At 56.6% G+C, this 139,364-nt stretch overlaps 3 protein-coding genes and 1 long non-coding RNA gene across 5 annotated transcripts in view; 2 read left to right on the forward strand and 2 right to left on the reverse strand.

Annotated features, from left to right (window-relative positions):
- Nucleotides 1–2,256: 2,256 nt before the first annotated feature.
- Nucleotides 2,257–78,644, reverse strand: GRAMD4 (GRAM domain containing 4). Its single transcript, XM_051962522.1, has 30 exons — nucleotides 78,547–78,644; nucleotides 39,834–40,044; nucleotides 31,902–32,022; nucleotides 31,574–31,650; nucleotides 30,863–31,003; nucleotides 29,388–29,628; nucleotides 25,580–25,729; nucleotides 25,221–25,324; nucleotides 24,835–25,103; nucleotides 23,859–24,094; nucleotides 23,621–23,750; nucleotides 22,049–22,163; nucleotides 20,632–20,717; nucleotides 18,052–18,156; nucleotides 17,714–17,782; nucleotides 15,396–15,469; nucleotides 14,177–14,309; nucleotides 13,621–13,646; nucleotides 12,871–12,962; nucleotides 11,336–11,427; nucleotides 10,328–10,376; nucleotides 10,031–10,102; nucleotides 9,413–9,456; nucleotides 9,024–9,133; nucleotides 8,409–8,563; nucleotides 7,305–7,452; nucleotides 6,707–6,800; nucleotides 6,490–6,574; nucleotides 5,712–5,780; nucleotides 2,257–5,203 (listed from the first exon to the last, which is right to left on the reverse strand). The coding sequence occupies exons 1-30, from the start codon at nucleotides 78,573–78,575 to the stop codon at nucleotides 5,099–5,101; spliced, it is 3,432 nt and encodes a 1,143-aa protein (XP_051818482.1). The 5' UTR covers nucleotides 78,576–78,644; the 3' UTR covers nucleotides 2,257–5,098.
- An 18,041-nt stretch (nucleotides 78,645–96,685) lies between these two features.
- On the forward strand, nucleotides 96,686–106,472 carry LOC127538782 (basic proline-rich protein-like). Its single transcript, XM_051962523.1, has 8 exons — nucleotides 96,686–96,941; nucleotides 97,047–97,624; nucleotides 97,765–97,911; nucleotides 102,454–103,563; nucleotides 103,904–104,175; nucleotides 104,292–104,414; nucleotides 105,080–105,661; nucleotides 105,986–106,472. The coding sequence occupies exons 1-8, from the start codon at nucleotides 96,686–96,688 to the stop codon at nucleotides 106,470–106,472; spliced, it is 3,555 nt and encodes a 1,184-aa protein (XP_051818483.1).
- A 68-nt stretch (nucleotides 106,473–106,540) lies between these two features.
- LOC127538955 (uncharacterized) lies at nucleotides 106,541–121,546 on the reverse strand. Its single transcript, XR_007947788.1, has 3 exons — nucleotides 120,767–121,546; nucleotides 112,973–113,295; nucleotides 106,541–108,215 (listed from the first exon to the last, which is right to left on the reverse strand). It is a non-coding gene; the product is annotated as an uncharacterized LOC127538955 (long non-coding RNA).
- Nucleotides 121,547–125,825: 4,279 nt separating this feature from the next.
- The window catches only part of CELSR1 (cadherin EGF LAG seven-pass G-type receptor 1), a 131,387-nt gene continuing 117,848 nt past the window's right edge, over nucleotides 125,826–139,364 (forward strand). Inside the window, exon 1 of one of the 2 annotated variants that reach the window (XM_051962839.1) lies at nucleotides 125,826–129,529. In XM_051962839.1, coding sequence (XP_051818799.1) covers nucleotides 125,863–129,529 — 3,667 coding nt within the window. In that variant the 5' untranslated portion in view covers nucleotides 125,826–125,862. The remainder of the gene's footprint in view (nucleotides 129,530–139,364) is intronic. The other variant, XM_051962838.1, reaches the window with a different exon arrangement.

The following is a 139,364-nucleotide window of genomic DNA, read 5'->3' on the forward strand; positions in this document are numbered from 1 at the left end:
GCGGGTGGGACTGAAAAAAGGGCTGCAGGGGCAATAATTCTGCCCTGGGGAGTAAAGTCCGGTCACTGGGAATGGTTGTGATTGTGCTGCTAATGGGGGAGAGACCGAACAGGAGAGATGGAGAAAGAGAGATAGAGGGGGAGACAGAAGAGAGGAAGAGAGACAGAAGGGGGGAGGAGAGAGGAGAGAGACAGAGAGACAGAAGGGGAGATAGAGACACAGAGAGAGACAGAGACAGAAGGGGAGATAGAGACATAGAAAGAGACAGACAGAGAGAGAGAGACACAGAGAGAGACAGAAGGGGGGAGGAGAGAGGAGAGGGACAGAGAGAGACAGAAGGGGAGATAGAGACATAGAAAGAGACAGAGAGAGAGAGACACAGAGAGAGACAGAGACAGAAGGGGAGATAGAGACATAGAAAGAGACAGACAGAGAGAGAGAGAGAGAGAGACACAGAGAGAGACAGAAGGGAGGAGGAGAGAGGAGAGAGACAGAGAGAGAGACAGAAGGGGAGATAGAGACACAGAGAGAGACAGAGACAGAAGGGGAGATAGAGACATAGAAAGAGACAGAGACAGAGGGGGAGATAGAGACACAGAGAGAGACAGAGGGGGAGATAGAAGAGAGGGAGAGAGACAGAAGGGGGAGGAGAGAGGAGAGGGACAGAGACAGAAGGGGGGAAAGAGCGGAGACAGGAAGAAATAGAGAGGAAGAGGGAGGACCTCCCCCCATTACTGCTGGGCTCCCCTTCTCGCTCACTGACCCCCTCACACCTCCAGCAAAGGCAGAGGTTCCCCGGCCCCAGGTGCCCACTCGGGCGCTCATCCACATTAAAGGAAAGAGTGGGAAAGCAGCTGGCGCTCGGATGTCTCTGCCCAAATCCCACTGAGAAAAAAGATGAGACCAGGACCAAAGAATCGCGGTAACAATACCGACCGTGGCTCTCTGGTGTTGGAAGAACCACAGAAACGGCCTGTGCCTCCCCAGCCAGGAGCAGTGAGCTCCAAGAGGGAGCTCAGTCTCTCCCCAAACCCGGGGCCCAAGGGGAGAAGCCCCTGCCCTGCCACCCGCCGTATCTTCCCCGTTAGACTGGAAGCTCCTTGAGGGCGGGACTGGCTTAAAAGAAATAAAACCTTTTTCATGTGACCAAGAACACAGAAGGTGCCTAATGGCCGCAGGATCACCGGGATCCCTGTTGGCAGCCCCCTTCCTCTCCCCTGGGAGGCTCCTCAAGGGCAGGGACGGCGTCAGCCCACCTCGGTCCTTCTCACGGTGGGGGGCGGCCCAGAGAGGGCACGGGCCACGGCGGCCTCGGGGGAGCTTTGCGCCTTCATTGGGGGATCCCCTTCTGGGCTTTGGGTGCGCCCGGGCCAGCCAAGGGCAGGGACGAGCTCCTCCTGGGGCCGGGGGTGGGCCCGGGACTGGGCCTTTATGGGGCTCTCGAGCAGGGTTTCGGTGACTCGGCAGGGGCAAGGTCAGAGGGCCTGGGCAGGAACCTGTGTGCGCTGGAGACAGACTCCCCCCACCCTTGGCTCAGCCTCTCATTCTAGATCGGAAAACAGGACGTGGACCGGGGCCAAGATCACCCTGGGGAACAAACCCCGGAGGAGGGAGCCCAGGGAGCGATTCTGGGGGCAGGGCTCCTCGCTACCCTCTGCAGCCCCTCCCGACACCCTTCCAGCCAGGCTGCCCCACTCGAAGGCCTTGAGAGGTTTCCAGCCCCCCCCCCCCAAGATCCAACACGGACAGGTTCAAGGCCCTTCGGAGCTGGGCGGCCCACCTGCCTCGGGGGGACCATCCCGTCCAGCCCTGGTCGGCCCTGTTCTCCACTGGCTCCCAGACGGCTCTTTCCCAGCATCCCCAAGGTCATTAGCAGGTACTTAATAAATGCTTCTCGGCTGCCCGGGCCCGACCCTGCGGACGAGGATAACTGAGAGGGAACATCGCGCTGTGGAGAGAGCGGGGCTAGAACCTGGCCGGTCTGGGGGATTAGAACTTTCCTGCAATCAGATGAGGAGGCGCTTTCCAAGAAAGGCCGAGGCTTCCCCCCATGCCCTCTTCTCCGGCGCAGGGGAGGGGCCAGGGGTGCGGGGGAGCCCCTCGGCCGGCCCGGCTCCAGTCCCGGGCTCCGGGAGCCCGAACCACTTCCAGGACTGAAGGGACAACGAAACTCCGTCCTTCCCACGATCTCGGCTTTGCCCACGAGAGGGCGCCGCGCCAGGCACATGGCCGCCCAATGAAAGGCCCGGGCCCAGCTTGTTAGCACAAAGCATTTTAGGTTTATTTAAATAAAAATTATAATTTATACAAGACTTTTTCTTTAAACAAACAAGATTTTCTTAAAAAACGTCACGGCAATTTTGTTTTCATCAGTTCTTCGTACAATTGCTGTCGAACAAAAGTGACTTCGAGAACGAGTATTTACAGGTTCAAAACAGACTCGGACTTGGACATGAAAATGGCAAGCACCCGGGTCCGGGCCACGCGCGGGCAGAGCGACCCTGCCCCACTCGGGCCCCTCCCGGGCTCCCGGCGCTAGAGCGTGGTCTGCACGGATGCGGACAGAAGGCTTGGCTGCTGGCTAATTGTGCGGCCAGGGACGAGAGGCCCTCGAGAGCCAGCGGGCTTCCCGGAGGAAGAGGGGGGCAGGGAGGGCGGCTTCGTGGGCACCCCCGGGCGGCGACGTGGTCAGTTTTCATCTCCCTTGCTCCTTCGAAGGAATTCCAACTCAACCACCCCATTTCTCTTAAAGAAGTCCAATCGGATTCTGCCGCGCACACTCTGCGGCGACCCCGACAGTAAGGGTCGACGGCGGCAAACGCTGCGGCCGACTGCCCGTCCATCTCCCGCTGTTGTGTGAAAGGAACCCCTTTGGGGGCACCCACGATATCCCGACAATACCCTGCCAAAGCCAGTGGGGAAAGGCCTCGGGGGGAACGGCCGGCGTCTCAGCCGTCACCCAGAGTCCTTCGGCTTCCAGTTGTGCCTTTGTCATGAGGGTCAGGGTCCGAGACTCAGGTTGGGAGAAGGGAAGGGGTTGGCTACGGGCCATACAGCCAGCGAGAAGCAGAGTGGGATTCTTAGCTCCAAGAACAGGGGGGCCTCTGAGGAATCATACAGAGGAAGGACCGGCGGACACGGCAACTAAGAAACCCAGCCTCTGAACGCTGACAGATTTTGTAAGTTTAGGTCACTGGTCACTACTGGCGGTTCTGTCGGGCGCTTTGTGGGGTGGGCCATAAATCCTGCCAAGAGCCCAGTTCTTTAGCGGTGACTCCTTCCTACCCTAATCTGACCCAGCCCCAGGGAGCTGGATCACCCGGACTGGCCTTGGGCAAAACCCAACCATCCTCAGAGCTTTTCCCATCTCCCGGAGGTGGAGGCTCAATGGGCCCGGAAAGGGAAGCAAGCAGGGCTGCTTCCCGATTTCTTCTCCGAACCAGCAAATTATGATCAGAGCGAAGGTAAAAATTCCATCTGAAAATGATACAAAAATAAGAAAAACAGCTTGCTCTCTGTAAAAAATAGAATCTGTTTCTTCAAAAAGCAATTCTCACAAACATCCAGGGGAGGAAGGATGAGCCGGAAGGGCTGGGATCTGGCTGGAGCTGGGCGGACATTAAGCTCATGATGCTTCTTGGTCTGCCGTGGTGGCTTCCAGAGACTCCCTACACTCTTGGTCTAGCGTGGTGTTTCTCTCCCCTCTTGGTCTCCCAGGTTTCCCAAGACTCCCTACACTCTGAAGGAGACTTCCGAAGAACGTCTCTTGCACGGTCCTCACTTGGAGAAGACCGGGTCGTGCCCTTGGGTTCTGAAGCCTTCAGACCGTCTCCGAGTTCTGGTTAAGGAACAAATAAGCCGAGACCTCTCGTTCTGAGGGCCAGACCTGGCCCTTGGCCTGGGTTCTCACTGCTCAAAGGGGGTTCTGGCCATCTGGGCTTTTTTCCGTCCCAACTTTCTCACCCTGAATGGGACAAACATGTTTCCCCCTGAATGGATCTAGGAAGAGGGATCAAGCTTGCTCCAGCTCTCCTGGGCAGCAGTCAAAGGATCTGGTCACACACTACTCCAACACTGCAAACATGACTAGAAATACTGTCCGGATGAAAGGGCACCGCCCGGCTCCCAAGCCGCCTTTCTCACAGTACGTGGGCCCTCGGGGGCTTCAAGGCAAGGGGGGGAGGGGGCTTGTGTGGAGAAGAGCTCCGGCTTGTCTCGCAGCCGGCCGGCCCCCTCAGCTCGGGGAACAAGCTGTTGTCAGACTAATTTTAACTACCCTCTCCTACCAAGCCCTTTCAGCGTCGCCATGGGAACCAAGAAGCCCAGAAGGCCGGCCAGCCCTCCGTAGCACCTTCTGGATGGCGCACACAGAGCGGTGCGAGGGCACTGGGACGTCCCGGGGACCGCCGGCCCCCCGCTCCCACTCGGGCAGATTCCATTTGCTCAGGTCGCACGCTGAAGAGAAAGCCAACATGGAGCCGGGGTAACGTTGAGGAGGCTGTTTTGGTAAAGGGCCAGAAAGGGGGCACTTCTCAGGGCTCATAGGGCCTTCCATGGGATGCCCCTTCAAAGCATCCAGGGAAGTCAGGAAGAAATGTTCCCGGTCTCCTGGACTGGAGGCCACGGAGCTGGAGGCACAGTTTCCTCATCCTCGTTCTCCCATCCCAACTCTTCCAATTCTTCTCCGTCAGCCTCAGGGAAGGAGAACCAAAAACGGGGCACACCAGGATCAGGGCCTGCGGGGATGGGTGGGCGTCCCGAGGGCAGCGGACAGGACCCGCGGGCCCCCAGATGCTCTGCGCCAGTGGGCCCGACGGATCCGCGCTGCGATCGGCTACCCGACGGGCGCCGGGACCTCCCGCCTGCCCCCCCCCGCGAGCTGACAACAGCGTTCAGTGGGCGAGGTCAGCCCATGTGCTCTCCGCCTCTCCCGCAGATGCCGCCCAGCGAGGAGGCGGACGGGACCGAGGGTCGGGAGGTGGGATGGGCCCCCGGGGCCGGGGGCGTTGTTATTGCCAAGGAGATCATGAGATGACCGGTCGCTTTCACTGCCAGAGTCGCTTAAAAGAGGAGGGTCCCGGCGGCCCCGGGGTCACCACTAGCTGTCGCTACTGGACGCTGCCGCGGACGTGATCTTCACGTACTGGCTGAAGATGGTCTCAAACGCTTCATCCCTGTGCACCATGGCACCGAACACGAGGGGCTGCGAGGAAAGTACCGGGTCGGGGTCGGAGCCACCCACCGTCCCAGGAAGGGAGCCGCTCCCGCAGCCAGGCCCCGCTCCCATCCCCGTCCCCAGCCCCGGAGAACGGAGGTGCAGAGTTCACTTGGGCCAACGGGGCAGGGGGCCGGGGCCGCCCTCATTCAAATGCTCCTTTGGAGCCAGAGCCTCCCTCGTAAGCCGTGGAAAGCGGAGACCTGGGGATCCCGCTGGGCCACGGAGGCTGGGCCAGAGGGGACGTCGAGTCTTGCTGCCCAGTGTCCCAGCTGCCCAGGAGTGTCTGGGAGCCCCCCCTCCCGGCAGTGGGGGTGGGCAGTGCCCGGCTGACCGGGGGAAGGGGGGACACGAGGGGGCGGCGGGCCTTGGAGGGGGAAGCTGGGGGCCCACATGGGCTGTCCCTCCCCCCACCAGCCACACCGGTCCCTGTGGCCGAGCTGACCCCCCCAGGCTCCAGAGGGGGCTTCCCGGCGCGCTCCCGCCGGCCTCTCACCTTCTGGGTGGACGGTGTGGACACCGCGATTCCCATGCCGGATCCCGGGAGCACAGACAGGACCTTGTACTGGAAGACAAAGCGCCCTGTGACTGGGCCGGGCCCACCCTCAGGCCCAGTGGGGTGCTGGGGCTTGGGGAGACGCCTGCCCTGGGGGACCCCGAATCATCCAGGAATTATAACAATGGTGCCAGCCTTAGAGACGGCGGCACCTTTTGGGGCCCACCGGGAGCGGGGCCAGGAGCCACATGGGCCGGGAATATAAAAGGATGATGACCCCCTCCCCCGCTGGTACACACCCACCCCCCTGTTAAAGCACGAGCTTGAGGCAGGAACAGCGGGGCCAGGGGCTGCCCCAGGGGAGCCTGGGAGAAGGAGCGGTGCTGTGCGGGGGGGGAAGGGGGAGATGGGGGTCTGAGACGGCCCAGGAGGGGATGGGGGGGCTGGAGGAGGGAGACAAGGCTGCGGGCTGGCCACAGACGGGGCTGGGCGCAGGAGGGACACAGAGAAGGAGGCGGGAGGAGAAGCGGAGGCCGGGGGCTGTTCGGCCCAGTGCGGCTGGGGAGAGGTTCTTTGGGGAAGGAGCCCGGGATGGACAGGGTGGGGGGTAAAGGCTGAGGCCACGGCCAGGGCCAAGGTCCCCCTCCCCCCCGCCTGGGGAACTTGGTAAGAATCCTTTCAGGAGAGATGGGGGGCCAGTGGGAAGGGGAGGACTGGGGGGCCCCGAGCCAAGCAGGGCCCTGCCCCCAGCCCCCGCGCCGCCCCGCCAGGGCCGCACCTTCTGAATGTCCGTGATGTCCATTAGCCTGATGACCTTGTTCCTCTTGGAGGAGCCAGACTTGGAGCTCTCAAAGCATAAATAACTGCAAGGGAAGAAGGAAGGTGGAGGCGGCCCCCGAGGGGGACCGAAGGGGACTCCCCAGCCTCTGCCTGTGAAGGCCCGGCTGTTCCCCCGGCCCCCGCCCCAGCGCAGCCCCCCGGGAGCCCAGGCTCACTTCTCGGTCACGTAGAGCACCCCGTTGCGGATGTAGTCTGTGGGCATCTTGCGGTCCCTGTTGATCAGGCAGCACCGCCAGCCATTTTCACACACTACAGGGGAAACAGCGGGGCTCAATCCGTCAGGCCCGGCACCCCCTCAGCTCCAGGGCGACGGGCGGGCACACCCCCGCCCCCGGGGCCCGACCGGCAGGAGCGGAGCGCGAGACCCCGGCACTCGTTTCTCTGAGGACGCTGGCTGGGTGACCTCCAAGGCAGGCCGGGCGCTCGGGGAGGGGGGCCCTGAGGTCAGGCTATGGCTGCCCGGCTCCCCTAAGGGCACCGCAGGCGTGAGGAAGGGCGCAATAAAGGCATCGGCAGCATGGAGGGGAGGGGAGATTGGTTCAAGGGAGGCAAAGCCAAGTCCCCAGAAAGGCTTCTCCCCGACAGCCTCATCCCTACACGGCCTCCTCCCCTGGCCTCCTCCCCCGGCCTCCTCCCTGCACGGCCTCCTCCCCCGGCCTCCTCCCTGCACGGCCTCCTCCCCCGGCCTCCTCCCTGACAGCCTTGCTCGCTCATCCCTCCCTGCTCCTCAGGGCGAGCGGCGTTAGGAAGTACCTGCCAGCGGCCGCTCGTTTTCCGTTAAGTTAAAGATCTCGTGGAAGTTGCCCTTTTTGGTCCCGTGGAAGCGCCCGGTGTCCTCGTCTCGGCTCAGGCCCGCGGGGGCGCTGGCGCCCACATAGCTCCTGGAGGACGTGGTCTGCAGCTGCGAAGGCAGGCAGTCCGTCCGTCAGAGGCGGGCGCCCCCGCCCCCGCGTCTCCCCCCGCATGCTGCCCGCCGGGATGGCCGGGGACAGATCCTGGCCCTTCCCGCTCGCACGGCCGGGGTCCCCTCCGAAGGGGCTGGACGCAGGCCCCGGGTCTCGGCCGCGGCTCAGAGTGGCCACGGCGTCCCGGGTGGGACCCTCCCTCCCCTGGCCTCACACACAGCCCGGGGTCGGCCCTGGTGGAGTTTGCAGGGGAGACTCAAATGAATTTTGGGGGCCACAGGCCGGCTGTGCAATGATGGACAAACCGTGAGCAGAGTTTGGGGGAGAGAGAAGGGAGCAGGGAGCCGGCGCGGAGCACGGCCAAGGCCCACCCTCGGGTCCCCGCCTTGTGGCGGGAAGGAAACAGACACGGTGACACTGACAGCACAAGGGGAGGGGCAGCGCGGACACATGACAGGTGACCCCCCCCCCCTCCGGGAGCACTCCCGGCCCAGCCTGCTGCCGCCGGGTCCCTCACTACGGGGGCTCGCAGGGCAGTCCAATGCCCAGGGGCCCCGGGCCGACCTCCAAGCGCCCGAGGCCGGCCTGGCCTCCCGCGCTCAGTGTGGCCGCCCCAGAGGGAAGGTGCCTGCGCTGGGGCCCGGACCGCGGGACGGGAGAAGCCCTGGACACCGGGCCCTGGTTCTTGGGTCCCTGCCGCGTGGGACCTTTGGTCACGTGGCTATGGAGGAGCGCCCTAGCCCGGCCCGACGAGAAGGGGCCAAGCCCCGTCTTCGCTCTAAGGGCGTCCCCGGGTCTTTGGACAAACTGGCTCAGTTCCCACTCCCAGAGCAGGGAGAACACGCCTCCCCGGCCGCCCCAGCGGGGGCCACAAACGCTCGGGGGCCACAAGCGCTCGGGAGCCCGGCGACTCCCGAGGGGAGGGGCCCCCCCGCTGCCCGTGCACACGTACCCTCCTGGCCACGGTGGCGGCCGAGCGCTCCTTGAGCTGGGGGTCCGTGGGCAGGCTGGTCCAGATGATGTAGGGAGTGTCGTACTTGGCTCGGAGACGGGGGCAGCGTTTGAAGATGAAGTCGATCAGGAAAAACTTGATGCCCGCGTACAGGCCTGCAAGGGCACGGGAGGGGCGTCAGCCGTGGCCCAGAGGGCCCCCCCCCCGCGGCCTCGGAAGGACGGAGGGGGCCGCTCGAGTCCTGCCTGGCTGGGGCCGCTCTGGGGCCCGTGTGTGTGTGTGAGCGTGGGATCCACAGCCCGGCCGGGCCACTGGGCACAGGGAAGGAGCCCGACACATCTCCAGGACTGAGTTACCCAAAAGGAAAAGAACAAGCCCGGGGCAGCCAGGGCCGATGGACGCCTGCTGCCGTCCCGCCGGGGACAGGGGAGACCGGAGCCCCCGCCGGCCGGCACCGAGGGCGCCCCCTCACGGCCCAGCCGCGGGCGCCCACTCTGCAGGGGAGGAGGCCGGGGGGCCCGGCCCCGGGCGCAGACAGTGGGAGCCAGCTCGGCTCGGCCGCCCCGGGCCCGCCTCCGTCCAAGCCTGTCTGGGAAGAGGGAGCCGCGGAGTTACCCATCATGAGCCCCACGATCCTGTAGGGGAAGAAGCAGGAGGCCAGGAACGCCGCCCACAGCGCGATGTAGAGCTTCTGGGTGATCTCGGGCTGGACCCACATGAACAAGCTGGAGGGAGGAGGAGGGAGCGTGAAGCAGCGGGGCAGCCCTCCTCCCCCTGGGCCTCCCTCCTCCCCCTGGGTCTCCCTCCTTCCCCTGGGTCTCCCTCCTCCCCCTGGGTCTCCCTCCCATCCCAGGCCTCCCTCTCCCATCCGGGGTCCTCCCTCCTCCATCTCTCATCCTCCCTCCCCCTCCTTAGTCCTTCCTCCACTCCCCAGGGGCTTTCTTCCCTCCCTCTCTCTGTCCTTCCTCCTCAGTCCTCTCTTCCCCGTCCTCCCTCCCACTCACTTCTTAATCTTCTCCAAGATGTCGGCCATCTTCCCAAACAGATTCTAAAACCAAGAAGAGAAGGCGTCCCGTTGGACGGCCCCCAAAATCCCGAGAGTGCTGGGGGACGGAGCGTGAGCGCGCAGCTCCCCGGGGGCGGCTGTCTCTCCTCGGGGTGACCGGCCAGATGCCCCAGGAGCCTTTAGGGGCCCAAGGGAGGCCCCCAGAGGCGTTTCCCATGCGGGTCAGAAAGGCGCCTCCCCGTGGGACTCTGTGCCCCCAGCACGTGGCCGGAGTAACGATGGCGGCATTTCCCCACGCCAGCCCAGGGCCGCCCGGGCTCCCCGTACGGGTTAGATACGGCTCGGAGACTCGCTCAGGGTCACCGGGGACCAAGCGGCGAGGCCGAGGCGGGGTTCGGGGCCTCCCGACGGCCCCCGGCTGCCCTGAGCCACGCCGGCCGGCTGGTGAGGGACTCGTTCGGCTTCTCCCTCCTGGCAAGCAGGGCCTCCCCTGCCCGTGCGCTGGAGCTGCCTGGCCAGGATGTGCAGGGGAGGCCGGCCGGGGCCTCAGGGGCAGCCCCCCCAACCCCCCCCCCCCCTGGTCCTCCGCAGCAGAGACAAAACAAGCGAGGCCTACCTGGGCCTTCTGGGCCACGTCCAGCACCAGCTGGAACTTCTCTGACACTGTCAGGTCTTCCTTAGGAGGTTCCTGAAGGTGCAGGTGGGAGGAGGAGAAAGGGACACGGGGTGAGTCAGCACGGCCTGCCTCGCTCCCCGAAAGCAGCCCGGCTTACTCTGCTGCTCAGAGATCCCCGGGGGCTCCTCATGGCCCGGGAAGCCCCCGCCCAGCCCGGACCTGTGGCCCTGCCCACAGCTGCAGGGGAGCCCGCCTGAAGGAACCCCAGAAGGGAGAAAGCCCCGGCCGGGAACTCACCACGACCTCGGACACTTCAGGCACGATGCTCCACTGGATCCGCCAGCCCCTTTCAGGACACCAAGGGAGAAAGGCCCGTTAGGCCGGGGTCGGTGAGAGCCGCCGGCCCGAAGGGGCCTAGTCCCCCTGCGGAAGCCCGGACCCTGCTGGGCTCCGCCCAGCCTCAGCTCCTGCTCCGTACAGTGGCCTCCGAGGTCGCCCCTGCTCTAAATGGGGGATCCCGGGCAGTCTCCCGGCCCCTCCCAGCACCGACACCCCAGGTTCCCAGCCTCTTCCGCCCCCGAGGCCTCATCCCTCACACGCTCTATTCAAAGGCCCTTCCTGGCTCTGACACTCGAGTTTCTCAGAGTCCGCGAACCCAAGCAAGGACCAAGCTTCCCTTCCAGACTCTACGCTCCTGCCGTGCTGGGGGCTCCCCCGTGGGGCGGTAGGTGGGGGGACGTGACCTTGGACGTCCCTCTCAGCCCCCACATGCTGACTTTCTGTTCTAAGATCCCTAACCACAGGCCGCTCAGGCCGCCCCGGGCTGCAGAGGCCGCCCGGCTGCAGCACTAAGGTCTGGGAAGGACCCGGCCCGTGGCCTCTTCCCCCAGCCCGGGAGGCCGCCCCGGGTGACCAGGAAAGGAACCGGCATCCAGGACCCTCGAGCAGGGCTCCCGCTGCCCCCCGAAGGGACCCACAGCCTCTGAGCCCAGGGAGGGCCCTGATCAGGGCCCCAGACCCCAGGGAGGGTCAGCCCAGTGGCTCCCGCCGCGGGACATGAAGGAGGCGCCCATCTCTGGCCGGCCCAAGGCTCAGGGCCTCTGCGCAACGAGCCCCATCCCATAAGGACCGCGCACTCAGTGCGGGGGGACCAGTGGGAGCTCTTCTGGAGGCCCTTCTCTGGGGCCCGGGGCCCGGCACCGGCTTCTGGGCTGCACGGATCAGTCGCTTAGACTAGTGCTAACACACGTCCCCGGCTTAAAGTGGCACGGCCGGGGGTCCGAGGGGAATGAGCCCCGCGTGTACCTGGCAATGAGGTAATTGAGTGACAGCCGCAGGATGGCTAAAAATAAGAACATGGGGATGGCCCAGCCGTGCCAAACGGCATTCATGTAGACCTGCGGAGGAAGCAGAGACACGGGGGCTTAGAACAGGGGTGTCAGTCTGGGAGGGGCTTAGAACGGGGGATGTCAGGGCTGGGAGGGAGCTTAGAACGGGGGTGTCGGGGAGCCCCGGCCGGGAGGGGCCTCTCTGTGCTGAGGGTCGGTGCTAGAGAAGAGCGAGCAGACTTCCTGGCTTGGCCGGGGGCTCGGGCCAGGGCCCGGCTGGTGCATGAGAACACCAGGGAGCGCTGCTCAGTCCCTGAGACATCCCCTGACCACACTGTTGATGGTCCCGATGGTCCAGGGGTAGCACTTGACCCCCGCCGTGTCCCCGGGCCTTCCTAGGCGGCAATAGCAGCCTATGAGACTGTTAAGTTTTAATCCACAGCGCCTCCCCCCATGTCTCCTCGAAGGACATGACTCCATCTTCAGATTTTCCCCAAATCCACATCAGACTGCTCAGGGAGAGACTCACCCAGGGCAGGAGGGGCAGGGTCTCGGTGGGGCTGAGCCCCCGGCCCCCGGTATAAAGACTGAGCAGCGGCCCATCGCCCAGGGCTGTCACCCCACCCGCAGGGAGCGGCCCCAGGGGCCCGGAGATGGAGCGACCCCATTGGTGAAAAACCCTGGGGATGACTTCTCTCCATCACCAGCAGCTGGAGGTAACAGAGGGGTTTCCTCTGGAAATGTCCCTCAAATGGGGGTCTCTCGAGGAGACCCCCGGACTCTGTGCTGGCCTGTCGGACCCTTTCATTTGAGTGGGGAGGTCAGGAAGCTGACCGGGGGCCACCTCGTCAATGATCGTCCAGAAACTAGTAGGCCCCGGGATCAGGCTCTCAGCTGGCAAAAGGGAGGGACGGTAACCGGGGCAGTCTCGCTCTGGGTTAAAGAACGAAAGCCGGGACGGAGAGGCTGGGCCGGGCTCAGCTGGCTCGCCGGCCACGGAGGCCCCCGCAGCTCCGGCCTTCCGGTTCCAAGCATTTTCTAAGTCACAAAGCGTGGTTTGGGCCCCCCAGGAAGAAAACAAAAGTGCTTGTTAAATGCCAGGAAGGAGGGATGGAGGGAGGGAGGAAAGGGGAGATGGAGGAATGGAAGGATGAAGGGACGGATGGATAAAAGATAGTAGGATGGAGAGATAGATAGAGGGATGGAAAGAGAATGGGTTAGAGGGATTGAAGGAACGAGGGAGAGTGGGATGGAGAGATGGAGGAATGGAAGGATGAAGGGATGGATGGAGGGAGGGATGGAGAGACAGATGTAGGGATGCACAGATGGGTGAATGGGTGGATAGACAGAATAATATGTGGATGACTCGATGGATAAATAGGCAGGAAGAAAACAATAAACAACAGAGCTCTTGCTCCACGCCAAAGGGCCCCGAATGTGCCCGGATGGAGCCAGACCGAGCCGGTTTCTGGGACCAAGTCCCTCGGGCGCCTCCCCCCGAGAGCCACTTACGATGAAGGCAATGGCAGAGGTGTAGACGGAATACCAGTCGGATAAGGCAGAGAGATTCTTCACAAAGCTCGTGACGGGTCTGGCGCCGCGTTCTGGGGAGAGAGCACAAGTGCCCGGCCGGTCAGGCTCGATGCCTCCGGCCGCCCCTTCCCGCCGAGGCTTTCCAAAGGCCCCCGCAGCCGATGAAGCAGCCGATGAAGCAGCCGAGGCTGGGCCGAGCCCGGGATGGACAAGCGAGCCGGGCCCAACGGGGCCTTTGTCCGCTCCCCGGGGGCCGCTTCTCCCTCCTCCCCTGGGTGTGTGGAGCCGGGGGCCACGCCAGCCACGGCGCCGGGCTGCGGTCTGACGGCTTCCCTAAATAGTAACCCGCACTGGGCAGGGCCTGGCCCTGAGGATCAGAGTCCTGGGGTCTAGCCCAGGCGCCGGCCCTCCGTGAGTGGCTTTGGGAAAGTCATAAACGTTTTCTGTGCCTCAGTTTCCCTCCCTGTAAGGGGTGGCGATGGCACTCCCAACCTCCCGGAGAAGCTGGGAGGAAAGTGCCCGTTTGCTTCCCATGCGCGGGTTCTTCCTGGTGCCCCTCAGGCAGTGGGGCCAGGTCTTAGCGGGTGGGCAGGGCCCCCGGGCAGGGCCCCGGCCGAGCGCTCCCCCGCCATGGGCACCGGGGAGGGCCCGCGGAGAGCGCCGGCCCACCAGGGAGCCGCTCCTTCTCAGAAGCTACAAGGGACGTCTCGGCCTCGTTCAGGGACTTACTCAGCCTCCTCATGTTCTCAGTCAGCCTAGGAGAGAGAGAAGCCATTCAGGCCCCGTCCTCGGCGGCTCCCCAGGAGCCCGGCCCCGAGTTCCCGTCCTCAGCGGCTCCCAACCCCCCCAGGGCCAAGGCCAGGCCCCACGCAGGCCGGGGCTCCGGGGGCTCGACGGGAGCACCCTGAGGGGAAGGAGGCGCCCCACGAAGGGAGCCAGGAGGACCGAGTCCCATGTCTGACCTATCCTGGCTGGGCGAGGTGCAGGGGAGGGCACCGCCTGCCCCCCAGCAAACCCCACCCCTGCAGAACGCCCTAGGAGGTGAAGCCGCTCCCGTCACTCCAGCGGGCCCCGGCTCCGGGACGAGAGCCACGGGGATGCCCGGGGCGGGAGCTCAAGGCCAGGCTTGTGCTCACCCTCTCTGTGCCTCTGTTTCCTCACCCGTAAAAGTCTCTGCTAGCCTACCCTGTCATCCCTTAACAGAAAAAAGGCCCAGGATCCCTTCTCCGGCCCGGGGGGCTCCGGCAACCCTCCCCTGAGGAGGCTGCGCCCGGGGCAGCCCTACCTCCTGGCACTCAGCGGCTCCTCCGTCTCCACCGTGCTCTCCTCAGGCTGAAAGCGGAAATCTTCCACGTATTCCCCAAATCTGTCATAGAACCACTTCTGGAGTCGAGAACACATCATCTGGCTGCGCTTGTCTGGGAGCAAGATGGGGAGTGATGGGGGGTAAACTGTGGTACGGGGGGGGGGGGGGGGCGTGAATATGTGCTAGGGAGAGGGAGTGTGTGTGTGTGTGACAGAGAGAGAGAGAGAGAGAGACAGACAGAGAGAGAGAGACAGAGAGAGAGACAGAGAGAGAGAGAGACAGAGACAGACAGAGAGAGAGAGAGAGAGAGAGATAGAGAGAGAGAGAGAGAGAGAGAGAGAGAGGGAGGAGAGAGACACACACACACAGAGAGAAGAGAGAGAGAGAGACAGAGACAGAGCAGAAGAAAGGAGGGTGGAGAGCTTGCAGGATGGTATTTGGGGCACTGACACCTCCACTGGAGGAGCCTCCCGGGACCCGCTCTTAATGGTCTATCCTGCCATGCTCAGACTCAGGGGAAGAGATGCTCGCTAATTGGACTCCCGAGACCCAAAGGATAAGCCAGAGCAGGGAGATATTCATTTGGGGAGCAGCTCCCTCAGCACAGTCAGGCATTAGATGTGTGGCTTCTGAGCCCTCCTAGCTTTCTCGTCCAGCTCTGACCCCGCCTGTTCTCGGTCCCTCCCCCTCTGACACCCTGTTCTCAGGCCCCTCCCCCCTGACACCCTGTTCTCGGCCCCTCCCTCTCTGACACCCCGTTTTCAGGCCCCTCCCCCTCTGACTCCCCATTCTCGGCCCCTCCCTCTGACGCCCCGTTTTCAGGCCCCTCCCCCTCTGACACCCCGTTCTCGGCCCCTCCCCCTCTGACTCCCCATTCTCGGCCCCTCCCCCTCTGACTCCCCGTTCTCAGGCCCCTCCCCCTCTGACTCCCCATTCTCGGCCCCTCCCCCTCTGACACCCCGTTCTCGGCCCCTCCCCCTCTGACTCCCCATTCTCGGCCCCTCCCCCTCTGACTCCCAATTCTCGGCCCCTCCCCCTCTGACTCCCCGTTCTCAGGCCCCTCCCCCTCTGACGCCCCGTTCTCAGGCCCCTCCCTCTGACGCCCCGTTCTCAGGCAGGCCGGCATGCTGAGGCTGGTACAGCAGCCCCACGGTGCTGGGGAAAGGTCAGCCCGCCCGCCCGCCCCCACCGACCGCACCTGAGCCGTGGTTGGCCTGCGTCGCCGCCGGGGCTGGTCCCTTGGGGGGCTGCTGGGGGGCTGGCTCCTCGGCCCTGGAGGGAGAGAAGGTTCATTGGGCGGGGCTCCGGCGGGGCCGGTGATTCTCCAGTTCGAATGTGGCTGCCAGGACCGCTGGAGACCGAGGCCGGCCGGACCCCCAGGCCCGACACCGTGACCTGGCCCCCCGGAAGGCGAGCTGCCCTCCCAGTGTGGAGGAGCGGGAGGCCAGGGCCGGCGCTTTGCTGTGCAGTGTTTGCTGCACAGGAGGCTCCCCTGAGGAGTCGCCCCGAGCCTGAGCCGGGCCGCGGCAGAGGGAGGGCACCGGGGATGGGGCACAAGGCGAGCACTGCGCCTGGGATCGAAGGCCTGGGCCTGGGACCCCTGAAGCTCCCGGGGCCTCAGCTCCCCAAAGCCACTTACAAACAAGGGGGTGTCGCCCCCTTCCCTGCCCTCCCTTTGTGTTTGGCCCCAGAGGCCCCGGGAGAGTGTTCAGAGGGGGCCTTAAGAAGGCCCTTCGGAAGCTCTTGGCCCTGTCCTTCTCCAGCTCACTTTACAGATGGGGAAACCGAGGCAAATGGAGAGCGACAGGGCCAGATGTGAGCCCAGGTTCAGTGCTCCTGTCTGCACCACCTGGAGCTGACTCCCCGGAGGGAGGGCCCCGAGGAGACCGAGGCAGAGGCAGGAGTAGCAGCCGCCTGGCAGACACCGGGCTCCCCCGCCCCTCCAGGCCCCTGCCGGCCTCCCTTCCTCCTCCATCCTCTGGAGCCCAGCAGGAGCCTGCTCCCCCAGAGGGGCCCCGACGGCCCCAGCAGCGCACCCGCTCCGGGCCCGCTTCCTCCTCTCAGACGCAGTGCCAGCCTTCCCGGCCTGGCCAAGGCCGTGGGGACGGACGGCCCCTGCAGACTGGGGGCCGGCCGCGGGGCTGCCCCGAGCAGCAGAGGCCAGGGCGGGAGCAGTCCCTCTCCCAGAGACCCCGAGGGCAGGGCCCCAGCTCCCCTCCGCCCACTCCCGGGTCGGGGCTCATGGGACCAGGGCCTCGGCCGGGATCGTGCCCAAGGAGCAAGGCCGGCGTCGGGAGCTGCCCGGGCGCTTCCCTGGGTGAGGCTGCTGCTTCCTTTGGCAGGGTCTTTGGCACCCGTCATCCCCCTCACCCCAACCTCCCACTAGGCCACAAGGAAAGCTTAGGGCTGTACATCAGCCCCAAGAGCCCCCTCACCCGGCAGCCAGCCCCCTCTGTCCCTCTGCCAGCCCGAGGCGGCCCCCACAGCCGCCACCAAGGGGACGGGAACAAAGAGGGGCCTGTTTCCAGGCCCTTGGGAGGGGGGCTCACATGAAACAGGAGCTGGGCCTCCAGGGAAGCAGATTTGCTCCTTAAACAAAGGGTTCTGGGACAATCTGGGACAATAGGAGTTCTGACACTGCCCGCATGGCCGGGGCCCAGTGCTGGGGGCTGGTTGGGGGGCTCTCGTGTGACTCCCCCACCCTGAGGCATTCAGAATGTGCCCAGGGCAGGGGCAGGAACCCACAGCTCTCCAGTCTGGCCCAGGTCACTTCCCGCTGGTGGGGGTTCCCGTGTCAGCAAGGAAGGGCCTCCCTGCTCCATACCTGCTCACCCCCAGAGCTGCCGGAGCAGGCAGGCCTCTATACCACCTCACTGCCCCCTCATTTTTACTCTGTGCCCCGCTCCCCTCATTTTACTCTATATCCCCGGCCCCCTCATTTTACTCTATATTCACGGGAGCCTCCTTGTACTCCATGTCCCCACCCCCTCATTTATTCTATGCTCCGCCCCCTCATTTATTCTATGCCCCGCCCCCTCATTTTACGCTATATCCCGGTGCCTCATGGATTCTATGCCCCGCCCCCTCATTTATTCTATGCCCCGCCCCCTCATTTTACTCTATATCCCCGGGCGCCTCATCGTATTCTATGCCCCGCCCCCTCCTTTTACTCTATGCCCCGCCCCCTTATTGTACTCCATATCCCCGGGCACCTCATTGTACTCTATGTCCCCTCCCCCTCATTTATTCTATGCCCCGCCCCCTTACTTTACTCTATATCCCCGGGCGCCTCATTGTACTCTATGCCCCGCCCCCTCCTTTTACCACATGCCCCACCCCCTTATTGTACTCTATATCCCCGGGCGCCTCATTGTACTCTATGCCCCGCCCCCTCATTGTACGCTATGCCTCCGACCCCTCATTTTACTCTGAATTAGGAAAACCGCCTTTGCACCCCGCCCCCTGCAGAGCACACCCCTCCGCCGCAGGGGCGGGCTGCGGGTTCGAATCTCTTGCCTGGTTTTCAGGATCTCCTGGAACTTCTGCTCCAGCTCAAGGCGCCGCTGCCGCTCCTTCTCCAGCTCACTTTACAGATGGGGAAACCGAGGCAAATGGAGAGCGACAGGGCCAGATGTGAGCCCAGGTTCAGTGCTCCTGTCTGCACCACCTGGAGCTGACTCCCCGGAGGGAGGGCCCCGAGGAGACCGAGGCAGAGGCAGGAGTAGCAGCCGCCTGGCAGACACCGGGCTCCCCCGCCCCTCCAGGCCCCTGCCGGCCTCCCTTCCTCCTCCATCCTCTGGAGCCAAGGAGGAGCCTGCTCCCGCAGAGGGGCCCCGACGGCCCCAGCAGCGCACCCGCTCTGGGCCCGCTTCCTCCTCTCAGACGCAGTGCCAGCCTTCCCGGCCTGGCCAAGGCCGTGGGGACGGACGGCCCCTGCAGACTGGGGGCCGGCCACGGGGCTGCCCCGAGCAGCAGAGGCCAGGGCGGGAGCAGTCCCTCTCCCAGAGACCCCAAGGGCAGGGCCCCAGCTCCCCTCCGCCCACTCCCGGGTCGGGGCTCATGGGACCAGGGCCTCGGCCGGGATCGTGCCCAAGGAGCAAGGCCGGCGTCCGGAGCTGCCCGGGCGCTTCCCTGGGTGAGGCTGCTGCTTCCTTTGGCCGGGTCTTTGGCACCCGTCATCCCCCTCACCCCAACCTCCCACTAGGCCACAAGGAAAGCTTAGGGCTGTACATCAGAAGAAACTGAGGCCGGGACTTCCCTAGGGTTTCACAGCTTGTAAGTGGGCCATGTGACTGGGCCCCAACCCCACCTGAGAGGGAAGAGGGATCCCAGGCTTCCAGGGGCCTCCTCCTCAGGCCAGAGTCAAGTTCAAGGTCATTGGTCACGCTCTCACCTCCATGTGAACTTTTTTAGCCTACAAAGGTCACCCACTGCCCAGTACTCGGCCCCTCCCTCCCATCCTGCCCCAGGCACCAGCAGTCCCGGGAGGAACGGGAGCTTCCCGGTCCTGGCACAGCCCCCCAGCTCCGAGCTTGTCCTGCCTTTCAGAAGAGCAGCTCTCTGGGGGAATCTTCCTCTTCCTTTGGATTCCCAAAGCCAGCCTAGGCCCTGACATACAGCAGGTGCTTAATAAATGCCTAATGAAGGAAGTGACCTCCCTGTAATTTCTGACCGCTGCAGAATCCCCTTGGAGTCAAGCTCATCTGGTCCCTGCTTGAATGCTCTTTGAGGCAGGGAGCCCTCACTGCCGCCCTCAGGAACCCCTCTCCTTCCGAACCCTTGCCGGGTCAGGGAGCACAAGGAACCGGGGTGGTCCCGCTCTGACTTTCCCCCACTGTCCGGGCGTCTGTCCCGGGCTCCCTCTGCCCATCGCCCACTAGAAAGCACAGCCCTCGGTCAGTGAGTGCTCACTGAAGCCCTCCCCCCCCCCACTCACATCCCCACGCCCCCCACCCAGTCACACACACAGCCCGGCAGCTGCTCTCCTCCTGTAGCCCGGCGGTGAGCTGGGGGGAGGCCGGCCCAAGGGCCCCCACCCCGCTCCCCACCGGAGGGGCTCTCTCCCGGCTCGGGGCTCCGCCCGCAGGGAGGAGGAGCCCCCCAACGGCATCACGGGAGACTGGCCGTGAGCAGCCGCCTGTCCCCCCTCCCCCAGTGACAGATCTAGGTCAGTCACAGCACTGAATGCATCCCCTGCTCTCCACAGACAAAGGCCGCCAGGGCCCTGTCACCGACTTCCCCGGCCGGGCGGGAAGGAGCCCGAGCCGCCAATTTTCAGATAATGGGAGAGCCGAGAAGTGCCCGTTTCCCCTGGAAACCTGGTTTCTCCCAGGCCGCCGCCAGAGCTGGGGGCTGGTTGGGGGGCTCTCGTGTGACTCCCCCACCCTGAGGCATTCAGAATGTGCCCAGGGCAGGGGCAGGAACCCACAGCTCTCCAGTCTGGCCCAGGTCACTTCCCGCTGGTGGGGGCTTCCCGTGTCAGCAAGGAAGGGCTTCCCTGCTCCATACCTGCTCACCCCCAGAGCTGCCGGAGCAGGCAGGCCTCTATACCACCTCACTGCCCCCTCATTTTTACTCTGTGCCCCGCTCCCCTCATTTTACTCTATATCCCCGGCCCCCTCATTTTACTCTATGACCGCCCCCTTACTTTACTCTATATTCCGGGAGCCTCCTTGTACTCTATGTCCCCTCCCCCTCATTTATTCTATGCTCCGCCCCCTCATTTATTCTATGCTCCGCCCCCTCATTTTACTCTATGCCCCGCCCCCTTATTGTACTCTCTATCCCCGGCGCCTCATTGTACTCTATGTCCCCTCCCCCTCATTTATTCTATACCCCGCCCCCTTACTTTACTCTATATCCCCGGTGCCTCGTTGTACGCTATGCCCCGCCCCCTCCTTTTACCACATGCCCCACCCCCTTATTTTACTCTATATCCCCGGTGCCTCGTTGTACGCTATGCCTCGCCCTCTCCTTTTACCACATGCCCCACCCCCTTATTGTACTCTATATCCCCGGGCGCCTCGTTGTACGCTATGTCCCCTCCCCCTCATTTATTCTATGCCCCGCCCCCTTACTTTACTCTATATCCCCGGGTGCCTCGTTGTACGCTATGCCCCGCCCCCTCCTTTTACTCTATGCCCCGCCCCCTTACTTTATATCCCCGGGCGCCTCATTGTACTCTATGTCCCCTCCCCCTCATTTATTCTATATCCCGCCCCCTTACTTTACTCTATATCCCCGGGTGCCTCGTTGTACGCTATGCCTCGCCCCCTCCTTTTACCACATGCCCCACCCCCTTATTGTACTCTATATCCCCGGGCGCCTCATTGTACTCTATGCCCCGCCCCCTCATTGTACGCTATGCCTCCGGCCCCTCATTTTACTCTGAATTAGGAAAACCACCTTTGCACCCCGCCCCCTGCAGAGCACACCCCTCCGCCAGGGGCGGGCTGCGGGTTCGAATCTCTTGCCTGGTTTTCAGGATCTCCTGGAACTTCTGCTCCAGCTCAAGGCGCCGCTGGGGGGGAGGGGGGTCCGAGCGCCCTCTCAGTGGTGCTCCGGGTCAGACCTCTTAGTTCTGCCAGTAAGTCCCAGGCGCCGCAGCCCCTTGGCTGAGCGCTCCTTGGCGATGTTCCGGGGGACGGCGGGGCCCCGAGCCGGCGCCCGCGAGCCCGGAGACCTTCCGCGGCTGCTCGGGCTCCCCTCCCGGGGAAAGTGCACCAGGAGCTGGGGAAGGCGCGCGCTCCCCTCGGACCTCCCGGGTGCGCCCGGCACTTACATCTTGTCCCTCGGTTCCCCCACTGCAGATTATGTTCCCCAAATGCTCACAGCTCCGCCAATAACGCCCCAGCTGGCGCAAGCTGTCCGTTTTCTCACTAGTGCCGGGGAGCCTGCTTTTTCTAACTTTTTGGGGAAGACTCTGGAGCCTTCGGGGACTCGGGGCTCTTCAGTTAACCCTCCACGGTCTGTCAGAGCTGGCCGCCGGAGCGGCCGCAGCAGCTCAGCAGAGATCCCTGGGAGCCGCTTTCCTCGGGTCCGCCCCGACAGCGCCTCCCTCCCAGACCCCTCCTCAGCTCGGGGGCTGCAGCCTCCCACGTGACCCCCGACCTCCCACCGTCCCACTGGTCTCATGCACTGGGCTGGACGTTAGCAGGAACTGAGTGGGTGTGTGGTGCCGGGAGACCGGAGGATCGGGGGCTCCGAGAAGCCCGAGGCCCGTGGAGGTCTCCGGAGCACGAGGACTCCAGCCGGCACCTGCTGCCTGCAGCCAGCTCCATCACCGGCTCCATTCGGGAAGTGCCCCCGACCTGGCCTTGGGCTGGCCCTCCCCTCCAAGCCCAAGGCCCGGGGGTCGTGGGGACCTGTCTCCCTCCCCCCCTCCCAGGCTGGCTTGCAACTATTTTTAAAGCCGTTAAAGGCGAGCTCTTACGAAGGAATCCTCTGGCACAGGATTCGCCGCCGGCTCTGGCCCCAAATAAAACTCAAGTGAGAATTCTTCAAGAAAATGCCTTCCTTCCAGGCCAGCCGTGGAGTGGGAGGAAGGGGGGCGGGGCGGGGAGGAAAGGGGGCTCCACGGTCCAAGGACACGTCCTGAGTGAGGGTGACCCCAGCCCAGAGCCCGGCCCTGGTCACCTCCCGCCTGAGCACAGTCCCGATTCTCTGATTCTAGCAGAAAGGTGGGTTTTCTCCTCCCGCCCAATCCCTGCTGCCTCCCACAGGGGAACGCAAGCTCTGAGGACACAGGGCAGAGGGACTAAGAAGGGCTTGTGGCAAGAACCCCAGCGCCCCTGATGGAGAAGGGGGCTCTGCTGCCACCCTGGCACTCCCGGCCTGCCCAGCCTAACCCACTCTTGCTTCCTCGCCCAAGTCTGGGCCAAACTGGCCCTTCTGCTCCTGGCTGCTGCTGCCAGTGCTCAGCTGGCACGGCTGCCCACCCACACTGGCACAGCTGCCCACTCTATACCTGGCAGGCCAGCCCACCCCATGCCAAATCTCCAGCTTTCTGCCCCCCCCCAGAAGGTTGGGGTGAGGCAGGACCCTGCCCGATGCTTGAGGGGATGCAGGTCCCCGGCCGGCCTGCCCAGCCCCTGGCAGTGGGAGCAGGTGTGGCGATACAGCCGGCTGGCGAGCCGGACCCAGGAAGGCCAGCACCGGGCTCTGCCTGCCCCGTCTGTCTCTGAAGGGTGCTGGGTCAGGAATTCTGTCATAACCCTGATGCGGCTGTACACGTTCTCATAAAGGCCCGTCCCGTGCACCACGCCGCGCCCCCCCCTCACCCCCACAGAGGTTCCCGGCAAGGTGGGCTCTGCGGGGCCCCAAAAAACAGAGACTCCGCCCTCCCAGGCCCCGAGCTCCCTGGCGGGTCCCCCCTTCCCCCATCAGGGGCTTGACTCCCAGCCCTGTGCCCATGACCCTGCATCTACACGTGCAGGCCGAGCGCCAGCGCCCCTCACCCACGCCGGCTGGACTCGTCTATGTCGGAATCCCAGCGGGTCCCAAACAGAATTCGTTATTGCTCCTCCAAAACCCTCCCCCGTTCCCAACTTTCCTGGCCCCCGGAAGGTGCCGGGCTTGGGGCCTCGGGGTCACTCTTTCTCCCTGCCCCTCCCCCCCAGCAAATCTGCCCCCAAGGTAAAGTCTCCCTCCCCCGGCCCCCGGCCCCGCCCAGCGGCCCGGCACCTCACAGCGGATCAAACCGCTGCCGCCCAAGTCCGCCTGGAGCTGCCCTCCCCGCTCCCTCCTCAGCCGCAGGATCCGCTACAGCGCCCCCCTCTGGCCCGGACGCTGCAAGCGCCAGGTCCCCTCTGAACGGTGACTCCCTCCCAGAGACACCGTTCCGGCTCAGTGGCGGGCCTGCCCTCTCTCCCAGCGGCCCCCATCCACCTTCCTGAGCGGTGGCCAGGGACGGGGCGTCGAGAACACCGGGGTTTCTGGGAGGGCCCGTATGATCGGACAAAAGGTGAAGGGAGCGGAACCGGGCCACGGGACAGTCAGCAACACTGTGCGAGATGGGCTGCGAAGGCCTCGGCTTTTCTGCTGGAGACAATCACCCGAGGGGCTCGCCCCCTCCTCCCCCAGAACGACGGCCTCCGAGCAAGGAGGGGAGCAGACCTTTTCCCTTTATTTTTCCGGCCTGGGGCTTCCTGCCTTTTCTCTCTTTCACAAGAAACCTAATAAAGTGTCTTGTGCGACTGCGCACAGATAAACTCCATCCGGCCGTTTGCCTTTCCAAGAGGCAGCGGCCGGGAGGGGAGGGACGGAATTGGGATCTCAAAGTTTTAAACGAAAATCAAAATGAATTTTAAAATGAATTTTAAAAATGTTACATGTGATTAAGAGAAGCTGAATTTTAAAAATTAAAAAAATTTTAGAGAACACTAGGTTTTGAACCCACGGAATTAGAGACTGTTTATTACCTACACAAGCGCAGTTAAGGACCTCAGTTTCCTCATCTGTAAGGTCTCTTCTCGCCCAGTGGCTGCCTGGGGGCCCAAGTCCCCAAGGACTTGGCTTCCACCCTGACGCCCCTGAGGGTGGCCAAGGATGGTCCCTGCTCCAGAACCCTAAAGAGCCACTCACTAAATATAGAGGCCACTCAGGGTGAGCTCAGCATTCCTGCCCTCCGGCACACGTTGTCCCGACAGACAAGGGTGCGCACATCCCAGCCGCCACCCAGCCTGGCCCCCGGCCTTCTCCAGAGCTGGGCGCAGAGCCTGCTCTTCCGCCAGATAGGAAGAGGGGCGAGATACTGAATGACCTTCTCTGATCTCAGGCCCCTTAGTTCTGCCAGTGAGTCCCAGGCGCCGCAGCCCCTTGGCTGAGCGCTCCTTGGCGATGTTCCGGGGGACGGCGGGGCCCCGAGCCGGCGCCCGCGAGCCCGGAGACCTTCCGCGGCTGCTCGGGCCCCCCTCCCGGGGAAAGTGCACCAGGAGCTGGGGAAGGCGCGCGCTCCCGCTCGGACCTCCCGGGTGCGCCCGGCACTTACATCTTGTCCCTCGGTTCCCCCACTGCAGATTATGTTCCCCAAAGGCTCACAGCTCCGCCAATAACGCCCCAGCTGGCGCAAGCTGTCCGTTTTCTCACTAGTGCCGGGGAGCCTGCTTTTTCTAACTTTTTGGGGAAGACTCTGGAGCCTTCGGGGACTCGGGGCTCTTCAGTTAACCCTCCACGGTCTGTCAGAGCTGGCCGCCGGAGCGGCCGCAGCAGCTCAGCAGAGATCCCTGGGAGCCGCTTTCCTCGGGTCCACCCCGACAGCGCCTCCCTCCCGGACCCCTCCTCAGCTCGGGGGCTGCAGCCTCCCACGTGACCCCCGACCTCCCACCATCCCACTGGTCTCATGCACTGGGCTGGACGTTAGCAGGAACTGAGTGGGTGTGTGGTGCCGGGAGACCGGAGGATCGGGGGCTCCGAGAAGCCCGAGGCCCGTGGAGGTCTCGGGAGCACGAGGACTCCAGCCGGCACCTGCTGCCTGCAGCCAGCTCCATCACCGGCTCCATTCGGGAAGTGCCCCCGACCTGGCCTTGGGCTGGCCCTCCCCCCCAAGCTCAAGGCCCGGGGCCGTGGGACCTGTCTCCCTCCCCCCCTCCCAGGCTGGCTTGCAGCTATTTTTAAAGCCGTTAAAGGCGAGCTCTTACGAAGGAATCCTCTGGCGCAGGATTCGCCGCCGTGCCCGGCTCTGGCCCCAAATAAAACTCAAGTGAGAATTCTTCAAGAAAATGCCTTCCTTCCAGGCCAGCCGTGGAGTGGGAGGAAGGGGGGCTCCACGGTTCAAGGACACGTCCTGAGTGAGGGTGACCCCAGCCCAGAGCCCGGCCCTGGTCACCTCCCGCCTGAGCACAGTCCCGAAAGGTGGGTTTTCTCCTCCCGCCCAATCCCCGCTGCCTCCCACAGGGGAACGCAAGCTCTGAGGACACAGGGCAGAGGGACTAAGAAGGGCTTGTGGCAAGAACCCCAGCGCCCCTGATGGAGAAGGGGGCTCTGCTGCCACCCTGGCACTCCCGGCCTGCCCAGCCTAACCCACTCTTGCTTCCTCGCCCAAGTCTGGGCCAAACTGGCCCTTCTGCTCCTGGCTGCTGCTGCCAGTGCTCAGCTGGCACGGCTGCCCACCCACACTGGCACAGCTGCCTACCCCACACTGGCACAGCTGCCCACTCTATACCTGGCAGGCCAGCCCACCCCATGCCAAATCTCCAGCTTTCTGCCCCCCACCAGAAGGTTGGGGTGAGGCAGGACCCTGCCCGATGCTTGAGGGGATGCAGGTCCCCGGCCGGCCTGCCCAGCCCCTGGCAGTGGGAGCAGGTGTGGCGATACAGCCGGCTGGCCAGCCTGACCCAGGAAGAGGGACCAGACTCGGGGCCTGCCCCAGCGGCCCCCATCCACCTTCCTGAGCGGTGGCCAGGGACGGGGCGTCGAGAACACCGGGGTTTCTGGGAGGGCCCGTATGATCGGACACAAAGTGAAGGGAGCGGAACCGGGCCACGGGACAGTCAGCAACACTGTGCGAGATGGGCTGCGAAGGCCTCGGCTTTTCTGCTGGAGACAATCACCCGAGGGGCTCGCCCCCTCCTCCCCCAGAACGACGGCCTCCGAGCAAGGAGGGGAGCAGACCTTTTCCCTTTATTTTTCCGGCCTGGGGCTTCCTGCCTTTTCTCTCTTTCACAAGAAACCTAATAAAGTGTCTTGTGCGACTGCGCACAGATAAACTCCATCCGGCCGTTTGCCTTTCCAAGAGGCGGCGGCCGGGAGGGGAGGGACGGAATTGGGATCTCAACGTTTTAAACGAAAATCAAAATGAATTTTAAAAATTAAAAAAATTTTAGAGAACACTAGGTTTTGAACCCACGGAATTAGAGACTGTTTATTACCTACACAAGCGCAGTTAAGGACCTCAGTTTCCTCATCTGTAAGGTCTCTTCTCGCCCAGTGGCTGCCTGGGGGCCCAAGTCCCCAAGGACTTGGCTTCCACCCTGACGCCCCTGAGGGTGGCCAAGGATGGTCCCTGCTCCAGAACCCTAAAGAGCCACTCACTAAATATAGAGGCGACTCAGGGTGAGCTCAGCATTCCTGCCCTCCAGCACACGTTGTCCCGACAGACAAGGGTGCGCACATCCCAGCCGCCACCCAGCCTGGCCCCCGGCCTTCTCCAGAGCTGGGCGCAGAGCCTGCTCTTCCGCCAGATAGGAAGAGGGGCGAGATACTGAATGACCTTCTCTGATCTCAGGCCCCTCTAGCCCTGACATCCCCTGTTCTAGGCTCCCTCCCAGCCCTGACATCCCCTGTTCTAAGCTCCCTCCCAGCCCTGACACCCCCTGTTCTAAGTCCCCTCCCAGTCTGACATCCCCTGTTCTAGCTCCCTCCCAGCTCTGACATCCCCTGTTCTAAGCTCCCTCCCAGCTCTGACATCCCCTGTTCTAAGTCCCCTCCCAGTCTGACATCCCCTGTTCTAAGCTCCCTCCCAGCCCTGACATCCCCTGTTCTAAGCTCCCTCCCAGCCCTGACATCCCCTGTTCTAAGCTCCCTCCCAGCCCTGACATCCCCTGTTCTAAGCTCCCTCCCAGCCCTGACATCCCCTGTTCTAGGCTCCCTCCCAGCCCTGACATCCCCTGTTCTAGGCTCCCTCCCAGCCCTGACATCCCCTGTTCTAGGCTCCCCACTCCCAGACTCATTCATCCGGCTGGCCAGCCTGACCCAGGAAGAGGGACCAGACTCGGGGCCTGCCCCAGGGGGCAGGACTGGGAGCAGCTCGGCAGGGGACGGAGGGAGCCGGTTCCTCGGACAGCCCTTGGGACCAGCAGCGCCACCCACAGGGGATGGGCCCTTGGGGAGGGGCCTTGACTGGAGGTCAAGCCAACAGTGTCTGCTGGGAATGTTGTTCGTGCTCAGGGTGTGCTGCCCACCGAGCTGCCGCTCCCACAGGCCTGAGAAGCCCAAGCTGCTGCCCTAACATCCTGGGGAAGCCCACGGTCCGGGGGCTGTGCAAGAGGGGCCCGCAGACTTCAGGGGGGCTCGCGGACTGTTTGGGGGGGGGGCTGCGGAGCTCACTGAGCATGGCGTGGACAGAGTCAGTCCTGCGCTGTAGGGACTGCTACTGGGAGGATGGACCCAGCGGGAGGCCCAGGGCCAGACGGATCACCCAGAAAGACAGAAGTGAGGGGGACGGAGCCACGCTTTCCCAGCCTGTGTGCAGAGGGGGTGTTGCCCCGGAGAGGCAGGGGGCACTCATTCCCCGTGCTTTAGGATCACAGGGGCTCACATGGAAGGAGGTGCCCGGGCCAACCCCAGGCTGAGAGCACGGCAGGATTCGGGGGAGAGGGTGGTCAGCGGGTCTGGGACAGTCTCTGCCGGCCAAGATTAGGCCCCACTCTGGAAGCCCCACCCCGAGCCTACATAGTCCCATGGCCCGACCGAGGGCAGGGAGGGTCTCCAGACAAACCAGGACAGGGACACGGCCTCCTGGCCCGGGGAGGGGGGGCCTGCACTGGGATATTCTGGAGCCCCCAGTCACCTGCCTGGGGGACCATTTGTACTCTTGAATATTTCATAAGTGAAGAAAAAGCCCGGCCTGCAGGCCATTATCTCTTCTCCCAGAAGGATAATGAGCTAATCGACTTCCTGAAGGAGGGGTGGGGGAGAGCATGGCAGAAAACATCAGAGCCAGGAGGGGCCCGAGAACATGGTGTACCAGGAATGGAGGCAGAGAACCTTAGAACAGGGGGTGTCAGAGCTGGGAGGGAGCTTAGAACAGGGGATGTCAGAGCTGGGAGGGAGCTTAGAACAGGGGGTGTCAGAGCTGGGAGGGAGCTTAGAACAGGGGGTGTCAGAGCTGGGAGGGAGCTTAGAACAGGGGGTGTCAGAGCTGGGAGGGAGCTTAGAACAGGGGCTGGCAGGGGGCTTAGAACAGGGGGTGTCAGAGCTGGGAGGGAGCTTAGAACAGGGGGTGTCGGAGCTGGGAGGGAGCTTAGAACAGGGGCTGGCAGGGGGCTTAGAACAGGGGCTGGCAGGGGGCTTAGAACAGGGGGTGTCAGAGCTGGGAGGGAGCTTAGAACAGGGGGTGTCAGAGCTGGGAGGGAGCTTAGAACAGGGGATGTCGGAGCTGGGAGGGGGCTTGGAACAGGGGGTGTCGGAGCTGGGAGGGAGCTTAGAACAGGGGGTGTCGGAGCTGGGAGGGAGCTTAGAACAGGGGGTGTCGGAGCTGGGAGGGAGCTTAGAACAGGGGATGTCGGAGCTGGGAGGGGGCTTGGAACAGGGGGTGTCAGAGCTGGGAGGGAGCTTAGAACAGGGGATGTCGGAGCTGGGAGGGGGCTTGGAACAGGGGGTGTCGGAGCTGGGAGGGAGCTTAGAACAGGGGCTGGCAGGGGGCTTAGAACAGGGGCTGGCAGGGGGCTTAGAACAGGGGGTGTCAGAGCTGGGAGGGAGCTTAGAACAGGGGCTGGCAGGGGGCTTAGAACAGGGGATGTCAGGGCTGGGAGGGAGCTTAGAACAGGGGCTGGCAGGGGGCTTAGAACAGGGGCTGGCAGGGGGCTTAGAACAGGGGGTGTCGGAACTGGGAGGGGGCTTGGAACAGGGGGTGTCGGAGCTGGGAGGGGGCTTGGAACAGGGGGTGTCAGAGCTGGGAGGGAGCTTAGAACAGGGGATGTCGGAGCTGGGAGGGAGCTTAGAACAGGGGGTGTCAGAGCTGGGAGGGAGCTTAGAACAGGGGGTGTCAGAGCTGGGAGGGAGCTTAGAACAGGGGGTGTCAGAGCTGGGAGGGAGCTTAGAACAGGGGGTGTCGGAGCTGGGAGGGGGCTTGGAACAGGGGGTGTCGGAGCTGGGAGGGAGCTTAGAACAGGGGCTGGCAGGGGGCTTAGAACAGGGGGTGTCGGGGCTGGGAGGGAGCTTAGAACAGGGGCTGGCAGGGGGCTTAGAACAGGGGATGTCGGAGCTGGGAGGGGGCTTGACTGGAGGTCAAGCCAACAGTGTCTGCTGGGAATGTTGTTGGTGCTCAGGGTGTGCTGCCCACCGAGCTGCCGCTCCCACAGGCCTGAGAAGCCCAAGCTGCTGCCCTAACATCCTGGGGAAGCCCACGGTCCGGGGGCTGTGCAAGAGGGCCACGGACTGTACAGGGGGGACCCATGGGCTGTGCAAGAGGGGCCCGCAGACTTCAGGGGGGCTCGTGGACTGTTCGGGGGGGGGGGGCTGCGGAGCTCACTGAGCATGGCGTGGACAGGGTCAGTCCTGCGCTGTAGGGACTGCTGTTGGGAGGATGGACCCAGCGGGAGGCCCAGGGCCAGACGGATCGCCCAGAAAGACAGAAGTGAGGGGGACGGAGCCACGCTTTCCCAGCCTGTGTGCAGAGGGGGTGTTGCCCCGGAGAGGCAGGGGGCACTCATTCCCCGTGCTTTAGGATCACAGGGGCTCACATGGAAGGAGGTGCCCGGGCCAACCCCAGGCTGAGAGCATGGCAGGATTCGGGGGAGAGGGTGGTCAGCGGGTCTGGGACAGTCTCTGCCGGCCAAGATTAGGTCCCACTCTGGAAGCCCCACCCCGAGCCTACGTGGTCCCATGGCCCAACCGAGGGCAGGGAGGGTCTCCAGACAAACCAGGACAGGGACACGGCCTCCTGGCCCAGGGAGGGGGGGCCTGCACTGGGATATTCTGGAGCCCCCAGTCACCTGCCTGGGGGACCATTTGTACTCTTGAATATTTCATAAGTGAAGAAAAAGCCCGGCCTGCAGGCCATTATCTCTTCTCCCAGAAGGATAATGAGCTAATCGACTTCCTGAAGGAGGGGTGGGGGAGAGCATGGCAGAAAACATCAGAGCCAGGAGGGGCCCGAGAACATGGTGTACCAGGAATGGAGGCAGAGAACCTTAGAACAGGGGGTGTCGGAACTGGGAGGGGGCTTGGAACAGGGGGTGTCGGGGCTGGGAGGGAGCTTAGAACAGGGGATGTCGGAGCTGGGAGGGAGCTTAGAACAGGGGATGTCAGAGCTGGGAGGGAGCTTAGAACAGGGGGTGTCAGAGCTGGGAGGGAGCTCCCCGCAGGCCCTGCCACTCTCAGCCAAACCCACCTGAGACCTCTCTCCCTCTCTAGAAGGATCAGTGGCTCCCTACTGCCTCGAGGGGAAGCCCTTCTCCTGGTGCTCAGCATCCTCCAGGCCAGCTCCCCACCTCTGCAGACACGGCCCCCACTTCCCTGATTCACGGCTGTGCCACTAGAGGAGGCCACAAGCATTCTCCAGGCTGGGCCGCCCGCTGCGGCCCCCAGAGCCTGTCCTCCACCAGCCGGCCGGCCTCTCAGAGACCAGGTGGGGCAAACGGAAGCTTGGATTTCTGGCCGTGCCCCTCCTACAGACAGGGCCCAGCTTCCCTGGGGAAAGCGAGCAGCCCGGCCCGGCTCCAAGGGCCGGGCGGCTCTTAGAAATCTCCCTCCGCGGGCAGGGGGCAAAGAGAAGGCCTGTCTGCCCGTCCAGGGCCGCTCTGCCAAAGACGAGGCAGAAAGAGGCCGAGGGGCCTTTGGGCCCGGCCTTTTCCTTAGAAAGCTGCCACACTGATTCACCAGGCCTGTTGGGGCCCTTGGAAGCCCCTCCCCTTGTGTTGTTCCTCCATCAGCATGGGGCAGAAAAGGGTGGTCCCTGGGGGAGGTTGGGCCGGCCCCCCCCCAGGGGGTGCCCCTTCCGCTCACCCCTGTCTGCCCCCCAAAGCCGGGGCTGGGCTTCTCCGGGACCAACCAAGTTGGGGGAGGAGGGGTCTGAATGGGGGACTGGCTTTTGGCTGGAGGCAGCTGGGCCTCAAAAGCCGGCGCCTCCTGCGAGTGTCCCAAGAGCTGCCAGGCCAATCAGAGGCCCCCTGTGGGCCTCCCGAGGGGTGACCCCCTATTGGTTCTCGTCAGTCAGACGGATAAGCTGACTGACTGCTCGGTTCTGTGTCCCATAATCTCCGTCCTGGCCGCATCCCTTACTGTCGGGTATCCCACCTCTGTTAATAAACAACGCTGAGCGGGGAGAACTGCCTCAGTTCCCCCTTCGGTGAGGAGGTTTCAGTCACTCCCGTCTCTGCACCCATCCCCTCCAACCCCGCCGTCTGCCCCTGAGGTAGTGGGCCCCCCCTTCCCAGAGGCAGGCCGGAGGGGGCAGACCCTCGGGGCGAGGATTCTCCCTTCTGGGAGAGGCCGTTCTGATGACCGGTGGGGGGTCCCCAACCCCGGGGACCTCTGGGCCTACAGGGGGACCATCCCCCTCCTCCACGCCCAGACCCGGCCTCTCTAGGCCCCTGGCAGGCCGAGCACCGGGCCCAGCTCCCCAGCGAGGTCTGAGGCCCTTTGTAGGCGGCCCGGCCTGGCCCTAGGGGGTGCCCGTTTGGGGCCAGAGAGGCTGGGGAAGGAGGCTCTGCTCACCGCTTTGGAGAGGGGAGGTCGGACTCCCAGAGCCCCAGATGCCAGCACCCCTAAACAGTGCAGCCCCGAGGCCGCTCCTGCCCACCCGAAACCTTTCCCAGAGCCTGCTTCTCCAGGCCCCTGCCTGCCATCTTCCTTGAGCTACCTCAACAGCACCAGAAGCTTTCTCCTGAGAGACCCAACAGCACGGCCCGCCCCTCTGCTGGGCTGCAGCCCTAAGCTGGGCTCCTCCCAGCTCCCTCCCAGCGGTGGGGTACTCGGCGCCCCCCGGAGGGGCCCTCAGCCAGAGCCCCCGCCCCCGCCCCCCAGGCCCTTTTCTGTGACTTACGCAAAAAGTGTTTTTCCAATAAGGCGATTTCCAGGTGCCCTTTAATTTCATTTAGTCGGTCGAATTCTGTCCGGTTATAATCCTGGACTCCGGCAGCCATGATGAGAGTGCCCGGACCAGCCTGAAGGAATGACAGAGTGCAGAGCTCGAGGGGGGGCCCAGACCACAGTCCCCTAGAGCCCCCCTCCCGAGCTGGGCTGAGATCACTGGCCAGGCCGCCGGGCCAGGACGGCTCTGCTCATCTTGGCTCCTCCCGACACCTCCGCTGCCCTCACACTCCCAGGATGCTCGGGGGCTCCAGCAGAGGGAGGAACCAGCCGAAGCCCCCCTGGCCAGCCCTTTCATCCTCCCTGATGTGAAGCGGCAAGCTCCTCCCAACGCTCTTAGGTGCTGACAGGCAGTCCTAGGGCTGGCTCCAGGACGGGTACCTCCTGAGCATCTCGGGAAGATCACGTGTCCCCCCGGGGGGCCTATGGGGAAGGCCTGAGGAGGATCCCTGGTGGTGCCCCCTCCCAAAGCACAAGACAGTCTGGAGGAGGGGCTGGAGCAGCGGGGGAGGGACAGGGCCCTGTGATCCCAGGAGACAGAGCCTTGCAGATGGCCCCTGCTGTCAGGGCCACCCAAGGGGCCTGCCGAGGTGGGGGGCGCCCTACTTTCTGTGGGCTGGGCATTTATCACATCCAGGCGTTTCTACAGACTGTAAGTGAAAAGTCAGACCTCAACATGAGGGACAGGCCTGTGACCTGCAGACATCCAACCCCACGTAGGCTTCTGTGAGGCTGGGAGGGCAGAGGGCTTCCTGTGAAGGACAGAGGGAGACCCCACCCTCATAGGGCTTATACTTGGGGGAGAGAAGGGGCCCTTCCCAGGGAGGACAGTGAGCAATCCCACTTGTACTGGATGGGGAGGCAGGGCAGGGAATTTCCCAGGGAAGACAGAGAGTAGGATTAGATTCTGTAGGGGTGGGGCAAGACCCTCCTCCCAGCAGGTTTCCCTGACAGCTGGGAACTGGGATACGGGAAGGATCAAACTCCATGTACCATCCCCTTCCTCCTACTCACAGTTTTGGGGCCCAGACTTAGCATCAAAGGTCCTCCCGGGTCCCCTGTTACTCTTCTGCACCAGTCCTGAGGCCTGGCCTGCTAAAGCTTTTAAAGGCTAACTCCAAAAAGGAACAGCCTCCTTGCTAAAACTGTCCCTGACGTCCACTGCACTCTCCTCTTCTGGGGCCTTCTCCAGGGTCTCTCCCTCACCTCTCCACATGGCAGCCAAACCAAATGCCCTCATCACTGCCATCCCAGCTCTAAAACCATCAAGGGCTCACTGTGGCCTCCAGGCACAAATCTGTCTCTGCCTTCAAATTTCTAAGGATGTCCCTTTATCCACTTTCCATTCCAGGGATCCTGACCTACTACCTATTTCTCACCCACGTTTGTCTCTCAATCTCTGTCTCTTCTTCCCTTCTCTCTGCCATTGGACAGATGGTGCTCTATTTTACCAGCACTTATCAGGTACCTGACACATGGACCAAAACAAAAAAAGGCCCCTCAGGACAGGAGGGGAGAGACACAAATCCTAAGGACATCCTAAGGACAAAGTCCTATCAGTGGGGAGAGGCCCTGTGCTGTGCTGCAAAGTCAGCCTCAGATTATGTGGAAGGTCATGGAAAACAGAAGCACTGCATTACTGAAGGCCGTCTCTTAAAAAAGGAAATAGAGCCTGCAAAGGGAAGGCCGTGTGCCTGCCTTCGATGTTCGAGGCCCGCCTCCACATGAACATGCCCTCATTCCCCAGAGCCTGCCTGGTTGCAGCAAGCACAGGCTGGGCTGCTCTAACCTGGCCATCTTTGGGGCCAGGATGATGTCATCATTCCCCAGAGCCTGCCTGGTGGCAGCAAGCACAGGCCAGGCCTCTCTAACCTGGCCATCTTTGCAGCCAGGATAACTGGGTGCCCTCATTCCCCAAAGCCTGCCTGGTTGCAGCAAGCACAGATTAGGCCTCTCTAACCTGCCTGTCTTTGGGGCCAGGATGATGTCATCATTCTCCAGAGCCTGCCTGGTTGCAGCAAGCACAGGCCAGGCCTCTCTAACCTGGCCATCTTTGCAGCCAGGATAACTGGGTGCCCTCATTCCCCAGAGCCTGCCTGGTGGCAGCAAGCACAGGTTAGGCCGCTCTAACCTGCCTGTCTTTGCAGCCAGGATGACTGGGTGCCCTCATTCCCCAGAGCCTGCCTGGTTGCAGCAAGCACAGGCTAGGCTGCTCTAACCTGGCCATCTTTGGGGCCAGGATGATGTCATCATTCCCCAGAGCCTGCCTGGTGGCAGCAAGCACAGGTTAGGCTGCTCTAACTTGCCTGCCTTTGCAGCCAGGATGACTGGGTGCCCTCATTCTCCAGAGCCTGCCTGGTTGCAGCAAGCATAGGCTAGGCTGCTCTAACCTGGTCATCTTTGGGGCCAGGATGATGTCATCATTCTCCAGAGCCTGCCTGGTTGCAGCAAGCACAGGTTGGGCCTCTCTAACCTGCCTGTCTTTGGGGCCAGGATGACTGGGTGCCCTCATTCTCCAGAGCCTGCCTGGTTGCAGCAAGCACAGGTTGGGCCACTCTAACCTGGCCATCTTTGGGGCCAGGATAACTGGGTGCCCTCATTCCCCAGAGCCTGCCTGGTTGTAGCAAGCACAGGCTGGGCTACTCTAACCTGCCTGTCTTTGCAGTCAGGATGACTGGGTGCCCTCATTCCCCAGAGCCTGCCTGGTTGCAGCAAGCACAGGTTGGGCCGCTCTAACCTGGCCTTCTTTGCTGCCAGATGATTGGGTTAGCAGGGGAAGAACTATGCAGACAGTTTATCTACATCTCAGCTCATCTTTTGATGAAGTGTCTCCTACTTGTGTCTTGTGGAAAAGGTGACAAGAGCTGGACTAGATGAGAATGTAGTCTAACAGAAAGAACCACCTAGTGAAAGACTTATCATCCAGGTGGATCTGTGTCTAGCCTGGGGCCGTTAACCACTTTTATCCTTTAAATAATATATGTTTTCCCTCCAAATAGGTAAATGACTATCTATGCTTCTTTAAAAAAAAAAAAAAAAAAAAAGCATACAAACATGTGTTTGTAGATTAAAGTTTCTGTTTAGTTTTGGTTTTTTTTTTTTCTCCAATAGAAATGATGGAAAGTCTATTACTTCACTGAAGTTTCATCTTCCCTGAAAGATGATCCTAGAGTCTCACTGGGTAGTTAACTCTTGGTTGAACCCCACGTCCTTTATCTTCTCGAATATGGTATTCCAGGCCCTCTTATCCTTTATTTTAGAAGCTGCCAAATCCTGGGTAATCCTGTCTATTGCTCCTTGGTATCTGAATTGTTTTTGTCTGGAAGCTTGCAATATTGTTTCCTTGAGATTGTAGTTCTAGAGTTTTGCAACAGTGTTTGTTGGGGTTTTTCTTGTGGAATCTCTTTCGAAAGATGATGAATGGATTCTTTCAATGAGTATTTTCCCCTCTGTTTCTAAAATATCAGGGGAGTTTTCCTTAACGATCTCTTGAAGAATGCTGTCCAGGCTTTTTTTTTTGGTCATGGCCTTTAGGTAGGCCAATAATTTTAAACCGTCTCTTCTGGATCTATTTTCCAGTTCAACTGTTTTTCCAATGAGGTATTTCACATTTTCTTCCATTTTTTTTCATTCTTTTAAGTTTGTTTGACTGATTCTTGTGTCATAGAGTCATTAGCTTCCATTTGCCCCATTCATTTTTAATGGGTGATTTTCCTCAGTTAGCTTTTGTATCTCATTTTCCATTTGGTTAATTCTACTTCTGAAGGTGTCGTTTTCTTCAGTGGATTTTTTTTTTTTTTTTTTTTTTTGCATTTGACCAACTGTATTTTTTAAGGAGTTGTTTTCTTCAATTTTTTTTCCTTCCTTTTCCAAGCTGTTGACTCTCTCTTACATACCTTTCATTTTTCTCATTTTTATTTCTACCTCTCTTATTTGCCTTTTAAAGTCTTTTCTAAGCACTTTCAAGAAGCCTCTTTGGGCTTGAGACCATTTCATATCATTCTTTGAGATTTTCTCTATGGACATTTTGTCTTCTGAGTTAGTGTTTTAGTGTACCCTCTCACCATAGTACCTTTCTATGGCCAAAGTTCTTTTCAGTTTCTTGCTCATTTTCTTTCCTTTTCATTTAGTATTTCCTCTATTTTTTTTTTTTTTTACTTTTATGGTTGATCTCTGCTCCTGATAGACAGATGGTGCTATCCCAAGCTTCCTGTGTACTTCTGAGCCTTGGTTTTGAGCACAGGGGCCCCTTATGTTTGTAGGCAGTAGTTTTGCTGGCTCTTTTCAGAAAACGGCCTGGTTTCCCAGAGTTTGCCTTCTGAACTGGGACTAGAGGCTGCCCAAGGGATCTGCTCCTCTACTGAGCCAGGACCAAGGGTCTTAGTTGCTGATGTGTTGTGTTTAAGACCCTCTCAGCAGCTTTTTGAGCTATTTGAACTGAGCTGAACACCCTTTTCACCCCAGTGTGACTGATCTTTCTTGAAGTTTTTCAGTCTATCTTAGGCTGAAGAGTGATTTCAGTCTGTCAGACTGTGATGAGGTTTGGCTTCATGAGATTTTTGAGGGAAACTGGGAGAGTTTGAGCAGTTTCCTGGCTTCACTCTGCCATTTTGGCTCCACCCCTAGAAGGCTCTGTTTACCACTTTTATCAATGATTTGGGTAAGGCCTAAAATTCTACAGATAACACAACACAAGGAGGAAAAACTAAAAAATTAAGATTCAAAACAATCTTCACATAAAAAACCTCAAGAAATATATTAGGGATTTATGGTCTTACACTGGGTTCAGAAAAATCAACTTCCAGAAGGTGGGGGACAGGGAGCTGGAGAGATGAAGAGAAGACAAGCTCAGTGAGTAGCAAATGGGGCAGCCTAAAACATCATTCCATCTTGGGCTTCATAAACAAGGGCAGAGCTTCCAGGAACTGAGAGCTGCCGATCTTGCCGGATTTGCCCTTGGTAGATCTCAGTCGGAGCCCCTCAAATCATGGCTCAGGAGGGTAGGGGGACACATGTACCTGAAGGATTGTCTCAGAAAGAGGGACTAGCCCTGTTCTGTTTGCCTCCAGATGGCAGAACCAAGTGCACTGAGGAGAGGTACAAGGCAAACTGGGGTCGGAAGTCGGGCAAACTGGCTGTTCACCAAAGCAGAAAGGCAGATTTCCCCTTCCCTGGAGGGTGCCAAGCAAACTTGGTTTGTTACAGTTGGAATTCCTTTTCAGTCAGTCAGTACTTAGGAAGTGCCTACTATGCGCTGAGTATTGGACTGAGTGCTGGGGACACATGGCTGCACAGGATCCCTGGGTTCCAGAGATTCCAGGATCTCCAGTTCGCGTTCCCCAAGCCAGACACGAACTGCCGGGTAATCTCAGTGCCCTGGGCATCTCTCAGTGTCTAGTGCTGACCTGGGACACCCTGCAGCCAATGGAACCATAAGTCTGGCCCAAAGGACTCTTTTTTCACCCAGGCTGAGGGAGTGTTGCCGGGGAGAAGGGATGGCTTCTACCCTGGTGGGGCAACTCAGAGGGTCAAACCTCAGCCTCCTCATTTTACAACCTACTGAAGTGGGGGAAAGGCAGGGAAGAATCAGGCCAGAGGCCTCTGGGGCCTTTCTGGTGGAATCTACAGCCCTCAAGGCCAGCTCACTGGGAGAGATCATCCCCACAATGGGAGCCACCCAAGGGCTCTGAGGCTTCATCCCCCAAACAAGAGCAGAGCCGCCTCGGAAGCACCGTTCTTGCTTCGGGGTCCACTGCTGGGGAGATGGTGCATCAAAGCACTGCCGCCTCATGATGGGCACCCTGCCAGTGGCTGGAAGGAGTGACGGGGGCCAAGAGCCCCAACCAGCCACCGACCATCATTCAGAGATGCTGCCAAATCGTGCCAGAGAGGTGCTGTGGCCACAGGAAGTACGATCAAAACAAACAGGCCGAGGCATCCACTAGTGGGGAAAGTCCTCGATCTCCCGGGCCCGGAACGCCCTCTGTCCTGTTCTTGAGCCTCCCTCAAAGTCCAGTTCGAGGCCCCAAGGGGACAATCCTCCCTCCCTCTTGCAGTGATTTTGTACGTTCCCAAAAAGGTCTGGGACACGTGTCATGGGACACGTCCATGCATACTTTCTGAACAAAGGTAGGGGAGCCCCTGAGGCATGTGGGAAGCTGTCGGCTGGAGCGGAGCTTCCACGTGTCAGGTCAGGAAAGCCCCAAGAGGGGACAGGCATTTAGTAATTGCCTACTGCAAGCCAGGCACTCTTCTCGAAGCAGCTCTGTGCAAGTATTATTCCATTTCCCAGATGAAGAGACTGATGCTCTAGGTCCCTCCATGGGATCACGTTCCATCCATCCAGACTTGCTCTCCATGTTCAGTTCGGCTTTCTCCGATCCAGTCAAACCGGACTCCTCGGTTCCTCTCCCACCTCCGTGCTTTTGCCCTGCTCATGCCCTCATGCCTAGAATACATTCCCTTCTCCCTCTACCTCACAGATTCCCCCTTTCCTTTAAGGCTCTGGTCAGGCACCATCTTTGCATAAAGCCTTTCCTGACCCCACCCTTACCCACACTCATAACACACACACACACACACACATTGTAGACACACATACACTACCCCCCCCACTCACCCCTAGCTTCCCAGATTGGGTCTGGGGGGCCTCCTCAGGGGCCAGAAGCAATAGCACCCCTCTCCCTAGCCTTTCCCACTCTCTCCCCTTGAGATTAATGGGTTGGTGGACAAGAGCCAACAAGCTGAGGCGACGGCTAGCTTTTACTAAAAATCCCAAGTAAATTATTAATTACAGCCAGAAGCAAAAGTACAGACGCTGCCCTATTATAAAAGATTAATGGTACCTAAAAAATGCTCCTAGAAAATTTCCAGCGCCCCGTGGAGCCTGTTTGGGGCACCCCGCTCGTGGGACACACCTGTCTCGGGGGAGTGGGAGCAGATGCGGACGGGGCGTCCAGCTGCCACCCTGCTACCTCTAGCAGAGCGGTTGCCATCCGCTCTCATGTGGGCCACTGCCCGACTAGCCCGGAAGCCCGGCCTCCAACTCGACACGGAGGCCCATGGGCCTGCGGGGCATCCGGGCCAGCCTCGGGCCTTCTTAGACTGGGAGCCTCAGGATCCCAGGTCACTTACGCCACTGTGCCCCTGGTAAGCCGAGGGTGGACACGTCAGCACCGCTGCTATCTGGACTTGTTTTACTTCACAGTGACTGATTCCAGTTGGGTATCTCGGCAGAAGTCAGGCTGGAGGGCAGCCTGGGGCCTTGGTTTCCCTATCTGTAAATGGAGCTGACAGCTGTCCTGCTGCGTACTTACTAGGAAATGCTTTGGGATAGAGAATATCGGGGTGACTCACACTGTCCCCTGTGGAGCCGTCACTGTGCCTGGGAGTCTGTCTCAGAGAAGAAGAAGGAAGAACAGCTCCAAAGAGAAGATGGCGGCTGCGGCTTGGGAAACCAGAGGCCTGACCTCTATCCGTGGTGCTTCAGCAGGTAGAGCCCAGCCCAGGAGAGGGGGATTGTGGGAATGGAGCCCCCCGTCTGAGAAGGCAGAGCCTGCCGGCCACTAGCTTGCGGCCACCCATGGGAACAGGGACCGGGAGCCCCAGGCCGGGCCACCTTCTTGCCATGTGGACCCATTACTGGCCGATGATAAAAGCCCCTGTGCTCTCCCCGCTCTGCTGGAGGGGGCTGTGCTGGGGGGATGAAAACCCAGCGAGAAATCCAAACGGACCAACAACAGGAGGAATCCCAGGAGATCTGGCCCTTGAGCAGCGAGCTGCGGCCTTCCGGATGGGGAAAGCTGCCCTGGCCCGGTGATGAAGGGGAGACAGGAGCCCGGCTGCCCCTCCCACGTGAAGCCCCCGAAGCCCCCCCCACACTCACGGGGTCTCGCAGCTCCTCGCCGTCTCGGGCGGAAGTCCGAGGGATCTTCACGGGGATCTCATCGCCACACTCGGTGTCAGACGCGTTGGGGGACTCGGCTAAATCGAGGAACTCATCTCTCTTGTGACCTCTGAACCTGATTTTGTCGAACCTTTTGAGCATGTTCAGCACAGAACTTCGAGGCTTCACCTTAACATGACGGTCGGAGTCCCTGGGGGAGAAGGAACGGGGGGAGGCAGAGGTTACTTCTACTTTCCCGGCCCAGCGGCGGCCCCTCTCTCAACCGGGAGCTAACTGTCACTTCCTACGCAGCCCGTGTGAAGGACCACGGGGTTGGGCAGCAGCGACCCGACAGACCACGAGCCCCCAGCTGCGGACCAGGAGACCCTGGCGGGCCCCGCTCCCGGAGAGCCGAGCCGTGCACTGCCCACATTCACGAAGCACTTGTCACCGGGCACCCGCCAAGGGCCGGGCCGACGGAGCCCAGCGGCTCTGAGCCCTACGAGGCCCCCTGACAAGGAGTCCACGCCAAGTTCTAAAGCAAGATGCGACTTTCAAGAGGAGGGGGCTCGAGAAGGCCCAAGGAAGGGTGAAACAGTCCAGGTGGGAAAGCACGCGCCAAAGCTCCCGTGCCGGCCAGCAGTGGGATCGGGCCGTGAGTGACCACCACCCTTCTAACCAAGGTGCCAAAACTCAGACCGAGTGCCTCCTACAGCGTGGGTGGCAAGGCCAGCCTGGAGCGGGCACGGAAAACGATCCGGGGGTCACAGAGGGGATGAGACCCAGGGTAATGCGGGAATCAAAATTCATCAACGGGACCTTAGGCAGCATCAAGAGACAACATAAGTGTATCTGGACGGGACCTCAGGGACCATCGGGCCAACCCCCTCCTTATAGTAGAAGAAGCTGAGACCCAGGGAATAGGAGTGATGGGCAATGAGCCTCAGGGGAGGATCGGGTTAATGCTCCTTCCCACCAGACACTGCGTCTGCTCTGTCCCTCTGTCCTCTGCCCGACTCGGAGCCTGAGGGTCCCGTGCTCAATTCTGGAAGCCGTGTGCGGGGAAGGTACAAGTGGCCCGAGACGCCGAGGCCGCAGACGGGGTCCCCCAGAGAACGAGGGATGCGTATTCTGAGGCCATGGAGGGGCCCTCTGGTCTGCTTAGCCCTCAGGGTCAGGGTGAGCAGCAGCAGGGAGGAGGTGATGGAACAGGTCGCACCGGCTAGCCCCTAACAACAGGGGCCCTCACAGAGAGCCGCCGCCGCCGGCTTCAGGAGGAGGCAGAGCTCTTCCTCGGAGCCCCGCCCCCGAGCCCTGCCCCCTTATCGGAGCCCGCCCTAAGCTCTGCCCCTTATTGAAGCTCCGCCCCTGGGCCCTGCCCCCTTATCGGACCTCCGCCTCTCAGCCAGGCCCCCTTATAGGAGCTCCGCCCCTGGGCCCTGCCCCCTTATCGGACCTCCGCCTCTCAGCCAGGCCCCCTTATAGGAGCTCCGCCCCTGAGCCCGGCCCCTTTATCGGACCTCCGCCTCTGAGCCCGGCCCCCTTGCGAAGCTCCGCCCCTGAGCCCTGCCCCCTTATCAAAGCTCCGCCCCTGAGCCCTGCCCCCTCGGAGCCCCGCCCCCTCATCGGAGCTCCACCCCTGCCCCGGTACCCCTGGAGCCCCGTCCCCTCCCAACTCCGAAATTGGGGCCCGACAACCTGGAGGCGGGGCTTAGCTTCATGCCCACCTCCCCTCATCCTCAACCTGGCCAGCTCGCGGCACCTCACGCTAACGGGCCCCCAGGCTGGGAGGGCGGGCGGAGGCTGGGGCTGAGGCTCCTCACAAACACCTGCCGCCCAGCGCCGCCCCGGGGCCGCCTCCTGGGCCAGGTCCTCCCGAGCAGTCCCCGCGAGAATTCTTTCCCCCGTGCTGTGGGCTGCCCAAGGAGGGGGGCTCAGGGTCAGGAGGCCCCCCTCTGACCCCCTCCAGCTAGGTGACCTTAGCCAAGTCCCCTCTCCGCACTACAAAGGGAGATGGCAGCACCTGCTGGGTCTGCCTTAAGCCTCCGCGGAAACGCTCCCAACGCCGGCGCACAGGGTCCCTGGGAGGAAGGTCTCGGTCACAGCCTCCGCCTCCACCCCCGGCAGGGGGCGCAGAAGCTGCCCCCGGGTGGGCAGGGCCCTCCCCCCTCTGCCCCCTGCTGCTCGGGCACCGCAAGGGAAAGCCGGCATCACACCCACAGCGGGCGGGGACAGACTGCAGTGCGTGGGCAGCCGAGGATGGCGGAAGGGGGCTGGGGAGGAGGCAAGGGAAAGGGGGGTGGGGGGCGGGGGGAGCCGGGGCAGAGGCCGGCGCTACTGCCTGGGGCCAAGGGGAGCCCCAGTCTTATCCTCCGTTCCCAGGAGCCAGCGCGGGCCCAGGCACACAGTAGGTGCTGCGGCCCAAGCCCAGAACCCCAGCAGAGCCGTCCCACGGGAGAGGGACTGGCTGGGCTCAGCGGGACCCGGACGGCCGCCCTCCGGACCGACGCGCCCCAAGGAGGGCAGGCAGTGAGCTGCCCGTCCCCAGGTCCATCCCAGCAGAGGGCGGATGGCCAGTCTGTGCGGACCTTGCTGATCCGCGGGGCGCTCTGGCTGAGGAGACAGGCGGATGCCTACTGGCTGAATGGTCCTGGGAAGTCACTGAACTGCTAGGAGGAGGGAGGGAGGGAGCGACAGAGACAGAGAGACACAGAGAGAAAGAGAGACAGAGAGAGAAACGGAGATAAGGAGACAGGATAAAGAGACAGAGACAAGGCAGAGACAGAGAGAGACAGGGAGACAGAGACAGAGAGACAGAAACAGAGATAGAGAGACAGAGACAGAGAGACAGAGAGAGAGATAGGGAAACAGGATAAAGAGACAGAGACAAGGCAGAAACAGAGAGACAGGGAGACAGAGACAGAGAGACAGAAACAGAGATAGGGAAACAGGATAAAGAGACAGAGACAAGGCAGAAACAGAGAGACAGGGAGACAGAGACAGAGAGACAGAAACAGAGATAGGGAAACAGGATAAAGAGACAGAGACAAGGCAGAAACAGAGACAGACAGGCAGTGTGGACCGGTTTGAGGAAGGTGGGGCTGGAGGCAGACCTGGGTCCCCATCTGAGCCCCTTGCTCCTTGCCCTTTTACCCCAAGTCCCTTCTGCTTTCCGGGGCCTCCACGGAAGGCTGCAGCTCCAGGGAAGGCTGCAGACCAGACCCCCCCATTTCCCTCCGCCTCTGGTCTTTGGGCTCCACGTACCACAGGGACCCACAAATGAAGAGCTGTAATGACCATGACGATAATCACGAGGATGCGATGGCCACTGGGGCCCCTTCCATCCCCTGGCTGGCCACGGGCCAGCTGCAGGGGCAGGGCCTTCCGCTGGGCCTCAGTGTTCCCTTTGGGCCCCTCAGACTCAAAACCTGAGGACGTGGATGGCCCAATTCCTCCCCAGCTCCCAACTGGCCTCTCCTTAGCCCCTCCTCAGGTAAGAGATGGTGAGGAGGGTCTGTCCACCCCCCAGCCTCCAGCAGCTCTTGGCACCCAGCCCCATGAAAACCACTGGAGCTCAATAAGCATTTACTGGGTTTGATGAATCGCTTTGTGGAAAGCTGGTATCCTGTCTCCTGCCCTCATTTCTGTGCTATGTACAGGGGCTCTCTCTCCTCTGACCCCTGGGGGGGACATCAGAGCAGTTCACCCACTTCCCACATGGGAAAACTAGAGGCTCTGAAGGAGTCTTGGGCCTGCCTGGCCACCATCCAGATAAAGAAGCAGAGCCTCATTTGGGATGGCTTCCCTGTGGCAGCTGGAAGGCTGTGAACACTAATGCGTCGTTTAAGCAGACCCAGGAGCTCGGCGCCCGGGAGGCCGGGAACACGGATGCGCCGTTTAAGCAGACCCAGGAGCTCAGCAGCCGGGAGGCCGGGAACACTAATGCGTCGTTTAAGCAGACCCAGGAGCTCGGCGGCCAGGAGGCCGGGAACACGGGTGCGCCGTTTAAGCAGACCCAGGAGCTCGGCGGCCGGGAGGCCGGGAACACTAATGCGTCATTTAAGCAGACCCAGGAGCTCGGCGGCCGGGAGGCCGGGAACACTAATGCGTCGTTTAAGCAGACCCAGGAGCTCGGCGGCCGGGAGGCCGGGAACACGGGTGCGCCGTTTAAGCAGACCCAGGAGCTCGGCGGCCGGGAGGCCGGGAACACGGGTGCGCCGTTTAAGCAGACCCAGGAGCTCGGAGGCCGGGAACACTAATGCATCGTTTAAGCAGACCCAGGAGCTTGGCGGCTGGGAGGCCGGGAACACGGGTGCGCCGTTTAAGCAGACCCAGGAGCTCGGAGGCCGGGAACACTAATGCGTCGTTTAAGCAGACCCAGGAGCTCGGCGCCCGGGAGGCCGGGAACACGGGTGCGCCGTTTAAGCAGACCCAGGAGCTCGGAGGCCGGGAACACTAATGCGTCGTTTAAGCAGACCCAGGAGCTCGGCGCCCGGGAGGCCGGGAACACGGGTGCACCGTTTAAGCAGACCCAGGAGCTCGGCGGCCGGGAGGCCGGGAACACTAATGCATTGTTTAAGCAGACCCAGGAGCTCGGCGCCCGGGAGGCTGGGAACACGGGTGCGCCGTTTAAGCAGACCCAGGAGCTCGGCGCCCGGGAGGCCGGGAACACGGGTGCGCCGTTTAAGCAGACCCAGGAGCTCGGCGGCCGGGAGGCCGGGAACACTAATGCGTCGTTTAAGCAGACCCAGGAGCTCGGCGGCCGGGAGGCCGGGAACACGGGTGCGCCGTTTAAGCAGACCCAGGAGCTCGGCGCCCGGGAGGCCGGGAACACGGGTGCGCCGTTTAAGCAGACCCAGGAGCTCGGAGGCCGGGAGGCCGGGAACACGGGTGCGCCGTTTAAGCAGACCCAGGAGCTCGGCGGCCAGGAGGCACCATTTAAACAGACCCAGGTCTCAGCTCAGCCCCGGCCTCCATTGGCAGACCCTGGCCTGAGCTGCCACCTTGCTTTTGCCCACATCCCACCCCCGTGCGTTTGCACAGACGGGAGGTTCCCTCCTTGGAGCCCTGCCCCATCAACCATTTACTGAGTCTGGAGTCCCTTTGTCCCTATCTGGGAGCAAACAGGGATCCACACCCAGAAAGCGGGAGCGTCCCAAGAGGTTCTGTTTGCTTTGTGTCTGCGCCAGGCTGTGTGCTCCAGGAGAAGGTCGGGGTGGGTGGAGAGTTGCCTTTTCTCTTCGCATACAGGGACGGGCACACAGTAGGTGCTGGGTGGTGAGTGAAGCTTTAAGTAGGCACATGCTGACTTGAAGGACCGCTCCATGGCGCGTTCCCTTGCGATGAGGGCATTTTTTGCTTGTTTCACTGAACTTTACTGCCCGCTCTTTCTTGTCACGGATTACCCCCCTCACCTTCCCACTCTCTCCTAGCCTCTGAATCACCATGGGGGAAGGATCTGTCCCCGCAGGGAGGGAGAAGCCCAGCTCTGCAGCCCCTCTAGACAGAACGGGCATCCCGGCCTGCCCCACAAGGATGCCCTGTGCCAGCCTCACCACCCGCTGGCACAGCCCCGAGTGTGCCCACTTCCTCTACCCAACCCAGTGGGTGTTGGGCTCAGGGGTTTGTAGACAACAGCTGGGGGTGTTTACAAACACTGATGATCGGGCCCGGCTCCAGGGGCTTCCCAGAGCTCCGGCAGACCTCCGGGTGAGGCGCTCCCAGCCCCACGTGGGGCAAGCCTTCCTGCCCCCCAAACCACCTGGAGGTGGGGGGTAGGCAGTGGCCAGGAAGCTGACTGAGCCGCCGCCAGGGGCAGCCCGGCCCAGGAAATCGAGCCTCCCCTCTCGGAGGGTTCTGAGCTGGCTCGGTGGACGCCCTCCCACATAAGACTGGGACACCCCCCTCCCCATCCTGAAGCTCCCTCTTCCTCTTTTTCTCTTCCTCCTCAGTGCCAGGACGGAGCACTGTCCACCTCCCTTCCCCCCCATCACTTTCTCCTCGGATGTTTCTGAGCCAGGAAGCTGGCAACGGCGGGCCAGACACTGGCCGTAGCGGGCTGGGCGTGGGCTGCAGGGTCAGGAGGCCGGCGTTCGTGCCCCACTCAGACATCTCCTATTTGTAAGAGCCGGGGTAAGCCTCAGTTTCCCTCCCTGTAAACTAAGGACCAGCTCCCCTGGTCTGTCAGGTCCTCCCTGGCTCTCCATCGAGGGCCTGCGCTTTCTTCTTATTCCCCCATTCAGGCCACAGCTGCTCCACCCGCCCGGTCCAGGCTCTGAAGGCCGGAGCCGACAGCGTGGCCTCCTCTGGGGCGGTGCCAGGGTGGAAGCTGGAAGCAGCACAGCTGGCACTGCGGGCACCAGCACCCACCCCTGCCCTGCCCTCCTTGTCCACAGCATGACGAGCCTTGAGACAGAGGGACCGCGGGCGTCGGGCCGTCCGTGGGGCCCATCGGACGCAGGCAGAGCTCGGCTGTGAGCACAAGGCCGTGCCCCGTTTCCAGGCCGTCGGGACCCTGGGGTTTTGCAGCAAACTACCGCCATGGCTACAAAGTGCAGATGAGCGGGGTCCTCTGGGGGTCCGGGGTTCTTGATCGCGGGCTGAGATGGGGTCCCCCCCGAGAGCTTTCCGGACCCCAGACTCAGCTGCTGCAAGAGGCTACAGCCTGGCTCCCAGGGCACCTTCTGAATCCCATTTACGGATGAGGAAATCGAGGCTCACAAGCGGAGGCTCCCAAAGGATCCGGAGCACCTTCTCTGGTCTCGGTTGTAAAGGGGGCAAGCTCGATAATCTCTGGGTCCTTCCAGCTCAGAATCCTTGACTCCTCCCAACTAGACACGACGGAGTTCGGGGAAACAGCCGGCCGCAGACCCTGGCTCCCCTTACTCCTCACTTCCTGCTGCTTCGGCTGGGACGTGGCCCCCAGACCTGGCTCCCCAGGGTGGCCCGGGGGGACCACCGGCTCCCAGATGGTGGGGCGGGCGGTGTGGGAGGGGACGGGAAGCCAAGCCCGAGGCCCTGGAGCAAGGCCCGGCTCCACAGCGCTGAGAGGAGCATCTTCTGGCTCTCGCGGGGATGGCAGCCTTCCTAACTCGACTCCAGAAAGCTACCGAGTGCGGATGCTGAGTGGGTGAGAACAGAGACCCCGGGGAAGCCGCCGGGCCCAGCTGGCAAGCCCGCTGGCTCCGGCATTCCACGTGGGGCAGTTCCGGGAGGGGCCTGCCCTCGGTATCCCCCCCAGGGCTCCCCGAGGCACCAGATGGGCCCCCGGGAGACAAGCCAGGCCGGGAGGCAGGGAAGGAGCTTCCGGCCCGAGACTGCGGGGTAAGCTCTGAAACCACAGCAGCGGGCGGGCGAGTGGCTTCCTGCCAGCCCAACCCGCCCCCACCCCCAGCCTGGGCCTGCTGGCTCTCTAAACAAGGGAGAGAAATGTCGTACGTGGGCCCCTGCCTCCCCTCGTTCTCTAGTTACTGCCATGGTCACCGAGCACTTACTAAGTGCCAGCTGTGTGCCAAGCACTGACTCCCCCCCGCACCAGGAACCGTGTCCCAAGGCCGGCAAGACTGGAGCCATCTTTTCCCTCAGGGGCTTTTGCTCCTCAGGAGACAGTACGTGCAGGAATGTGTCCCTGGACGTGCACAGACATTTGTGTCTCTGTGTGTATTTGCAGCCTAATTACAGGCGCCCCGTTGGCCGTGGGGGGCTCACCACTGAAGCCCCCCATCGGCAGGCTCTGCCCTGCTCCACTCACAGGTCCCCGAAGGGCTGCAGGGACAGTGAGCCACTACAAGCCGGCCCTCTTGTGGCAGGTGAGCTATTACCTCTAACCCTAACCCTAACCCTCCTGTGGCGGGCAGCCTCCAAACAGCCCCTCCCATGGAGGATGGCCTATCACCTGCGAGCAGACCCTCCCATGGCGGGGGCCCATCACCCTCCAAACAGCTCCTCCCATGGCAGGTGGCCCATCACCTGGGAGCAGACCCTCCTGTGGCGGGCAGCCTCCAAACAGCCCGTCCCATGGAGGATGGCCTATCACCTGCGAGCAGACCCTCCCATGGCGGGCGGCCCATCACCTGGGAGCAGACCCTCCTGTGGTGGGCAGCCCCAAACAGGCCCTCCCACGGCAGATAGCCCTTGGGAGCAGACCCTCCCATGGCGGGCGGCCCATCATCTGACCAAGCCCTTTCTTGTCTTGCCCAACGCCCTCACCCACCGAGCCGACAGCAGTGAGCTCACGAAATGGTCGCGTCTCATCAAAGCCATGGCATCCTCCACATGAGACAGGGCTCCCTGCTCCCCCCCACTCATAAATGATGGAGGATAACAGGGATCGGTGCAAAGAAGCACCTGGCGGGAGCCTGGGAACCCAAGAGCAGGCAGGGACTCAGCCTCCCTCCATCCCACGGAAACTGGGCTTCTGGCGTCATAAGCTTCTGCTGCCCCCCAAACCAAGCTTCCTATTTTAGGGGCAGGACAACTTGGGGGACCTTGAGTCCAGAGAGAATGACTGAAGCCCACAGGGACCTCAGACCTCCCTTGAGTCTCCTCCCTCCTCTTCCCTATAGGGAAACAGAGGCTCAGAGGGAATCCTAAGATTTAGAACAAACCAGGATGGGGGTGGGGAACATCTGGGGAACCTAAGGCCCAGGGAGGCTCATGGGATTCCAGCATTTAGAGAGTTAGGAGCTTAGAGTCTACTCCCTTCATCTGATGTAATGGGGGCAGCTAGGTGGTCCAGTGGACGGAGGCTGGACCTGAAGCCAAATCTGGCCTCTGGCACTTATAGCTGCATGATCCTGTGTTTGCCTCGGCTTCCCCTTCTGTCAAACGCAGATATAAGAATGTGTGAATGCTGTGAGAATCGATGAAACAATGACGCGGCCCAAGATACGTGGCCCAGGGCCCGGGAGACACTTAGTAAAGCATTATGTTCCATAAGACCGCCTCCAGTGCTCCCGAACTGACTCAGCCAGAAAAGGAATCCCATAACCACTGCCAGCACCCCCCCACCCCCAGGAGCTCCCACATTTGTCAAAGGGAAAATCATCACGTCCGTGTCACTGACCTACTCAAGAAGCTCCTATGGCTCCCTCTTACTTCTGGAACCAACAATTAACTCTTCTTTGGCATTCAAAACCCTCCCCAATCTAGCTCTGCAAGCACACAAGCATTGCCCGGTCCGTCCAAACCAGCCTGACCCGCCCCTCAGCTCCTAATGTTTACCCCTTTCTTACCGCCTAGCTTCCCCAAGAACTCAAGAGAAAGAAAACTACGGACCTAAGGAATATTGATGTAAAAATGTTAAATAAAACACTAGCAAGAAAATTACAGTAATATAGCACAAAGGTCATATATCATGACCAGCTGGGATTTATATCAGGGATGCAGAGCTGGTTCAATATTAGGAAAACTGTGAATGACCATAATTGATAAAAACAACAAAAATCATACAATCTCAATCGATACAGAAAAAGCTTTTGACAAAAACAACACTCGTTCCTATTAAAAAAAAACAAAACCCACCAGAAAGCATAAGAATAAATGAAGCTTTCCCTAAAATAAGCAATATCTACCTAAAACCATCAGCAAGCATTATCTGTAAAAGAGACGAGCTAGAAGTCTTGCCAGCATGATCAGGAGCGAAGCAAGGAAGCCTATTATTAGCACTATCATTCAATAGTGTACTAAAAAAGCTAGCTCTAGCAATAAGAGAAGAAAAAGTATTGAAGAAATTAGAAAAAGCATTGAATTAACAAAACTAGCACTTAGCACACAACATGATGGAAAATGCTGGAGAATTCTCAACTTAAAAATCTAGCTGAAATAATTAACCACTCTGGCAAAATTGCAGGATATAAAATAGACCCACATGAATCATCTGCATTTCTACATATTACCAACAAAGTCCAGTAGGAAGCATAGAAAGAAATTCCATTTAAAATAACTGTAGACGATATAAACTATCTGGGAGTCTGCCTGCAGAGATAAACTAGGAGCTATACAACGAGCACTTTTCATAAAAAACAAAGATAGAGAATTGTTCATTGCTCATAGTTACGCCAAGTCAATACGATAAAAAGGACAATTCTACCTAAATTAATTTAATTATTCAATGCCATACCAACAAAAATGTCACCCCCCCCAAAAAAAAAAGTTTTATAGAACTAGGGAAAATAGTGACAAAATTGACCTAAAAGAACAAAAGGTCAAGAATATCAGAGGAATTAATGGAAAAAAAAGTGAAGGAAGGTGGCTTAACAATGCCAGATTTCCAACTTTATTACAAGTGGTACTCATCAAAACAAATTGGTCCTGACTAAAAAACAAAAAGACTCATCTGTTGAATCAATGAAGTACACAGTACATATTTACTATTAGATAATAATCTAGTGTTCGATAAACCCAAAGATCCAAGATTCTGTCAGTCTGACAGAAAGTAGGTATAGAACAACATCTCGTACCATATAAGAAGATACGGTTAAAATGCGTATGAGAGTTAACTATAAAGGTTGATATGATAAGCAAATTATGTGGGAACATGGAAAATTTTACTTGTCAGGTCTATAGATAAGGAAGGAGTTATGACCAAATAAAAGATAAGATCATGGCTATTAAAATGGATAATTTTGATTACATTAAAATTAAAAAAAAATAATAAAAATCAATGCAGCCAAGAATAGAAGGAAAGCAGGCTTGGAAAGAGTTTTTACAGCAAGCACCTCTGACAAAGCTTGCTCAAAGAGAGAACTAAGTCAAATTTATAAAAAATATGAATCATTTCCCAATTATACATAGTCAAAGGACATGAACGAGCAGTTTTCAGAAGAAGAAATCAGTTATCTATAATCATGAAAAAATGCTCTAAATCACTATTGATTAGAGAAAGTGAAATTAAAAGGGAAACACCATCTCACACTTAGATTGCCTAAATGAGAGAAAAGGGAAATGATAAATGTTGGAGGAGACATGGGAAATTGGGACACTGCTCGCCTACTGTGGAGTTGTGAATTGATTTAACCACACTGGAGAACAATTTGGGATGATGCCTACAAGGCTATAAAACCATTCGCATCCATTGAGCCAAAAATATCATTAGGAGGTCTTTATCCCGAAGAAATTAAAGAAAAAGGAAAAAGACCCCTATGTATCTGTAGCAGCTCTTTTTGCTATGTTAAATTAGAAAATTGGAATAGTAGGGATGCCCATCAAATGGGGATGGCTGGACAAGTTATGGTATATGATTGTGACTACAAGAAATGATTGTGATATAAGAAATGATGAGCAGGATGTCTTCGAAAAACCTAGAAAGAACGGACTTAAAGGGAAGTGAGCAGAAGCAGGAGAACATGTACACAGTAACAGCAATATTATATGATGATCATCTTTGGTAGACTTAGCTCTTCTACAACAATCCAAGACAATTCCAAAGTGTTGTGATGAAAAATGAGAGAATTAAAGCACATTTTTCCTCTTTACTTCTCTTACTTTTTTTCTTACATGGCTAATGAGAAAAAATTAAAATATATATATTATATATATATATTGCATGATTTCACATGTGTAACTGATATAATTGATAATAGAATTGCCTTCCCAATGGGTGGGGGAAGATTAGGAGAGAATTCAGATCTCAAAATTTTAAAGACATGAATATTAATTAAATTTAAAAGATTCTGCACAAAGAAAGCCAACAGAAACAAGATTAAAAGCAAAGTACAAAGCTGGGGAAAAAATTTTGCAGCCAGTGTTTCTGTTAAAAGTCTCATTTCTAAAATACATAAAGAACTATGTCAAATTTATACGAATACAAGTCATTTCTCAATTGATAAATGGTCAAAGGATATGAAGACACAAATTTCAGATGATGAAATTAAAGCTATTTCTAGTCATATGAAAAAATGCTCTAAATCATTATTGATCAGAAAATGCAAATGAATACAATTCTGAGATACTACCTCATACCTCTCAGATTGGCTAAGATGACAGGAAAAGATAAGGATCAATATTGGAGAGGATGTGGAAAAACTGGGGCACTGATACATTGTTGGTGGAGCTGTGAAATGGTCCAACCATTCTGGAGAGCAATTTGGAACTGTGCCCATAGGGCTATCAAACTGGGCAAACCCTTTGACTCAGCAGTATCATTACTGAGTCTGTATCCCAAGGAAATCATAAAGGAGGAAAAAGGATCCACGTGCACAAATGTTTGTAACAGTTCTTCTTGTGATGGCAACAAGTTGTGGTATATGAAAATCATGGAATATTATTGTTCTATAAAAATGATGAACAAGCTGATTTTAGAAAAGCCTGGAAAGATTTCCATGAATGGATGCTGAGCGAAACAAGAAGAACCAGGAATACAATGTACATAGTAAGTGAGAATGTGCGATGATTTCTGCTCCGTGGTTCCGTAATTCAAAGCAATCCCAATAAACTCTGGATAAAAAACCCCATCTAAGAGCACTGTGGAGATTGAATGTAAATCAACACATGCTATGTTTACTTTTTTCTTTCCCTCTCCTGTGGTTTTTTCCTTTTGTTCTGATTTTTCTCTCCCAACATGATTCATAAAGAAACGTATATTAAAAAAATAAGAAAAAAGGAAAATAAATAAATTAATGTTAAAAACGAATTTAAAATAATAGCAAATTGGAACTCCCTTGTCTTTTCCCAGGTTGGTTATATTCAATTGAAGCGCTATGGGATGTTCTCAGAAGACACGTGGCAGAGGCTGATTCAGGGCCACCGCCCCTAGCTCCCTCTCATCCTGGCCTAATTGTCAGGCTTTGCTCCCTCTTCTGCCTGTTACAGCCTCTGGTTTTTAGAGGCCCAAAGCTGTACAAGATCTTTGAAGTACTCTAATCCAATTCCCACCTTTTACAGCTTAAAAAGTGAAGAAGGCCCAGCGTGGGGAGGCATGAGAGCCAGGACCCCCACGTCCTCCTTTCCACAGGCCCCAGCCCAGCCATTGTGGGGATGAGGAGAGAGGCTCAGATGAAACTCAGATAGGCAACTTACCGAAGATCCCACAGGGAGGACTGTGGGGAGGGAGACTTCCTGCCCAAATCATCTAACCTCAGTTCCAAGGTCTTCTGGGCCAGATTCCACACATCCTCCATCATCTTGATGGGGAAATAGAGGCTCCAAAGGAACCGAGGCTGAGAGTCTGGGGCAAAAACTGCACAATCCCTGGCTTTCCCACAGCTGGCCCTTCTGGAATGTGCCCCACACAGACCTGCCACAAAGTGAAACGATTCTCTGCCCCCTCGACCGTTGATCCCGACACAGGAACAGCTGGCCTTCCAAAGTCCAACCCTCATTTCCCTGAGATAAAACTAGCGGTCCTGCGGCTGCCTGGGATCTAAACACTGCCATGGTTGGGATCTGCTCCTGCAAACAGACTGGGCATGCATCGGCGTGATCTGCCGAGTGTCCGAGGGACTGTGCATTTACCAGGCTTGACTGTGCCCCCTTCTGTACCTGCCCATTCACCAGGCCTGACTGTGCCCCTTCTGCACCTGCCCATTCACCAGGCCTGATTGTGCCCCTTCTGCACCTGCCCATTCACCCAGGCCTGATTGTGCCCCTTCTGCACCCGCCTATTCACCAGGCCTGACTGTGCCCCTTCTGCACTTGCCCATTCACCAGGCCTGACTGTGCCCCTTCTGCACCTGCCCATTCACCCAGGCCTGATTGTGCCCCTTCTGCACTCGCCTATTCACCAGGCCTGACTGTGTCCCTTCTGCACCTGCCCATTCACTAGGCCTGACTGTGCCCCTTCTGCACCTGCCCATTCACCAGGCCTGACGGTGCCCCTTCTGTGCCCGCCCATTCACCAGGCTTGACTGTGCCCCTTCTGCACCTGCCCATTCACTAGGCCTGACTGTGCCCCTTCTGTACCCACCATTCACCAGGCCTGACGGTGCCCCTTCTGCCCCCCCCAACAGCTCCCTTGGCTGGAGTCACTTAACTCTGCCCCTCATCCCCTGGACGCGGCTCATTCTGACTTGGGGCTCCTGGGCTCCGTGGGGGCCGCTCAGTCCATTTCTGCACACACTGGGGCCGAGTACCCGCGGCGAGCTTGCCGGTGGGAGCCACACAGGTGGCACGAGGTTACAGGTGGGCCCAGCTTTCGGTGTTTCCTAGCCCAGTTCCCAGGTGGGAAGTGAAGCAGGGATGGGGCTGGGGAGGGAGAAGGGAGCGCAGAGCCAGCATGAGCCAGTACAACACAACTACAAAGGCACACAACCCGCCGTACCAACACCACAGCTGGCTGCTCCTCTCAGCCTCCCCTCTCTCCACCAAAAGCCCCCGAGCCTCAGTTTCCTCTTCTATAAAATGGGGCTTCACTTATTCATTCCACAAACTGGTTGCACGCCTATCGTGTACGGAGTCCTGTGTTAGGGACAGAGTGCAGGCTGGATCCTCCCTGGGGATCACAGTCTCAGGCAGGATACAGTCGGTTCACACCAAGCGATAGCCTTCCCTGGCGCTCTGTGCCGAATGACAATCATAGCTAACGATAACGAGGATGGCAGCACTGATATCATGCTGTAAGCTTTGCAAAGAGCTTTATAAATACTCTCATTTGATCCTCACAACAACTTGGGAGGTGGAGGCTCCTATTATCTCCATTTCACCAAGGAGAAAATTAAGACGGGCAGCGGTAACTCCCGAGCCGAGGGTCACACTGCTCGGAGATGTCTGAGGGCTAATTTGGACATGGGTGCTCTCTGTCTGACTGATGAGCCCCCTAACTCTACTCAGAATATCCTATTTGAGGTGCGTGCTGCCAGCATCCTGTCTGCATGGGGAAACTTTGCCCAGGAGGTTCCGGGACCTGCCCAAGGTGGCATTTGGGCCCATCTCCAATCCTTGCTTCTCCTGGGAGGACTGCCCACTTTTCATTTACTCAAACACTTATTACATACCCACTATACATACACCTCTAATATTCCGTGAGGTGCGGTCTCAGGCCCCTCCCAGCCCTGACATCCCCTGTTCTAAGCTCCTTCCCAGTTCTGATATTCCCCGTTCTAAGCCCTCTCCCAGCCCTGACACCCCCTGTTCTAAGCCCCCTCCCAGCCCTGACACCTCCCGTGCTAAGCCCCCTCCCAGCCCTGATATTCTGTGTTCTCTGTTCTAAGGTCTTTCTCCCTCTCTTCCCCAACCCTGATATTGGGTCAGAGAGTTGACTCAATGGCCGCCAAGTTGCCTTCCCGCTCCAGGAGCCCAGCAACCCCAAGCCCAGGTTTCACTGTTATTGCTAAACCAGAGTGACGAAAAGAGCCCTGGTTAAAACAATAATAATAACACTAACACTCACCCAGGGCCTGCGTGTGTCCAGCCCTGTGCTGAGCACCTTGGGATAGTGAATCTCCTTTGATAGCAGAAAGGGCCCCAGCAGGCCCTCCACAGATTTCTCCGCCTGCTTTGTTCCCTGGGCCTGTGGGCAGGGAGGGGGGAGTCCCTTGCCCTCCCCTAGGGTAGGAGGGAAGGGTCTGGGAGCTCTCCAAGGTCCTCAAGCTCAAAATGCTCTAGCCCTCCCACACAGCTGCTCAGGTTTTAAGTCAGGGGGCCTCAAACTTTTTAAATAGGGGCCAGTTCACTGTCCCTCAGACCGTTGGAGGGCCAGACTACAGTAAAAACAAAACTTTGTTTTGTGGGCCTTTAAAGAAACTTCACAGTTTCTGGGTGAGGGGGATAATCATCCTCAGCTGCCGCATCTGGCCTGTGGGCCATAGCTTGAGGACCCCTGGCCTAGGAGGTCAGAGAGACCTCCCACAGTGGCCAATGGAGCCCATTCGGGGGTGGTGAGGGTTTAGAGGGGATGGCCTACCAAGGGTCCTCAAACTTTTTAACTAGGGGCCAGCTCACTGTCCCTCAGACTGTTGGAGGCCGGACTATAGTAAAAACAAAAACTTTGTTTTGGGGGCCTTTAAATAAAGAGACATCATAGCCCTGGGGGAGGGGGATAATCATCCTCAGCTGCCACATCTGGCCCGCGGGCCGTAGTTTGAGGACCCCTGTTCTAAGTGATGCTCCTGCCTAGATACGGCTTCATCCCCCTCCTGAAGGCCGGCCCTCTCTCCCTTCAGAGCCCCTGCTCCTGGGCAGACGGCGGCACCCCTGGGTCCCTGTGTCACGGGCAGCAGCTTCTCCTTTCGGCGCACCTCTCCTTTGCCATCACCCGCACGCCTCCACCTGGCAGGCAGACGGGGGTCTGTGCTAGGGCGACCTCACCGGGGCCAGGCAAGGTTTGCTTCTCGAGGGGCTCCCTTCCTCTCACATCCCCCAGGTCCCCAGAGCCGTCCCTGGCTCATTCCAGGCCAAGCTTCAGCATGAAAATGAAATCGGACAGCTTCTCCACTCCAGCCCCCGCTCCAGCCCCCGCTCCAGCCTGGCTCTCCCCCGCACTGGTCTGTCCAGTGGGACCGGGTTTGGTTTTCAGCAGGGACTCTTGTTCCTAATACCAGGTGTGCACGTGCACATACGCACACACATACACACACACACACACACACACACACACACACACACTCACTCACAAACACACACACACACATACTCTCACACACACACACTCACACATACACACTCACACACACTCTCTCTCACACACACATACACACTCACACACACTCTCTCTCACACACACATACACACTCACACATACACACTCACACACACTCTCACACACATACACACTCACACACACACACTAAGCCTCTTTGGGCTGGGCAGGATGAGGGCCCTGGGGTCAGCTCCTTTCACAGGACAGGGAAGCAGAGTTCACCTTGATCTATCAGGCTCTCTTTGTCTTTGTCTCTATCTCTGCCTTTCTCTCTGTCTCTCCCTGTCCTTCCTTCCCTCTCTCCCTTCACCTGCTTCCTTCCTTCTTTCTCACCCTCTATCCCCCTCCCCCATCCCTCCCTCTCTCTGGCCGGCCTTGATCTTCGGCTCCCCTTACTTGTAGAGACAGCCAGGCTGGAAGCAGAGGGCTTCCCTCACCATGCTGGCACCTGAGGTCTCCACCAGGGCACCAGTTTGCTACAGTGAAGAAGACCTTGATTTAAAGTCAGTTTAAATCCCTGCTGCGCCCCTCAAAAGCTGGAGGGCCATGAACAGGTTTTGGCTTGGATTGCCAGACCAGGCTGTCGGCCTAGATGGTGTCTGAGGCCCCCAGGACCTGGGCCCCCTGTTCTCTGAACCTTAAAGACAAGCTGTGTTCAAACCCCTTTAGAAGCATGGCAAGGATTCGAACACAAGTCCCTTGGCTACCCACCCCAAACCCTTTCCACTGCACCATCCTGCCTGGCAGATCCTTTGTCTACACCTTCTACTACAGTTCTACACGATGAAACTGAGACTTGATGATTAGAGAAAAATAAAGGCCACACCCCCACACAGACTGTTTTAAGCAGAGAAAAAAGCTCTTTTCTTAGATTGGCCCAAAGAGGTCACATCCGATCCCTACTTTGCAGATGAGGAAGCCGAGGTTCAGGCAGGACAGAGAGCGGTGGCAGGGGCCGGGTCCCGCCGGGCGTTCCTGGTCTCCAGAATCAGCAATGTCCACGAGACTGGACAGATTTATGACCGAAGCGAAGCAGGTTCTTTTTGCCAAGGGCTGAACTTTCCCTCAGCCAAGTGGGAGAGAAACAGCCCGTCTACGCCTCCCCTCGGCCCTCCGTCCGTTCCCCTGGAGCCCGCGGGGGCTTCCGAAGGCGGCTCCGAAGCCTCTCAGAGGCAGTGAAGGCCCACAAAGCCCAAGCCAAGCCAAGAAAGAAGGGTTTCATCTCCCCAGACCCTGAATATCTAAACAATGTTTTTAAAAAAGCTCCAGAGAGGATCCCGTCAACGTGGGTCCTTCCTGCGGAAGCTCCACTCACCACATCCTCTCTCCACGGCAGCCTCGACGGTCTCAGCTCCCGGTGACAGCCGAGTCTTTTAAACATTAAACCAAGGCAAACTTGGGGGAAACGGCCACACCGGTCAGCACGAGCTGATTGAGCAACGGCTGCCCGCGGGGACAAAGGCCGGACTCCAGGCAGGGGGTAGGCGCAGCCCGCCGGGGTCCTGACCTCCCACATCAAAGGCGCTCTGGGCAGGCCCTCCCGGAGCCAGGCACCAAAATAGAGCCAAAGAACAGGCTGGGGCCAACCTCCCGGCCCACCTGGCCTAACCAGACTAACAGGTTGGTGGCAGAGGGAAGGGAGGCTCCTGATCCTCCTTCCACATGGATGCTGGGCCTTGTCCTGGCAACCAGGCTCTGGGGAAGGAAGAAGGCGCTCCCTGGCTGATCGGGAGGCCCCGGGATTCTACCCACGAGCAGCACACTCTCCAAACAACTAAAGGAAATGGAAATTTCAGCACCTGGGCCCCAAAATCAGGGCTCCCCCAGAGTTAAAGTGTCTGCGTTAGGCTGATTTCTACCCATTCAGGGGGTGAGGGGCAAGACGATCTCGACCGCCTCTTCACAGCGCTCCTCCCACTCACGGGCTACCGCCCCGGCTCGGGCCTTCAACCCCCTTCCCCTGGACTTCTGTCTCCAGCACATCCTCCACCCGGCTCCCCAAATAGCCTACACTGTGCCCCCATCACTCTCCTTACTCACAATCGTTCCGTGGCTTTCTAGCCCACGCAGGATGAAAGACAAGCTTCTTCAGCCTGCATTGAAGGCCTGCCACCGAATCGCAGACACCCTCTGATCTGGGTCTGCCCTTCCCTCTTATCCCCAGGTACAGAGAACCTTCCACTGAGGGCAGCCCCGCCTAGGAGAGGGCTTCCCTCATTCATCAAGTCCCTCCCCATGTCCTAGAGCCTTTGATGTGTCCTGGTCCTCCCTCTCAGACCGTAAGCCCCTTGGGGCAGGGGATAGCTCCTTTTTCATTGGTGTGCCCAGCCCCCACACCAGCAGTAGCCCAGTCTCTCAGGGAGCATTTGGTAAAGGCATATTTAGTGGATTGTTCCTCTTAGGGTGCCTTTAATTCAAAGACACACCCAGAGAGAGGATAGTTTGTGAGACATTGTGCTCTCAGGATAAGCCAGGACCAGTAGATAGGAGTCCTCCCCACAGCTCAGGGAGGCTGGCAGCGCCATCCAGGGACAGAGCTAGCAAACATGGAGGTCTACAGCCTCTGGGGGAGGGGGGAGTTCAAGTGGGGGGGGGAGCTTTTCACTCAGGTAGAGATCTTGTTCAACGTGAAACCACCAGGTGAGATTCTGATGGCTCCAACAAGCACTTACTGAGTGCCCGTTACATATGTTCCAGCCCCCGTGCTGGATGCTGAGCACAAAACAAAAAGGACAAAGATAAAGAATAAATAAGAAATAAACAAGTCACCTCAAAGGGAGAGGAAAAAGGAGTTAGCCAACGAGCAGCCGAAAGTTCGTTCAAAATACATTTATAAACCATCTTGAGTTGGGCAGAGCAAGTGAGCGCTAGGAGGGGAAGGAGAACTGGAAGAGCTAAAGTGACCCAAGTCAATGCCCATTTCTTGACTGGGCACACTGGGATTCTTATTCCATTGCTATCTAATTGCCGTTTTGGTGGCAAATTTCAGTGAGGTTACTTTGTTTTCTTTCTTTTTTTTTTTTAATCTAAGTATCTGTTTTCTGAGAAAAGGAAACTCCTTGGGGTCAGGGAAGTTGTTTCAATTTTGCCTTTTTTTCTCCAACCCAAGGCACATAGTAGGCCCCCCCAAATGCCTGTTGATTGACTGATGAATGAACATATGCATGAGAAAGCTTATTCTGGCAACAATGTGAGGAACAGATTGGAAACCAGCCCCGCGAGGAGTCAGTTGGACTAGCTAGGTGGGTGGCAGCGGGCTGGTGAGAGGTGGTAGCTGCAGGAAGAAAGAGGAGGGGACTGGAAAAACATTTCAAAGGTACAATAATGGGCCTTGGTGACTCATCAGAGGTGACAGATGAAACCTCATTAGATAGGAGAGGTGAGAGTCAAAGGTTTTAAACAGAGGGAGGCTGAAGGAACAGGGAGATGGTGACTGGGGAAGGAGGATCAGGGCCGGGCTGGGGGGCAGGAGATGAGGAGGGTTGTTTGGGATGTGCCCCAGGTGACCGCTGCACTCCCTGCCCTAGTAGGTGGAACAAATTAACGGTGTAAACAACATTTCAATAAGAGGGTTCCCAATTTCAGAATGCTTCAGGCTGTTTTCCTGGCACTTTAGATGCAATGAAAAAAAAAAAAATCAATGAGGTTGTATTGTTGCTGTTGTTACATCATGTTTTGTATTAAATAAGTAAAAAAAAAAAAAAATCCCTAAATCAAAACCGTCTGAATTTCTGTTTATTACAATTATGTCAAAGACTCGATCTTTTTTCTCAATTCTATCACCCAAGGGACTGAATGCCTGTCTAGAACTCTCTGAAGGGTGGTAATCAACATGTCCTAAACACTGGCAAGCCACAGTCTGATACCAGAGAAAGAATGGGATTTGGGGGCAGGTCCCGAGTTCCAATCCCAGTTCTGCCACTTACTCCCAGTATGACTTTCAATAAGTCTTTTGCTCTCTCCTGGTCTCAGAATCATGGGATAGAATCAGGAAGTTTTACCTTTCTTCTTTAGTGAGTGGATAAACAGGAAGAGCAATTGAGTGGGTAGCTAGCTGCCAGGCTACCTCCCATGATGACCAAGTTATAAGATCATAGAGTTCAGAGACACAGAGGCCTTCTTCAAAGGCAATCTGGTCTAACCACCTCATTTTACAGGTGGTGGAAATAAGGCTGGGGGCTAGAAGGGGCCGGGCAGGAAGCACCACACAGCTAATAATAACAGCTGTGATCTGAACCCAGGTGCCAGGACTCCACCGTGCACATTTATTTACAGAGTGTCTTGGAGCTTGCAATGTTTCACATAAATCATCTCATGTGACGGGACCAGGAACAGGCGAAGAAACGTGTGTGAGAGAAAACTGCCAAGTTCAGGTGGGCTGATGCTTGAGGTGGAAGGGAGCGGGGAGGGCACTGTTAGCAAGGGGGAGCTTGGGCAAAGACAGGGAAGTAGGAGATGAAGCATCATTACCAGGAACAACAAATAGGGCAGTTTGGCTCCATCACATCATGTGTGAAGGAGGTTAATGAGCACATTGAGACTGGAAGAGTAAGCATCCCTATACTGGGAAGGGTGGCTACTTGGAGATGAGTCCGGAAGTGCTAGGGAGCCAGAGGCTTCTGAAGCAAGGAGGATCAAGTTGTACTTTAGGAATAACTGTCAGATAGCCATGTGGAAGATGGGCTAGAGCAAGAGGAAAGGGAAATGGGGACCAGGGAGTCCAATTCTTTTAGCACAAGCTTTCAGTTACCAAGTGCTATTCTAACACAAATCGTCCTTCCTTCACGATCTGAGCACGTCCAAAAGCCGCCTCCGGAGGAGACACTGAAGGACCTGTGAGCCCACAACCAGTGCTCCATCAGGGCGGTGACTGAAAAGTTTAAGAACATCACTTCTTCAGCAACACCCTCTGAGGGAGACTTGTGGCAGATTAGGAGTCTGGCCTTCCGCCAGTTAAGAATCACAGCCATTTCCTTGCCCAGTCACTCCCTGAGTCAACAATGGCTGCCGACACACGGAGGGCTCGAAAGATGACGCTGTCTGCGCGCGGCCCACGCGGTGTCTCTCACTCAATGCTCGGCACCCTGAGAGGAAGGCAGGATGGCTGGGCACAGTTATCAGTCCCATTGTATAAAAGTAAAAACCGAGGTTCAGAGAGGGCGTCATTGGCCTAAGATCACTCAGCTGGAAAGAAACAGCCAGGATTTTTGACTCCAAGACCAGTGTTTTTTCCACTACACCCTTTACTTGGGTGTGAAGGAGCTAACTATCTTTCATAGATCCCAAGACAATTCTCTGCCAGTAAAAAACTGGCAAACAACCGAGCTACAGCAGAGGACAACCTGGGGTCATACAGAAGTGTTCCCTCCTAGCTCTGACATTCCCTCTTCTAAGGACCTTCTTAACTCTGACATCCCTGTGCTAGGTTCCCTCCCAGCTTCCCTGTTCCTCAGGTATCACTGACAACCTGTTTTTAAGGTCTTTTTCTGTGTTGTAAGATACTCCTCTCTGATATTCTCTGTTCAGTCTCAATAAACATTTTTTTTAATATATATTTTTATCTGTTGAGGCAATTGGATTTAAGTGACTTGCTCAGGGTCACACAGCTGGGAAGTGTTGAACGCTGAATGTCTGAAGCTAGATTTGAACTCAGGTCCTCCTGACTTCAGGGCTGGGGGTCTATCCACTACTCCACCTCTCGCTGCTCCTTCAATAAACATTTATTAGCCACCCTGGATGTTCCAGCCACAATTTTAGGCATTAGGGATACAAAGAAGCAAAAGAAAGTTCCTGCCCTTAAGAAGCTCATTATCTAATGGGAAAGATAACAAGCAAACAAAAATGTAATAACAAATAGGATAAATGGGAAATAATTAGCAGAGGGATGGGCGCTAGAATTAAGAGGGAATTAGTTGGGGAAGGCTTCCTGAGGAGGATGGAATTTGAGTTGGGACTTGAGGGAAGCCAAAGAAGCCAGGAGGTGACGTGAGGAGGGAGAGCATTCCAGCCATGAGGGACTATCAGAGAAAATGCCCTGACAGATAAAGGGTCTTGGTGGAACAGCCAGGAGCTGCGTCATGGGATGTAACAGGATGTGAGGTGTAAGAATACGGGAAAGGTGAGAGGGAGCAGGTTATTAAAGAATGCTCACCATTTGATCCTGGAGGCGATAGGGAGCCACTGCAGTTTATGGAGAAGTATGTGTGACACGAATGGACCTACAATTTAGGAGATTCACTTTGGTGACCAAATGGAGGATGAAGTGGAGTAGGGAGAGACCTGAAGGGGGCAAACTGCTTCTCCCCATCCCCAGGTGGTAGTAGCCCGGGTTTTGGTGAGGTGATGAGGGTCTGCACCAGAGTCAGAGGAAAGAAAAAGGCATACTGAGGAGATGTAGCAGAGGTGAAATCCACAAGAGATGTTGGGGAAGTGAAATGGACAAGAGATAATAGGAAGTGAAATGGATAAGAGAGGATGAGGAAGTGAAATGAACAAGAGATACTGTGAAAGTGAAATTAACAAGAGATGCTGGCAGAAGTGTTGCAGAGGTGAAATCCACAAATCTTGGCCACAACTTGGATAATGGGGGGAGGGGGGGAAGAGGGGAAGGATACCTTGAGAGATAATGAGGAGTCCAGGATGTCACTTGGAACTGGGAAGATGATGATATCCTCAACAGCTGTGGGGAAGGCAGGGGGGGCTTACAGAGAAGGAGCTGAATTCAAATCCTGCCTCAGACACTTGCTATATGACCCTGGACAAGTCTAACCCTGTTTGCCTCAGTTTCCTCCTCTGTGAAATGAAGTGGAGAAATGGCAAACCACCCCAGAATCTTTACTAAGAAAACCCCAAATGGGGTCACAGAGAGTTAGACTCACTGACTAGACAACTAGACATCCAGTACAAGATGTCTGAGAGGCAGCTGAAGATGCAAAATTGAAGATCAGCAGATTAGAGTCTGGAACTGGAAAGATAGATTTGAGAATTGTCATCATTGAGATGATAATTAAATCCATAGGAGCTGATAAGTGAAGTAGACTATGGGTGGGGTGGAGGGGACACCTCTGGGTGGAAGGTATCACCTAGAGGATGCTCCAGCTAAGAAGAAAGAGCCATCAGAGAGGTAGGGGGAGAGGTTGTTTGTCCTTCCTTCCCAAAGAGGACCAGGACATCAGGGAAGTGACACCATGACATGCAAGTGAATTGGATTTAAGTGAGATGGAGCTATGCAAAGTCACCCACCTCACTTTCCACTCCAGGGCCATCTAGGTCCGGTGGCCAGATATAGAGTAAGATGACTGGAAATGGCCCTGGATGCAGTGGGAGACCTTGGCTTTTTTAACCTAAGGTCTTCAACAGGTCTCAGTCTGATTAAGGCCACATTCGCTTAGGGACAAAGGCTAGGTAGCCATTGAAGCAAAAATCTCCTCTTTCACAGAGTCCCAAAAATCTAAATGAATGAATAAATGAATCTAGGAGAGGAAGACCCACTGCTTTGTGGCCAAAGCAGAAATGATTGCTATTTACATTCAATCTGACCTAATTCAATCATTCAACCCATTCAATCAGGGCCCCAACAATGACCAAATGCGGCTTATCCTGGAATCTACAGGAAGACAATTAGAATCAGATTGGTTTTGGTTTAAGGCCTGGTTCTTAAAAAAGAAATCTAGCCAGGGAGGAGAACTAGGAGAAGGATGGCCTGAAAACCCACAGAGTAGAAAGTATGCAGAAGAGAACTAGTATCGAAGATTGTAAGAGACATTAAGGAGAATGAACATTGACAAAAGAGCACTGGATCAAAATTACCCTGGCATGGATTCTGTCAATATAAAGTTATTATAAAATAAAATAAAATATATTAAAAAAAAAAAAAAAGACCACAGGATCGTCGGTCACTTTGGAGAGAATGGTTCTGGTGGCATGATAAAGCCGGAAGCCAGACTGCAAGGGATTAAAAAAGGAAGAGGAGGAGAGGAAGGAGAGGCACTGATTGTAGTTTAGCTACAGAAGGCAGAAAAGATGGAGGACAATGCTTAGTGGGGATGGAAGGATCAAGTGAGGGTTTTTTGAAAATAGCTGAGACACGAGCACATCTTAGGACAGTGTCTGGCACCTAATAGGCACTTAAATGTTTATTTATTATTGATGTTTATAGGCAGTAGGAATTTCCTCCTAGAGGAGAGAGGGAGAGATTAAAAATAAAGAGACAGAGTGAGGAAGTCATGGAGGGAATGATCTGCTGGAGATGAGGTACAATGGGATATTTCCAAGTCCCTTGTCAGCTCCGACATTCCCAGCTTTAAGGCCCCTCCAGATTAAACATTCTAAGCTTCTCACTACAACACAGCATTCTCACTCTTTCTGTTGTTTCCTTGCATTTTGTTTTCTTTCCCAGTTTTTTTTCCCTTCTTAATCTGATTTTTTTGTGCAGCAAGATAACTGTATAAATATGTATACATATGTTGGATTTAACAGACTTTAACATATTTAACATGTATTGGACTCCCTGCCATCTAGGGGAGGGAGTGGGGGGAAGGAGGGGATAATTTGGAACAGAAGGCTTTGCAAGGGTCAACGTTGAAAAATTATCCATGCATGGGTCTTTTAAATAAAAAGCTTAAAAAAAAAAAAAAAAAAACATTCTAAGCTTCTCTAAACACACCCCTACAACGCATTAGGAAAAAACCCTGTCAAGCTCGAGGACAGGATGGGGCCTCAGAGATCATTTTGTCCAAACCCCTCCTTTTCCAGAGGAGGCAAATGAAGTCGGGAAATCAAGCTGTTTAAGGTTACCCAGATAGGAAATAGCAAAGCCAAGACTGAACCCACACCCTCTGGATCCAAACCCAAAGCTCTTTGATCGTCTGCCTCATGCTGCTTCCCCTTTTCACTCTCCACCCTCCTCCCTATGTCTCCTTCTGTAGATGTCTCTCTCTGCCTCTTTCCCCTTCTTTGTTCTCCCTCGCATCCATCTCTCTCTCTGCTTTCCTCCTTCCCCCCTCCCATCCCCTCTTTCCCCCACATATGTTTCCTTGGCAAGAGAAGTTCAACTTCTCGAGCCTGGTATCCCCAACTCTCCCAGTTTCGAGGGATCTCAGAGATACTTAGTCCAACCCACATCTAAGCTGGGATTCTCTCTAAAACACTCTTAAGTCTTCTTTAAACCCTCCTTAAAGATCTGAGCTGATCAGTAATGAACTGAACCAGCTACACCCAGGGAAAGAACTCCAGGAGATGACTATGAACCACTACACAGAATTCCCAATCCTTCTACCTTTGTCCGCCTGCATTTTTGATTTCCTTCACAGGTTAATTGGACACTATTTCAAAGCCCGATTCTTTTTGTGCAGCAAAATAACTGTATGGACATGTATACGTATGTTGTATTTAGCTTACACTTTAACATATTTAACATGTATTGGTCAACCTGCTATCTGGGGGAGGAAGGAGGAGAAAAATCGGAACAAAAGGATTTGCGATTGTCAATGCAAAAAATTACATATAGCTTGTAAATAAAAAGCTATTAAAAAAAAAAAAAAGATCTGAGCTGATGGGGACTTCACTATCTCCTGTTGTAGGTCCCTCTTCTTTTGGACAGTAATAAATAAAACCGTAACCAGGACTGCTGAAACAAGTTCCCTGAGTCATTTTTGTCTAGAATTCTAATTCACTGGAAGAGCCTGAAGGAGGGGGCCATCACCCAAGCTTCCTGGATCTCGGTTTACTTCTCTATAACATGAAGGGGTTGTATCAGTAGACCTTCAAAGTCCCCTCCCACTCTAAGAGCCCTGGATCCCAAACAAGAGGAGCTTCCCCTTAGCATCAGGTCACTGACAGCTCGGTCACACATCCTGCCCCACCACCCACGTGGCAGAGCTTGGAGACGCCGGCCAAGGGGGCACGCCGAGTCTTCACTGATGAGGAATGGGAGCATAGAAGAACTCAGGGTCTGCACGGATGGCTGGTTAGTTGCTACAACAGCACCTTCAGGATATCATCATGCAAAGTTGGCCAGCCACAGTCCTGGACCCTCACAGGTGGACATGACCTCAAAGCTGCCCTGGGAACCCCCCAATCACACGTACCATTGACATTATTCTACTAGATGATCAATTAGCTTCTTCTTGAAGGCCTGGAATGACAGGAAGCTCACTACCTCTTTGCTAGGCATTTCTAGTTTGGGACTGCTTCTACATTCAGGAAGCTTTTCCTTCAAGGAAGTCAAAATCTGCCTCTCTGCCCCTTCTTCTTCCCCCTGCCCTCTAAGAGCAGAGGAAATTCAACCCCTGTTCCACAAGAGGCCTTGCAATATTTGGAGGTAATACTATCCATGATTTGCTGAGCTGGGAATGGTCCCTAGTCCCCTCCTTAGCCCTGTGGTGGCACTTTGAATGATGGGAAGCTGCAGTATCCGCATTTATTTTATTTTTTCAAGTTTTTAAATCACATCATCCATAAATGCTACTTTACTGTCACAACAAACAGAAGTAAAATCTGTCCATTTCTGTAGTATTTCCTCCCCGATATCTATGTGATGCAAGTATTATTTTCATTTCACAGGGGAGCAAGAGGAGGCCCAGGAGAATGCAAGCGTTTTCAGGGCGGGGATTACTGGCTTCTGGTCTAGTGGCCTCAGATCCCGTGGCTATTAGCCCTCTGTGATGGCTGCCCCAGATCCCAGAGTTCTGTGATTTAGGAGGGAAGCCTTTGAGCCTTCCGGAGATTCCTACAGATTAGCCCAAGCTCCCAGAGGCTCCCAGAGGCAAGCCTTGAACCTGGGACTCTGGGACTCCAGGAAGAGCGAGAGGTCTGGCTCCAGGAGTAGTGATACCCCAGGTACCAAAGTGGTTCAGGAGCCAGACTGTGGCTGAGCCTCGCTGAGGGAGAGTTTTACAGATTCCTGGATAGAGGTGCCCTCCGGTCGGGCGTGTTGTTGGAAGGAGTACGAAGACTACGTTCAGTCCGTCCACGAGCATTTATTAAGCACCCAGTGTGACCTTATCCTCTAACAAAGAGACAGATCATGAACCTATGGCTATGTGCCAGAAGTGAGCCGACGAGGCGCCAGGGGACGGGAGTCTGCTGCAGGAGCCCAGCAAGGCCGGGCCGGGGGAACACAACCAAGAGGGGCAGGCCTTTGCCTTTCAGGACAAGCGCGGCTCTCCTCCTCCCCCCTCCCCCCTGTTTTCCTCTCCTGCTGCCGGGTCTCTGGGAAGCAGATAAGCGGGCAGATCCAGTGACCGGCCTCGGCCTTGGCTGCCCTTGGAATTGGATCTCCTGGCTTCTGTGTCCCAGCTCGGCAGGCCCAGGGCAGGCCAGGACACTGGCCCGGTCTCCAGCAAGGAGCCTGCTGAGTCACAGGAGACAGAGTTCACCTGGCAACACCACCTGGTCTCGGATGCCTCCTGAGGCACGAGATGCCTTCCCGAGGTCTGGGGGCCCAGCCCGGGAGCTGTGCCAAGTGTCTACTGCCAGTCTCGCTCCTAGGAAACAGAATACCCTCACGTTCTCTCTCAGTGGGGGATGTGGGGGGAAGGGGGGAGCCAGCAACCCACACAAACCAGGGTGTCAAAGCTCGACGCCTGGGCCTAACAGAGATGACGGAAACCACCTTCCCAGGCCAGGCAGCGGGTCGCCCCTCTGCACCAGCGGCTCTCAGCAAGTTCCACCCAAGGTACAGCAGCTCCCTGGTATTTTACGGGAGCAAAGACATCAGGGGGAAGGGACCTTCAGGAAGGCTGAATCCCAGGCCTCATTTAACAGAGAAAAAACCCGAGGTTCAGAAAGATAAGTCTCTTGGCCAGAGTCCCGCAGGGATCCCATTCTGTGTACTTCTCATTGCTGTGAGTGAGGATGATTTCCTAACCAAATAAGGGATAGAGGCAATTACAAAAGATTAAACAGATAATTTTGATTACGTAAAATTGGAAAGCTTTAATACAAACAAAATGGATACATCTGGCATCAGAAGGGAAGTGATAAACAGGGGGATCATCTTCGTGTCCAAAGTCTCTGATAAAAATCTGGGCCTTCAAGTTACGTAAAGGTCAATGAGACCTGATGTGTTCCCCAAAAGAGATGGGGTCAATCAATATAAACAAAGCGTTCTCCACCGAATGCCAACCTTGTGATGCAATGCTCCAAATCAACAACAGGAGAAATTCACAGCAAAACCAGCTTTAGGTTTCACTTCCCACCAGAAAACTGGCACCAGTGATAAAAGGCAGGAGAGTCAGTGTTGATGGAGGAAGCTAGATCTACTACTATATTGATCAAGAAACCCTGGACTGATAAAACAAACATTGTGGGGAAATGGCAGTCAAGTAACTACAATTTACATATCCCACTGCTAAGCACGCACCACAAGGAGGTCACTGACCAAAACAAAGGTTTCCTAGACATCAAAATATTGACAACACCACTTTTTAGAACGGCAAAGGATTGGAAACAAAATAGATGCTCTTTGGTTGGAGAATGGCTAAATTCTGTGTGTTCATTGGAAGGAGTACGAACTATGGTTCACAAATTTAATGGAATATTCCCATGGAGTAAGAAATGATCAACATGACGAATATAGGAAAGCACAAAAAGACATCAGGAACTGACGCAAAGTGAAGTCAGCAGAGTCAGGAAAGCAATATATGAGTAACTACAATAATATAAATAAGGGAGGGGCAAGGGGAAGTCATCGCCACCACCGTAAAACAATCCAAATTTAATGTTGTGAAATATACTGGCCAACCTAGGCCCCCAAAAAAGGGATGCAAGACGACCTCGTTCCACTTTTCTTGAAGAAGTCAGTCATATAGAAATGTTAAAAATGAATAGACACATATAACTTACATCATATTGCTTACTAGGAGCAGGGAAGATAAGGAAGGAAAAAATTCTATACCAGTTCTATACCACTATAGAAATTTGTTTTATCCTATAAGGTAATAGAAGAGGAAAGGAGAAAGGACAGGGGAAGGCTAATAGAAGGGAGGGGCAGAATTAGGAGAAAGGGGGAACTGAAAAAAAAGGGCAAATTGAAGGAAGTGGTGGTCAGAAGCAAAACAAAAGTGAGGAGAAAGAAAAGTATAACTTGGGAAAAATAGAGTGGTGGGAAATACAGAGTTAATAATCTTAACTATGAATGTGAATGGGATGAACTCTCCCAATAAAACAGAAGTGGATAGCAGAGTGAATTAAAAGCCAGAATCCTACAATATGTACAATGTACACATTGAAGCAGAGAACTACATAAAAAGTAAAGGTAAAAGGCAAAGCAGAATTTGTTATGTTTCAGCTGAAGTTAAAAAAAAAAAAAAAAAGGATCCTAGATCAAGCAAAACAAAAATAGACCTAATTAAAAGATAAAGAAGGAAACTACATCTGGCTAAAGGATTATGAAGTAATATCAATACTAAACATATATGCACCAAAACTGTGAATATTTTAATCTTTGTATTTATATCTCTAGAACCTAAAATGGAATATAATAGTTGCTTAATAAATCTCTTTAGTTGATTTAAAAAAAAAAAGTTGGAGTCCAGGAAAATGGAACACATAAAGCCAGATGGTTTTCAGTGTTGATTGTTTTTTTTTCCTCTTCTCTTTTTATTTATCTCTTCTTTCCCTTAAAAATTGATTTGTCATAATGGAAGGGAAGGAGAATGGAACCAATGTTAAAAACAATATTAAAAAAGAGTCAGCCAGGTCCTCGATGAATGGGATCATGGGGAATCTTCGCATACGCCCAACTGGGGCAGCCCGTGTCAAGAGAAGCTGGGTCTCGGCTTCCTCCTCCATAGAATGCCAGCCCCATTCTCGAGCTCTGTCCCTGGGAGCTGATGAGTCCTTCCTCTGACTCTTCACTGAGACTTCGATCCAGACCCTTCCGCATCTGTATCTGAGGACACGACACAGGACCTCCAGATGTCGCCGGGCGGGGGGACTGAAGGGCACTGTAGACCTCGACACCGCGATGATGAACATCAATAATAAGTGCTTGCAGAGCTCAGCTAGGCCGGGTATGAAAAGCTGACGAGAGCGGGAGCCCGGCCCTCCCCCACGTCTGAAATAGATGCTCTATCGATATCATTATGAACTCGCCCTTGGCCCTGGCCCTCCAGGGACTTGCTGTAAACTGGTGTTTCTCCATCGTGTAAATATAGTGCATGGATTAAAATTGATGAGGCCCTCGCTTTCATCTACTTAAAGTCCTGTGAGCAGGCTTCCCATATGCCAGGACTGAGCTGCCTCAAGGCTCTCAGGCTTAATGTCTAATTAGCAGAGAGATTCCTTGAGCGATCCCTAACAACCAACAGAGAGCCCCGTGAGCACGAAAACAGCACAGGATGAGGGATCTCACCTCCAAAATGACTGAAAGGGATGGCCCAGACTTCTCCACGCTCTCTCGGCCGCTCGCAGCCCCGTTCCCCCTCTGTAATACCGAAGGCTCAAATGGGAGATTTCCAAGGCTGGCCCCAGGTCTAAATCCTGAGATGGCCAAGTGCTCTAGGTCCCACAGGGAATGAGTCATTAAGGAAGCCGATTCGACCGGGAAGCATGAAAGGTTTTTTGGGTTTCGTTAAATGTGGCAGCTCAGCATAACAGAAAGAGACTGAAGCTCTGTTCCTTAATTTCCCCATGCTATAATGGGAAGGAAAGGAGGTAATCTCTCAGCTCCAAAGCCTTGGACCCATAAACCACTTAATCACTCCCTACCTCAGTTTCCTTATCTAGAAAGGGAGCGGGAGTAGAGCAGCTAATCTCTGAGGTATTTCCTCTCTGCCTCTACATCCTAACTCCTGAGAGGCCCTGGTCTAAATTTAGGGAAATTGTGAAACACTGGGTAAGAGCTCTGAACTCTCAAATGAGGATCATAAATACTGACACAATCTCCCTTGCAGAGCTGCTGTACCCTGCACCCCCAACCCTGCCAGGAGGTCAAAGGTTGGCTTTGGGTGGGTCCGTGGGCCAGCCCTCTACATTGCCCAAGGGTTTTCCACTCTCAAAGCAGCTCCGTCCTTCCCTATCAGAATTAGAGTCCAGGAGAGTCAATCTGGAACACGGAGCAGGTAGAGGAGCATCCAGAGTCCTGGGAGGAGCCCACCAGAAGGGTCTCCCGGACTCTGAGGTCAGCCTCCTCACGCCTCTCTAACCACGAGCACTGCTGTCAAACTAGAAATCTCTGCTTTCCGAGAGTTCCTACAACTCGCCTCTTCTCGTCCACATCAGTGGAGACAAGAATTGTGGGTCAAAGTGTCTGGCCCACACGAGGCACTTAATAAATACCTGAAGCCCTCAGACCCCGGGGCTACATGGAGCCAAAGGTCTCCAGATTTTCGAGATCTCGTGTCTGCATTATTTGTAGTTTTCTGTGTTCCGTCATGACAAATGTTCGCGTTACGACACGGTAGCTTGAGGCAGCCCAGCTCAATTTCTGACTGGCTGGGAGCTAAGGCCCAGAGATTCTGCTTCTGCAAAACCCGGGAGGGGGACTGGAGCACCCACAAACAAGCCTGGTCGAACTGTGTACGGAGCTAAAGGTCGGAGCAAGGCCCTGCCCAGAGACCCGTTCGGCCATCCTCTGCTGGCAAAGGGTAGGACCCGGGACAGAAGGGAGCATCTAGAATATTCTTTGCCAAACCAAAATCCCTTGGCCAGATACAAGATAACAATACAGATGTGGCACCAGGGCCAAATCCCCAAGCCCAAGAGTCACAGTCCCAACAATGGCGCTGCCAGGGATTCTGGGGAAGCCCGAGTCTCAGCGCTCAGAGGGAGGCCGGCTCAGGAGCAGGGCGCTCCTAGCGTGGAACAAGCCCTTCCTCCAGATGGGGCGGCCCTTGGGGGGTCCTTCATTTCCTCCCAGCCAGGGCCACAGTGGCGGTCTCGTCCTCCCCCTCAAACCTCCCCCCGAGGTTATGTTCCTTCTGCTGCCTCCATTCTGGGCAAAGGCGGCCCTCCTCCGGCTCTGCCCCTGCCCCTCCTGCCCCCCACGCTGGGTCTCTGCTCAGCTCCCGCCTTCATCCCCGTTCCTTTTGGGTTCCCTTCTCTCATGGGAATACAAGCTTCATGAGGCAGAGATGGACTCTGTAATTAAAAGCCGGGTTCTTTGCACAGTCTGGCACACAGGAAGTGCTTAATAAATGCTTCCTTCCTGGACTTCTCGTGGAAGCTGGAAGAGGCCTGAGAGGTCTGGGGAGACTGACTCCTGGGAGAGGAGACTTGTGCGGAGTCCTGCAGGGGAGTGTCAGGGCTGAGATTCGAATCCGGAGCCGCGACTCCGGACCAGAGGCTCTTCTTGCCCCTGCACCGTGCTGCCTGGACCACCCCGTGAAGGGGGAAGCCCTCCAACTTCTGCTCGAAGACCTCTCATGATGGGGAGCTGACTACCTCCCAAGAGATCCCAGCCACAAAGCTTCTGCTGGCAGCCAGCCTGACTGGTCCCTGGGCACCCGCCCCGGCTCCGGCCTGTCCTGGGATAGGAGGCCGCCCTGCCCGTCCTCAGAGGGGCCACCCGTGATCTCGGGCTGAGATGAAAACTTGCCTCCCTCTAACTCCCCCCGCTTGGTAAGCTGTGATTTCTTTTTGGTCTGCAAAGCTCCCAGCATTCCTTGGGGCCATTTCCAAACCTCTGTGAACGGCGACTGCCTGTCCTTTTCCATTAAGACAGAATCTGGTCGGTAGTTCTGCCCTTCCCCCCTTCAGCCAGGAGAGCTGTCCTTGCCCTGGTCATTAGCCGGGGCCTTGGGCCCCCAGGACTTCCTGTCTGGTGCCTTCCATGCATCCTGTCGGGGAGGGGCCGCTGACAGCAAGACCAGAGCCCCGGGGGCCCAGGCCCGGCTCTGCCCGGGCAGCAGCAGAGAGGAAACCTGCAGTCCCGACTCGGGGCCAGAAGCCCCAGCCCGCACTGGCTCTGCCCTCCCGCCCCGGGGGAATTCTGGGGGTCCCCTGCGGCCAACCCTGGCCCGCGTCCTCCACAGCCCTCCTGCCCCAAAACCGGGAGCTGCCCTCGTCCCGGGCCTGCCCTCGGAGGCTCCGCAGGGGTCGGCCTGCAGAAGGAAGGAAGGAGAGGGCAAACACGCCTCGGTTTACAGTCAGAGACATGGGTAGAATCGAGAGGGGTTCAGTTTGCTGTCTCAGGCACAAAGCAAGCCTGTCACTGAGTCATCAGCTCAGAGCCACCGGCATCCAGGGGGGCCTCGCAGTCTGGGCTGCAGCCGAGCCCAGAGAGAGAAGAGGAAAAGCTGGGCGACCTCAGCCTAATGGCACCGCCTCTCTGGGCCTCGTTCTCCACAGGGGAGTCTGGACAGAGTCCCTGAGGCCCCTCCCAGGTCCACCATCCCCTGTTCTAAGCCCCCTCCCACTCTGACATCCCCTGTTCTAGGCCCCCTCCCAGCTCTGACACCCCCTGTTCTAAGCTCCCTCCCAGCTCTGACACCCCCTGTTCTAGGCCCCCTCCCACCCCTGACATCCCCTGTTCTAAGCCCCCTCCCAGCCCTGACATCTCCTGTTCTAAGCTCCCTCCCAGCCCTGACACCCCCTGTTCTAAGCTCCCTCCCAGCCCTGACATCCCCTGTTCTAAGTTCCCCCCCAGCTCTGACACCCCCTGTTCTAAGCTCCCTCCCGCTCTGACATCCCCTGTTCTAAGCCCCCTCCCGCTCTGACATCCCTGCCATCATTCTCCTCATCTCCTAAGGCGCTGAGCTTATGATACCCCAAACCCCTCAGCTCTAAATCTCTTGGCCCTGAGCCTTCCCAAGCTCCTTGTTTCTGTCTCTGTCTCACCCCCCCCCCCCAACTGAAAGCACTTTCTCCCTTCTCCCTCCCTCTGGGACCACTTGTAAGCTCATGCAGGAGGGCGGGGCCTCCGTGTCTCCACCCCCAATGCCAGCCGGGACTGAGTTACACCAGACTCTGAGCCAAGGCCCCTGGGCCATGTGGGAAGGAAGGAGGGCAAGGGGTGGGATGGAAGCTTCCTCGTCCCCTGGCCTGCTGGGCCTGGTGGGCCCCGGGCCTCCAAGCCTCAAGGCCCCTCTCTCTGGGATGAGATGAAGGCTGATGGGGCCGGGGGCCGGGAGCCCAAACCCTGCCCCAAGAGCCCCTGGGGGGTCCTGTCCCTTCAGTGTTTTGTCTTCAAGGCCCGGGGCTGCTGCAAGAACCCGGGAGGGGAGGGGAGAGGGATGGGCAGACACAGGGTCAGCGCCTGGTTCTGCCGCCTGACTGTGTGACCCGGGCCTGAATAATGGGGCCTGGAGCGTGTATGTCCAGGGTCCCAAACCTGCATGCACGGTGGGAAGGTGTGTGCGCATGGGAGGCGCTTCCGCCGTGGTATGAAGCTCACTGCTGTGTGGTCTTGGGTATGTCGGGCCGCGACCCTGGGCCTCAGTTTCCCCCAATGCAAAATGAAGAGCTCGGGCACGATGGCACAGAGGCCCCCTCGGGCCCGCAGCCCGTGAGCTCACGGTTCCCTCACACAGCTTCCGTCCCTGAGCCCCAGGGCAGGCACTCTCTGGGGCCGAGATGCCAGCGCGCCCGCCACCAGGGGCAGCCTAACAATGGCGCTGAGGTGCCAGCCCCTCCCTGACCCAGAGCAGGCAGGTGGGAGGGGAGGGGCTGTCTGCATCCCAGGGGGCACCGAGCCAAGCCCCCCGGCATTTGCTGAGGCTGCCCTGCCCAGCGGGCTCGCCCTGAAAGGCACTGATCCTCCCAATGACTCCGCGAGAAAGGCATCAAGGGATTGTCTGCCCTCCCCCTCAAAACAAAGAAACCAATTCAGAGTGGGTAAGCAGCTTCCCCAGGGCCACACAGCCAGGGGCTGGCAGAAGCAGGACTGCCCCCGAAGCTCCAGGGTCAGTGCCCTGCCCGCCGGACCAGCCTGCCTTTCACAACAACCCTGAGAAGCAGAGGGAAGAAGTCTTCTTCCCCCATTTTCCAAACGAACAAACTGCCAGAAATATCCCTGGGACAGGCCCTGCCCCGGGCGCCCATGGCCCACAAAGGGGACTAACCGCCGTGTCCCCCTAGTAATGACAAGGGGGCCGGAGGCGATGTCGGGGGGCGGCAGCATGGAGGGCGACCCTCCCAGTCTCAGAGTTACCCGAGCACTGGTTCCCCCCTCCCACGCTGCCCTGGGCGAGAGGACGCCACTGTACCCCCTCCTCACGGAGGCCGGAAACCCACCCGCATGTTCTCCTCGCAGAGTAATGCGGCCTCCGGACCCCAGACAGGCACAAGGCGGAGAGAGAGCAAGCTTCTGGGCGGCAGCACATGCCAACCTAAGACCGCACGCCATGAGACTCCGAGACGGACGCCTCCGAGCACAGAGCTCCCCGAGGGGCGGCGGGAGCCCCCTCCCCCACTCACCGCTCCAGAGAAAGGCTCCCCTCCCCCGGATCTCCAAACGCCCCTTTTCACACAACGGACCCTCCACCGTCTCAGGTCATCCCTCGGAGAAAGAAACGGGTCTCCCCATCCACAGCGGGCAAACAAAGGGGATGAGAACCACTCGGGGGAAGAACCGCTAGATGGAGAAGCTATCAGCCAAGTGCCGTGCCACAGGGCCTGCAGACGCACACGAGACCTTCTGGGGGCCCGAGGAGGGGAGGGCCGGGGAAGGCTCGCACCTGAGCTGCGGCTAAGGCAGAGAACTCCGGGAGGCAGAGCTGGGGGGCCTCCGACCCTGGCTCAGCTGCCCCGGGACAGAAGAGGGAGGAAAGGCGGGCTAAGGAGGGAGCCAGCAGCGGCGGGGGAAGGCGTTAAGGAGCCGCACCTTCTCCTGGAGGCATCTGGGAGCCAGCGTGGGCCAGGAGCCCTGCTGAGTGCCGGACAAATATAAAAAAAGAGAGTCCCTGCCCTCAGTGAGCTTAGGGTCTAATGTGGACAAACAACAGATGAAAGAAAGCGGAAGTGGGGGTGGGGGGGAGCCCAGGGCAGCATTAACGCTCCCCTGGGAACTGGTGAGGGATGGCGGGTTGCAGAGGGGACGCTTCAGAGAACCAGAGGGAAGATTCGCCGGGATCTCGTCAGGCGACGGGTGAACCTTTTAGAGCCCAACAACAAGTGATTCCACAGCCCTGACACACTCCGGCGGTGCTCCCGACACCACTCTCCCCTCGGCCCAGTCCGGGCTCCTGACTGCCGCCGGACACAGAGCTGGCGAGTGTGGGCCGGGCCGTGCGGGATTTGTTTGCTCTGCCCGAGTATTTACGGCAAGGCCCCGCTCGCTTTCCGGGGCGAGGAGCGGAACACGGGGAGAACCGATATTTGTTCACTGGGACAACGTACCCCGCGCTGACTTTATGAGGCCGCCTGTGGCGGGAGAAGCGGCGGGCAGTTCTGCGCCGAGGCCACGACCTCCCGGGCCTCGCAAAGGAGAAGGCCCAGGTCCTGTGGGCGCAAGAAGCCGGAGAGCCCTGCAGAACTTCTCCGGGGAGGGGGCTGCCCGAGCCCTCGACGAGAGCTGTCCAACAGTCCCGGCGCTGCCTCCGGCCATGAGGGAGAGCAGAAGCTCTCAGTGGACCCGGCTCCGGCCACTACCTCCTCAGCCTGGCTCCACCTCCTCCCCCTTTTCGTCCTCAATTGAGGAGTAATAATCTCCCCCACGCCCACCTGCCCTCCCCAGGCCCCCCAAAATCCCAGCAAAAAGTCCGGGTGGATCTTGCAGCACTTCGGAATGGAGGCCGATCATGACGAAAAGTGGGCGAGTCCAGATCCTCTCCGTTTGGCCCTTTCCGGTGACCTGTCTCGGCCTCAGTTTGCCCATCTGTAACTAAGTTGGGCCATTTGACCTTGAAGGTGCTTTCAGATCTCCAGCAGCCCAGCCCGTCGGAAGGGATCCCTGTAAGGCCATCAGGGCCCGGCCTCCCGGAGGCTCCTTTGGCACCTCCCTCCCCCTCGGCCTGACACGTTTCCCCTCCCACCCCAGACTCCCCGGCCCCTGGACTCCGGAGAATGGCAGCGTTCTGGCGGGAGGTGAAAGGCTCGGGCCTGGCTCTGCCCCCAGCTCCCTGGGAGACCGGCCCCGCTTCTGGAGCCGCGGAGCGCACGGGGCTCTGGGGTCAGGCTCACCCCAGAGAAGCGGGGAGGGCTCGGAAGGGGAGGGAGGCAGCGAGGCTGGGGGCGTCCCCTCCCCCTCGGAGCGTCCCGGGCTGCACTTTGCTCTCAATGACTTAAAAGGGGCCGAAGGGGGATTAGTGGGAGCACAGGCCCTCATCTTCCTCGGGCTGCCTCCCCCCAAAAGCGCCCCCAGCCTCCCTCCGAGTCTGGGCTCCCTGCCCTGCCCGGCCGCGGCCCTCCCCCACCGCCTGCCTCCAGGCTCGCCCTCCCACCAAGCCCGGCGAAGGCCGCCTCTTTCGGGAAGCCTGCCCAGACTCCTTTGTCTGAAAGGACCTCCCCACTCCTCTCACCCAGAGGAGGGAACCCGGGTGCCAGCGCGCTCCTCCAAAGGCGGCAGAGCCTGGGGGGGCGGCGGGCCTGGGCTCGGCCGCCCCCGTCCACCCTCGGGGCTCCCACCCGACGCGGCATCGGGCCTAACGGGTGCTGCCGGACCGTGGGGGCTAACTCCCAGAGTGGGCGCCTCAGAGCGGCCCGGCCGTCTCGCGCCTGAGGACCACCAAGCCCCGCGGCTCCCGTTTCTCACGGAGGCCGCGTGACGGCCCTGCCTCGGGGGCTGCCCATCGAGCTCGGGAGAACGGATCCTCCCCCACCGCCCCAAGCCCCACATTCCCAAAGGCCTCCCGGGGGCAAAGCCCGCCACCCGGAGGAAGTCTGCCCAGGCGGAGGCAGTTCCGGGAAACAGCTGGCGCCTACTCATTGCCGGCCGCTTGTCACTGGCCTGACCCTGCGGGAGGCAGACTGGACTAGACTGCTCTGGGGTGCGTCCGGCCCGAGCTGAGGAGCCCCCGCGCAGGTGCTCCCTCTCCCTCCCCTCGCAGGTGCTCCCCCCACCTCCGCGCAGGTGTTCCCTCCCCGCAGGTGCTGCCCGCCCCCCCACGCTGCAGGTCGGGCCACGGCACCCAGAGGAAGGGACCCGCGTGGGGGCGTCCCACGACTCCGAGGCCGCTCCGGGGCGCTGTCGGGGCGTCTGTGTGCCCGCGTGGGAGGGGCCCGGGAGCGAGGGCCCGGCGTGGGGCGGCGCGCACTTACCCAGCGCAGAGATCGGAGCCAACTTTCATTCACGCGCGGCGGCGGCGGCGGCGGGCGGTGGGGGGGGCAGAGGAGGCGGGGCGGGGGCCCCCGAGCCGAGCCTCCCGCCGCCCGCACGGCCCCGCGCCCCCCGCCGCCGCCCGCAGCCGCAGCAGCAGCAGCAACAGCCGCCGAGGCAGCAGCCGCGCCCGCGCCGCCCTCCGCGCTCTTGCCCAGGCCGGCCCGGCCCAGCGTGCCAGCGGGGTCTGCGCGGGCTTGTCGAGGAGCCCGGCCCGTCCGCCCGCCCGGCGGCCTCCAGCTCCGGCCCCGGCCCGGCCCTCGCCGCGCAGCCGCCGCCCCGCCCTCGCCCCGCCCCCGTAGCCGCTCCTTAAAGGGGCCGCGTGCCACGCAGGGGGTTGAAGGGAGGAGCAGGAGGCGGGGGGGAGGGGGGAAGTGTGTGTGGAGGGACCGCTCCTGCCCGGGACCGCCCCGCCCCGAACTCCACCTCCCGGATCCGGGCCTGGAGGGGGAGTGGCGGCGCAGGCGCGTTGGGCCGAGAGCGCGCCCCCGCCCGCATCAATGTTCATTCTCAAAGAAGGTGGGCGCGCGCGTACCCACACACACACATTCCATACACACATGCGCGTGCACGCATGCACGTCCCCCCCACCCCGTCACACGCCGCTCGACCCTTGCGCGCCCACCTGCTCCCTAGGTCCCACCCGGCTCGTATAGATCGTCCCACACCCGCAGGCCAGTCCGCACGGGGAGAAGGGCGGGATGCCCCCGACCCAGGCTCTCACGCCCTCCTCTGGGCCACCTGAGAACACCATCTCCCAGGACCGAGAGCCTGCCTTTGTTTCTCTTCTTGGCCCCTCAGGGGCGCGTGCTCCCCAAACTGCCCCCCACCCCCTGCCCCTTCCCTTGGGGATCAGGACCCCGAGCGAAGATGAGGGGCCTGAGGGTCCCAAGGAGCCATCCTAGCAGTTAACAAGGGGCCTAGGATTTGGGCTCACCACGCGGCCTCAGTCCCCGCCTAGCTGGGGCGCCCCCAGAAGCTGGGGGTGGGGGAGCCACAGAGACAGATCCCCGTCTCCCGGCACCGCCCTTCAGCTGGGCAGAGGCTTTCTGACCCGCTGCCTCCCTCTCCCTGCTCCCTGCCCACCGTCTCCCAGCCGGGCAGACCTGAGAAGCCGCCCCCCTCTCCATCCATCCCCGCTTCTGGCTGTGCCGCGGGGCTGCGGCCCTTCCCAGAGGAGCAGGCCGTGCTCTTGCCTCCCTTGCCCGCCCTCTCAGCCTCCTCCTCTTCAGGCTACTCAGTCCTGCTTGGTCCGGCCTTCCTGACCCTTAACTCTGGGGAGAGCCCGGCAGGCTGCTGGCTCTTCCCAGCCCGAAGAAGCCCCCTGGGAACTGCCGCCCCCCTTTCCCTCCCCCTGCCCCCACAGAAGTAATGCTCTCAGCTCAGACGCGGACTTGGACATTCATTTCCTATCAAACGGTCTTCGGAGACAGCCGCCCTGCTGGGCTGAGACCTGGGAGAAGGCGGGCTCCACTCTCCCGCATGTCAGTCAGACCTCAGGCCCCTGCGCCCCTCCCGGAAGGAAACGTTCACCTGCTCCGCCCGGGCAGAGCCCTGGGGCAGCCGCCGCTGTGGATCTCGTTGAGTTGGTCTCAATCTCTGATCTTCCCCGAGGGCAGCCCTAATGACATCCTTGCCCTGGTCAGACCAGCCTCCGCTGGGCCTCCAGCCCCTGCTCGCCAGACTCCCCAAGACCCCACCGCAGATCGGGTCCCGGGCACTGCCCCATTTTCTGGCCCTTCTCTGTGTCTCCCCAGCCCGGGCCGCTCATCCCAAGGTCCTCCTTTGCGAGAGCCGCCGAACTCCTCGGCGCATCCCCGGGGGCTTCGGGAATCTCCCTGTGTCTCACGGAGACGGGCCTGCCGGGCCCAGGCGCGGCCTTGCTTCTCCTTCCGTGCCAGCCTGGGAACAACGCGAGGAGGCCCCGAGGTGGTTTCTGTGCGGGCCGGTGACTGAGGGGCACGTGCTTCCCGAGGATTTCCTCTTCTGTCGGTGGGACCGCGAGTCTGTCCCGGTGCGTCCGCCAGGGGCTGGGAGGAAAGTGCTTTGCGACCCCCTAGCTTGGGAGATTAAAACACCGTGGTCGGCCCCTGGGAGCGCGCATCCGCGTAGTTAGCGGAACTGGCCCCGGGACCCCCCGGAGGAGCCCGCGTCTGGCCCGTTCCGGCTTGGGTCTCAGCGCGTGGGACTCTGGGATCCCAGAGCCTCGAGCCTAACGGGCCCGGGAGGAGGCGTCTCGGGCCGGAGTCAGTGGTAGCCGAGAAGAGCGGGCTCTCATTCTGTCTGTGGGAGCTGAGAAGGGCCTGCTGCTGCCCCCATGGTGTCTCGTGCAGCTCGGGCTGCTAGCTCCGGCCCCCTCCCCACTCTGACACACACACACCCCTCCCCCCCCACTGTCCTCCAAGCTTCCAGACTGGAGGTTTCTGTCTCCTGAGACGCCTCCCCCTTCTGCCATCTGTGCCCAGGGTTCTAATTCTGACATCCCCGCTCTCTGGCCAGTGTTCCTCCCGGCTGTGACCTATGTTACCGGCTGCCCCCTCTCCGGCTTTGTTCTTATGTTCTAAAGTCCCTCCGGGTCCCAAACCCACCCCGACTGTGTTCCCAGGACCGCCCATCTCTGAAGTGCAGCCTCGTGTTCTGAGGGCTCTCTCATCCTGAAGGACAGCTTGGAGACCGTTCCCTGGTCTCCGTTCTCACCCCTCCGGCTCTGACCACTGTCATCCGTGGCTTCACTTGGGTCCCAGGGGGCTGCCAGCGTTAGATAACAGGGCAAGATGAGCTCTAACTGCATCTCAGCACGAGCGGTGGCCCATGGGGGCCGGGACGGAAGGGCCCCGAGGAGGGGAGCTGGGCAAAGAGTGCTTTCAGCGGCTCCTCCAATTACCTGCCTCTGTCACGGCCTCCGCCGTCTCTCCTCTGTGGGCAAGCAGGCTCCAGGTCCCAGCTGGCTGGGATGGGAACAGGCAAAAAGAGACCCATGATTACAAATGGAAGCCACTAGGGAACCCGCAAATTATTCCAACTTGGAACTTGCCAGGGAACTGACAGCAAGCTTAGGCCGTGTTATTTAAATCACATGCAAATGAGCCATGGCTCAAGGGCTGCTGATTTTTCTCTCTACCTAAATGTGGCCTGGACTGTGGGGGAGAGGAGGGAAACAGCCAGGGGGGAGAGAAAAGGGGAAGGGGAGAGAGGAAGGAAAGAGAGGAAGGGAGGAAAGAAAAGAAGGGAGAGGGAGGGAGGGAAGAAAAGGGAAAGAAAGAAGAGAGAATAAAGCAAGGGGAAGGGGAAAAGAGGAAGGGAAGGAGAGGGGGAAAGAGAAAAGGGGAAGGGGAAAAGAGGAAGGGAAGGAGAAAGAGAAAGAGGAAGGAAGGGAAGGAGAAAGAGAAAGAGGAAGGAAGGGAAGGAGAAAGAGAAAGGAGAAAGAAGATAGGAAGAAGGGAAAAGAGAGAGAGAGGAAGGGAGAAAAGATAGGAAAGGGAGAGAGAAAGAAGAATGGGGGAAGAAAAGAGGGAAGAAGGGAGGAAAAGCACACATGAGACACAGAGACAGACAGACAGACAGACAGATACAGTGAGAAAGAAAGACTCCAGAGTCTCCCAGTGGTCAACAAGGTTTACTTCTACCTCTGGCTTCAGGAAATGGTACCATCTATATATCCAGCTGTGTGCTAACGAGTGTTTAACAACCAGCTTTCTGAAAATACATGATAGAAAGGTTCTGATAAAGGCCTCATTTCCAAAATATATAGAGAATTGACTCTAATTTATAAGAAATCAAGCCATTCTCCAATTGATAAATGGTCAAAGGATATGAACAGACAATTCTCAGATGAAGAAATTGAAACTATTTCTAGGCATATGAAAAGATGCTCCAAGTCATTACTAATCAGAGAAATGCAAATTAGGACAACTCTGAGATACCACTACACACCTGTCAGATTGGCTAGAATGACAAAGATAATGATGAATGTTGGAGGGGATGCGGGAAAACAGGGACACTGATACATTGTTGGTGGAATTGTGAATGAATCCAACCATTCTGGAGAGCAATTTGGAACTATGCTCAAAAAGTTATCAAACTGTGCCTACCCTTTGATCCAGCAGTGTTTCTACTGGGCTTACACCCCAAAGAGATACTAAAGAAGAGAAAGGGATCTGTATGTGCCAGAATGTTTGTGGCAGCCCTGTTTGTAGTGGCCAGAAACTGGAAATTGAATGGATGCCCATCCATTGGAGAATGATTGGGTAAACTCTGGTATATGAACGTTATGGAATATTATTGCTCTGCAAGAAATGACCAGCAGGATGAAGACAGAGGCCTAGCGAGACTTACATGAACTAATGCAGAATGAGATGAGCAGGACAAGAAGATCATTCTATACTTCAACAACAATACTGTATGATGATCTTCAGCAATGAGATGAACCAAATCAGTTCCAAAGGAGCAGTAATGAAGTGAACCAGCAACACCCAGCGAAAGAACTCTGGGAGATGACTAGGAACCACTACACAGAATTCCCAGTCCCTCTACCTTTGTCCGCCTGCATTCTTTATTTCCTTCACTGGCTAATTGTACAATATTTCAGAGTCCGATTCTTTTTGTTCAGCAAAATAACTGTTTGGACATGTACACATATATTGTATTTAGCTTACACTTTAACATATTTAACATGTATTGGTCAACCTGCCATCTGGGAGAAGGGGTGGGAGAAGGAGGGAAAAATTGGAACAAAAGGTTTGGCAGTTGTCGATGCTGTGAAATTACTCATGCATGTAGCTTGTAAATAAAAAGCTATAATTAAAAAAAAGAAAGAAAGAAAATGCATGACAGGCTTTCAGTCTGATCTATGTAATTTTTTCCATCACTTTTTTCAGCCTATGATAAACCAAGCCACGATCTGGGGCTTTGCCTGTTTCTGAGATAGAAGTGCTCCCTCTGAAAATTTAACAATCAGCTCTCCCAGGTCTGTTCTAAATCCACTCTGGCTACAGCGGAATACAGGTGTCTGCTAAGAAGGCGGGCGCTTAGCCTGCCACCAGCAAGGTTGCTGAGCCCCTGAACATACCCTGGGTTTGGCCCCCTCCCAACCCGAGGGGAGGCCTGGCCCCTGAGCCAGCAATTGCCAGAGCTGGGCCGAGGACACGGATCCGCCAGCATCCAATGGGGCTCTCTTGCCTTCTCTACCAGGCTGCCTCTTATGGCTGCACTTCCTGCTCAAACCCAAATGTATTTATGTCAGATTCTGCTGCCTGGGATCCAAAGCTTTCCAAAGTCTGGGGCCACCTCTGCAGCCTCACTTCTTGCTCCCCTCTAAGGACTCCGTGCTCCTCCAAAGGGACAGTTATCTGGGCCCAGCTCGGGCGCTGTATTCTCTTGCCTCCCAGCTTTTGCTCGAGCTGTGCCCTGAGCCGCCAGCCCCTTCTCTAGCTAGGGGGTATAGTGGAGAGAGCTCCAGTCTGCAACAGGATATTCCAATTTAATCGCTGCCTCGGACACTTACTAGCTGGGCAAGTCACTTAAATTCTGTTTGCTTCCGTTTCCTCATCTGTATAATGGGGATCATAACAGCCCCTGCCTCCCAGGGTGGTTGTGAGGATAAATGAGATCATATTTGTAAGAGTTTCAGCAGGACATAGTAAATACTTAATAAATGCTCGTTTCCTTCCTGCTAGCATGCCTACTAAAAATTTGCCTGTCAATAAAAAGTTATTAAAAAAAAAAAGAAAGAAAAAATAAATAAAAATTTGCACACTCTTAGCCCTTTTCTTTCACAGATCCACAATAATAGCACCTATGGACACTACTGCATTGTTGGTGGAGTTGTGAACTGATCCAACATTCTGGAGAGCAATCTGGAACCGTCCCCAAAGGGCTATAAAACTGGGCACACCCTTTGATCCAGCAGTGTCTCCACTGGGTCTGTATCCAAAAGAGATCATAAAAAAAGGAGAAAGGAGCCACATGTGCCAAAAAATGTAGCAGCTCTTTTTGTAGTCACAAAGAATTGGAAAATGAGTAGATGCCCAGCAGTTGGGGAATGGTGGAAGTTATGGTTTATGAATGGAATGGGATATTATGGTTCTGTAAGAAATGACCAGCAGGATGACTTCAGAAAGATTTACACGAACTGATGCTGAGTAAAATAAGCAGAATCAGGAATAATACACCGTATACAGTCACAGCAAGACTGCCATGATCAACTACAGAGGGCTCGGTTCTTCTCGGCGGTTCAGCGATCCAAGGCGATCCCGATAGATTTTGGCTGGAAAACGCTATCCGCATCCAGAGAGAGGACTATGGAGACTGAATGTAAATCAACTCATACAATGCTCACTTTTTTTCTTTTTCTTCTGTTTTTCTTTATTTTGTGGTTTTTCCTTTTTGTTCTAATTTTTCTCTCCCAACATGATTCATAAGGAAAGATATAAAAAAAAATGTTCACGTATCACCAATAAAAATGTTTTCCTGAGTAAATGGAGAAAGCTCCTGTGGATTTAGTAACACTTAAATGAATGGGGACTGCATTCATCAGTGGCCCCTACAGTGGCAGCCCGGTGCAGGACTGTCACGTTCAGCCTGAAATCCCAAAGCCTTGGATTCCAATTTTGCCCGTGGTTTTAAGTGGATCGCTCAATCTCTCCGAGTCTCTGGCGATTCCCTAGAACTTTTGAGTCGGTTCTCCATTGGCCACCAGAGTTCCCGATGCTGCCCAGTGACAGATCTCAAGGGCCAGCATCCATCTGCTTGTGTAAAACGCAGCCCGGTCAGGAAGAGCTGGGTCTCCTCGGGTCTAACACTCCTCCTTGTTTGGGTGACTCTAGGCAAGGCACTCATCCCCCCGGAACCTCTGACCAAGCTCTTCAGACCCTACTGGCTGTGTGACTGGGTAAGCCACTCAGCTGCCTCAGTTTCCCCTGTGCAGAGTGGGGTTGACGGGAAGAGCACCCACCTCCCGGGGTTGTTGGGAGGATGCAATGAGCCCCTATTTGTAAAGGGCTCTGCAGACCTTCAAGCACTGTCCAAACACGCGCCGCTGTTCCTGTACAGTGAAATTCTGGTATTGGCCAGTCTTGGTAGAAGGACCCGTCAGCGATGGGAAGAAGAGAGAGAGAGACAGGGAAGAGAACACAGGGGCTCTCTCCCACATTTTCCACAGGAGCCGGCTGAGGCTGAGCCTAAACATCTATGATGGTGTCCCATCTCCTGTTTAGAGGCTGAATTTCACACAGACAAGGCCTGGGGTCTTCCCTGAACTTTGGATCTTCCCCAGTACCCACCACGGAGCTACACTGGGGGCTGGGAGACAAAGAGCGCTTAATAGCAAGGGCCCAATAAATACTGATGACATTTGATTGAATAAAGTGGAACAGAACGATCTTTTCCCTCCTGCCTCCCTCAGCACCCCCTGTCTGCACCAAACCCCTGGGAGCTGCAGAAGACCCCAGCTCCTTTTGGTCCATCCCTTCCTCACTTTTTCTCTGCTAATTTAATGGCTGCATCTCTTCTCTTCCCGGAGGGACCCTGAGCTCCCCGTTTCCCTTCCCTGGCTCCGAGCGAGTACCTGGTGGAGCCCTTTAACTGGCTCATCGAGTTAAGCCGGGGCGACAGCCTCGGAGCAGAGAGTGAGGAGGCTGCAGCCGGCTGAGCCCCGGGGCCCCCGAGGCTGGATCGTTCCCTTCTGGCTCGGCGTTCTTGGCCGTCTCCAGCCAGAACCTCGGAGCTCCCCTCTTCTCCCAGGGCTGACTGGGACTGCCCGGTGCTGCTTCCCGTCGGAGGTGAGAGGGCCCTGGCTGCTTGCTGCCCGGCCCCCTTCACAGAGAAAGTCGGACGGTTCTAGGCCCGGACGGTGTTCTGAAAGTCTCTCAATGAACTGCGCCTCGGGGACTGGCCCGCGACCCCCAGCTCAGAGATTCGTTTCCCATGGGATGACGAACACCAACAAGTCACGGAGAGACAGCGGGACGCTGGGGAAAGGGCCTGCCTGAGCCCGCAGTCAGAGGCCGTGGCTCTGAAACGGGACTGACGTGGCCGGGGCCACGCGCTCTCCTGCTCTGAAGAGAGGACCGGCTCACCAGCACCTAAGCGGCTGTTTTACCCTTGGGTTAAGAAGAAAGAACTAGGCTGGGGAGGAAACTCAGTCCCGGCGTGCTCAGAGAGGGCGAGGGACCCCAAAGCGGGCCCGTTGCCCACCTCCCTCATCTATCTCTGAGCCGAAGGCCCGGGGCAAAGTCCGGCTCACCCCCCCGGGTTCACTCCTACACTCACCTCCAAGTTACCTGCTCATGCCTTGTGGACAAACGCCGGCCTTTGGAGTCAAAAGGCAGCCTCAGGATTGGAAGGCCATTTCAGCCAGCGTGTTCACTGGCCCAGATCCCTTCTCCGGCACCGGGACTAATGGCCGTTTGCCTTGCCTTGACCATCCCTGGCAATGGGAAGCCACGTTTTGCTACTTTGAACCAAAATCTGCCTCTCTGCAACTTGCACCCAGAGTTTCGATTTCTGTTCCAGGAGCCTGGCAAATGTATCTCATCCTCATAGATACTTAGAGAGGGCGTAGAGACAGGTAACATAAAGCTAGCAGATGGATCTAGAACATGCAGGTGCTGGACATATATAATGCATAGATGGCACATGGATCTAGCGTATATGGTGGTGCATATATCTGTCCTATATAGATGGCACGTAGATATTTGGCGGTTATCCGCAGCCATCACAGATTCCCCGGGTCTTCTCCTCTTCAGGGGAAACATTTCCAGTTCCTTCGGGGGTCGGCCATTAGCATTTTTTAAGTGCAGTGAGTGTGGATATTTGATTGTTTGGCCAAATCCATTTCCGCCCATTCCCCTACACTAAGGAGACAGAGAATACGGAGAGAGAACAGTGAGTGGGGACAAAGACTTGCACGAACCTCCCAAGAGCCAAGGCTGGGGGTCCCGCAGAGGCCGGCTGGAGGGGCGCGGGCGGGTGTGAGTGGGCTGTGGCAAAGGAACCTCCCCTTCCCCTGTGTCGGGTAACAGCGCGATGAGCTGCGCTGCACGGTCTGGCATTCTGGCGTGAGCCGCTCCATCCCGGCCAGCCTCTCAAACCAAGGCAGGAGGTTTTAGGATTTATTCAAAGCTGTTGGAAGTCACCGGGGCAAGGTCTCCGAATCACCTCCAACACTGTCTCTGCTTCACTCCCCCTTTAAGCTCCTCGAGAGTCTTGAAGTAAGGGAGCACGGCAGGAGCGAAGTGGCGTCTCACCTGATGCGGCCACGGGGTGGGCAGCCTCCGTGCCTCTAGCCGGCTGGCGGATTAGGCGGACGGCGGCTGCGGGCCCGAAATGTATCTCACCCCGCTCTTTTCCCATCTAGTCCCACCATTGATGTCACAAGCCTGGCTGGGAGTCCCAGGGGCTTGCACTGCGCCGTGGGGGCATAATTGCAGCACAGACCGTCAGTTTTAAGGGCAGCCTGGGGCGTTCCTTACTCTGTGATGGTAGCGTGAACCAGACCAGGGAAGCGCCCAGTAGGACGACAGCCACTCCACAAATGTGCCCATTAGAGCTCTCTTTTTTCTCTACAGTGCATAACCACAAATGCACAAAGCACCCCGGCAGAAGTGAAAATGAGGTTACCAAAAAATCACACTGAGGCTCGAAGCTGTGAAAATTAAACATGTCAACGTGGAGAACTGGCTCTGCAAAGTAGGCATAAAGCAACAAAAGCAAGAGAGACAAAAAGGAGAGGGAGAGAAATGGGGAGAGAGAGAGACAGAGACAGAGAGAGACACACACAGAGACAGAAACAGAGACAGAGACAGAGAGAGAGACACACACAGAGAGAAACAGAGACAGAAACAGAGACAGAGACAGAGAGAGAGAGAGACAGAGAGAGAAAGAGAGACAGAAACAGAGAGAGACACACAGAGAGACAGAGACACACAGAGATAGAGACAGAGAGGCAGAGAGAGAGAGACATTGAAAGAGAGACAGAGAGAGAGAGAGAGAGGACAATCTTCTATTCTAAGGGTTATTCAGTTCTGACATTCCCTCTCCCAAAGCCCCCTCCCAGCTCCAACAATTCTGGGCTCCTTCCCAATTCCATGTTCTCTGAATCCCACAAACCCTTGTTTTATCCATCACACAAGACTTAAGCATCCAAGCGCACCTTTGTTCACTGATGCATCGACTGATACAAAGGGAGCCTGATGGATAAGTTTATATTTGGGGAGGCCCCAACAGAGATTCACCGGTCCCAGAACCGCCAGAGCATCCTGGAGAGTCAAAGTCAACCTCCGGCCTGAGGATGCCAGGCTCTGGTCCTTGCTGAGGAAAAATGAACTCGGAGAGGCTGGAGAGCGGAGAAGTAGCTCCATGATTTAGGGCCGCCTCGGTCCCAGCCAGTTGCCTGATGAGGCTACTTAAGTCAGAATTATGTGGTGAGGAGGTTTGCTTCTAACTTAATGGAAGGGAAAGCTAAATATTGATGCATTCGTTAGCTGGAGGAGCTCCTTGCTCAGGAGGCAGATGCACTCTGGGATGGATGGTGAGCTCATCGGGGAAGCAGCTGGACAGATACTGTCCTGAATGTGCCTGATGTGTTTGATTTCCTGTCATCATACCCTGGCAAGGTCCCATCTTCAGGATGCCCTTTTGTGTCCCTCTGAAATCTCACATTATCTAAAGATGGAGAGTGGGCAGTGGAGAGACAGAGAGAGAGAGAGAGACAGAGAGAGAGAGAGACAGAGACAGAAGAGACACAGTCAGAGAGAGACAGAGACTTTTTCCACTCCCAACCCTACCATGAATCCTGTGAGCTGGAAACCTGGGCAGACAGAGGCCCTGAACTATTTGCATACATACATAGGTAGCTCAAAGAAACATTTTCTTCATACATTTTAAAAATTCACCTTGGGGGAGGGATGGAAAGGCCGCCATCAGCCGCTCCTTCTCTCCAAAGGGACTTAGGCTGAAGAAGAAAGGGTCTCTTGGCCGACCAGTTGCACTGAGATCAGTGAATAGGGTTTCTGTCCTCTTTATTTGGGTTTTGGGGACATTCACATTTTGCTGAGATATCAGGGTTTCTACTTTTCCAAAGACAGACAGACAGAAGTCCAAGACTGCGCCTACCCACACACAGGCTCTCAAAGGAGTTTCTCTCTGTGTTCCAGGGTCAAAACCTTCAGCAGAGATGCCGGCAGGGAATGAAGGGAAGCTCCCTCCTTGGGTCCGGACCCAAGTGAATCCCTTTAAGAATCCCTAGCCCAAGGATATACTGCAACATATTTAACATATATAGGACTGCTTGCCATCTTGGGGGGGGGGAGGAGGGAGGGAGGGGAAAAAAAACGAAACATAAGTGATTGCAAGGGATAATGCTGTGTAAAAATTATCCTGGCATGGATTCTGTCAATACAAAGTTATTATTAAATAAAATTAAATTAAAAAAAATTACCCTGGCATGGGTTCTGTCAATAAAAAGTTATTTTAAAAAATAAATCAATAAACCCTCTAAAAAAATAAAAATAAAAATAAAAAGAATCCCTAGCCCAAGAGCTCCCTCTCCCACGCCATTGGAGCCTCCTTCTGGCTCCAGCTCAGCCGAGCCTGTGGGGATTTGGGGGAGAGGTCAGTTACTGCCAACTCAACAATGATGTTCCTGCGGGCACCTTGCCGGGAGGAAAGGTCAGTGTGGACAAGCTCTTAAAGGGTCCCTGCTGCTAAAACTACCCAAGCCCAGAGCACAGGGATGGAGCTGCCCCCATTTTGGGCCAAGAGAGGTTTCTTTTGACCCAGACATCACAGGCCCATCACATGGCGCTTTCATGGCTTCCCCACCTCAGAGGGGCTTCACCTCAAGTAATTTGGGGCCCTCAGCATTTACTACGACCCAGTGGAGAAATTCTTCACCTTTCTGCAATTTGTCCTCTCCTCCTCCTCTCTCATTCCCGGAGACCCTAATTTTCAGGAATCCACAAAAAGAAAACCCCCCAAACCCAGCATTTCTTCTTTTCTTTTAAACTGTAATTAGAGAACCTGTTTTCTGGCACGTTTCCTTCGGACTCAGAGCCGTTTCTCCCAGCTCTGCTTTGCCGCTCTGAATGCTTAACACGGATAATGTTTTATTTTGGCCTGTGGTTGCTGCCAATTGTTCATCTGCCGAATTAACCGTAAATGGCTCCTAACCGTTCCTTTCCCGACTCGGCCCTGTTTAAGCGGCCCCAGCGAGCTTCGCTGGCTCCCGACTTCAGCCCACTTGACTGAGATCCTCGCGTGGTCCATCACATGAGAGCTGTGCTGACCCAGAAACCCTTCGGAAGCAGCTCCCTGCTCCTTCCTCTCTCAGGGAGTCTTGCGTCTCCTTGGGGATTTTCGGAATTGGTTTTGTAAAGTTAGTCCGCTGCTGTCCCGGTGAGGAATGGGACGCTGGGCATCAGTAGGGATGTGGGAGGGATGATTGGGGGAGAATTCAAGTGCCCCAGAGTGAAAAGGTCCAGAGAATTCTGGCCCGGCCCTCCCGGGGGGTTCCCTTCTGTGGGAATAAGCCGTTCTATGGCCCCTGTTACATACGCGCACGTGGCGAGCACTGACAGTACAAAGTGGGCACAGAGAGAAACGAGGAAACGGCGAGACAGAGACAGGACTTGCGCGGCCCTGAGAGGGGGTGCTAGTGGGACTCCTGTTTTACAGCTCTAGAACCGCGGGAGGTTCGCCCAGGGTCACACGGCTCCCAGGCGGACGAGGCTGACTTGGAGCTGACTCCCCGGCCAGCGCCCCCCCCCCCCACCCGCTGCCTGAGTGAGAGACACCGGGCGGCCCTTGTGCCGAAGGGAATCAGGGAGGGATTTCACTACCAGCCCTCTCACGTCCCCCGGTCCCACAGACAAAGGGCCCGACTTGCCCTCCCCGCCTGGGAAAGGCCTGCTTTCCTCGCCCGTTCTTTACTGACTGCCCTTGGGCTGGGGGCGCCCATGTGCTCTCTGTCTGTTAAGCTGTGGCACCTGAGGGGGCTTCAGCACCGGCAATAACGGCCCCTCACATCGCCGAGAACGGCCTGGTTTTTAGAGAATTCTCTTGTTGGTTCAAACCAACGGTTCCCTCCAGCTCAAAACCCTTCCACGGCTCCCCCTGCTTTCCCCTGTCCTCTCCTGCTCTGGCCCGCTGGCCTTTCCCAGCGTCCCGGACGTATTCTCTCCGTAGCCAAGCTGACTTTTTGGCTGTTCCCCCACCGGCTCTGGGCTCGGGCCCCTTCCCCTCCCTCAGGCTCATCTTGAGCCTCCCGGTGTCAACGTCCCCTTCCTCCCTCGCATTAGCCCCAGGGGAATTTAAACTTCTCCAGGGCAGGACCGTCCTGGCCTCTGTCTGCCCAGCTCAGCGCCTGCCCCTGGGGGACCGTCCCGTCCCCTCGGGACCCCTCCCCATACCCACAAGGGAAGGCCGGCTCAGGAAGAAGAGACCTTGTTGGGGTCCCACTGGGGTACGGGGGGCCCTTCTCTCTCACTTTCACTGCCACCGAGGGCCCCGCCTCGGCCCTCCTCCCCAAGCCCAGCTGGGCTGCTCCCCTGCCAGTCTGGCCCCGGCCTGGCCCGGACCGGAGCCTCCTCCTGGCCCACGGAGGCCGCCTCCGTAGCTGAAGGAACAGCCCCACCTGGTGGCCGCCACGGGGAGAGCCAACTCCCCCAAGTAAGCCAGGCTGGGACGGGGAGACGGGCGGGATCTGGCTGCCCCGGGCGCCCAGGGGATGTCTGACGGGCACTGGGGGGCCGGGGAGCGGAGAGAAAGCCGAGGCTCCTGGCAACGCGGCGGGCGGGCAGAGCCAAGCCCCCTGAGCGGGTGGGGGTCCCGGAAAACAGCTCGGGCCGGACAAGGGGGCCCGAGGAAGTGGATGGCCAAGGTTTGCCTGGCGCCCCTCTCTCTGCCCTCAACAGCTACCTCCTTGCCCTCCTGGCGGAATCCAGGTCTTCCTTGGAGAAGAGGCCCCAGCTGTCCACTCTGCCTCCGGCCCCCGGGCTAGATGGGGAGACAGCCTGGAAACCCCGGTTCTGGCCCAGCCCGGGCTGGGGGGGCCGCCTTCCAGGCTTCCCCCTGCTGCTTCTCTCTGGGCGGCAGTCCAAGGACCCTCGCGCCTCCCAAACCCGCCTGCCCTCTCCGCTTCCGTGCCCTTCGGGCTCCCCCTCCCCCTCTGCCTGCAGAGCGCTCGCTCCGGGAGGCCGCTCGGATGCTCCCTGCTCAGTGAGGAGCACCCCCTCCGCCCCCTCTGCCGGCCTCGCCCCAAGGCTCTCTCTCAGCCTTCCAAGGCTGCGGCGCTGGGGCTGGTGCCCTAAGGCTCCAAAGCACCGGGCAGAGAGCCCCCCGGGAGGAACCGCCTTCAGCCCATCGTCCTCGAGGACCCTGAACGGCCGAGGGACCTCCTCAGGAGCGGCCGCTGGTGGGCGCTAAGAGCCGGGGCCGGGGGCCGGCCCCTCGTGCCCGCGCACTTGTGCCTCCGAGTTCTCTGCGCCAGCAGTTCAGGCCCCCCCCAGAGCGCGCGGGGTCAGGGAGGCCCGAGGCCCGCTCCTGTGTCGGGCACTTGCCACATGGGCGACCCTGAGCTAGGTACCTAAGCTTTGGGAGCCTCAGCTTCCTCATCTGTAAAGTGGGGCATTGATAGTGTCCGTCTGTGTGGGGAGGGGGCTTCTCTGGGGGGCAAATGAATGACATTTTTTTTTTTTTTTTAATTTTTTTTTTTTTTTATTATTTTTTTTTTTATAATAAATTTTATTTTATTTAATAATAACTTCGCATTGACAGAATCCATGCCAGGATAATTTCTACACGACATTATCCCTTGCAATCACTTATGTTTCGTTTTTTCCCCTCCCTCCCTCCTCCCCCCCCCCCCCCCAGGATGGCAAGCAGTCCTATATATGCTAAACATGTTGCAGTATATCCTAGATACAATACATATTTGCAGAACCAAACAGTTCTCTTGTTGCACAGGGAGAATTGGATTCAGAAGGTAAAAATAACTCGGGAAGAAAATCAAAAATGCAAATAGTTCACATTCATTTCCCAGTATTCCTTCTTTGGGTGTAGCTGTTTCTGTCCATCATTTCTCCAATGAAACTCAGTTAAGTCTCTTTGTCAGAGAAATCCACTTCCATCAGAATACATCCTCATACAATATCGTTGTCGAAGTGTATAATGATCTCCTGGTTCTGCTCATCTCACTTAGCATCAGTCCATGTAGGTCTCTCCAAGCCTCTCTGTATTCATCCTGCTGGTCATTCCTTACAGAGCAATAATATTCCATAACATTCATATACCACAATTTACCCAGCCATTCTCCAATTGATGGGCATCCATTAAATGAATGACATTTGAAGCACTTGGCAGACTAGCCACATCCTCATCACTGTTGTTATTTTAGCCCTCCTGGCTCAGACTGGAAGCTTGCTGAGGGCAGGGACCAGCTTCAACTAGCTAGCTCTTCTCCCTTCGGCGTTGGGAGACGGTTCTCCGTGAGCCCCTCTGGGACTCCCCCGTGGGGTGAGGTTCTCCGTGAGCCCCTCTGGAACTCCCCCGCGGGGCGACAGTTCTCTGTGCCGCCCCCCAGCCAGCTGGGAACCCTGCACCCAGGGGAGCTGAGCCGCTGCACGCCCGGGCCCCGCCGCTGCCGAGGATGCCGACCTGCTGGCACTCCCCAGTGACCCCCGGGCGCTAGCATTGACCTTGAGGCTCCAGACCAGCTGTCCTTGGCCCCTTTGCATGGGGAGGTGGGGGCCCCTGGCAGGGCCGCTGCCAAGGGACTGGGAATCAGCTTCTCAGAGGAGTCACCAGAGAGGACGCGGGATCTTCTCAGGAACCTCCCTCTAGGGAGGCTCCCCCTCCTCACCCACACCTGGGGCCTCCCTCCAGAAGGCCAGAGGCTGCTGCCCCCGGGAGACCAAGGCCGCTCTCAGAAAAGGGAGGGGCCTGGGGGGCTGGCTCCTGGTCTCAGTCGGTAACCACGGGTGCTTTCTTCACCCAAATGACAGCGTCTCCCTGACGTCTGACATCCCCCTTCCGCCTGGTCCTCTTGTCTGGTCTGCAGAGGGATGGCAGGAAGTCCTGCCTGCTCTCCCTGCTGCTGGGTGATCCTGGCAGGGTCACTTCAAGCTCCCAAGCTCCGGCTGCTCTGAGACTCCGGAGTGATGGAGCAGGTAAGAGTCTGCACCAGGAGAGGGCTGCCTCACGAGGAGGGGGCTGCCCTATGGGGAGGGGGCTGCCTCATGGGGAGAAGGCTGCCCCAAGGGGAGGGGGCTTCCCTATGGGGAGGGGGCTGCCCTACAGGGAGGGGGCTTCCCCACCGGGAGAGGGCTACCCCACAGGGAGGGGGCTTCCCCACCGGGAGAGGGCTACCCCATGGGGAGGGGGCTGTCCCACAGGGAGAGGGCTGCCCCAAGGGGAGGGGGCTGCCCCAGGGGAGGGGGCTGTCCCACGGGGAGGGGGCTGCCCCACGGGGAGAGGGCTTTCCCACCGGCAGAGGGCTTCTCCACGGAGAAGCTGCCCCACAGGGAGTTCTCTAGAACAAAGGATTCATTGGTCTGGAAACCTCGACGCCCCACCCAGGCTGGTCTGAGCAGGTTCCAGCAGACCCCTCCTCAGGGCCCCGCAGGGAGAGCTGGCTGGGAGGAAGCCTGGTGGTTTATGCTGGCAGAGGCTGCCCCGGAGGCACTCTGCCAAGCCCAGGGCCGGGCCAGACCTTACCTGACCTACCTGGGAAGGCGCTCGGGGCACTGGGTGGAGTCCCCTTACCCAGAGTGCTGTGTTCAAGGTTCGGCCACGACCCCCTGACGGCTCCAGGCCCTCACCGGCCAGAGAGCAGGAGCCTTTGGGGAGCGGGCGCCCCTCCGTGTGCCTCCAAAAGGCCCCCCGGCGGTGAAGGCGGCCCACGTCCCGCAGCCTTCCCCTCGCAGGGAGCGGGCGCAAGCCAACTTGATTCGCTCCAACATATGTCTACAAGTGTCCACCACGGACACCACGTCCAAGGCCCTGCCCCCGAACTGGCCGAGCAGCCACCGCTGCCCTGTCACTGGGCTCCCCACGCAGGGCCAGGATTCTCGCAGCAGAAACCCTGAACTGGACACCTGAGGAGGAAAAGGCATCTCTGCCAAGAAAACAACCCTGAACAACTGTCTCTAAAACAGGCCCTTCCTCCCCGCCCCTCTGGCAGCTGGGGGCATTCTGCCCGCCTCCAGGCCACCCTCGCCCCGTCCTTGTGGCCGCCAAAGTGACTTCTCCCTCCTCCCTCCATAACCTTCCGTGGCTCCCTATCACCTCCAGGAACAGAAACCAAATCCTTAGTTTGGCATTCAGACCCACAGATCAGCCTGCCCCCTCCCACTTGTCTGGTCTCCTCCCTCCCCAGCAGGCTCCCGCGACACCATCCTGGCCGTTCCACGAATGACTCTCCATGGCCCGTCTCTGGGCGTTTTCTCTGCCCCCCCCGGCTGGAATGGTCCCCCCCACTCTGCCCTGACTTCCCACTGGGATCCTCCAGCAGCCGCGCTCATCCCCTTAATCCCAGGGCCTTCCCTCGTGCCTGGTTCCTATGGATCTGCCTCTGGAGCTTTTCTGTTCCATTTGTGGGAGCTTCCTGAGCGCAGGGACTGGCTCCCTTTCTGCAGCCTTAGAGCCTGGCACATAGTAGGTGCTAAATCAATCTTTATCAATTGATTGATAAACTGAGACCCAAGGAGGTAAAAGAGTCTGACTGTGGTCACCTAGAAAGTGCAGGAAGCGCAGTCAGGGGCAAGCCTGAAAACTGAGGGCTCCGGCCCCCGCGGCCCCCCCAGGGGGGCTGGGCCGTTATTTCCCGCTGCGGGCACCGGCTCCCCCGAGCCACCGTCGCCCCCCCTGCCCCCAAACTGGCGCATTCTGCCTTCAGCTTCCTTCCCAGCAGGCAGAGCGTGGCCTCCTCCATCAGCCCCCTGCCTCTCCCGCCCCGGGACCATGGGCCCTCAGAGGCCTCGAGACCAAACCCCCCACCTTCGCCGGGTAAGCTGAGGCTCGGAGTCCGGCTCGCTCCTGTGCGCTGTGCCCTCCCTGGCGTGCGGCAGCCACTTAGAAATGCCTGGGATGGAGATGCAGGAGCGGGTGCAGCCGCTGGAGCTCGAAGCCTCCTGGCCCCGGCCTTGGGCACCTTCCCTCGGCTCCTCTTCCTGCCTTTGTGACGGTGGCCTTGTAGGCGAACGTCGGCAGGAGCCGGGGCCGGGGCTTTGTCCTGCATTTCCCCTGACTCTGGGAGGAGACGGGCTGGGGGCCTGGCAGCCACCCCACCCACAGCCACCCCTCCTGCAGGAGAAACGGGGCCAGCCCTGCCCAGACACAGGCAGTGAGTCCCTCATGCACACCCATTCTGCTGGGCCCGGGAACCTCCCCCGGGCTTACCCCGGACACCTGGGGGCCCATGTGACAAGGACACCCGGGGGCACCTGAGACAAGGACGCCCGGGGGCACCTGCGACAAGGACGCCCGGGGGCACCTGCGACAAGGACGCCCGGGGGCACCTGCGACAAGGACGCCCGGGGGCACCTGCGACAAGGACGCCCGGGGGCACCTGCGACAAGGACGCCCGGGGGCACCTGCGACAAGGACGCCCGGGGGCACCTGCGACAAGGACGCCCGGGGGCACCTGCGACAAGGACGCCCGGGGGCACCTGCGACAAGGACGCCCGGGGGCACCTGCGACAAGGACGCCCGGGGGCACCTGCGACAAGGACGCCCGGGGGCACCTGCGACAAGGACGCCCGGGGGCACCTGAGACAAGGACGCCCGGGGGCACCTGCGCCAAGGACGCCCGGGGGCACCTGCGCCAAGGACGCCCGGGGGCACCTGAGACAAGGACACCTGGTGGAGAGAAATGGAGAGTTCCAAGGCCATGGGATCCCGATGGAATCCCTACCCCCAGCAGCCCTGACCTTAATTTCTGGAGAAAACTGGAGTTTTCTCTTGCACAGAGCCGCAGGGATGGGGATCTCTGAGCTGGGTCTGGGTCTGACCTCCACGGCCTCGGGTGTAATGGGAAGTCAGAAGCTCTGAGCCAGGGTCTTCATCCTGGCTCTGCTAAGCCCCTCCTCCCTGGCCCCGCGTGTCCCAAAGGAAACCCAAGAGTGGAAGGATTCCTTGTTTTGTGACTTTCCTTTTGCAGGCCTCAGTTGCCCCCTCTGGAAAACGAGAGGTCCGTGCCCTCAGACGAGCCCACGCCACAAAGCCCATGTCAGCTTTCCAGCCTCTACCTTAGCGCCGTGAGGAAGGCCCTGCGCAGTCCTGCCCAGCCCCGGAGCCTCTGCCCTCCCCACAACGTCTGCTCCGCTTGGATCACCCCGCACAGACTTTCCTCTGGCCCCTCCAGTTCCCCTAGAGCAGGGCACCTTCCCCGGCCCCTTGGCTTCCCTTCCCAGGGAACCTGACCCCACAGCTCCCTGCCCTGGGGCCTCCCTGTCTGCCGAGCCAGGCTAGGCATGTAGCTGCTTGATGGGAACCAGCGCCCAGCCACAGATGGGAAGCACTTTGGCTGGGAAGAGATGGAAAGGGTGGGGGGACTTGGCTCCTCACCAGGACTCTCTGGCTGACTGCTGAGCCCCCAAATGACAGCTCCTCCCCCCGAGCTCCTGGGGCAGAACAGATAATAACCCTCATTGTACAGATCAGGAAACTGATGCTAATCAGATCTGATCCCGGTCCCCATTTCTAACTATTTCATAAAGCAGCAATCATCAGAACAATTGGGAACAGAGTAAGAACTAGAAAGGCTGATCATCAGAACAGATTAGGGACACAACACGCGGAAACAAGGACCCGGTGTTGGATGAACCCCCAAATCCAGGCTACGGGAGGCAAACCCCACTTTCCGACAAAAACTGCCGGGAAAACCCGGGGTGGACCAACTTCTCTTACTATATACCGAGATGAAATCTAAGTAGGTACATACAAGGTAATCTCCTAAGCAAATTAAGGGAACAAGGAAGAAACGGACTGTCAGAATACCACGTCCAAGGCCCTGCCCCCGAACTGGCCGAGCAGCCACCGTCAGACCACCGGGTAGGGGAAGAGTTCACGATCAAGCCGTTCTCGGGAGAGAAAACGGATAATTGTGATGACATAAAATTAAACCCTTTTAGCACAAACAAAACCAATGCAGCTAAAATGAGAAAAAAATCGGGAAAAGACAATAAAAGCTTTGCCACAAATTTCTCTGATAAAGATCTCATTCCTAAAACATATAAGGAATTGAATTGAATTTATTCCCCAATTGACAAGTGGTCAAAGGATAAGAAAGGCAATTTTGTGAGGAAGAAATCAGAGCTATCAAGTTATGTGGAAAAAATCACTTTAAATTACTAATCATTGGGGAAATTAAAATTAAAGTGATTCTGAGGTACCAAAATAGAGCTCCTTTTTCTAATATGGCTCAACCCTCCTTTCATTCCCTTCATGATAAATTTTTTTGTGGCTCAGCTCAGCTCATTAACTACCAGGAGGGATGGCTGCCCAATGGCTTTTGCAGTCCCTCCTCCTCACTCTGTCTCTGGAAGACAAAGTCCCTTTAAGGACTCAAGTCCACATCGAGGCTCACAGATCATTAGGGTCCCGAATCATCCTCAGGGCTGACAGGGAACGGTCGACTCTGAGTGACAAATGTCGGAATCGATTTCAGTCCTCAAAGCCCCGTTACACTCCTCCCCGAATCGGGAATGTCGGCCGGGGCACAATCGGTAGCTGGAGTTGTACAATCTATCATGAGATGACCTCAGCGTTTGACACGAGAGGGATGATTACCTAGCGTGCCAGGTAGTCACCTTGGGGCACCATTTAGCAAAAATTTATATCCATAATACACGAAGTAGACTTAATACAACGCGGAACGTCTCTCGGCGGGCGGCTTCGGTGCCTACGGGCCTAAACTGCACGTAAGATATATTACAGGCATGTGTCTCGGCAGTACACTCATATCTATCTCTATAATCTATTCATTTAAAAGCAAGTAAAATTAAAACATAATAACCTTAGGAGACGATCACAATAGATATTTATGTACACGTAGCTACAGCAAGACTAAGAACGTTAACCAAAAAATACAACATTTGGGTGATGTGAATACAAAGCAAATGACTGTAAATGAGAAAGAACAACCCGAAGCATTTATGTGTCTGCTGGGTACCAAGCCATTGGCCTATAATGGTGCTATGCAGGCAAAAGATAATACCCTCTCTGAAGGAGCTTATGGTTCAACGTGGAGGCAAGGAACAGAGAACTCTATAGATGTAAGACTTGGGGCAAATTGGAGGCAGCTCAGAGGGAAGGCTCGGCCTAGGGAGTGGGGGAAGCCAGGAAAGGCCCCTAGAAGAAGGGGAGCATGAGAGCTGGGTGCTGACCAGGGCAGGGATGCCTGCAAAGGGTGAGTGGAAAGAAGAGCCCCTGGGGCAAGGGCAAATGAAAAGGCCGGGAGACAAGAGATGGAGCAAGAAGCCTTTCGATCCCCCTCAGTCTTCCTTTCCTGATCTGTAAAATGGTTTCATCATGGCATTGACCTCCCAGACAATAGTGAGGTTTTTGATTATTGATTATTGTTGATGAGAGTGAGCATATTAGTAAAGATTTTCATTTTTAGAGTGAGTTAAGCTATGCACAGTGCCTTCTTTGTCCCAGATTCTTGATGTCTATCACCTCTGTGACTGTGAACACTCAGCTTTCCCAAGCCTCAGTTTCTCCAGCTGTAAAATGTACAAGACGGACTCGATGGGCTCTGAGTTCCTTCCAATTTTTTATCTGTGATCCGATGATCCCCAAGTCAAGTACAAGGATGATCGTCCCCATTTCACAGATGAGCAAATGAAAGTTTACAGAGAGGAAGTGTTTTGTCTGAGGTCACACAATCCGTCTCCAAGCTCAGGGCTTTTTCTACTTCCCTTCAGTTCCTTTGTCATTGAGGGGCTTGTCTGTGTCACACAGACTGGGCACTGGCTCAGGCTGGGGATAATTTCATGGGCTGCCACCAAGGTTGGGCAAAACTACCCCAACTTCCCACTTTGGCCCTGATGCACAGGAACAGGTGACAAGGGGCCTGCTTAACTGATTCCCCAAAGACTCCTGGAGCTGAGACCTCCTCCCCCAATGCAAGGGGTGCTACAGCACGAGTGACCTCTCGGCCTCCCACGGCCACAGACTCCACCTGCTCCGGCCTGCCTCCCAAAGCCCAGTGCTTCCCATCCTGGGGCAGGCAGCCGAGTTTATTTGGAGAGACATTGATCCTGAATGTCTGGGAGTCACTGAAGGGAAGCTGAGTCCCACAGGAGGCAGATGCTGCTGACCACAGCAGGGCAGATTCAGCTGTAGCCAGGGTTTTCCCTGTCATCTTAACTGGGGCTGCAGGGCTCAGAGCAAGTCCTCTGCAAGACGAGGGGCCCGAGTGGTCAAGGTCCACCCCAGAGCCGCCATCCCCAGAGCATCTCTGAAGGAGAAACGAGGAGAGAGCTGGGGTCATCCCGGGGAGGCTTTGTCTCTGCTTTTGGGCTAAAGAATCATCACACTTGAGTATCCCTTTTTAAAGAGGTCGAAGAGAAAGAGCAAAATGAGTTCCGTCCTCAAATGAAACATCGCAATGTTCTGGAGAAGGCATTAGACCCGGTTGGAGACGTCTGGGCTAGAATCCTCTTGACCTCTTGGAGGTTCTATTTCCTCGTCTGAAATGTGGAGGGTTCACAGAGACCCGAGGGGTCATGGGGTCCAATCCCCTTACTTGGAAGTTGAAGCACCTGAGACAGAGAGCGGGGAGGTGATTTAGGATTATCCGGAGAAAGGAGCGGAGCCAGGAACAATCCCCACTAGTTCAGGGTTTCCAGGAGTACATTGTCTCAGGGGGAAGGGAGCGCCTTTTCCTGGAGATCTTCAAACCGAGGCTGACTGCTATTCATTAGGGATGCAAGGCTAGTACTCTGTTTTAGGGAGATTCGATGGCTGGTCACTGGATGCCGGGCAGGTGCTGGACCAATGAAGCCATAAGTCTTATGGATCCCCATAGAAATCGACACCTGCCAAGGAGGGCATATTCCTCCCCTTGCCCTGGAACCTAGCGAAAAAGAATGGCAGTACTCCTAGATCAGTATCCCAAAGAGATCAGAGAGGAGGGGAAAGGACCCATGGGTACGGTTTGTAGCAGCTCTTTTGGCGACGGCAAAGAATTGGAAAATGATTGGGGAATGGCCTGAATGATCGAATGTAATGGAATATTGCTGTTCTAGAAAACATTAAGAACCATCTGATTCTATTTTTTTTTTAATTTTTATTTAATAATTATATTGACAGAACCCATGCCAGGGTAATTTTTTTTACATTATCCCTTGCGCTCGCTTCTGTTCCGATTTTTCCCCTCCCTCCCTCCACCCCCTTCCCTAGTGGCAAGCAGTCCTGTACATGTTAAATAGGTTACAGTATATCCTAGATACAATATATTTTTGCAGAACCCAACAGTTCTCCTTGCACAGGGAGCCATCTGATTCTAGAAAGACCTGGAAAGAATTTTATGACTTGGTGCTGAGTGAAACAAGCAGAACCAGGAACAGTGTACACAATAACAGCAAAATTGTGCGATCAACTATGAAAGGTTTGGTTCTTTTCAGTGGTTCGGTGAGCCAAGGCAATTCTGAGAGTGTTAAGTGTCTGGGACCAGTTTTGATCTCGGGTCCTCTGACTTCAGGGCTGGTGCTCAACCCACTGTACCACCCAGCTGCCCCTCAAAACATTTAAAAAAAGAAAAACATAATGGCAGTCCCTGAGGATGGGACTCGCCCTTCAGTATCCTGCTCTGTCCGTGGTCTTACCACGGCATCCTCCCCTTTCTGGAGAGGGCCTCTGTCGGTTTCCTGGCTGAGGACCAGGCTGCCTCGCCCGCTGTCACCCCTCCCCCTGGCTGCACGGCCGGTCACGCATCCCTGGTGCGGTACTGCAGGGGTTGCCCCAGCTGTCCAGGCCCCTGGGTCCCTCACCTCTGTGGGGGGTGGCTGGGCTTTGGGGCGCAGCATCCCCGGAGGAAGAGCTGCTTCCAGCCACCTCGGCCACCAGGCTCCAGCACCGGGCCCCCCCTTCCGTTATTGGCCACCAGGCTCCAGCACCACGGTCCCCCCTTCCGTTATTGGCCACCAGGCTCCAGCACCGCGGTCCCCCCTTCCGTTATTGGCCACCAGGCTCCAGCACCGCGGTCCCCCCTTCCGTTATTGGCCACCAGGCTCCAGCACCACGGTCCCCCCTTCCGTTATTGGCCACCAGGCTCCAGCACCGGGCCGCCCCTTCCGTTATTGGCCACCAGGCTCCAGCACCGCACCCCCCCTTCCGTTATTGGCCACCAGGCTCCAGCACCGCGGTCCCCCCTTCCGTTATTGGCCACCAGGCTCCAGCACCGCGGTCCCCCCTTCCGTTATTGGCCACCAGGCTCCAGCACCGGGCCCCCCTTCCGTTATTGGCCACCAGGCTCCAGCACCGGCCCCCCCTTCCGTTATTGGCCACCAGGCTCCAGCACCGCGGTCCCCCCTTCCGTTATTGGCCACCAGGCTCCAGCACTGAGGCCCCCCCTTCCGTTATTGGCCACCAGGCTCCAGCACCGGCCCCCCCTTCCGTTATTGGCCACCAGGCTCCAGCACCGGCCCCCCCTTCCGTTATTGGCCACCAGGCTCCAGCACCGCGGTCCCCCCTTCCGTTATTGGCCACCAGGCTCCAGCACCGGGCCGCCCCTTCCGTTATTGGCCACCAGGCTCCAGCACCGCACCCCCCCTTCCGTTATTGGCCACCAGGCTCCAGCACCGGGCCCCCCTTCCGTTATTGCCCCCCAGGAGCGGGGTCCCCGGCGGGGGAAGCTTCCTTCTACAGGTGAATTGTGGGCCTCTTCCCCCAGCTCCCATCGGGCTGCACCCATTCAGGAGCCCTTTGCTGACGGTATCCGAGCTGGGGCCCTGCCCCGGGTGCTGGCCAGCGGAGGGAGCAGCCTTTGGGGGAAGGAGCCGAGCACGCGGGCCGCCCGTGGGCTTTCCCACACATAACGCCTCGCTTTTGCAGGGGGCACCGTCAAGCTGGCCAAGCCTTTCATCCGATAGTGGGCGGTGTGACTATGTGTTCATTCTACAGATCAGTAAACTGAGGCTCAAAGCCGGGACCGCCCCCTTCCTCCCAGAGGCAGCCCGGAGAGAGGACACGGTCACCCAGCGAGCAGGGGCCGGGGCGGCTCCCTCGCGGCTCCGGCTCCGGGCCCGGCGCGTCTGAGTCCCAATCCCTGAGCCCCCGAGGGCGGCCTCCCACCCCCAGGCTCAGCGCCTGAGACTGCGGAGGGGAGTCGGGAGGCTTTGGGGTCACCAGCCCGACCACCTCGAGTTACAGCCGAGCAAACTGAGGCTGAGAGTCGGGCGAGCGCCGGGCCTCGGCCTCTCCCCGCTCGGCTTCTCGGGGCGTTCACGGCTTGGCTTTAGACGTCTTGGGGATGGCGGGATCTCAGAGCCGGAAGGACGGGCTGCCTCCTCCGCGGACCCCAGCAATGCGGCCATGGCGGGGAGCTCACTACCTCGCGAGCCGCTCCGATGGTCGGAAGTGCTTTACCTTCGGCATAACCCGCCTTTTTGTCGTTCCTCCCCCCCCCCCCCATTGCTCTCCGTGGCCAGAAGCCAGCCCTCATGGGGGGAGGGGGGCTCCCCGGCAGGGTCCCCCGGCGGAGGCTTTTGGCCTTTTCCAAGCAGGGCAGCCAGGGGGAGCCAGAGAGCAGCTCCCCGACCCTGGGGGACTCTGGGCGGCTCACGGCCCGCGCCCGCCTCGGGGGTCTCACGTATGGGAAGGAGCAATGACAGCCCCACAGCCCACATCGGTGCCGAAGAGGGAAGTACATGACAGCTGAAGCCTGGCTGGTCATCGCGGGGGGACACCACGCCTGGGACTCGGCTCAAGTCGCCCCCTAGAGGCGGGACCGCGGTCCGGGGCGGTGTCCGCGGCCGTCTATGCGCTGCCGGAGCTGATCCGGGGGCGGAGCCCCCCCTCCTCCCCTTCTTTTTCCTGACTTTGCTTTGTTCTCTCGCGTCTGGCTCCGTGTCCCGTTTGGGTTTTCTTGGCAAAGTCACAGGAGAGGGTTGCCACGTCCTTCTCCAGCTCATTTTGCAGGTGGGGAAACTGAGGCAGACGGCGTGCGCGTCGGAGGCCAGATTTGAATTCAGAACGCGGAGGCTTCAGGAGGCAGCCTGGGCCGGCTCCTGCAGCGTGGTGGGAGGCTCTGAGCGGACCGACCTTCCAGGGAGGGAGAGGAGCAGCCGTGGGGGCGTGGGATGGGATCCGCGTGATCCTGAGCATTTAGCGCGAAAGTTTGGAGAAAGCCCCTGTTGGGGTAGGAAGCCCTCCAGGCAGGGGGTCTCGGGCCAGTGCTGGGGGCTGAGGAGGGGGCTCACCGCCTCCTTCCCCTCTCCCACCCCTCTCCCACGGGGCCCTTCCTTCCCCTGCTAGGGCGGGAGGCAGGTCCCCGGCTGCCACCCTGGTGCCCTTGGGTGTCTGGGGTGCTCCCCAGGGCGAGGATCGGCCCAGGCCCGTTGGGGAGACTCCGCAGCCTCGGCCCGGACGGGTCCCAAGCTGCCAAGCTGAGCAGCAGCCGGCAGAGAGCCTGTGTCTGCATGTCCTCCTCCCTCCCCCGCCCGGCTCTCATGCCCCGGGGCCGGGCTCAGCCCTCCCCACCACGGCTTCTCTTCCAGGAAGGGCCCAGTCAGGGCCGACAAAGCTCTTTCCAGAGCCACAAAGCGGGGACGGGCCCTGTCACCCCGCAAGCTCCCGGGCGGGCGGCGCCTCTCCCGGGGGCGCTGTCCGGGCCACGCGGCCCTCGGGGCCCAGCCCCGTCTCTCAGAACCCCCGCCTGGATGTGAGCCTTCCCCCAGTCCCCGTCGCTGACCCCCGTCTCCCAGGAATCTGGGGCCTTTTTGTGTCCAGCAACAGCCCGCACCTGGCTCAGAATCCCCGCGGCCAACAGGCGGCCTGCGCGGCCGGGAGCCCCTCCCTGCCCCCTCCCTGGTCTCCCCGCTGCCCCGAAGCTCTGCTGTAAGAACGTATTTCACCGCCTCGGAGCTAACTCAGGGGGAAGTTTCTGAAATCAGTCCATCAGCACGTATTCGTTAAGCACCTACTGGGTGCCAGGCCCTGAGACAGAGAAAGCCGTCCCGCCAGCACAAACACTCAGGAGAGGGCGGGGGAGAGCCGGGAGGGGGGCGGGGGGCAGGGGAGGGGAGGCAGCCCACGCCCAGCTCCCTCCAGGCCTTCCTCGCCTCTGAGATAATGGATGGAGCGCCTGCCTACTCCATTAGGCTCTGTCTTAACAGATGCGTTGTGCAGGGCCTCTGCAGAAAGCCGGTGACTCATTGGCAGCCTCCCCGGGCCTCCGCCCACCCGCCCGCCGCCCGCCGGAGCTGTTGGGACTTGCTGGGCCGCTGGGCCCGAGCCCCCGGAGAGTGCCAAGGAGGGGAGGACGGACGCGCAGCGCCCTCGGGACCTCTCCCCAGCCCGGAGGACCGAGTGGTCCCGCGGCCCGCCTCTCCCCAGCCCGGAGTACGGACTGGTCCCGCGGCCGGCCTCTCCCCAGCCCGGAGCACCGAGCGGTCCCGCGGCCGGCCTCTCCCCAGCCCAGAGGACCCAGCGGTCCGCGGCCGGCCTCTCGCGGGTCAAGCGACACGGAAGCTCGAGATGGAATCGGCGCCTTTCAGAGCGGGGCCCGGAGATCATTCGGTGCAATCGGTGGTTGAACCGCAATCCCCCTTCCTGGTGGCCATCAGCCTCCCTGACACCTGCAGGGACGGAGAGCTCCCCCCCCCAGCAAACCCCCAGCCCGCAGCGGCTCTCCCTCATCTGCCCCTGAGCCACCTGCCCCGCGGTCAGGCAAGAGCACATTCCTCTCCAGTGATGAGGGGCTGAGACAGGATAAGGCAGCTGGGGAGGCCGCTGAGCGTCTGTTCTGGAGGCTAAGCCTTCCCCGAGTCAGAGCGGCAGGAGGTTCAGCACATTCTCCCTGTCCTTGCCACAAAGTGTCCCTGGCCTGGGTGGCCTCTCCCCTGGCCTGGACACGGCGCGCTTGCCTTCCTGCTGCCCCTCACACTGCGGGGCGCAGCACCAGCCCCCTCAGCCGCTCCCTGCAGGACTTTGCCACTTGGGCCTCTGATTCTGTCTCAGTACCCGCTCCTTCTGCGACTCCTTCAGCGACTCCCCCGGAGGCTCCCCCGGAGGCACGGCCCAGGGCTGGGGGCACAGTGGGGCTCTCCCTCTCTGACCCCCCTCAGGGCGTACTCCCACCAAGGGTTACCCCGGCAGCCACACCTCAGAAATGGGCACAGGGCCAAGTGGGGCTTGGCTTTATTGTTCTGGGGACTGTCTGGACTTAAGAAAGTGATGGGGAAAATGCTAATAACTAAACTGTTTTGTTAGCATAGGCCCAAGGTCACGTGAGTGTGCGTTTAACTACCAAGTCACATGGTTGATACCTAATGAGCTTGTGGTCCACTAAAACTCTCAACTCTTTTTCAAACTACCATCTAAACCTACCCCCCATCTTTGATGTAGGATGATGGTCTCCTAACCAAATCTAAGGCTTTAAGCGTCTGTTCCCATTCTATTTCCCCTCCTTTGGTTCAGCCAAAGGCCGCTGACATTGCGCGCTTCAGGCCCGCTCGCTGGAGCCTGTGTTTAGCTAGTTTTCCATTTATCTAATTGTGAGGTTCTCTAGCTCACGGGTCTTTATGGGGTCAAGGCTAAGACAACTGGGATTCATTAACCACCCACTATGTGCCAGAGAGTAGCTGACTTAAGTCCTGGAGGGAAGGGAGGCCTGCGGGGGCTGAAGACCCAGAGAGACAGGAGCTCAGGATGAAGGATCCAAGCCAAGTGAGCCGCTCCAATCTCGGAGGATGGCCCAGAACCCTAAAGCTGCTGAGTGGAAATGCTTTGGGGGAGGCCTTTATTTACATCCCCAGCAGTTACCCAGGGCCTAGCACATAGTAGGTTCTTAATAAATACTTGTTGACTGACTGACCAATCAAAAGAGAGAAAAATGGAGTGAGAGGAAGTGGTCTGGGCCAGACTGGCTTGTTAACCAGGAAGACAGAGAGGAGATGGGGCTGGAAAGCAGTGGAAGGAGACAAGGAAGGTACGGGGGCACTGTCCTGAAGTCAGGAAAACCTTTCTTCACATCTGGCCTCAGAGACTCACTAGCTGTGTGATCCTGGGCAAGTCGCTTCACCTGCTTGCCTCAGTTTGCTCATCTGTAAAATGGGCTGGAGAAGGAAATGTTCAATCACTCCAGCATCTTTGCCAAGAAAATCCCAAACGGGGTCACACACAGCCAGACACAATTGAAAAATGACCGAACAACATCGATAACAAGATAGGGAAACCGGATCGGGGAATGGTTCACAAGAAGGGGTGCCAGAAGGGGACAGTGAGATAAAAAGGGTCAAAGAACTTTCTCACAACTAGCATCACAAAGTGGCCCGGGCTACCTCGGCAAGGGGGAAGTGGCCCTTCTTGGAAGTCTTCAAGTGGAGACTGCAAGCTGCTCGTTGGGGAGGTCGGGCCGGGCGCCCCGAGATTGCCTTCCAGCTTTAAGATTCTGAGATAGAGAAAACAAAGGCTGGAGTTTCCAATTCACATGCCTCTGCATTTAACCGTTCTCTCTTCCTGCCACTAAATTATAACTGGGACTGAGTTAATTCAATAACACTGGGATCTATTGAATGGGCTAATAACCAGGTTTAAAATTAGCGTAATTGTGAGTGCCTCATCCAGCAAAGTCACACACGCACACCCGAAACCCGAGCCTCCCAACAAAAGTCTCCTTTCAGTTTCTTCTGCCTGGCCCCGTCCTGGTGGCCAGTGAATGGCTCCTCTTGTCAGGGGAGATGCCCTCGGACAAAACTGCACGCAGGGTCCCCGTTTCAGACGCTGCTCGCCAAGCAGGAAGTCGGAGCTTGAGGGACATGGGCTAAAGCCCAGACGTCAAGGTCTAGAAATCTACAAAGGCCTGGCCAGGTGGGACAATGGGGCACGACTCAGGAGGCCGGAAACAATCAGCCTGCCCCACCAATGCATACAGCCCCTCCCCAAAGTGACATTCCCAGCCGGGCTTCAAGGGTGTGAAATTTTTCTCAATGCCTTGAACATAAAAGAAAAACCCAATAGTTTCCTTTTATTTGAAATCTTCTTTAAAAACAACAACTAAAGATAGGGTTTACAACCCGTATCTTGGGGTCGCCTCCACTATTCTCTAAGTTCATACTCAGCATCCTGGTCTCCCCTCCAAATTCACTCACAGCATCTTTGTTCCCCCTCCCCCTCCAAGTTCACACCTAGCATCTTGGGCCCCTTCTCCCACTCTCCAAGTTCCCTCACAGCATCTTGATTCCCCCTCCAAGTTTATACCCAGCATCTTGATCCCCCCCCCCATCCCCTACCAAATTTACTCCCAGCATCTTGATCCCCCCTTCCCTTTCTAAGTACACACCCAGAATCTTGATCTCCCTTCTAAGTTCACTCCTAGCATCTTGGTACTCTCTCCTCACTCTCCAAGTTCACTCTTAGCATCTTGGTCCCCCTCCTCCCCACAGTTCCTTCATCTGTGGAATGAGTGTAACTTTCTTAAACTCCTGACTTCATAGAGACCTTGTGGAGGGGGCACATTGCAAGGCTGCAAGTGCTGGAGAAGAGAGCAGACATGGCCAAGGTGGCCACAGAACACTAGAGAATAATTACTCGTTAGCATCAGTTTCCCAGATTCCATTTCCCATGAGGATCTGTGCTTGTGGTGCTGGATGCTTGGATGATAGGAAGGTGCCTGATGTGGAAAGAAAATGCTTCCGAGTGAGGAGGGGCCCTTAGGGATGACAGGACACCGTGAGTCCCGACATGTTTCTCAGTTAGTCTATTTGTTCAGTCATTGCACTCCTGCTGGACTCTCTGTGATCCTGGCCACCACTGAAGGAGAAAACGGTGGGTGTCTGCTGCGATCGGACCCTGGCCCAGAGCACAGCCAGGGTGGCAGGGATAGGAGGGCCTCAGCTGAAGGGACATATCCTGGGAAGTTGTATAGTGTACAATGTATAATGTACTTCATCGTATATTTGAGAAAACTGAGGGAAACAGAAGTTAAGGTACTTGTCTAAAGTCACACAAGAGGATGTGAATTTGAATTCCAGTCTTTCTGGCCCCAAGCTCAGAGCTCTATCCATGGGGCCCCTTAGTAATTTCTTAATCACCTCAAGATCCTAAAGAGTTCCTTAATTATCTAAATGACCTAAAGGTTGGTCTCCATGCTCAGTCCCTCTGCTGGGAAGAGATCTCAGAGGAGTCACTTTTATTTTAAATGAGAGAAAGCAGATCCAGAGAGGGGAGATGACTCATCATGAGTCAAGGTGCAAACCTAGGACCTCTGACCCCAATCCTAGAACCCTCAGAGAAGGGGCCTCAGGGTTCTAGTCCAAGGAAACAGGAGCAAGTCTCCCCAACAACAGGCTATGCTAGGGGACACTCAGTCTTTGCCCCAGAAAGGAGGAAATGGGAAATTGGGGCAGCATCATAGTGAATCTAGAGCTTGTTTTGGTCCCTGGAAGGGATGAACTCGAACCCCAGCTCAGGCACATTCCGCTGTGTCACTTAGCTCTCACTGCCCCAGGAAACTCTGCAAGGGGTTGTTACAAAGGAAGCTCCCACCTGCTCTGGTGGAGGGGATTTTCTTACCTGGGAATTCCCTCCATCCTGATCCTAATCTCAAAGGGGGAACTTTAGCACCTTCTGAGGCTCACCCACCCAGTCCTTTACTTGATGTCTCAATGATTCCAATGCTGATCTGCACAGGAGTTTTGCAGTTGACCACTCCCCATCCCCAAATCGAGAAGGGTTCAATCAGCACCATGGACAGAGGGTTTGGAGCCCTCATTAAGTCTGACAGATTTGGCCACATGAGATGAAGAGATTTGGAGCTTCCTTCAACGTAACCTGGTGCCCATTTGGCTAACTTTTCCTTGACCCTCAGCCTCCTCAATGCCAGCATACTGGTTCAGATTTCTGCACATCCATTTGCTTTTAGAAAGGCGCAGGGAATTTGGCCTGGCTCTGATTATTGCCCAACTGTGTGGTCTTGACCAGGTTGATCATCTCTTTAGGTTTTATGAAGATCAAAGGGGTTACCCAAGAAGAGAAAATGAAGCAATCAGCTAGAAGAAAGGCCAGCAGAGACAGAACATCAGGGTGGTGCAGGAGAAGCGGCTGGCAGGCCCCAGGACCCCCTCTCCGTGACTACCTCAAATGATATCTTCTCTCTCCCTCCCTGTGCCAGGTACTCCACACCCAGACGGCAAATGAGAATGGAGACTGTACTGGCACAAGTCTGAGAACCTGCCACTTCCTACCTGTGCCATCTTGGCTCTCTGTCCCTCTGCCCTAGAAATCCCATTCTCACTTGTGAGAGAATCAACACACGTCTCCAAATAAACCCTAGAGGAAGTTTTTATGGTGAAAACTCACTATCAAAATTGAGCTAAAATTAGAATTATAAGGGGGAAGATTGACAATCTTATTGGACTGGATGGCTGGATTTCCTTCACCTTGATTTGTGGAGAGGAGAAGGCTGCCCTTGCCAGGACATTGGCGCTGGTGGGTATATCCTGTCAGGTCAGATTCTGGCCTAAGGAGCCACTTCTGAAATGAAGTCAGTATTCTAAGGTTGAGCCTCCTGAGTCATCTTATGGAAGAATGCTCTTCCTAGAGAGCCGCGGGCTTTATCTGTGTTCTAGGAGGACTGGCACCTCTAAGCCCAAGATCCCGATCAGGTTCACCACTTTAGCATTAGATGGCCCTGGTTCCCCGACTCCCAGTCTGAGCTCTCTCTGCCATACCCAGAGCCAGAATGAGCATCTCTGGTGCCCAGAGAAACCACACAAAATGTGTCTAGGAGCAGCATCATGAAAGTAATCCACCAATCTTTGGCAATTGGCTAAAACCTTGCTTTTAAAGTAATTATTCTCGCTAAGTCAGACCTAATCTCTGGGATTTCCATCTTCTGCCAGGGTAAACGTGGAATCAGTGCCCTTGAAATCTCCTAAGCCTTAGGCCAGGCCCTTGTTACCCAACCCTCATCACATGACAAGTACACCAAAGAGAAATGGAAAGACCAAGCTTTAAGCATTTAAAATAACAAACAAAACAAAGTGAAATGACTCGATTTAGACTTTTCTAATAAGACTGAAGTCACTTGACGTGGGAAATAATCCTAATCCCAAATTCCAATTTTTAAAAATGGAAGTTTCCTAACTCACTCTGCTCCAAATCAGGGTTCTTAATTCGCTCTGCACTGATGGTAGATTCTGGATGTTCTATAAACTTGGAGAGGAAAACATACATCTCGGTTTTTCCTGCTCTCTGGCTGAAATTGAGCATTTCTTCCAGTTAGAAACTATGAAACATGATTCTGGGGTAGGGTCCGGGACTTCGCCAGGCTGATAAAGGAGTCTCTTTACAAGAAAGATCAAGAAACCCTGCTCCAAATAATCAAATGAAGGGAATGATGTCATTCTTACAATGGGGCAGATGCATGGTGGGTAGCTCCCAGGTCCCAGATTCAGGAAGACCTGAATTCAAATTCTATCTCAGACCGTTAATAATTTGTGTGACCTAGGACGAGCCACACACTCTTTCTCTGCCTCAGTTTCCTCAACTGTAAAATAAGGATAATAATCACGCTTGCCTCCAAGAGTTATTGTGAAAATCAAATGAGTTAACATTGGTAAATCGATGCCCAAACCTTAAAGAACTATATCAGTGCTGGCTATTATTATTATTATTATTATTTATTAGCATCTCTGTTTCACTGCTGAGAAAGCTGAGGCTCAGAAAGGAAAAGATCAAGCTCAGAGCCTAATCTCAAACTAATTTCTCTTGCACTCCTCTACCAGAAGGTTCTTTCCATTTAGTAGCAGGTTGACTCTTTTAATGACTCTGGGCCTCAGTTCCCCTCTCTGAGACCTAGTGAGGTTAAGGATGCCTTAATCCTTAGGGGTAAGTAGATGGTATCCTGAATAGAGCTCATCTGAGTCTGAGTTCAAATCTGGCCTCAAACATTTACTAGCTGTGTGACCCTGCACAAGTCACTTCACCTTATATAATTTCCTCATCTGTGAAATGAGCTGGAGAAGGAAATGGGAAACTACTGTAATGTCTTTGCCAAGAAAACCCCAAAGGGGATCACGGAGAATAAACCATAGAAATGACTGAACAACAATAATCTCAAAGGGCGTGTGGAGGACGACTGTTTCTGCTGAATAGATCGTGAATTTGTGGAACATGCAAGAGCAATCAGGTACGTATGGGACTTACCTTGGGAATCACGTGTACAGGAGCCACTCTCCCAACTCTCCTCTCACGCTGTACGCTGCTCATGGCGATGCTCTGCTTCGGCCATCTGGAGGTCTGCCAGTGGGCCAGAATATGCAGAAAGTCTCCTTACGCTCGAATCTTCTGCTGGGCCGATGGTTCCCACCGTGCTGCTCCTTCATCCATCCATCTGCCTGCAGAGCACATCTTGAGGGAAAGCTCAATTTCAGCTTAAATTCCTGTCAGAAGGTCATAGAGCTTAGGATTTGGGGTCTTCGAGGTTAGGAAGTCCAATGGTCCCATTTTACAGATGGAGAAATTGAGACCTAGAGAAAGGAAGGTGATCAGGTTATACCAGTAGTAAGTGGCAGAACCTAGTCTTCCTGTGCTTCAACCAGTGGGCTGTTGTGCCACAGAGAAACCACAAACCTCCAGCACCATCAGAAACCCCATCTGGAGTCTTCCCATCCATCATTTCTCTGCTTTGGTGAAGGGCCCAGGCTCATCAGGATATCTGAGAATCTCTGCACGCTTTCCAAATTCCTGCTCCTGGTGACTCAGGGGCTCCTGCCCCGGAGCGGAGATGGGGGAGCCACAAAGGCCTCCTTGTGCCAGGGCTCTTGGACAGCATCCAACCCTCACCCTGACTCCCAGCTGAGGCCTGGCAGGGATCCGTGCTGTGGGAAGTGGACGCATCTAGGAGAGATTCCTGAGAGTGAGTCACTGAGCTTCTGAGGGCTGGGAAGATAGACACTCTCCTCCCCTCCTGTCCAAGATTTCTGAGCCTGCCCCAAGCAGAACTGCTGGGCCCAGGACAGGGTGGCCGGCCCGGGGCTGTCCCCAGCTCCCCTTCCCTGGCGCTCAGGAGCTCCCCTGAGCCTGCTCTCATTACCTAGCAGGAATACCAGTTAGGAAAGGCCACTGACTTCCCACTCAAGAATAAGGCTTTCAGGGCCTGGGCTCAAGGATCTGTCATTTGTCTTCCATAGATGCCTCAAAGAGGGAGCAGGAGAAGGGGACAAAGGTCTGCGGTATGTATGATCAGCTCTGCTACTACTGCTTCCTGACTCTGAGACCTTGGCCAAGTGACTTCCTCCGGTTCCTCATTGATAAAATCAAGGGGTTGGACAGGTGATTAGTCTCTTCAGAGATGTCCCAAGATTCTAGAGTAGAGGTTCCAACAGCCCTTTTAGGGTTAGTTTTCTAGTTCTAAAATCTGCTTCCCCACTCTAGCACTTCAGTTGCTCTGATACTCAAGTTGCAATGTTTTTCTCAGCCCTGACACCCCCTGTTCTCAGGCCCTCCCAGCCCTGACACCCCCTATTCTCAGGCCCTCCCAGCTCTGACTTCCCCTATTTTGAGATCAGCAGATGATCTCCGTTCCAGGATTTCTCCCAGCCCAGAGCTTTGCTCTAATTCTGATACATTATGATCTTTAATCTAAGATGTTTTCCTGTTGTGACATATCATATTCCAGAGTCTCCTCCAGTTTTAGAGTTAATCAAATCTCTTCCAGCTCTGGAGGACTGAGTTCTGTCAGGGAGGGCCGGTAGCTCAGCTGGTGGAACCCCTCATCTCCTGAAAGCCCAAGCAGCTGGCGGATGGGAGGACCTCTCTGCTGAGAGTCCACTGTCTGGCAGGTTTGGGCCAATCTTCCCAAAAGACTGGGAGAAAATGAATTTTGTAATTCTACCTCTCTACCTCTAACATTATACACACACACACACACACACACACACGGAACAGATGATGAAATATACTTAGGTGCAACCTCTGTGTGATGAATGTTGCTTACATTATTATCTGTGGTCAACTGACTTGTTTTTACTGTTCATCTTGGTCACTCCACTTGGTGGAGATTATAGCTAAAAAGGGACTATAAAAAATATCCTTTAAAATCTGATTTTAAATTGAAATGAAAACTTTTTTTTAAATCCTTTTAACAAGTGAACAAAAGGGTCATAGATGCTGTTGCAGTTTCCTTTTCTGGAGCAGATGTTGGTATGTTCATTAAACAATTTTAAAATAACTGCCCTTAATGAGTCATTCTGTTGGGTCGCCAAATATCGGAGGAAGTCTGACCAGGTCAGAGAACAGAAAATCAAGATCAGGTCATCCATCACCTTGGTACTCTGCGTTCAGCTCCCAGCCCCAGATTAAAAGGATTGTGAAATCCATGCAGAAGAACATGCTGGGAAAGAACAATTGAGTTCCTGAAAGTATCCTTAGATCCAGTCTAAGGATAACTGAGGTAGATGGCACAAAGCTGGAGGAAGATGGAAGATTAAAGTATGGGGCGAGGAGAATGTCGGCAGGAACATGTATTGAGAGAGTCTGGGAAGGGAGTCTCACTTGATTTTCAATCATCCTAAACTGTCCATTAACAACAAAACCTATCTGTTATATTTTATTCCTTGCCCTCCCTCCCCCCGCAATTGCATGTTAAAAATTTTTTAACACTTTAAAGTTTGTTTTGAGTTTTAAATTCTATCCCTCCCTCCTACCTGTTCCTCCTTGAGATAGCAAGCAATCTGATATAGTTTTTATGTGTGCAATCATGTTTTTACATTTCCATATTAGTCATTTTGTACAAGACTTGAATGAAAAAAAGAATGAAATCAAATGAAAAATCGCAATCATTCAGTCTGTATTCAGACAATATCAGTTCTTTTTCTGAAAACAAATAGTACACTTCATTATGAGTCCTTTGGAATTGTCTTGGATTGTTGAGTTGCTGAGAAGAGCTAAGTCATTCACAGTTGATCGTTGTACAATCTTGCTGTCACTGTGTACAATGTTCTCCTGGTTCTGCTCACTTCACCCTGCATCAGTTTATGTAAGTCTTTTCAGGAACAAAGCCTATCCTTAACAGCAGACGCTGCCATAAGTCTGTGAATCTGATATCCAAAGAACTTCCATTTGTAGGCTCAAAAGCGATGGAGAAAAGAATGGCTTCAGGCTATACCCTTAAAAATTTCTACTCAGGATAGATATTGGGGAAGAAGACAACGTCTTTACGGAAGATGACTAAAAACAGGGGTAGCCTGGATTTTTCCTGCAGAAGTGGGATTTCAGGTGACCGGCTCCAGGGCTGCATCTACGGAGTTGGACGGTTAATTTCTTGGAAGGTGTCTGGAAAAATTTCCTCAACAAGATCTGAATTCTCCAAGTAGAGGGTTCCCTTAAGGGGACACATTTTGCCCTGTCTGAGCCTTCTCATCCTGCATGATGCTTGTCCATATATTTCTCTGAGTGCTCTTACTAGTGATTAGCCCACTCATTTTCTGCCCATATATTCCTGACTCATGCTCCCTGTGCTGCTTCCAATCCCCCACTGGAGGGCCCTACCATACCAATCATGTCTCTGTTGCCTGTTCAGTCTCCTCCCACTGTGAGTCACTGGAGAACATAGTGTTCCAAAAAAGATGGCCTTTTACTTGCATGAACTGATGCAAAGTGAAATGAACAGAACCAGAAAAACACTGTATACAGATTCAGCAATGTTGTGCGACCATCAACTACGAGTGACTTGATGGTTTTTCAGCAAAACAATATTCCAAGACGGGTACAAAAGGCTCACAAAGGAAAATGCCATCTGTAAGCGGATGGAGAACCGCTGGACTCTGAATGCAGACTGAAACATATTTTTTCACTTACTTTATTTTTTCTTGTGTTTTTTTTTTTCTTTTGGAAATCTGTTCCTTCTTTCACAACTGTGACTAATACGGAAATATGTTTTACAAGATAGCACATGTATAAAGTATATCAAACTGCCTAGCATCTTCAGAAGAGGGAAGGAGAGGGAGGCAGGGAGACAGAAAAAGGTGGAATTCAAAATCTTGTAGAAACGAATGCTATAAATTTCCTTGACATATAACTGGGGGGAAAATAGAATTCTAAAAAGCTGTGCTTTGGCAATCTATCACAATCCTTTCTTCTCTGGCACAGGGCTTTCTTCTCACCTTACCAACATGATCTTGCATTACTGTCCATGCACTTCACCTCCATACAGAGATGGTTTTGTGGGGAAAGAAAGAAATAGCTATCCTACACTTGAAATCCTTTGTATACCAAGTACCTTTTGAAGAAACCCTGGCTATGAGCCAAACGTGAACTTTAAGAGATCGCTCTGTCTGAAAGTACTATTTGGGGAAGAAGGATAGTCAGCCAGAGACAATAAGAAAAAGCCCGTGCACCCCTTTAGAAGTTTAGTTTTTCTGGAATTGAATCCATGAGCCCAGAGTCCCATGCCTCATATACCCAGAATTAGAGCCATTAATGGAAGACAGTGTACCAGCCTGGGGCAAATGGATCTTCATGCAAGGATTGATTGAGAGAAATGGAAAATACTCTGCAGGAGAATCTGGCAGCTCTCTTCAAGGGCATCAAGCCCAGTCCTACCAATTCACGGACAAGGCAAGGCACTTAATACAGGTCGGTGAGATTAACATTTCAGTTGGGCCAATGGATCAATAAATATGTGTTAAGCACCTACTATGTGCCAGGCACTTGCTAACAGCTGAGGATACAAGTGCGGTAGAGGAAGACAATTCTTCCTTGTAAGGTAACCCACAAAAAAAGGCTGGAAGGCAGGGTATGGGAGAGCAAGGGCAGGATAAAGCAATCGGAAGGAATTCGGCCTCTCTGGAGAGGTGCCGTCTTCCTCACTGCTTCCCAGTCAGAGGGTGCCAGAACACAGTGTCGAGCTGTGAGCTCCTGGGCTGAAGTGATCCTGCAGGAAGGTGAGGTTTTGGGGGTGTGAGGAGGAAGCCAGAGAAGGGCTCCCACATGGGCAATGAAGTGGAGTGAGAGGCTTGGGTCAGAGCATTCCCATCTGCAGACCTTCCATCTGGCTGCCAGCCACCAGGGTGCAGCCCACCCAACGAGAAGCCTGGAGGCTCCGCTACCTCCGTACCACATTCTCTATATGACCAAGAACTTTCCTCAGTCTGAGCCTCAGTTTCCCTGCCAATAATATAGAAACTTGGCCTAGAGCCGGAAGCATAGAAGGATGGAAAGATTCCTTGTCTCTCAAAAAGAGGGAATTTTTGCTGTGGTTTGAATTGTATTAGAAGCCTTGGAACTCCCTTTTCTGAAACTTCAGCCCCATGGCACCCCAAACAGAGATGACGGGTGGCCACCAGGAGCCACTGGCGTCGAGAGATGGAAGGTCCCTGCCAGGAAAGGTGGGTGTCCTTTGTAGACAGATTTCCCGTGTTGGGATACAGGAAGGGCTTACCTCTTCTTGCTCCCCTCAATCATTAATTCCCCTGTCTTTTTCTGGGGAGATAATTGGCCCTAATTCCTTGTGGTCCTTAAAGATACTTCACTGTTGAAATATCATGGCTTTTGTCTTCAACCTGGAGATTTCTCTTTCTCCTTTTCTTCCTCTTCCACCTCTCCATTCTCACATCTCCTCTTTCTTCATCAGCAGCTTCAGCACCGATTGAGGGCAAACTAAGAGTCTTGTTTTATTCCCAAGGACTAAGGGGGAGGGGGAGCTAGCTCAAGAAGTCCCAGTCCATAAGAGATGATTTGATCAATCAGGAAGCGTTATAAAGCACCTAGTGTATATTAGGCCTCCTGTTTTTACTTGGCACCGGGCACCCAGAAGCAAGAGAGAGCCTGGGGCTGCCCTGGAGGAGCCTGCGTATTAGTCCGGAGAACATCTGCCTTCATTTGCGCCTGGAGAGAGAGAGCCCTGCTTTGAGGTCCGGCTGAGATGTCACCTCCTCCATGGAGCCCTTCAGGATCCTCCCCTTGCCTTCCTGCCCCCAGGCACCTGCACCTCCGGGTGTTTCTTGTATCCACGCCCAAGGGCTTCCTGGGGAAGCTTGGAACAGCCCAAGAAGCAGCAGCATGGTTCCCTGCAGGGGCTGGATGTGCTGGAGCTGCAGGAGACATCATGGAACCAGAGCTGACTCCTGGGTTGGAGGATGGGCAATGGGAACGCATCTCCCTGGGCCTCAGTCTCCTGCTTTGTAACACGGGGGGATTGGACCAGCTGGCCCCCGGGCCTCCTTCCTTCTGCTTCAAGCCTCTATCCCATGACCTGGGACCTCAGGAATCCACCCTGAACCTGGGAAGAGGCAACAGGTGGGGCCCGGCTCCTACCTAGCATCAGAGCAAGCATGGGGGCGAAGGAAGGGGAAGCTTGGGAAAGACTCCTTCTCAGTGTTCTCGTGAGTCACCAACGCACAAGGCAAGGGCAGCTCAAATCTGGCCAGAGCCCAGCACCAAAGCCAACACAGAGAGAAGCACACAGCCCAGCGCTGGATGAAGACAGACCCAAATCCCCGCCCCCCACCCACCCACCGTGATAATTTCCCCGTGGGGATGTCTCGATTACATCTTAAAAAGGACAGACCCCGACATTCCAGCCATCCAAAGCTGTCTTTCCTTCCCAAGATGGGGTCATTAATAATTCTGGGGTGACCTGCCTGTCCGGGTCACTGGGAGGACCGCAGGAGCTCTAACTCTGTGTTTCTCTTGGGCTGACGGCTGCAGCTTCTCTGAAACATCTGCCTCCTGCCACCTAGCATATATATATGCAGAGAGGTGACTCAGTGGACAGATTACCCAGCTTAGTAGATGTACTGAGGGAGCAGAGAGGTGACTCAGTGGACAGATTACCCAGCCTGGACCTAAATTCAAATCTAGCCTCAGATACTCACTAGCTGTGTGAGCCTGGGCAAGTCCCTTTACTCCGTTTACCTCAGTTTCCTCATCTGTAAGATGAGCTGAAGAGGGAAGTGGCAAAGCACTCCAGTATTTTTGCCAAGGAAACCCCAAGTGGGATCACAAAGTGTTGGACAAGACTGAAAAGACTGAACATCAACAAATGGATAAAGTATATAACAGATGTATATATATCTACATGTAGTATTGTATATATTTATGGAGGGAGAGAGAGAGAGAGAGAGAGAGAGAGAGAGAGAGAGAGAGACAGAGAGAGAGAGAGAGAGACAGAGAGAGAGAGAGAAAGACAGAGAGAGAGAGAGAGAGAGAGAGAGAGACAGAGAGAAAGACAGAGAGAGAGAGAGAGAGAGAGAGAGAGAGAGAGAGAGAGAGAGAGAGAGAGAGAACACCAAAATCTCTCAAAGGAAGCCTTTGGGCAGAGGCCAAATATGAATCTTTTTTCCTATTTGTGACTTTTTGAAGAAGTGATTACTGATCTAAGAGAGGATTACCTCCGGGAGCTTCCACAGGTGAAGGCTGCCAACAATGCCCTGGTCAGTGGGCTGGATGTGAAGAAGCCCTAAGGGCAGCCTCTGGAGCCAGGAGCTTGAGGTACTCTCAGTCCCAGCCCGGGCTTGGCTGCTTTCTGGAGCCGAGGCTGGGATTGTCCTTGATAAACTTTAGGTGAGGAATGAACAGAGTAGCCTTTTCTGATTAAAGAGGGGAAGGAACATCCCTCTGTCCTGCTATGGGCAGGGTCACCCTCCCTTTAGGCAGGGCCTCCTAAATGATCTCTTCCTCTCCAGCCCCCTTCTTCATAGCTACAGAAGGGATTTTTCTAAAACACGGATCCAACGTCATCACTACCTTGCTCAATAAACTATAATGGCTCCCTGTAGGGTTAGGATCTCATTTCTTTTTTTTTTAACTAAAACTTTTTATTTTCAAAATATATGCATGGATAATTTTCAACATTCCCCCTTGCAAAACCTTGTGTTCCAAATATTTCCACGATTATTGTTCTGCACAAGAAAAATCAGATCAAAAAGGGAAGAAGGAGAAACAAAATGCAAGCGAACAACAACAAAAAGAGTGAAAATGCTGAAAATCCATACTCACGATTGGCAAATGGCTCTCTCCACCACAAGACCATTGGGACCGGTCTGGACCATCTCACTGTTGAGAAGAGCCACATCCATCAGAATCGATCCTTGTATAATCTTGTTGTTGCCGTTATAATGAGTCTCCTGGTCCTGCTCATTTCACTCAGCATCAGTTCCTGTCAGTCTCTCCAGGCCTCTCTGACATCATCCTGCTGATTGTTTCTTACAGAACAATAATATTCCATAATATTCATATACCACAATTTATCCAGCCATTCTCCCACTGATGGACGTCCACTCAGTTTCCAGTCTCTTTCAGGGTCTCATTTCTAAGGCGTTTAAAATTTTATCCACCTCTTTCTCAACGTCTACCAATTGGACGTAACTGTGTTCCTGTTCAGCAACTGTGTTCTTTCCATATATCTTATCTCCAGGGCCTGGCACAATGCAGGTGAAAGCACACCTGGGAGGAAACTGAGTCATAGCTGTACAGTGGCCAGTCTTGCCAAAAGGCAGTGTAGCAGAGGGGACCTGGAGCCAGGATCATCCCGCTGAGAGGGAAGCGGCAGGAGAGCAAGATTCCTGGTGAGACTATGCCTTAGGACTGCAGGAATACCCGTGTGTGAAAGCTTGTCTCCTGAGAGAGACAGAGAGACACAAAGAGATAGAAAGACAGAGACACAGAAATAGAGACAGAGAGAGCTAGAAGAGAAACAGAAAAACGGAGACAGACAGAGAGAGAAAGACAGAAACAGAAGAGAGAGACAGACACAGAAAGAGACAGAGAGATAGAGACAGGGAGAGAGACAGAGAGAGATACAGACAGAGATAGAAAGAGATACATATAGAGAGAAAGTCAGAAAGCCAAAGAGAGAGAGACAGGCGGAGACAGAGAGAGAGAAAAAACAGAAACAGACAGGAGACAGAAGACAGAGACAACACAGAGTGACAGCACAGAGAGAAGACCCAGAGACAAAGAGAACATAGAGGAAACTCAGAAAGCCAGAGTGGGGAGCGCCCTTAGGGTCATCTCTCTTGCAGAAGCGGGGACAGCCAGGAACGGTGGCATCTGAGCTGGAATTCAGTTCCAGGGGCCATAAGACAGCCCAGGCTCTCTGGACTTCCATCCATTCGATTGTTAGACAGCGTCTGGCTAACTCGAAGCGCGACGCCCAGCGGCCTGGCGTGGGGAAGCTTGGGCAGTGTGGGCAGATGCTTCCTAGCCTGCTGTTCTTTCTGGCTCCATGCAGCTGGCTTGGAAGTAAGATTCAGCTGAAAGTTTTGGTGAAATAGGCTTAAAATCGACCCATTCACTGCACTGTGTCCATTTGAAAAAAGAAAAGACTGGAAACCTCAATCCGCGTCCAGAGAGGGAAGGAGGCTTTGTCCAGTCCGGTGGGGCGGAAGCGGGGTTGGGTCAGGAGTCCCGGGACCCTCGGATTTGCTCAGCAACGACCTTAGAGCCCCTCTCCTAACTGAGGGTGGGGGGGTGGTGAGGAAGGAGGGGATGGTCCCTGCCGCAGCTTTCCAAGACGGGCAACATGTTTTACCTACATAAACTCCAGGGCTCTGAATGGCGATGCTCCGAGCTAACACCGGGTACTATGGCCCTCATTTCACAGACGAGGAAACAGAGAGGGATGGCGGGTATTAGTGAGAAGAGCTGGGCTCAGCCCCACACCCAGAGCTCCTTACAGCCCTGGCTCCCTCTCAGAGGCTCTGCCTGACTTCAAGCTCTGCTCTTTATTGTCTGAGAGATCTTTGCAGTCCTCCCTCCGTTCCTTCTCTTCTCTGTGAGGGGGCGGAGCAGACTTCTCTCCCTGGTTTTTTCCTAGCTCAGCTTCTTCTGGTCCCATGAAAAAAGCGGCACTTCCAGGCAGCGAGCGGCTGGTCCGTCCTGGTCATCTGTCCGGCCTCAGTTTCCCTAATGGAAAAGAAGCTCCTGTGTTAGGTATGGCCGCGTGGGAGCTTCTACTCCCTTCAGCTTTAAGCCCTAGGGCAGCCGGCCCTCAGGAGGAATAACTGATGGAGGAAAAGGAGGAGCTGCCAGCTCAAGACCCAAAACAGGAGTTTTAAAAAGTCATTTCCTTGGAAAAGGAGGGGAAAGCATGTCTTACAGCCCAGAGTTTGGCTTTGATTCTTGCTGAGCATGAAGCGAAACCCCCTCCCCAAGCTTTCCCTCCCCCAGGCTAGACAGTTCTCACCCCACCCCCTGCAGCTTTTCCCCCTCCCCCAGGCTTGATAGTTCTCATTCCCCACCTCCCCAGGCTCAGCAGCTCTCAACCTCCCCCTCCAAGCATCTTTCACCCCCCCCCTCCCAGAGCACACCCCAAACTTTCATCCCCAAGCAGGGAGGCTTCCAGCCTTTACACATGACTTTGGAGGGGAATTAGAGGTGCAATTCTCGGAGAAATCTGCCCTCTCAGCCCCCTCCCCCCCTCACCCCTCCCTCACCTGGCCCTGCCCACCTGCCCTCTCAGCCCCCTCCCCCCGGCCTGGCCCTGCCCACCTGCCCTCTCAGCCCCCTCCCCCCGGCCTGGCCCTGCCCACCTGCCCTCTCAGCCCCCTCCCCCCGGCCTGGCCCTGCCCACCTGCCCTCTCAGCCCCTTCCTGGTCCCAGTTGCTAGCTCACCTGCCATGATCGCCCTTGCCTGTCCGTCATCTCCCAGCCGGCCGCATGTACCTTGTTTGCACACGGGCTCCCTGGCTTTGCCCTCTCCGAGGCAGGCCCCTTTTACCTTTCCCGGCATTCCCCCCCGGAGCACAAAGCCCGGCACTAGAAGGTGCTTAATAACTGCTGGTGCTGACTCCCCACTGCTGCACGGGAGCCACTGAGCGGGCAAACGCCCTCCTTGTATGTTCGGGCAGGGTTTTTTCCTTCCAGTTAGTGGAAACCATCCATCTTCCAGGCTACTCGGGAGATCAATGTTTAACCGGCTCCGACAAGGGCCCCCTGACCGCAGGGCCACTGGGGCCAGGAATCACACTGGTCTTTAGGTGGGAATAAGCTTGGGGGGGAGGGGGGAGGGAAAAGGAGGCGGAGGAGAGGAAGGAGGGGAGGGGAGGGGGAAGGGGAAGGAGAACTAGGTGGAGGTGGAAAAGGAAAGCAGTGAAGGAGAGGAGAAAGTGAAGGAGAGAGAGGAGAAAGTGAAGAGAAAGGTGAAAGGGAAAGGAGGAGGAGAAAAGATTGAGAGAACAGACAGAGGGAAAGGGGGGTCGCTCATCTCTGCCCCCAGGGTAACAGAGGGCCCCCCGTCTCTGGGCTGCGCACCCCCAAGGACGGCCCAGGGCACCCTGGGACTGGGCGGGGGGCGAAGGACATCGGGGCACCCCCGGAGCGCCGGGCTCCTCCACACTTTGTTCTGCGCCAGAGAAGCGGGGGGTGGGGCGGGTGGCAGGCCGCAGGGGGCAGCAGCGCTTAGCCCCGAGCCTCCTGTCCCAGGCCCGCCCCACAAACCCGAGGCGCCGGGGTGCCGCTCCCCAGAGCCTCCCCGGCTTCCCCGGCTCGGCTTCCTCCGGCGCATCGCTCCGCTCTGCCACACGGGGGCAGCCTGGCGCAAACGGCGCGCTCCGCGCGCTTCCAGTTGTAACTCGGGGCTCTCCCGGTTGGGAGGCCTTCCAGTTTTACGCTGTGGGTCCTTCCCAGTTGTGACTCTCTGTTCTGAGGTTCCCGATCTGACCCCGCGGGGACATCTGGCTCCTTTATTCCAAGCTCTCTCCCAGCCCCGGGGCTCTCCCTGAATCTAGAAGGGGAACTCCACACTTCCCGCATCTCCCCGTCTCCCCTCCGTTCCAGGTGAGCCAACTGGACTAGGAGTTCGGAGACCTCGGCCGCGGATCCCGAGTCCATCGGTCGGGAAATGGCCCTTCCGGCGCGGCGCGGCTCGCGCCCTCGCCGCCTCTCCCGGGGCGGTCCGGGACGCTCCCCGGCCCCTGGGGACGTGATCGGCAGCCAGCGTCTCTCTCAGGGTCCCTGACACCGAGAGCCCGGCAGCAGCCGGCCGGCGCCCCCCCTCCCCGGTCCTCCCGCCCCGCCGGGGCCCTGCCTCTCTCAGGTTGCCGGGCACTGCAGCAGGGGACGGGGCGGGTTGGGGGGAGGGCGGAGGGAAGGCTCTCCGCCCCTTCCCTCCCGGGCTGGGGCCGCTTTTAGAGACCTCACGTTTCCATAGCGATCTTAACAACCCGCACCTCTCAATCACTCTCCCCCGGGGCCGGCTCCGGGAACAATACTTCGGGGGCCGAGGGCAGGGAGCTGGGAGGAGCCGAGGGCGGGGTGGAGGTGGGGAGGGGGTTGTGCCAGAGCGGGTAGGAGGGGAGAGGAAGGGAGGTGCGGCAGAAAGGCCGAGGAAGCCACCGGGGCCGGGAGAGCGGGTCACTCGGCCGCCCACTCGGAGTCCCGGGAGGGAGGAACAAGCCCCGGCTTCGCGACGAGTGCCCTAGGCGGCCTGGGCTGAGTCCCAGGCCGGCTGCGGGAGGCCGGGGGAGATCGGGTCTGCCAGCCTTTGCCCGCCTGGCCCCGCCCCGCCCCGCCCCGTCCTACCCCGCCCCGCTTCACTCCGGGCCCCGAGGGCTCGGTCCACCGGGCTTCCCACGCTAGCTGGCTAGATCACTTGGCTGCTCGCTCGCCGGCGCTGGGCCATGTGAAGCTGAAAACCCGAGCCCAAGCGGGAGTCCTGGACCCAGGGCCCCGGAGAAGCCGAAGGCTAGGTGGCTAGCCCCCAGCGGCCGCTCCCGGCTCTCCCGCTCCCTCCCTCGCTGCCGCCCCACAGCGCTGGCCGCTGCCCTCCCTGGCTGGATAGCTCCGGCACCTTCTCTTCGCCTCCCTCCCTTCCCGGGCCGGGACTAGGATCGGGCGCTCGCTTCGGGACCCCGGCCGCTGCTCTCTCGCCTTCCCGGGGGAGGCACCCAGAAGCCATCTTGGAAGCAACTTGGAGGCAAGTTTTGGTTCGCGCGGCGGGAGCAGCGGGGCGGAGAAGAGGCTGCCGCCCGCGCCTGGGCCCCGGCGGGCTGGGAGCCGAGCCCGGGGTCCCCGCCTCCCCGCGCCGCCGGGGCCGGCCGCATGAGGAGCCTGGCTGGCGGCCGCGGCGGGTGCATGGATTGGGGCTCGCGGCCATGGCGCCGCGGCCTCACCCGCCGGGGCCCCAGATGCTGCCGCCTTCCCTCCTGCTGCTCCGAAGCAGCGCCCTGCTGCTCCTGGTCCTGCTGCCCGAGGCCTCCGGGGGACTGCCCGCGCACCCCCCGGCAGCCGCGCCCCGTGGCCCCTGGCTGAGGGACCTGGCTCTGGGGCCCGCCTGGAGATACGCGCTGGACTGGGAGCGCACGGCGCCGGGGCTGCGGCCGCTGCTGAAGCTGAGCCCCGACGGGCGGCTGCGGCTGGGCGGGTCCGGGCGAAGAGTGTGGCCGCGGGGCTGTGAGCTGCCCCTGCACGTGGACATCGCCTCCCGGCGCTCCCCGACGCTGCTGACCGTGGCCCTGGCGGTGCCCGTACCCGGCAGGGGCTGCGGCTCCACCGGCTCAGCCGCCCGGGCACCGGAGCGCATCCCGGACCTGGCGGCCCGCGCGGTCCTGGGAGGCGGCCCGGGCCCCGCCTCCCCCTCTGCTCCCGCTGAGTGCTTCCCGGCCCCGGAGCGGGGAGGGCGCGGCCCCGCCGAGGAGCTGCGGGCAGCCCTGGAGGCCCTGACCAGCTTCCCCGACTGCAGGTGCGTGGAGAGCTTCAGCCAGGGTGAGGGAGAGAAGGAGGGCAGCGGCCCGGGCTGCGGGATCCGGCCCGCCTTCCCGCTCCGGCCCGTCTGCCTGGAGCCGGGGGCCACAGCCCGCCTGCGCCTGCTGTGCGCTCCCAGGCCAGGCCCAGGCCCCTGGCGGCGCCTGCTCCGGGGAAGGGGCCCCGAGCTCCTGCTGGAGCTGACTCTGGAGGCGGCAGGGCCACTTCCTGCGGGGGCCAGGAGGGCCAGGAGAGGGGCGGCCGGGGGCACGAGCCCTCAGTTCCAGCTCCCCAGCTACCAGGTGTCCGTGCCCGAGAACGAGCCGGCCGGCACTCCGGTGATCGAACTCCGCGCCCAAGACCCCGACGAGGGCGAAGCCGGCCGTCTCACCTACCAGATGGAGGCGCTGTTTGACGAGCGCTCCAATGGCTACTTCCACATCGAGCCAGACACCGGGGCGGTGACCACCAGCCGGCCCCTGGACCGCGAGACCAAAGACACCCACGTCTTGAAAGTGACGGCCGTGGACCACGGGTCCCCGCAGCGCTCGGGGGCCACCTACCTCACGGTCACCGTGAGCGACACCAACGATCACAGCCCCGTCTTTGAGCAGGTCGAGTACCGGGAGACGGTCCGGGAGAACCTGGAGGTGGGCTACGAGGTGCTGACCATCCGGGCCACGGACGGGGACGCCCCGTCCAACGCCAACATGCGCTACAGACTCCTGGAAGGGGCCGACGGCGCCTTCGAGATCGACCCCCGCTCCGGCGTGGTCCGCACCCGCTCCGTGGTGGACCGGGAGGAAGTGGCCGAGTACCAGCTCCTGGTGGAGGCCAACGACCAGGGCCGCAACCCGGGGCCCCGCAGCGCCACGGCCACCGTCCGCATCCTGGTGGAGGACGAGAACGACAACTACCCGCAGTTCAGCGAGAAGCGATACGTGGTCCGGGTGCCCGAAGACGTGGCCGTGAACACCCCCATCCTCCGGGTGCAGGCCACGGACCGGGACCAGGGCCAGAACGCGGCCTTGCACTACAGCATCGTCAGCGGCAACCTGAAGGGCCAGTTCTACCTGCACTCCCTGAGCGGGGGCCTGGACGTCATCAACCCGCTGGACTTCGAGGCCATCCGGGAGTACACGCTGCGCATCAAGGCCCAGGACGGGGGCCGGCCGCCCCTCATCAACTCCTCGGGCCTGGTGAACGTCCAGGTGCTGGACGTCAACGACAACGCGCCCATCTTCGTGAGCAGTCCCTTCCAGGCCGCCGTGCTGGAGAACGTGCCCCTGGGCCACTCCGTGTTACACATCCAGGCCGTGGACGCCGACTCCGGGGAGAACGCCCGCCTGCACTACCGCCTGGTGGACGTCACCACGGGGGCGGGCGCCGACGCCGACCCTTCCGCCTGGGCCGACTTCCCCTTTCAGATCCACAACAGCTCCGGCTGGATCACGGTGTGCGCGGAGCTGGACCGGGAGGAGGTGGAGCACTACCGCTTCGGGGTGGAGGCCGTGGACCACGGCTCGCCCGTCATGAGCTCCTCGGCCAGCGTGGCCATCACGGTCCTGGACGTGAACGACAACGACCCCGTCTTCACCCAGCCCGTCTACGAGCTCCGCCTGAACGAGGACGCGGCCGTGGGCAGCAGCGTGCTGACCCTGCAGGCCCGCGACCGGGACGCCAACAGCGTCATCACCTACCAGCTGACCAGCGGCAACACCCGGAACCGCTTCGCCCTGAGCAGCCAGAGCGGCGGGGGGCTCATCACCCTGGCCCTGCCGCTGGATTACAAACAGGAGCGGCAGTACGTCCTGGGGGTGACCGCCTCGGACGGCACCCGCTCCCACACCGCCCAGGTCTTCATCAACGTCACCGACGCCAACACGCACCGGCCCGTGTTCCAGAGCTCCCACTACACGGTGAGCGTCCGGGAGGACCAGCCGGTGGGCACCTCCATCGCCACCATCAGCGCCACCGACGAGGACACGGGCGAGAACGCCCGCATCACCTACGTGCTGGAGGACCCCGTGCCCCAGTTCCGCATTCATCCGGACACCGGCACCATCGTCACCCTGATGGAGCTGGACTACGAAGACCAGGCGGCTTACACGCTGGCCATCACGGCCAGGGACAACGGCATCCCCCAGAAATCGGACACCACCTCCCTGGAGATCCTCATCCTGGACGCCAACGACAACGCGCCGCGCTTCCTGCGAGATTTCTACCAGGGCTCCGTCTTCGAGGACGCGCCCCCCTCCACCAGCGTCCTGCAGGTGTCCGCCACGGACCGAGACTCGGGCCCCAACGGCCGCCTCCTGTACACCTTCCAGGGCGGGGAGGACGGCGACGGCGACTTCTACATCGAGCCCACCTCCGGGGTGATCCGCACCCAGCGCCGGCTCGACCGGGAGAACGTGGCCGTGTACAACCTGCGGGCCCTGGCCGTGGACAGGGGCAGTCCGGCCCCGCTCAGCGCCTCCGTGGAGATCCAGGTGACCGTCCTGGACATTAACGACAACCCGCCAGTGTTTGACCAGGATGAGCTGGAACTGTTCGTGGAGGAGAACAGCCCGGTGGGCTCGGTGGTGGCGCGGATCCGGGCCGCCGACCCCGACGAGGGCCCCAACGCCCAGATCATGTACCAGATCGTGGAGGGCAACGTGCCCGAGGTTTTCCAGCTGGACCTGCTGAGCGGGGACCTGCGGGCGCTGGTGGAGCTGGACTTCGAGCGCCGGCGGGAGTACATGCTGGTGGTCCAGGCGACCTCGGCCCCGCTGGTCAGTCGCGCCACCGTGTACGTCCGCCTCGTGGACCAGAACGACAACCCTCCGGTGCTCCCGGACTTCCAGGTGCTCTTCAACAACTACGTGACCAACAAGTCCAACAGCTTTCCCACGGGAGTCATCGGCCGCATTCCGGCCCACGATCCGGACCTCTCGGACAGCCTCAACTACACCTTCTTGCAGGGCAACGAGCTCAACCTGCTCCTGCTCAACCCTGACACCGGGGAGCTGCAGCTCAGCCGAGACCTGGACAACAACCGACCCCTGGAGGCCCTCATGGAGGTGTCTGTATCAGGTAAGACTTTGGGCCGGCCGGGGTGAGAGGGAGAGGCGGGCCTTCCGCGGGGCGGCCGCCGGCCCCCGGAGACGGGCAGCGACCCGCCGGGGCCTTCCGCGGGGCGGCCGCCGGCCCCCGGAGACGGGCAGCGACCCGCCGGGGCCTTCCGCGGGGCGGCCGCCGGCCCCCGGAGACGGGCAGTGACCGAGCTTGAACAAGTCACTTGACCTCTAGGGTTCAGGGTCAGCAGGTTGTAGGTGGAGCAGGAGGGAGGCTGGGAGATCAGCTAGGGCAGCCACTTGCTGGACACCTTCCTGCGGGGATCATTCCCATCTTAGAGGCGGAGATAAGGTGAGCTGTGTTTAGAAGGAAAAACCCCGAAGGGGGGCTTTGATGGCGCTCAGCTCGGGCTCTTGCTGCTCCCCCCTGCGTGTGTGACTGGCTGAGACACTGTCTGTCTCTCCTGGGCTTTAGGGGAGGCGGCACTCGGGAGATCCCGAGTCCCTTCAGCCCCAAGTCCGCCTCTGTAAGCCGGCTCTCGTGAATGACAAAAACCTCTATGACAAAACTGATTAAGATGGTGCTATTTTCCCAAAAGGATGACTTGCATTTCCTTAGTAATCGAGCGCGTTGACGGGCCCCTCGTTGAGCCCCCACTTTGTGCCGGGCCCTGGGTGGAGGCGGCAGGATTATGACAGGATTATGACCACTTTACACCGAGGCTGGTCAGCGTTGGAGGCCAGGGCCTGCTGGGCCCAAGTCCTGTTTCCTTTCCCTGTCTCGGGGAGCACTCCCCAGCTGCCCCGCGCAGGACTGGGCCTGTGCTTGGAGACCCTTGCTTGGAAGACACGAGGGTCTGTCCTCAAAGGTCAGAGGTCTCCCCAGGTGCCAGTTAGCAAAAGGTGCGGCCTGGTGGGAGGGAGGGCCGAGCCTGGAGCTCCCTGAGACTCAGCTGGACATCTCCCTCCAGGCCAAAGGTCAGTGAGCACCCCAGCCCCGACCTGAGCATTTATGGGTCACCTGCTGTACATCAGGCACTGTGCTACCTCTGGGGTGGCAAAGGCAAAGTGCCACGGTTCTGGCCCCGAGGAGCTTACTCTCTACTTTCTAACTGGGGGGCCTTCTCTAAGCCTCAGTGTTCCCATCTGCAAAGGGGGGGCACTGGCTGATGGGAGGAAGAGCATCTGTAAAGAGTGAATCTGGGAACGATCAGGACACACCTATGTGTTGGTGAGGGCACTTGACACTCAGAATGTTGCTCATCCATTCATTATCTCATCTGATGAGTCAGGGCCAGGATTGCCATTATGCCCATTCTGCAGAGGAGGAAATTGAGGTGTAAAGTAGTCAAATGACTTTCTATGGCTCCCCTTGCTAACTAATTAATGATAGGGTAGGCCAGGACCCGGCTCCTCAGGCTCCCAGGCCAGGTTCCACCTCACCTGACCTCAGGGCATCCGAGGAGGAAGGGAAACCCCAAGGTCTGAAGATGCTTGAGTGGAACAGCTGGGAGATGTCATGATGTCATGGAGCGGAAAGGCCTCTGGGAGCAGAGATCAAAGGCTGCCTTTGCTACTTATCTTAGGGTGACCCGGCTCCATCTCCAAGACTTGCTTGCTTTCCATTTGGGTAAACTGAGGGCCTTGCACTAGTCCCCACAGACCTTCTGTTACCCCTGAAGGGGGAGCAGGCCTGGTGAGCCACCAGCAGCAGACCCCGGACTCCCGGGAAGCTCGCCCAGGGACAGTGAGGGGTCCGTGCTAGGTCTGGACTTGCCCATCACAGACTGTGGTCTCAGCTGGTTTTCACTGAGGCCCAGCTGAGATGGAGGGGGAAAGACCACTGAAAGGCAGAGCCAGGAGGGAGTTAGAACAGGGAATGTCAGCATGGAGGGAGCTTAGAACAGGCTTAGATGGCAGAACTGGGAGGGGGCTGAGAACAGGGGATGTCAGAGAGGGGAGGGGGCTTAAAATAGGGGATGGCAGAGCTGGAGGGGGCTTAAAATAAGGGAGGCCAGAGTTGGGAAAGAACTTAGAACAAGGAATGAATAGTTGGGAGAGGCCTTAGAACAGGGAATATCAGAGCTGGGAGGGGCCTGAGAACCAATTGATTTTTAGTTCTAAATTCCCACCCTCCCCCAAACACTGAGAAGGTAAGAAATCCCAGTCCATAGATGCACAGTCTGTATTAGCCATAATAAGTCAATGTTTGAGGGGGGGAAAGCATAATAGGATGTTAGCGCTTGCTACAGCATGATTTTACAGCCCAGGAAACTGAGTCCGGGAGGGCAACTTGCTTCCTAGGAGTATCTTCAATTCCTTAGTACTCACTGGAGGGTGGGGGTTGAGTTTCTCTAGCTCTCCTGGGACGAAGCCCCATCCCCCAGGCAGTAGAGAATTAATTGTGCTAATTAGCTCCTTCCTCACTCGGTTCCCTTTGTTTACACCTCTAGCTGAGCTTCTTTATATAGTAACTGGAAGTGGGGAGGATTTCACGGCGAAGGGCCCTCCTCGCTGCTTTTATCCATGAGCCTGATGACTCACTGCTGGCGCGACACGCTGCAGGCTGGGGAGCACTTGTGCCCGGCCACTCGGCCACTCAGGCAGCTGGCACAGTCTTGTGGCCCAGAGGCCCTTGCTGGCTGGCTGGTCCTGCAGTGCCCCGGACACCTTTCCCGGTGAAAGTTACTGAGGGCTCTCCAGAGTTTATGTGGATAATATCTATTATTATTAATTATATAGTTTATTTAGAATATATTATATATAAATATATTTACATATAATATACATTAGAAATTATAATCGCATCATCCTTAAAGTAGTTCGGACTTGGAGGACCTCGACCTAGTCCAATAGCACTCCCAGAGGGTTTCAGAACCAGAATCCCAGAGCTAGTCCCAGTCTAGGACTGGACTCCGGATTCCTGCCTGGGAGAGTCCCCCCTGGCAGAAATCCCTGAGAGGGATGACGCAGCTTCCTGTTGGGAATGGTGGAGAGCCGGGTTGGGCTGGGCCTCTGCCTAGTGACCTTCCACCTCTCTCTGAGGATCAGGTCTCCCCCGGCCCAGCCCGTTGTACCTAATGTTGGACGCCTTGCAAGTTTTGAAGGCCTTAGGGGCTGTTATTTGGGCTGGAGACCTTAAAGCTTCTCTGGTCAGGCTATTAGTCCTCAAATAAAAACCAACTGTGTAGGGAAGTCTTCTAATGATGGTATCTAAGTATGGGGTGTTTAGTTACAAAGGCCTTTCTGCACATGCCCCCGAGGGAGGGAGGGCAAAGCTTATTATCCATATTTTATAGTGGAGGAAACCCAAGCCCAAGCAGAAGTGATTTGCTCTGGTGTCCCCAGTTAAGAACTGTTGGAACTTGGACTCCAAGCAGATCTCCCGGTGGCCAGGCCCGGCCTCTGTGTGGAGGCCTCGGACTGAAATCCTGCCTCTTGGACCCTTGGACTGGTCCACAGCTTTGCAGATGGGGAACGTGAAGGCCGTGGGCCTTCCTGGCTCCCAGTTAGGAGGCCGGGCCTCCCCCATGGCGGGCAGAATGCTTCTCTCTGGGGAAGGGTCTGGCTTGGAGAGAGGAGGGGGTTCGGGACTGGGCCGTCCTGGGTGACTCAGAGCTCCCCTTCAGACCCGCAGGCTTGCCCTCTCCCCCAAGGACGGGTCCTGATCAGGCAGCTCAATGCTGCCTTCCATTTTTGTATCTTGCGCCTCAGTCGTTCCTCCCGTGTAACAGGCCACCCCTCTTGTGCGACATCCACAGCCCCCTCCTCTTCCTCCACGTCGTCCCGGTACTTGCCTGGGCTTTGGAAGGGGCTACAGGATGGGCCCCTGCTGCCTGGAGCCCAGGGAGGGCCGGCGAGCTTTCCCTCCGAGTTAGCAGTTTGGGAAGCCGAGCCTTGGAAGCAGCCGAGGAAGCTTGTCAGCGACAGACTGGGCTTGTTCCCAGGCGGGCCTGGGCCGGGCCCGGCGGGCAGGGAGCTTGGCAGCGGGGGTGCCCTCGGTGCTCTGCTTCACGGTGGCCGGGCTCCGAGGAGCGCGGCGGGGGGAGCGTGCCCTCCTTGCCAGGCGTGCAGATTCGGACAGAGGCAGATGGTATCAGGCCGCAGAGCGCATGGAAAAATCCACACATTGCTCCTTGTTGTTTGTGGCCGCAGGGGAATCGTTTTAAACTTCTTGTTCATCCTTGGCTCACGACTGGGTCCAAAGGTTCATGGGTAAAGCAAAACCCGCTACAACCAAGCGGCACATAGTGAGTGCAGGACCTCCAGGCTGGGAGTGCGAATCCCGCTGCGACGCTTGGTGAATACTCCCTCATACCGGGAATAAAGCCTTGATTAGCTTCAGTCAGTGCGGGCAAAGAGCCGGATTTGGGCACAGTAAGACAGCACCTGCCTGACAGAGCTCCCTTTTTCATGGGGAAACCAGCCCAGGAAGTCAGAGAGGAGGCAGCAGCCTCCAAGGGCCGCCCAGGACATTCCCACTGATGCGGAACCACTGTCCAGTACCCAGGACTCTGGTGATAAGGACGATTTATTGTCTGTGTGGCCTCCGGGAAGCCATGTCTCTTCCCCAGCCTCGGTTTTCCCATCTGTAAAATGAAAAGATTGGACTTCATGGCCACTAAGGCCCAGCTAGACATCTGTGCTAATTGAGTGTGGCTATTTTATGAGAGCTAAAAAAGGGGTGGGGGGGATTTAGCCCTAGGGAACAGCACAGGTGGGTCTAGGAGAAAGTTATGCATTTGGTTTGGAAGAGAATAATGGGGTGAGGGGAACTGCCTAGATGAGGGGGGTTATTCAGCTGCAGTAGGAACAAGCAAGCCCGCTTGTGGGTAAGAAGGGCTTTGGGGGGGGGGCTGAGAGCTTCGGGAGGTTGTGTGCACGCAGAGGAAGAGGCAGGACACCTGTTGCTCCGTCACCTCTCCTTCTGTGTTCCAGCACCCATCAGAGAACCCTGCAGGAAACGGGGGTCTCCTCAACCTTGGGAGAATTGACTAGGTGGGAGCAGAGGCAAAACTTGAAGGGGGAGAAGGGATTGATTGATATGGAAAATAAAGGGGTGGCAGGGAGCAGATGTGGGGGGCAGGAGAGCATGTGAGTCATATAGTCATTGTTTAACAACAGGCTTTCTGGAGAAGGGAAGAGGAAATCTACTTTAGGTTTAACCTGTCTTATTTATATTTTCTCTCATTATCCTAAGTCTAAACAATCAACAAAACAATTAAAACATAAAGATTTGTAACCTATTTCTGAGGTGTAACTACACTGAAAATTTAACAGTCGGCTCCTAAGCCCACAGTCTTGCTTATAGGGAAGTGCAGGTGGGGCTTGCCTTAATCAGGCTCTAATTACAGAGCTCCGTGAGCAGACATTTCTGCAAGGTTTCCCCTTAGCTTCTTGTCTGGATTTCTTTAAATAGATTCAGTCGGGATAGAGCAGGGAGAAGAGTGAAGGGGAGAGAGAGAAAGCACCCAGGGATAGCTCAGGGGCTTGGGGTAGAGAGGGTGGTCCTGCTGGCAGAGCCCCTGGAGCAGAGGTGCCTATGCAAGGAGGATCAGTCAGCTGGTGGGGATGAATGGACAGACCACGAGTAAAGTCTCATGTGGGTGCCATGGAGGGTGTGGACAAGGGTCAGGGCAGGGAGAGAGGGAATAAAAGGGACCCAGCGATGGGGCACAGAGGGAAGGAAGCAAGGTCCACAATGGCCCACATTTTACAAAGGAGAGCTGGGAGCCTCCATCTGAAGCTGACAAATGAGGGTGATGATACCCGATTTTTCTGGATTATTTTAACATGTAACACACACACACACACACACACACACACAAAATATAAAAATAGATGCAGCTATCTATATATCTTGGCTTGAGAACTTAGGAAGGTTGTATTTTTGGAAATATGTATGTGTATCCATAGATAACTATATATGTATATCCACTTATCGCTACATAATATCCATATCCAATGTATGTATGTATATATGTGAGTTTTACAACTCAGTGAGAAACAATATTAATGGTATCATTATCTCCATTTCACAGATGGGGAAACAGAGGCTGGATGATTTGTCCAGGTCACCCAGGTTACAAATGTCACTGATTATAGATCCCAGAACATCTCAATACTGTGCTCTTAAACAATGATCTCCAAGAAGAATGGGATCAGTCAGAGGGGAGGGGGCCAATCTCGAGTCTGCATCCGGACCATACCTCCCCTTTGTCATTACAGCCTCATGTTTCCCCCTCTTCCTCCCCAGTGCTGCTTCCCAAGCTCCTCCTTCTCTGCCCCTCAGGGAAGTGACAACCTTCACCGCCCCTAGTGATTTTTGTAGTTGCCATTGTGGGTGCCATTGGCAAAATTCCTGCTGCTCTGGAACATAGCATAGCCACCAGGGGAAGAAAATGCTGACCGGTGCTCCTGATTAAAAACCGTTTGGAGAACACTGCTCTAGAAAAGGAAACTTGGTTTGTTTTCCAGCCCAGGTCATTAAACCCTTTTAAATTGTCTTCTGTGTGCCAGATCTTATGCTTGATTCTGGAGGATACAAAACTGAAACCTCTTACTTTGTTTCCCAGTTTCCCAGCTTTACTGGAGGATCAGGGAGAGGTAGGAGACTTGGAAGAGTTGGACTGAATTCAGTTCTATACCATCCACATAGTAGGTCCTTGGGAAGTACCATGTTGTTTCCCCCACACAATGGAAATTTAATTAAGTTCTAATTACTCAGCTAAAAATATGTTATTGTAAATGAAAGAAATACAAGGCCGAGTGGAAAACAATCCAACCAATGGGCTGAAAGAGCCAATTTTATCATTCCTGATTTTGCCAAAACAGATTCAATAGGTGTTGACATGTTCCCGGAGGCTGGTGAGGGCTGCAGGGGACAGTGGCCAGGGCTGGGGGAGGAAAATGGATGCTGACTTTTTTCTCTGCTGGTTTAGCCCCCTGGGCTCTGTTTCCTAATAGCTGCTATGGGCTGAGGTACTTCTGTAGCTATCTTTGGCTATCTAATCTAAATAATGTGTGGTTTGGTTCTATAGGGCATGGCTCACTTCAATCAAGCCATTTACTATGTTAGCATTGGGAGATAAGGCCCTGGGGAAGGGCCGGCTTTCTTCTGCAAAGGATGCTTGCTCAAGCAAGTTCTTTTCTTCTTTTTTAATAGCTTTTTATTTCTTTAATCATGTGAAAAGACAAATTTTAACATCCATTTGAAAATTTTTGAGTTTCAAATTTTCTCTTCACCCCTTGCTCATTTCCCTCCTCCCTACGGGAAAAGCAATTTGAATGGCTGATATCTGTGCAATCATGTAAAACATATTTTCATATTAGTTATGCCATGAAAGAAGAAATGGATTCAAAGAAAAAAAACATGAAAAAATAGAGAAAATGCTTCGATTTGCATTCAGAGTCCATCAGTTCTTTCTCTGGATGTGAATGGCAATTTTCCTTGGGAGACCTTTGGAGTTGTCTCAGGTCACTATAGTGCCGAGAAGAACCAAGTTATTTAAAGTTTGGACACTACTGGACAGTAGTGGCAACTTTGTACAGTGACAGTGTTCTCCTGGTTCTGCTCATTTCACTCAGCATCAATTCATGAAAGTCTTCCCAGGCTTTTTCTGAAAGCATCCTGCTCATCATTTCTTCTAGCACAATAGTATCCCACCACAATCATATGCCCCATCTTGTTTGGCCATTCCCCAGTTGATGGCCATTCCTTCAATTTCCAGTTCTTTGCCACCACAAAAAGAGCTACTTATGACTTTTGTACATGTGGATCCTTGCCTATTATTTTTGATCTTTTGGGGATATAGACCTAGTAGTTGTATTTGCTTTATCCAAGAGTATAAAGCATCATTTTCGGCATTTTGCCAGTAAAGTGCTTTTACCTACCAGCTCCAAGCCAGTGTTCGATGGAGGCAGTGGTCAGCCTTGGGCATTTCTCAAGTAGCCTTGCTATGTTTATGGGCTATGTAATTCTGGGCTAGTTATCAATCTTGCTTTTTCTCAGTTCCCTCCCTTATAAGATGAAGGGCTGGAAGAGGTGGTCTCCTGAGTTCCTTCCAAGTCTCAGTTCCACGATCCAGTTATAAGAGTAAGTAGCCTTCTTTCCCATGGGGCGCTTCTGGCATACAATAGCCCGATGGATGAAGGCCTGGACCAGATGCTGGAGAATTAAGGGTAGGCCCAGTAAATGAAGAGAAAAGGGAAAATGCAAGAGATGTTATGGAAGCAGAATGGGCAAGATTTGTCATCTTGGGGATAGAAGAAGGGGGAGAGTTGACTATGTCTCTGAGGCTCTGAACTGGAGTAATAGGAATGGTGACAGTGCCCTCAATAGAAACTGAGATGTTCAGAAAAAGAGTGAGGTTTTGGGGAAAAGACGGTGTCTGTTTGGGGTATGGTGTTTGAGAAACCCAGGTTACAAGGATTTTGAAATCCCCTAGTAGACGGTTGGACATGTGAGACTAGACCTCAGGGAAGAGGCTGGTCTGGAGATCTGGGAATAATTTGCATAGAGATGGACTTGGTGAAGTCACCAAGAGTTAGTTAGTGGAGACTCTGTAGAAGATAAACCATTAAAAGGGAAGGAGAAGCAGCAGCCAGAAGGCTGGGGAGCCAGTGCAGGAAAGGCTGTGGAAGTAGGAGTGTTGCCAGCTTTTTCCAAGACTGTAGCTGGGAATGGGAGGAGAGGAAGAGGATGAGAGCTGGGAGGGAAAGAGCAATGAGCTGAGGGATGGGTGAGTCTTGGGTGTGTTCAGCCACAGCAGAAATAAATCTACAGAGACACAAGCAGAATTACAGGGAAGAGCTGAACCCAGGATGAGGGGATGGAGGAGATGAGATTGGATGAAGAACAATAACAGGGGAGGTGCTTAGATTTTCAAGTTTTTAATTATATTTCTTATTGTATTTGGGGCCAGAAACATCATTCCTTTTTTGTGGTCTTTTGGAAAGGCCCATTTTATTGCCTTTGGTTCTTGGGTTTCATCTGGGTTTGTTTAAGAAAATCTCTTAAAAGAGGAAGATTTGGCACATGAACAGCAATGACTGGGCCCAGGAATCTCCAAATGTCAGGGCCAGATGAGAAACAGTTGGAGGGTGTGTGGAGTGGCTGGCCTTGGACCTGGGTTCAAGCCTTGCCTCGGTGCTCCAAGAAAAGATCAGAGATTGGGGGACGGGATTTCTCACTCTGCTATAGGATTGGCAGATTCTTAGAAACCTTAGCAGAGTCTCAGAATTCCTGAGCCAGAAGGGACTTCAGAGCTGTTGAACCCATCCATACTTGGTTAAGATTTCCTTCACAACATGACTGACTCTAACAAGACATACTCGGGAGTTATACAAACACAACTACAAAGTACTCACTTACAGAAATAAACAAAGATAAGGAATTGGAAGGAGATTCCCTGCTCATGATCGGGCTGTCCCAACAAGATAAACATGAGAGAAGTTCCTAAACTAAGGAGCATGAAGACAAACACTATCTCTGTGGTATATGGGAAGGGAAAATGTTTCCTCCTTAAATCCTGTAATTAGGGATTTAGATATTGAGCTATAGAATCATTGAGAGGCAAAAGGGGTCCTGAAGCTCTTTGGTCCAGATTAGGAGGAAATGGAGTCCTATAAAAGTTAGTTAAGTGACTTGCCCAACATCACACATTTTTTGAAGATTCCCTTTAGGTCACTCCAAAAAATAAATAAAAGCTCAAGCCAGTCCTGGAGGGAAAAAACAGAAGTGAAAAGGTCCCGGGGCTAGCAGATTATAAGCCACATTAGGAAGCAGCGATCATTGCTGTTGGTATTGTATCAACATGGGGTCTCTTTTCCAAGGTGGTCTGGGGCCACTTTGC

This window comes from Antechinus flavipes, chromosome 5, assembly GCF_016432865.1.
Source record: "Antechinus flavipes isolate AdamAnt ecotype Samford, QLD, Australia chromosome 5, AdamAnt_v2, whole genome shotgun sequence".
Lineage (NCBI taxonomy): Eukaryota > Metazoa > Chordata > Mammalia > Dasyuromorphia > Dasyuridae > Antechinus > Antechinus flavipes.

Bases quoted from the DNA above. Each gene is read 5' to 3' on its own strand.
- GRAMD4 (XM_051962522.1), bottom strand. From the start codon at position 78,575: ATGAAAGTTGGCTCCGATCTCTGCGCTGG. The intron at 25,730-29,387 runs GTGAGCTCCGCA...TGTCTCCAGCAG, and splicing joins CCCTGTCCACGCCATGCTCA to AAAAGCCGAGGCCTTCGCAG. The intron at 17,783-18,051 runs GTGCGCTGCTGG...CCATCTGTAAAG, and splicing joins AGGAAGCGGGCCCAGAGCGG to TGAGCTGGAGAAGGAGCGGC.
- LOC127538782 (XM_051962523.1), top strand. From the start codon at position 96,686: ATGGAGATGCAGGAGCGGGTGCAGCCGCTGGAGCTCGAAGCCTCCTGG. The intron at 96,942-97,046 runs GTGAGTCCCTCA...GGGGCACCTGAG, and splicing joins GCCCTGCCCAGACACAGGCA to ACAAGGACGCCCGGGGGCAC. The intron at 104,176-104,291 runs GTCGGAAGTGCT...GCTCCCCGGCAG, and splicing joins CCTCGCGAGCCGCTCCGATG to GGTCCCCCGGCGGAGGCTTT.